Here is a 144,179-nt window from a genome sequence, read left to right on the forward strand (position 1 = left end):
ACACATGATCCCACGGAGTCGATGCTGTTGATGATTTTTAGGATTTTAAAAAGCAAACGTTTATGTTTGATGTCGCAGCTCCAAAGAAAATCTCTTCCATGAATTACAGCACATAAAAATCATGAGACCTTAATACAGGTTCAAAGCACCCAGTGAGTCACACACACACACAGACACACACACACACACTGAGTGGGTCATCTTTCAGGTTCACGGCACTGAGAATCGCACTCATAACACCCACACAGGTAAACGCACACACACACACACACACACACACACACACACACACACACACACACACACACACACAGACGTTCGCAGGTCAGGCGCGTCTTGACTTTTTTCCTGGGATGCATTGTTCCAGAAGAAAAGCCTGTTTTTAATCGAGTGAATAATATTCACTAGGTCAGATAAAAGCAGCCCCGAGGGTAAAAAACTCACATTTATTCAATTATTTAGCCTTCATTAAACCAGAAAAGGTCATCCGGGGACAAATCTTTATTCAGAATAAATAATTCAGAGAGCGATACCTTAAATTCATTAAGCGCGCACTGATGCTGCTTTAAAAGCTTTTGTTATTTTGTATTCTGATGTGAGGAAACTTGCTTCTATTATTTCACATATGTCCCGCCGCTCTGAATGCTCCTTTTATTACTTCTTATTTTGTAATTGTCTTAATTACCATCTGACACCCTTTTATTCTTTTGTCTTTGTCGAGCGAGAGGCTTCTGCAAAGACTCCAGTTTTAATCTCAGACACACTTGAGAAATCTCAAAACTTCCCCCCGAACCTATAACCATTGAGGTCCCATTCATTTACTGCTGGAGTGTAGGAGACAATATGATTGTGAAGACTGATTGTGCTGCACCACAGCATGCCCGCTCAGCAAAACGAAGCTTTATGAATAAATAAAGAGATACCAGCGAGCTCATCGTTACAGAAACGCTCAGCAGATCCATCAGGATAATGTGCCCAATGACACAAAAGCAGAAATTCTATCGGTGTGAACGCATCAGCTGTCAAAGCCTGTCCGGACAGCTGAGCGACACAGCTAACCCGGCATAGTGCACTTTAATGAACTCCAAACACCCCCACGCTGCAGACTCTCAAAGGCCTGAAGGTGGAGCCTAAAGGGGCTTTAAGATGCTCAAGAGCTGTCCTCATCTCAGGGTATTGAACATGTATCGGTGTTTTAGCAGGAGGGTTCAAAGAGTGCCGCAGGCATCCGCACACACTGCTCCCTAAAATCATTATCAAAGACGAAAAAATCGGCACATGTCAGTGGGTACACTTCACGAGCATGCATCGCATGCTGGAAACAGGTATTTGCACATGGCTGCAGTTCTTGTGAGAGAACGCACCACAGGACTGAAAGCATCAGCACACCAAAGGGCTCAACAATAGATTAACCCAAACACCAAACACCAAACTGACCAGGAGGAAGATTAGACTGAAAGTCTGAGGGAGAGCTTGCAGATTCAATCATCCCATCAGGGATAATAAGACACGGGCGAAGTCAATCAGTGAGGGAGGGAAAAGAGTAAAGGAAGGAAGTAAAACCAAGGAGAGGAGCGAAGCTTCAAAATACAACAGAAGATGAACAAAACGCTTGCAGGAAATAAGAAAGACTGTGGAGCAGTATATGCCTTGAAATAACGCAAAGAGCTTCATCAGATGGCTTCAATGAACACAGGCTTCAGAGATGAAGACCAACTAGTGTAATTTATGAGGCAGGCTGTTTCAGACACACTCTGGTCTAATGATTGGAGGCTGCGAGATGGCAGAACGGAGGCTAAACTGGCTGACTTCAAATAAATCTGCTTTAGAGTTCGGTGACAAGCTGAGAGCTCAGATGCCTGCTGGTACTGGGGTGGCTCTCCAGCTGATTCACTAAGTGTGTGGCAGGCTGACGCTGTGGGACTTGGTAAAAGCTGTGCTCAGGAAGCTGACAAACCGGGAAGCTGCACTGCAGAGACTGCAGGGAAACGGGCCGAAGGCTGGCTGACGCCGTAAAGCAGAGGGCTCGCCACTGACGACGAATCCATCATGATCCACGTCTGAATGAGGTTTAACATGTGGGGAGGAAGCTGACCAGGCAGCTATATCAAAACTGTGAATTTCCTAACTCGCACTGACGTGACCTGATTTTTTGAAATATTTGAAAGACTTTGTTTCATATCTGAGATTCTACAAACCTGCCTGCGATGTTTGAAAACTGCTCGGTGTGATAATATCCAGCGGTGTTACTGACTGTGATGGTTGCGACCTCGACCACCCGGCTGAGACGCGTTTGGCAGTATTCATCACTCTCCACGCTCACAGACGCCGCTTCGCTCTCTCCTGCACCATCAGCAGCTTTCATTTCATCTCTTCAGATCACACAGTCTGTGTGCTTGTTTGCTTCATTTGTTCTCATCATGTTTTATGATGCTGCGCGTTATTTAATGCCACCAACGCAGCTCCAGGACTTCCTGGTTAAACAAAGCAGGAGGCCGAGGCGGCTGCTGGACACTTTTTGGTGAATTTCTGCAGAAACGAACTTTGTTATCTGTGAAAGTGGGTGAAAACAGAGCCACAGAAATCCACCCAGCAAATGCAATCATTTGAATTATAATTCATTCGACACAGAAATAGGTCTCTGGTGAGCAGGTGGACGTGGCGAGGCAGATCAGCTTGTATGAGGGACGTCAGTCTGAGGCCTACGGAGCTGTTCAGTGAAAGGACAGTGTAGAGGTGCACCATCGTGTGCTATTACTCATTTTTAAATGTTACTGTCACGGTCTGTGGGCCGTATGGAGTGAGAGTAGTGGACGCAAACGCAGACAAAACGAAGCATCGAACGAGCTGTTTATTATAGCTGATGAAAAAATGCGAAACAAGGGCAAGGTGAACTGATGCGAAACGAAACAACACCTAAACTGGGTAAACAAGAATGAAACATGAAAAAACCCAGGACACGAGGAACATGGATACCTGGAACTTGAAATGTGGAAAGCAGACGACCTGAACGAGGAACAACCGGAGACTGAGGACTTAAATACACAGAAGACGAGGGAAGTGGAAACACACGAGGAACACAGCTGACACGAATTAACACGACACCACAGGGAAAGCAAAAGTAAACACACCAAACACAAGACTGTCAAAATAAAACAGGAAACACAGTGAGACGTAGATGCGACAACACAAGCTCGACACAGGGGTCAAGAGAGACACGTGACGAGCTGGGGAGACGTGGACTGAAACGCAGGGAGGAGAACATGAGAGCGGAGACGAGACACAAAGACACAACCGGGACCAATAACGGTGAGGGAGACACGACAGACTCACACACTGATGATGACATAGTGGGGACATGTCCGTGAAGGTTCATCCAGGTCATTGTGGTCCATGGAGCGTGGAAAGAAAAGCAGGCTGCTTGAAGATGTTTCATAGTGGGGAGACACAGACGAGGAACCTAAACTCAACAGAGAAACACAAACACAGAACTAATTGAAGGTTAAACTCTATACTATACAAACTAGAACACAATACAAAAGGGCACGAAACTCAAATAATTAACCAGTTAAAGTGTGTCTCTGGTTTCCAACATGCCATTAGTGCATTAGCTGCATACATCCACAGGACTGCAGTGTTAAGTTCTCAAAGATGGTCCCAAGCTGAGATAGTCTGGGATTTTGTGAGGAGGATAAAGACACCAAAGTGGAGCAGGCTGAAGAAGCTAAACAAGTGAAAGGTGGCAAACGGTGCACGGCGCTGATTTAAGCCACAGGTTCACTCATGCATGGTGAACGCTCACCTGCACAGAGGAAATCGGAAGAAGATTCTCAATTTTAAAAACATTTCCTTTAAGAAGTGAGGATAATGAGAGAGGAGATCTCCCTTACTGAAAGGAAAAGGTTACGTGACCTTTTCCTTTGAAATGAGGCTGGGGTGATGAGATTTCACCTCTCGGAGGCAGTTAGTGGGTCTGTCGTGTTCATCGTACCTGCTGGGACTGTCTTGTTTTTTGCTATTCCCCATTGACTTCCTGCTCCCCCTGCTTTCTTTCTCCCTCTTATTCTCTTTCCTCTGCCTGCATTTCTGGCACTTGAGTCATTCTGTCTGCTATCACCCAGACTCCCCTGTCGTCATTCCTGTCTAAACCTGTCTTGTCCTCTCCGAGTCTCCCGTGAGCCGCGAGTCTTTTGCCTCAATCCCTGCCCTGCTTTTCTCTCCTCTCCTGCTCTAAGCCTGTATCATTTCCTTTCTGTCAACCCTCCCAGACTCCCTCCATCCCTCTCTTCTGTCTTTTCCCATCGCTCTCTTTCTCCTCTGGTCCACTGGACCCGTCCTCTCTTCTCCCATTCCCCATGAATTTATTGTTTTAGCTTTCACTCCTACTAAACCACAATCACATTCCTTCCCTCCAAGAATCGCTTTACTCTTTTTTTCTCGTTTCCTTGCTTCTTCCTCGTTTCCCTGCGAGCATCCTTTTCCATCTCTTTCCTTCCTCTGTTACCACCTCAGCAGTAAGTGCCACGTTAATAATTCATGCCGTCTCTAATCTTAAGTTGTAAATAGTTAATCAGCAGCAGGGCTGTGTGACACCTCCTTTTGGCCCATCGCTGCACCACACATCCTCTGGCTCTGTAATTCTCTCTCCCGTTTTAATGTCGGCTCTCTGTCTGCACCTGCTTCCCCCTCGCTCTCAGTTTCTGCATATTTTCTCTGCAGATTTCGGAATTTCTTTTTCACTTGTCTTCCATGGTTAATTGCTCCACAGAAGAAAATAACTCCAGGCCTGAAATTTAAACCTCTTAAATAAAAGAGTAGAAGAAGAAAGAAAGATGGGAAGAGCTTCCATCTTTTGGGTCGTGTTGATGGCGATGAAATGAATCTGTTAGCAACGATTTATTAGCTTGATTAGGCTGATGTCACGGTGCAGTTGTTGCACACAGTAAAGAAACTGCTGTTTGCTGCATGCAGCTGTTCTTGGATCCTTTCAGCCCTCCTGCTTCATTTCTCTACTGTGATGTGACCGTTATAACATCATCACTACACCACACATTATTACACCAAAGGCAAAGCACAAGGGAGTCTCGCCCCACAGGAGGGCAAACGAATTGATCCTCCTCAGTGCATGAAGGGGGCGCTCTCGAGCTCATCCAGAATGAGCTCACGCTGAACAAGAATACAAATCTCTGTGTTTTGCCGTGTTTCTGACAGAGCTGATGGAGACATTTGAGATGTTTTACAGGTTTCTGTTGCAGCTGTGAGCATCAACGATGTCACAGCATCATGAGTCGCTTTACAGCATCCACCGCTTGGATTTGAGCGGCCGCGGCCTCCTGATCGCCACCACAACCAGCTGCTTCTTCTACTTCTGCTGGACTGTTGGAGTCATCGTTTGGAAACTGGAGCCATCCTGGCAGGCGTTCTGTAAATCGACCAATCAGCACGCACTAACAAAATGCTTGTGTTTTATGGTCAAAATCAGCTTCACTGTGAGAAAGACTAAAGAACATGAGTGTCCTTTGTAATAGAAAGTGGGTTTTTTTGGAGGCAGGGAGAAATAATTATTTTAGCTGTTTAGCTCCACTCACTCTCATTCATTGAGGACGATCTCCCTGCTGCGCCCCGCATGAATTGCTGCCAGTTTCTGTTCAATGGAATTAATAGGAAGTGGAATAGCTCTCTTCCAGCAGCTCTGGTGCATTCTTGTCATTTCCTGCTGCTAGTTAAAAAGCCCTGAAAGCTGCAGTGTTGTTGTAGAATACACAACCCCAAACCGAGCCGTGCAGGAGACAAGAGGGGCGATCGTGGCTCAAGAGTTGGGTGTTTGTCTTGTAATCGGAAGGTTGCCGGTTCGAGCCCCGGCTCAGACAGTCTCGGTTGTTGTGTCCTTGGGCAAGACACTTCACCTACTGGTGATGGCCAGAGGGGCTGATGGCGCGATATGGCAGCCTCGCTACAACTGTAGCTGCCTTCACCAGTGTGTGAATGAATAGTTGAATTGTTAAGCGCTATATAAATGCAACCCATTATTATTAAGAGGCAGGCTCGAGGTAACAGGAAGCAGGAAAAATGGGGAGACTGTTTATGGAGTGTACGATCTACAGTTTTACTTTGAAATATTTGATTCCAAATATTAATCTCCACATGTTCCCATACGAGAAATACAATATTGTTACAAAGAGCACAGATCTTTGGTGTTTGGTGCATAAATTCTGTAACGTGAACACATTTGCTTTTCAGGCCTTTGTAAATCTGACATATCAGCGACTTATGGGAAGAAAAAGTAGGACATGTTTCCGCTCGCGTGGCGTTCAAAGCGTAGAGTCCCGTAGATCGGCCCAGATCGTGAGCATCTTGATTTCATTCAAACTATTAAAAAAAGTGCAGCAAAGCAAAGATTTGCTTCAGGATTCTGGCACTTCCCCATTTTTTTTCCTTTATAGTAAATAGATGGAGGAAAAGAATCACTTCCTCGAGGTAAATTGCAGCTGGAATGACTGAGTTTTCCTTGTGCAGACTGAGTCTGACAGTAAAGGGAGCTTAATCTTCAGTACAGCAGGCAATCTGCACTGGAATTTATCCTTCACCAGTTGCGGCCGTGCCAGATTCACAGAGGATTTAAATCACTGAAGATCTCTGCAATTTTCACACACCGCCAGACGCCTCCAGGTGATGTTAGCCCCGTGCAAAAAGGCTCCTCTCTGTGCAAAGCCTCTGTGGAATATGAATCGCTAGTTTGTACTTTTCCTTTCATATCCTGCTAGAGGTGCAGGAAGCTAAATATGTAAAGACAACAGCACTAATATAATGACCAGCTAGAAGGAAAAAAACAAGCTGGAGGGCACGACTGGGTTCACACAATCAAAGAATTATTGAGCTCGCATCGTCTTTTTATGCTCTCGCTCATCTTTGGCTCCCACCTCTATTTCTGCATCTCTTGTGAATGTCAGCATGGGCTGAATCGCTCATTTGTCCAATATTTTGCCAACATCTACAAATCTATTTGTTTCAATCTTGCCTCATTCTCCACTTCTCACTCTAATAAATTCAAATTCAAATATGTTTTACAGGCACCAGTGGACACACTGCAGAAGCGATATTCTCCATCAACTCAGCCAATATTTCCCTCAGACAGCTTGACATTTACATTTTAGGGGGTCTGCCTGTCTGCTTTAACAGTATTGACTTATAGTGAGCAGCAGTGGAATCTATGAATGAACACAATAGGAAATATGCCGCACATTTAAATATCACATTACTTTTTAAACATCTCAGCGGGCGTTCGGTGGATTAGCACGACATTTGCTAAAAATATTCAGACTAGACAAGTTTCAAGTTTTGGTTTACCTTCCATGGGGATTAGCGGATACTGTGGAAACATCACCAGCTAATAAATCCTCCTGACTGTATACCTGCCGCTTTCTTTGGACAAACTGAAATAAATTGGCAGTCCTCTTTCTGGGTCAAAATTTAAATATGTCTGGAGCCGTGTTCAGAACAAACACCTGAAAACTAACAGGGATCCAAGTCCAGATGAAATTTCACCTAAGAAACACCTTTGACTGCGGATCATTGCATCTAGTAGTAAAACGCACCGTGGCTGCTGCAGCGCCGTTCGTAGCTGCATCAGTCAGACCTCACTTCAGCGACTCCGGCTGACTCAGAGCGCTGCTGCCCAGATTTTAACCGGCACCAAGAAATATGAACATATTACTCTGCTACAGGCTGCCCTGTTAAATTCCTTATTGATTTTAAAATTTTGCTCATCACTTTGAAAGCATTAAATGGCCTTGCTCAGAAGTGCATCAAGGATGTATTACCCCATCGTGCGCCTGGGTGTTTGGTTAGGACAGTAACTGGGGCTCTAACTGCAAAGCTCCTCGTTCCATCTTTGATATTTTTTCCATGTTATTAACGTCAGATTCTGACGTATATTTACTACAAATGATGAAGAAAGGTTTACATGAAATATTCCCACACGTTGCACACCAGCTGTATCCTGTTAGATGGTGACTTACTGGTCATCCTGTTGGTTGGTTCCCATTTTAGAACGGTGTGCTCTGGGCCTTTAACCATTATGCTAACATTAGCAGTATGATCAATCTGCGACACGCTGATGCCTTCTTATACTGTCTTTAATGGCCACGCAGTCTAATTTCTGCTCTCTCTGCATGCGATTGTTCACTTCGTAAAGGACTTTAGTTCTTATTATTATATATGTAGCCAGACAGTGACAGGAAAACTGTGCGTTGCTGTGATGGATCGTGAGCCGGATGAACTGCGAGGTCACCGAGGTTCTGGTTTTAAAGCTCTGTTTGCAGGTGAAGATGTGCAGGTGGACTGCAGCAGGATGAAGGAGATGCTGTGCTTCAGTGTGGTCCTGTTAAACTGCTGAAATCCTCATGATTGTTTGGAGGGACCTGGTGGGTCACTGGCTCGAGTCGTCTATATGTAAAAGGTGACATCCACATCAGTAATTACAATAACGTCATGCTGTAAATGTTCCTCTACCACAGCTTACTTTTTGTTGTTCCTCTGACCTTTTATACTTTTTAATTTTACCTTTACTGCCATTTTTGTCTCTTAATGTATTTCACTTTTCCATATTTATCTCCTCTGGTCATGTTAAATCATTCGCTCTCTTTATTTAGTCGCCCTGTTTCCATTTGCCTCTTTATTCTGTTGCCTCCAGAGTTTTCTTCTTCTTGTCCTTTATCTCACCCTCCTCTCTGCCTCTTTCGTTCCACCCCTCGCACTGCTTTCTTGTTTTATCTACTTTCCTTTCCTTCTACATCGAATGCCTGAGACATGGTATTGTACATCACATGTCTGTATGTCACCATCTCCTGACAACCATGTCTTCTAATAATTATCTTTATATAGAACTAATTTCCCAGAGCAAATATGTTTTGAAAGAAATGAATGCTGACTGGATCTTCCAATTAATATAATGAGGAAAGGTTAATTAACATATGTCACTGACAGTGCATTTAATTTGTTTTTAAAAAAGCTCACCATACAGTAGAACATGCTCATACACTCACTCAGACTGCAGTGTTATTAGATTTCTTTAAAGGTTTGTTCAGATTCTCATTAACTTCTACTTCATTTTCCCCACAGTTAAACATTTAATAAACATTAAAGCACAAAATAAACCAAGAAACTGATTTGATAATGTTCAGGCCTGCACAGAGTGCAGTGAAAAACTAAACAGAGGGAAGTACAGCTGTGCGGCAGGCAGAGCAGGACCCAGCTGCAGGACTCAGAGGATAAGAGGTGAACTCCGAGAGGCAGCGTCACTGCTGTAGCGTGTAAAATCAAAAATACAGAAAAAGGAAAAACTAAGAAAACAACTTGCCTGCTGTGACACCGAAATGCAGGAACACACAGCTCGAGTGGACGAGACGACAGAGGATTGAGGGAGATGATATATATACTGGAGATTAGGGCAGTGTGGACACACCGGGGAAACACAGCTAAATGGAATCAGACTGACGAAGCAGGGGAAGAAAACTGAACATAATCCGGTCTTTAAGTGATGACGTATGAACCCTGCTGCTGGGTCCAAACTACTCTGTATTTATTAAGGCTGTTGTGTTTTTAACATGTTTTAATGTTTTGTATCTTGTTCTATTTAATCTCAACAAGCTCCTAAAATAGTCAGTGATCACTGTCAGCCTCCATCGGTTTTTATTACCACTGTTCATTTTAAAGCTCAGTGTTTAAACCCTTAAGATGTAACTACAGCCCCTGCAGCAGTATATTTATGACTAACCTCGTATTGTGGATGGATTATCTCAGTTGTTCTCCTGACTGAAGTTTGGTCCTGTTTACAGCATCCTGCCATGCGATTGCATTTGTCCCTAACCATCAGGAACCCTCACGTTAACTTTTATCGAGTGGAAAAAAGTTAGCGTTCGTCCTCCAGCTTCACTGTGCTAATGTTATGCTAACATAGCTGTGTCGCTAGCGGTCACGTAGCACATCATTATATACCAGCTAGCCCAACTTCAGTAACCCTACAAACATCACTGCTGTTTAGTTTTCTGTCTTCATTTATGTTGGAAGTGACAGCAGAGCTGTACGTTTTAATGTTTCAGAAATCTCTCAGTCAGAACATGCTATATCATGTTTAGCTAACTAGCGAGCTAACTTCCTACTAACTTCTAACTCTGTTAAACATCATAAATCCTGTTTTCATGGATGCCTGGATGTTAAACTTGATTGTTACACCTGGTAAAGCAGCAACGCTGATCATTTTATTAAAGTTTAAAGACTTTAGACAGTTTTTAACTGAGTGATGCCGCAGTGTTCGTTTGACTTTGGGACCTGAAAGGGAGTTTGGAAACGGAAACGTCAGATTTAAAGACTGGATACACACAAGACAGGTGACGATCAAAATAAAACAGGAAGTAGCAGACAATGAGACTGACTAAGACACGTGGGCTCTACATTGAGACTGGGGATATATAGACATGAACAGACAAGAAATCAAGAACCAGAAATACAAACTCAGAGGCACTGGAAAGTAACATACTCAGGAAACAGAACATAATTAACTTCTACATTCAATAACATAAAAGACAACAAGTCCAAAAGAAAACTGAAAAATTGGGTCAAAGACCCAGGACGTGACACTGTGCTGCACACTAAAACTAATGTGGTGACCTTGTTCTGCACTTAAGCCTTTTAAGGTATTTTCTATTCACAGCAGAAGCAGACTACATAATAGGGGCTGTATCGAAAAAGAATCATCAACAGATTCAAAAGTGCTTTAGTTCTGCAGCCATTCATCGGTAATGGATTTGTTTTCATTTACTTTTTGTTTATGAACAGCTGTTTTTGCCACCTCACTTTTTACAGTGACATAATGAAGAATAAAGAAAAAATGCTAAACATACATGTCAGTGTTTTCATACATGAGCAAAGTGAACAAGCGCCACAGACAGAAAACTGCCCTTAGAGCGGCTCTTTGCTAATAAGAGTAACACAAATCATTTTCTACCAACAGCTATATCTTTCACCATTATCATAATGATGCTTCCAAATTGCTCAGACCATAACAGATTGATGTTCACTGTAATTCTCAGTAATTTGATCTGACTGACTTGGTTCAGTTTTAAGCTCCTACACGTGCATTTGAGGGCTGTTATCTAACTGTGCTCTACTCCCATTCGTCATAGATATCGATATATTCAAAATCATATTATTGCCACTGACCCAATTACGGGCAGCATTCACTTCGTGTCTCAAGACATTATTCGGTTAGCTTTTATTAGCTGAGTAAAACGTGGTACATTACAGCTGGAGTCTAGTTGAAGACACACAGTGACTGTCAGCAGAGGACAGACACCGACATCTGTGGAACATCTGTCAGTGTAACAAACTCAGCTTTTATCCAAAGCAGCAAAGCTGTTGAGACCAAGTAACAGTTTAGTTTAGCAATTAACAAATCATAGTTTATTAAATCAGATGCTGCACTGAAGTTCAGGAATGCGACCTCCTTCTCTTGGTTAGTTGCATTTATAACTGGAAGCACTCGTGAGTTTACTTTGTACAGTTTTTCTTCTCTGGTTCAACACAGAAAAATCTGATCAGAGACGGGGTAACGAAAGTAAGAAGTGTAAAACTTTGTATCCACACTAATCGTGTCTCTGGGTCTGGAGACATGACGTCACGAAATAATGCGAGTAAAGAGCCTCTGAATATAATCCACGCAGGCATTTTTTAATGGTACGATATAAATGTCATTTCTAGTAGACAGGGCTGGTCCACAGAGCGGGATCACGACAGAGTTAAAGGAACACAGAAAAAACGAACCTAGTCGGCATACTGAGCGTAAAGGTGTGAAATTAGCTGAGAAGCTGCAGAGGATCCACGTTCCACTCACAGCTGATTTATTTAAGGCTGAATAGATCCGTGCTTTCCTCTCCGACACCCGTTCCTCATCTGGGACTGAGAACCGACCACTCATGTGTTTATTACTGGTTTATTGGTTTTAATGTAAAATCGAATTCTTATTTATTTGAACTGAGAGTTTCCCTTGAACAGTTTGTAGATCTCCTGGATCTCCTGACCCAGTGTTTTGAGTTTCTTGTGTCTCAGGGTTGTCTTTGTTGCCTCAGTTTATTCTATAGTCTAGTATCTTAGTTTGGGTCTCTTGTATTCTGTTTAGTTTTCTGAGGATTTAGTAGCTGCCCTCTGCACCTCCTTTATGTTGATCTCTGTGTTTCTTTGTTGCTCTGTTTCCCCTAGTCAGTCCGCATCTGTGTTACATTTCCTGTTTTATTTTGAAGGTCTGTGTCCTACGTGAATGTATTGAATTTGTTATGTCTGATTTCTCCCAGCTGTGCTCCCCTCCTGTGTCTCATTCCCCTCGTTTCTCTGAGTCAGTGTCGCGTTGTCCCTCGTTCCCAGTGTTCCCAGTGTCTCCCTGTACACTTAGAATTCTCCCAGTTTTGACATGGTTTGTATTATTTCCGAGCCTGCAATAAAGCAGTGTTTTTGAGTTCCCATTTTTGCCTCTGTGAAGCCTGTGTTTGAGTCCTCACCCCCTGCCTGCACGCAGCGCTTCCTGACAGATGCAGCCTGTGTTAGGACGACAAGCAGGAACAAATATGCAGGTGAACTTTTGTACTGTCCAAAAATGCCTTTTTGTTACTTACATTCATTCAGACAGAAAACTAAAAATGAGCTGCTGAGTTTCTCCAGATGTAAAAATGTTCGTATGAGCCATTAAGAAACTTATATTTGAAACTGGAGGTCAACTCCTCGGGCAGTCCTGAGCTGGTTTCAGCACTGCTGATAGTTTTACATCTCTCTCTCTCATTGATCACTGGGATTTGACCATGTGCAACCTGTGCACCGTCTGATTTAAACAGACCTGGATGTCATGTGGAGCATCATCACTGGGTCGCTGGCTATGACCGAAGAGTCCACAGTTAGCCTGAAGGCAGCACATCACATATGAAGCACAACCAGAGGAGCGTTTATCTTTTTCCAAACGGTCATGGGAGGCAAACTGGGAATGTGTGCCTGGGAAAGACATCTGATGGAGACCAGGGTGAAGAGACAACATGAACTTTGGTTTGTCTCAGAGTGAGCACAGAACCAACACAATGTTCAGCTGCTGTTTGCCACGTTTGCCTCCCTGTGACTTCCTGAGTATGAAAATCAAGGTGCAGAATGACACACTGGAACAGATCCAGCAGCAACAGCAGATACACTGAAAACTATTCAATTCAATTTGATTGATAAAGCACGAAATCACAACAGCGTTCACATCAAAGCGTTTTATATTGTAATGTAAAGATCCTACAACAAAAGTCTCAAACTCGCGGCCCACATCACCCCTCCCTGCATATTGTATTGTATATTGACATGAAGATATAAAACGCAATTTGTCCCGTGAAGTTATTTTGTTTGTTTGTTGTTGAGTGCAATGATAAAACAAGTTCTTTAAAAAGCCAAAAATGATTTAATATGAAGGCAACATGAGCAGAGAGCACGGACATGCTGAGGGATCGGCTGTGTTAGCTCAGTGAGAGGGTCACACACTAATGTGGACCTTCATGTCTGCAGTTTGGTTTATTTAATATTTCAAATAAAAAAAAAACATTTTCAGAAATCTTTGTGGATGTTTTGTTTGTGTTGTGTTTTTTGTACTACTTGAACACTAAAGTCGTCCAATGAGACGACAGTGTCAGCACTGGCGTTGGAGACCCCTGTCCTACAATAACACAGTGAAAACCCCAACAGTCACCAACAATGACCCTCTTTCAGCAAGCACTTGGTGACAGTGGGAAGGAAAAACGCCCTTTTCAACAGAACCAGGCTCGGGGTGGTGGTCCAGTCCAGACTGAATCAGGTAAGGTCTCTGAGTTTCGAGCTCTGTTGTCGGGCTGCTGTAACGTGACCTCGTATGTGGGTGAAAACAATAAGGGCAGTAAAAACGCTTCAAGCAAACAGCTTCTGAGTTTCCCTTCAGTCAGCCTGAAAACTAACATTCAGAATAATTTATGTGAAAAATCTGCTTTGTTGTTTTCGCCGTTATTCTTTGGAAAGCTGCCCTCAGCATCACTTAGTCTCAGCATCCTTCTTCAACATGCACTCGACATATTCAAACGCTTAACATTTGAATCCACCTCTAAGTACTTTCTTTTTGTTTTTGTGAAACCAAACCAGCGAGCCAAAAAATGAAACTGCAAGAGATCGTAAAGTGAAGAACTCAGACACAGCTGGTGGTCTGGATGATGAAACTGGGTTTATTCATATTATCTCAATATAAACTGACAACTCGAATGATGATGAAAAACTAACATAAATGAGTGGCAAAAAAAGCTTTGAGTCACTTCTCGCTAATACCTCACTCAGCATATCATTTCTCCCAGAATAGGATATCTCATCTTTACAGGCAGGCTTCCCCATCACAGCAGCACTGGTGCCAAAGTCCCTTTCAGGAAACCCCACAGTGGAATAAAGGGGCCTGCTGTAGCTACCGGGGGGGCGGGGGCACCTCATCCATAAAGGTTTTATGGGTTTTATTTTCTGCCTTTACTGCATCAACACTGGAGTGGAGAGAGATCAGATAATACGGTGCGCTTGACACAGAGGGGACAGACGGGAGATAAAGAACGATGAGGAGAAAGACGTGGAGGTGAAAGAGAGATGGAGGGCGGGGGAGTGGAAAATGAAATATCCTCTTTAATGCTGGGCTTCAGGTGAGTTGAACTTGAATGAAGCGTCTTTAATATAAAGTGCAAGTTTAATAACCTCGGTGATGAGCACATACTCGCTCAGTTCCTTTATTATTCATGACAGCCTTTCTCTTTGTGCTCTGAGTTTAGTCACAAAATCTGCACTGGGGGAAAGTTCTCTCTTCTACTTAATGCTGTAAAATAAACATGATTGAGGCTGTTTTTATACTGTATCCATACTTATTTGAATCAATTAAAAATACTACAAAACAATCAATCTAGGATGCTGTGAGCTGGAAGGAGCTAACTGTGAAAATACTTGCACATAAATACACAACCACAAAAACTACACAACACTGAAAGAATCAGGATGAATGAAGCGCAGACGGTCACAGTCCGTGAGTCACACCACAGTCAGCCGTCCTCCGTGCACTGCTGAGTGAAGCAGTGACGACGTCGGCTGGTTTAGAAATTGTGCGAATGTACAAAATTAGACATATTGTTGCCTTTGTGAGGCTCTCGGTAATTAGTCAGTTGGGTTCAGTTCTGCTTTAACAGTTGAGCTGTAGGTTCATTTTAATAAGTGTTTTTAAATCACAGATTTAACCAGAGAAAGACTTCAGCACAACGTCCAGAACTAAAACAAAATGAAGTCAAAACCTGGAGTTCCTCTAATGTCCAGCAGAGGCGCCAGGAATGGTAACAAGTAACAGTGAGATGGGACATATGGACATGTCACTGTTGCAGGTTTGCTGGAACGAAACGTCAGCGTTTAGAAATGATTCTTACAGCAGCTTCATCAGGTGAAACAATCACCTCCTCACAGCGCTCAGTGAGATTAATGATCTATGATCACATTAACCCCGTAACACTCGGCCGCTGACTGACAGTTATGTTTAAAATGGCCTCGACAGGACTCGCAATCAAATCACGATTGTTTGAAAGGACAAAGCTGCTCAGCTCCAAGGCTGGAAACCGTCTTCTGACAGTAACAACACGGCGGTGAAGGTTCCTCCTGTTGTAACAATAACAACTTTGTTGCTAATTTCTCTCATCTATAGAGAACATATTTGTCCAAAGAAGAAAATGTGTCCGTTCTTTGGTTCTGATAAATGTTTCTGTGTCTTTTAAGAGCAGAAGTCGTACTTTGTAGCATTAATACTCAAGCAGCTCGGCTCTTTAGAGCACTGACTGGTGCTGAGAAAACACTTTTAAGCTGTGCTGCTAATTTGGTGAGAGCAAATTAAATGAAAACAAAACACCATTCTCACCATTTTCCACTAAAGCAGAGTACAGAAGCTTTTACTTCAACCGGTATATCACTGCCAACACACACACACACACACACACACACACACACACACGCACACACACACGCACACACACACACTGCTGTGTTTCAGTCAGCTGTACTTACTTTAATGACCTGTAGGTGGGGCTGTGTCATTGAGTTCTGTCAGAACAGCATCTAAGCTCGGCTGCAGTGAAAAGAAAGAAAAGAGGGAAACAAAGCTTCGTTGTGTCGTTCAGACTTCTCGGCACAATCAGGTTTATGAGTCCTTCAATGTGTTTTCTGAGTATACAAATGGATTTAAATCAGATCCTGTGGCAGCCACTGAAATGTCAGTTTTATTGTAATACCAGTGTCACACAGTGAGCACTGTTCTGCTCATTTCAAACTACTTTCTTTTCTATGGACTCTGCCAGAGTAGTTTTGCATGATTCACAGATCAAAATAATAATCTTAAAATAAGCTATTTTAGCTCGTCCCCCTCCAGCTCCTCACTAAAAGCAGATGGGTGTGGCTTCTGTGCTGGGCGGGGTTATCTCCTCACCAGGGATGGACTGGGACAAAAAATTGGCCCGGGCATTTTGACTAGAGACCGGCCCACCAGGTGTTAAAGCCATAAAGCCTTTGAATGAAAACAAACACTGTTGTGACAGTGATGTACAGTCTTGTTGGGATATGTATGATTTCTATACATTTTACATCAGATAAAATCTTTGGTTGTAAGATTCAGATAATTATTTATTAAATGAGAATAAGAAAGAAAAGTATTTCTTTGTGCCCCCCTCTCCCTGTTAATGCCCTACCTGCCCCCCTGGCAACACTTTGCTAGACCCGCCCCTGCACAGTTACCAGCTGTCAGCGACTTAGAAAAGGATCCTGGGGTTATTTGTCTCTCAGAAACAGTTCATAACTTCCCTTCAACTCATTCATGTCACCTAAAGGTAAACCTGTTTCTCCATCACCTGTTCAGCTCTGATGATTCAGTAAGGACATCTCCTGGTTTCATCTTCATGTTTCCCTCTCACCACATATCCAAACCGACATCATGACCAGCAGCTTTACAGCTGTGGCTCCAGCAAACATCAGCTGATACTAGAAATTAATATTAAATAAATTCTAACAACAGCTGATCAAGCTTAAACGTTGTTTAGCGCGACATCCGCTGGTTTCCTCAGTTCACCTGACACTCGGACCGGCGGCCGCCTCGGGTCTCTCCTTCTTCCTGCCTTCCTTTCCCTCATCCACCTGCTGGCCTCTGTGGAAGCTCCGCCATAGCCACCACCAAACAACTGAGTTATTTTTACACATCGACCAGCATCTGGCCAATCCACCACCTTTCATTGTTTATGTGGTGTAATCTGTTTGAGTATAACCTGTTTTATTGTGAAAGGGGGTTCTGAAACAGGAAGTAAACAATAAAGGTCAGAGTTTGAGTGCTCTAAAAGGTGTCGCTTGAATCCTCCACTCATCGGGGAGTGACAGCAAGCGGCTTTGGGAGCGATAAAGAGTTTTTCTGAAGCAGATGATATCCTCCGGGCAGCTTTATCGGACATACAAAGGCAGCAGTACCAAGCAGTAAGAGACACTTTGGATACGTACTTTGTTCCCAGGAAAAACATTATCTATGAGAGAGCCCACTTTAATCAAAGAACACAGCAAGCTAATGAGACTGTTGACTCGTTTGTCACCGCACTTTATGCTTTAGCTGAAAACTGCAGTTATGGTGCACTGTATGATGAGTTAGTAAGAGATCGCCTTGTCGTGGGTCTGAGGGACATCAGCTTAGCGGAGAGACTTCAAATGGACAAAGATTTGACGTTGGAGAAAGCGGTTAATCAGGCCCGGCAGTCTGAAGTCATCAAAAAACAACAGACAGACATCAGAGGGGAAAATAAGATGGAAATAGATGCTGTGACAGCGAAGCACAGGGAACAAAAGCATTCAACATTCAAACCCCGAAGAGAACGTAAATGCACAACAAAGGACAAAACACCAAATGGGAGATCATGCTACAGGTGTGGGAAAACCCCTGCGCATGGTAAAGGACAATGCCCAGCAAAAGATGCAACATGTCACTCATGTGGTAAAAGAGGACACTTCAGTAAAGTGTGTAAATCTGTTAAATCTGTGCATGTGACAGAATCAGAGAAAAGTGATGATACACCCGTGTTCCTTGGTTCTGTAGACGCAGGTTCAGATCCTTGGTATGCAGACCTTACTATCAGAAACCACAAAGTTAGATTTAAGATAGACACAGGAGCTGACGTCTCTGTTATCCCAGCCCAGATGTATTACTGCATAAACCAAAATGAGACAGAGTTATGTAAACCAGATAGACCATTGTTTGGTCCAGGTGGTACTCCACTTGATGTGTTGCGTATGAGCAGAGAAACTATTTGCAAAGGTGAACAGGGAATACATGAAAATGTGTACATTATCAAAGATTTGCACATAGCACTGTTAAGCAGGCCAGCAAGTGTCAAGCTGAACCTTGTGTGTAGAGCTGACAGTATTGACATGAATGTGTTGAATGAGAACTACCCAAAGCTGTGTCAGGGATTAGGTTTAATGCAACAACCTTATACGATTAAGTTGAAACCCAATGCTGTGCCTTCTTCCCTGGCCGCACCAAGACGGGTCCCCATCCCTTTGTTAGGAAAGGTGAAACAGGAACTGGAAAGAATGGAGTCCATGGGAGTAATCAGCAGAGTTGAAGAACCAACAGAATGGTGTGCAGGAATGGTCCCGGTGCCAACAAAAAACGACTCTGTGCGTATTTGTGTTGACCTCACCCACCTCAATGAAGCAGTGTGCAGAGAAAAGTACATCCTGCCTTCGGTTGAACAGACACTTGGATCCCTGGCGGGAGCAAAAGTCTTCAGTAAGTTAGATGCAAACAGAGGCTTCTGGCAGGTTCCATTGTCACCAGAGTCAGCACACTACACAACATTCATTACACCCTTTGGGCGCTTCCACTTTAACAGACATCCCTTTGGAATAGCGTCAGCCCGAGGACATTTTCAGCGTAGAATGTCAGTAATCCTTAATGGGCTGCCAGGTGTGGTTTGTCACATGGATGCCATCCTCATTTGGGGACAGGATCAGCAGGAGCACAACGCCAGGCTGCACACAGTGCTCAATAAACTGCAAGAGGCCGGTGTCACACTAAACCTGGAGAAATGTGACCTGAGCAAACAGGAAGTGAAGTTCCTCGGACACGTTTTGTCTGCGGAGGGAGTACAGCCAGACCCAGACAAAATTAGAGCGATCACAGCAATGAAAGAGCCGTCAAACGCCAGTGAAGTGCGCAGCTTTCTCGGGATGGTTAACCAATTAGGCAAATTCATCCCAGGACTGGCTGAAAAAGACAAGCCCCTGAGAGACCTGCTCTCGAAGAAAAATCAGTGGGTTTGGAGCTGCGCACAGCAAAAAGCATTCAATCAGCTGAAAGGCGATCTGACGTCAACTCCCATTCTTGCACTATATGACCCAAACAAAGAGTTAAAATTGTCTGCAGATGCTTCCTCCTATGGACTGGGAGCAGTTCTATTTCAAAAAGAGGGAGAGCAATGGAGACCTGTTGCATATGCGTCTCGTTCTTTAACGGAAACAGAACAGAGGTATGCACAGGTGGAGAAGGAGGCGCTTGGACTAACATGGGGTTGTGAAAGGTTCAAAGATTTTCTCATCGGGAGACACTTCTCCTTAGAGACTGACCACAAGCCACTCGTCAGCCTGCTAGGACAGCAAGCTCTAACCGAGCTTCCACCCAGAATCCAACGGTTCCGCCTAAGGCTCATGAGGTACAGTTACACCATCTCACACACTCCAGGCAAAGCACTCCTCACAGCAGATGCACTGTCACGTGCACCCGTTAACCAAGACCCCGATTCCAAGGCTACAGCTGAACTACTGGATGACATAAATATATATGTGGATGAAATAGTCAAATGCATGCCTGCTACCTCGACATACATCACACAGTTAAAGGAACAGCTTAAAACCGACAGCATGTGCTCAGATGTCATGGCTTTTTGTCAGAGCAGCTGGCCAGAATACAGCCATCTCACAGGCCCAATTAAAGCATATTGGCCACACAGAGACACCTTAACGGTACACGACAATCTGCTACTGAAAGGCACCAGACTAGTGATCCCTACTGTTATGCGCCATTCTGTCCTCATTGGCCTACATGAGGGACATCAGGGAATGTCTAGATGCAGAGAGAGAGCCAGGGAGACAGTATGGTGGCCTGGTCTGAGTGGGCAAATAAATGAACTTGTGAAAAACTGCACCATATGCATCAAAGAGCGTAACAACCCAGTGCAACCTTTAATGCCAAGCCAACTCCCTGAGAGACCATGGCAAAAAGTTGGAGCAGACCTTTTTACGTTTAACAACAGCAACTATGTGCTTCTGGTGGACTACTACTCTAAATTTGTGGAAATAGCCAAACTTACTCCCACAAGATCGGAAGATGTTATAGTGCATCTAAAATCTTTTCCAGACATGGGATTCCAGAGTTTCTCTACAGTGACAATGGACCTCAGTTTTCAAGCCAACAGTTCAAACACTTCGCAGCAGCTTTTGGGTTCAGACATGTAACAAGCAGTCCAAGATTTGCACAAAGCAATGGTGAGGCTGAGCGTCATGTCCAAACTGTGAGAAGTCTACTAAAGAAAGCAAAAGACCCATATCTTGCACTTCTAGCATACAGAGCAACCCCATTGGCTAATGGATATAGCCCTGCGCAACTACTAATGGGACGAAGACTGCGCACGTCAGTTCCCCAGCTTCCTTCTTTGCTCAATCCCAGCCTGCCCAACAAGGCTACAGTGTTGACAAAAGCGAGAGAGAGAGTGATGAAGGACAGTGTTGTGTACAACAGGAGACATCGTGTGACAGAACTTCCTCCACTCTCACCGGGACAACCAGTGTGGATTACAGACACTAGGCATGAAGGGACTGTCATCTCCTCTCACTCCACACCCCGCTCATACATTGTAGAGACCCCTTCAGGAGCCATCAGGAGAAATAGGCATCACCTCCAGCCATTGCCAGATGCCACACCAAAGTACAAACCCCAAGTACGCCAGTCAGTCCTACAGAGAACGCTCTGCCTGCTTCAAACCTATCGGCGGCTACAACTCTGACTCCTAAGACAGAAGACCCAGGTCCTGTCAGAACTAGGGCTGGCAGGGTTGTCAAAAAACCACAAAGACTGGACTTGTGAAAACAAACAAAACAAAACAAAAAAGACATGGGTTTAAAAGTAAAGGAAAAAGGTTGAAGAGAAAGAAAAGTTTCTATGAAAGGTTCTAAGAAAAAAAAGAGTACAGTTTTCATATATGCAGTAAATGCTCTTGTTTGATGTTTTCAGCGAAAGGAGAATGTGGTGTAATCTGTTTGAGTATAACCTGTTTTATTGTGAAAGGGGGATCTGAAACAGGGAGTAAACAATAAAGGTTGGAGTTTGAGCGCTCTACAAGGTGTCGCTTGAATTCTTGCCTAAAACCACGACAGTTTATACCGTTACAAAAAAATAAAATAGATAAAAATCATCGGCCCATGAAAATGAAAAATCACCATCCAGCTATGCTCCTCATTATGACATCATGCAGACCCAAGAGAAGAAAAAAACAGTGATAATGATAGTGTAGAGCAGCCTCAGCATACACTGAGCTCATTATTAGAACCACTGGTACAGAAGATATATGACAGAAAGTGAGGAAAGCATTTCTTCTGTTTTTGTTTGATTCCACTGTGAAGATTTGCTGGTTTTAATATAAAATTGATTTTTGTTTTGGTCAAACTGGAAAAGCTGTTTAGTATAAAATTATCTTTAATCTTGTGATTCTGACTCCTCCCTTCTTCTTTCTCTTCTTCACGTCTCGTGTTCACCGTCTGTTGCTTTGGATGGACGACCCCAGGTATTCAAACTCAGCCCACCTTACCTGCCTCTGCCCCCTGCAGCTTCACCAAATGCTGTTTTTGACTATTTCAAGATTTTAAATGGAATAATTAATCGATGTATATGTTTATACAGATTAATAGAAAATGGATTTATGCTATGAGGACAGAAAGACAAACGTATAATCATAATGTATAGCTATCAAACAAATAATGGCTCCTTATGTGCATCAGGTATTTATCAGTGTAGGGATCTCAATAATTTAATTTCTTTGAATAAATTAAACAGATTTATACATGATACTGATCTTCAGTTGTGCAAAGTTTGTGTGATTAAATGTTCAGACCCAAGAAATACTAAACCTTGTGTAACCCAGCTGGAGAAACGGGTTAAAGTAAGATAAGCTTTATAAGGTATTTGTTTAGTTATACACTTGTTCTTTTATTTGTTTATTTTATTGTCACAAGAAGTGATAATGTGAGAAAATGTGTTTTCATTCCACCAGTCATCCCGACTGGCAACAGTGAACAGACAAAAAGAGTGCACTCTAGACTATAAAAACACTAAGTGTGAAACTTCACTGGACCTTTTTGCTGACTGACAGATCCTTGCAGATCATCCCTCATTGAATCTGTGCTTTAACTTACTGACCCGCTATAAACTCTGAGGAACAACTGAACTATGAGGTTGCAGCCTAACAAATACTTTCAAAGGGACAATTTCAGTGATTAAGGACAATGCATTTTATTTGTATTTTTATTTTACGGGCCCTACTTGTTGTTTTGTTGTGAAACTGTTGAAACTAAAGTCACAGTTAACTGAAATTTTTGTGTGTTATGATTATTCGCACTCATGTCCAGCTCCTCCCCGAACCTAGAGTGAGGTGTACTTATCCAGGAGTGGGTTACACTTGGATTCGGAACAATACTGCTGGCGCCCTTTAAGTCTGGATCCAGATTTGATGGAACAAGAAGAAAACTAATATTTTTCCTGAGAAAGAATTTCCTTTCAAAGAAGAGAACATTTGACTGATATCACAAAATGGAAACAAATGGATGCACTTTGTGGAGAGCACTAGACACTGCGAGGCTCTTTCATACATTTCTTTGACTTGCTTCATTCAGTGGAGACAAAGTTTAAAGTTTTATTTCACCTGAAGAAGAAAAATCCTGAAGGTAACAAAGTTCAAGAATTCAAACTCATCCTTCAAGGTCTGCAGGAGAGACGAAAATGTGCCTCAAACTTCCACAAATATCTGAGCTCATCTTCGTATTTGCAGCAACATAAATTATTTGCCGAAGGTTAATTTGCCGCCTGCGGTCATGTGACAGAACCGCTCACGTGCGATTGTAATGTTTGGGAGGATAAAGGTTGCCATGGTAACAGCAGCACTCAGAGAAGATAGACGAATGAATTTGTGATTCAGTGACAGCTGCTCACACAAGGAGAAGAAAAAAATAAAGCCAAATGAGAACTTTATGAAAAATTCTTTTTTAAACACTTTTCAGTTTTTTCTTTCACAAAGCTCCATGATTAGAAATCATCACTGAGGGCTTCGGCTGTGATGGGCTCAAGTCAGTGATGAGGAATCATATTCTTCTCCTCTGATATCTGCGGAATATCATGCATGTTGTTCTGTAACTGCACTGCAGCCTCACACTATTTAACTCAGTGGATTAATAACCAGGTAATGCAGCTGCACAGCTGCACTGAGGTAAACTTAAACGTTGTTTTCCTTCTTTCGTTGCGACTCCATGATGATCCGGCCGATCGCATCGGTTTGTGCATGTCTCTGGTTTGGTGATGGTGACAGCACATCATGTGAAGTTACTGTAAGCACTTGGAGAATTTATCCGTCACGTTGGGGAGGTTCAAACCTGTGGCTAGTTGGCATCTTGGAGCAACTCCTGAACTGATTTAGCCGATCATACTTCATTCTGTTCTCAGTGTGTCCTGCGTGTGCTTTTCACTTGGCTTTTCAGAGAGCTAATCAGCATCATTACATAATCTCATCAGGATCAATATGCATGAAAAACAAGATGTAAATAATGGAGGAGGAAGACATTTCTAACACTTTGCCCGAGTTTCTCTGCGAAATGAAGCAGCTGTTTTTAATATTCTGCTTCAGACGGAGTTCAGAAAAATATTAAAACATGCCTAGCTAATGCTAATGATGTCATTCAATTAGTTTATTTATATTAGCAGCAGTCCACAACAGTCCACAACTCCTGGAGCTTTTTCTAGCAACATGAAGACGCTAAAGTGTGAGAGACAAAAACCAGAATAGATGGAAACCATACATCTACACGGGGTATGAAAGAGTGCATCATGGGAAGTCCGCCTGCAGAGTGAACCTGTAGCAGGATATCTAAGCAACGGCCCGAGGTCACCTGACCCAGGCTGAGCTGTGGAGGAGGCCAGAGACTCAGACCTGTAGCCTTCTTTGTGAGCTGCAACAGTTTCATTCCCACGGCGGCTCTCGCTGTGGAGCCGTGACCTTCAGTCACAGGCCCGACTGCCAAACACTGTATATCATTTTCAGGAATTATTCAGCCATATATTTAAAAGCAATAATTTATTCTGGGTCATTACCCCTGTGCAACATTGAGACATGTTCTGAAGGACCTATAAAAGCTTCCTGGGAATTCATGACACTACTTTGCCCCATTTATTATACCAGAGTAAATCATACAGCAGTAATGGTGATCTAAAATCCACTTTGCATTAATAATATGTGTGGAAAGCAGAGAGGGTCGTGATGATGAGCGCGGGGTCAGTGAGGTGCACGTGGCCCCAATTACCCCGTCCTCTCTGTCTGCCTCTGCATGTGCAGGTGAACGAGCTCGGAGCCTCGGACGGGCTGCAGACGGATGACGTCGCGCTCCGTGGATGCAGCAGCGTGAGAGCTGATGTTCAGAGTCATCCTCTGTAATCGTGACTGTTTGATTTCTGTAGTACTTTCAGTTACTTAGCAATGAATCACATTTAGGAAAAATCCATGTATCATAAATGATACTACATGTCTCACAAACAAGAACGCACATAGAAAACCTGAAACCGTGTTTGAAATTAAAGGACACGCAATCGTTACAACTAAGGAATCTGACGCTATTATAAACAAAGTTCCTGCACATGTCTGAGGAGCGACGCTGTGGCAAAGTTTAGCTGCTACAAGCGTGTTCGCCTCAGGAACAGCTGGGAGGCCTTGATCAGCAGCTCTGGTATAATTAGACTGTCATGAACTGAGGTGAATACGAGAGCTGGACCCAAAAGCAGACTCAGTTCACTTACTGAAAACCATGTGCAAGACTTTATTTACAGAAATAATGGGAGCAAAACGAGGTAAACAGGAGCCGGAGCAAACGGGGACAGCTTATAAGGTGGGCTGTCCTGAGAGGCTGCGGTCGGGACCACGGGAGAAGCAGTAACTGGCAGGTAAGAGTAAGGTGACTCTGGCTTACACGCAGGCCAGACTGAAGAGTTTCGGGGAGGGTTTTCATGGGACAGTCCAGGAGAGGAGCAGTGCGAGGGGAGGAATGGTTCCCTGAGGTGCCAAGAGTGTCGGGGCTGGAAGGAGGACAGGCAGGTGAAGCGACTGCATGATGATTTCCTTCATGGGAGCTGATGACGGAGGTGGAACAAGCGCTGGAGGGAGAGAACAGGAGGTGGTGAGTTCAGGGGGATATGATGCGAAGACTGTACACAAGGAAACAGAGGGAAGAGCAGAGCTAGACGAGGCCTACTTACTACAGGGCCTAGTGACTGAACGCACCGGCGATGAGTAGTAGGCAGCGCTGGCTTAGGTAGTTTTGCTATAATTGACGGCTGATGGAGCTCAGCAGGTGGCTCCGCCCAGAGGAGTAGCCAGGGAACCATCCTGATGACGAACACGAAACCCCCCAGCTGCTCCCACGGACAAAGACCTGTTCATGTAAAACTGTGTGTGTAACTGAGTATATTGTACAATGAATTCTAACCTTGGGGTGGTGCAGTGCTAACCCTTGGTCAGGCTTCTTCTTTGTGTCTGGAAGGAGAAGACAAACTCCACACTGAAGTCAGAGTTCCTGGGTTCAAACACTTGAATGGTTAAATGGCTGTAGGTTAGATTGTGTGGTCTGTGTTGGACCTGTTCAGGACGTACCCCACTCATAATGTGAATTCTAAAATCCACCGAAAGCCAGACACACAGCGACAGGCTAGTTTTAGACTTCCACACTCAGAGGTGCCCCTGAAAACTGAGTTACAGTAATCTAGGCAGCTGAAGACTAGTATTTGTACAGAACTAGAAATACTAAGTTACTGGCTGATAACATAAAGCGTTTAGAGCCAGAATCAAAGTTTGTGTCGTTGGTTTATTAAAGAACTGATAGAGGCTACGGACTGACCAATAGGAACTGTGAGAGAGCAGGAAGTAGAGTGTGGGCTTCCCTGCTCCTCTGTAGGGTGCTGATTGGGAACAGCCAGATGGGAATGATGCCCGCTGAAGTCGCAGTGAACAGCTGACAGAGAGTCAGTCAAAAGCTCGAGGTGAAGCTTTACTCCTGATCTCCTCTGTAAAAATAAAACAGTCTTTAGGGAAACATACGGATGGTTGGTTACTGGAAAGCTTCTGGTTTCTGGCTTGCAGTCAGAGTTCTGCTGACCAACTATGTTTGAGCAGCTCACGTTGCAACCAGGTGAAGTCCATGTTGAATAAAATGTTTGCAATCTTTGCTTCTCCTGGAACGACGTCAGCAGATAATCTGTGGGAATGACCTCAGACATGGTCTGATCCCAGCAGTCACAGGATCACCGATGTAAGGGACTGGCACAAAAGTGGCTCCAGAGATTTAAGCACATATGATGACACTGTGCACTGAACTGTTACTGTGTTCATCCGATCCCTGGTCAATGTGCTCGATGACGCATCCACGAGAGAGGATTGATCTGCAGGAATGTTACAGCTTACCAGATTTTAATGCTAACTTTTAATCGTTGCTATTAACCTGCTGAGTTTTACGAGCCGCCCTGCAGAGCCGACCGTCGCTGACATGCAGCTGGGAAAATTGGACTGTAATCAGACCGACGATCTGGCCAACAGAAACAAAAGAGTGTTAAATCTCATGTGGCTTCCAGTCCCAATACAAGACTTTTGAAATGAAAGTGTAAAAGGGTCAGAGTGAGGATGAAGGCCCACAGAGAGGAGTAAATAACATGGTGAAGAATGCTGGAGGACAGATTCTGCTGTGAAAATATCAAGTGTGTTTGATCATCAGGCCTTCCACGAGGCCTCCCAGACGAGAGGCAAACAAATCCTGTGACTGACAGGTCCTCAGGATTTCACTAAAACCAGTCCTGGACAAACATCAGCTAACATCAGATATCATATTCCAAACTGGTTTTTGAGACTATCGCCTGGAATGTGGTATTAAAGGATTGCTTTGCACTTTTAATTATTTCTAAGAAGAAGATATTTGATCGGTTTGCTGTCTTTGTTGTTAGCAGAATTACTCAAACTGATATGGGAATAAAACATTTTGAGTGAACGTCCAACTTTTTAAAACCTGGATCCAGGAATTTTTGGAGGAACTTATACACAATTGAATAATAAATATAAAAAAGAAACATTGGAAAATATTTTATCAGTGTGGATGTGTGCATACCTCTGAGCTTTATACCAAAGGCTCTGTGACAGTTTGCGTTGACGGTGCAGACAACTGCAGCTCCAGAATGCAACCATGGCTGCGGCTAACGTCGCTAACACCGATGCTGTCACCCAGCTGTTGGCCCAGACCAGCCCGACGATCATCCTGGGTACCAAGAACCTAGCAGAGGCTCTGTCTGGCCATGAGCAGATTGTGTATGCAAAAGGTGTCCCGCTCATGCTCCGTCACAACTACACTGCACATCTGCATAGAGATCAGCAGAGCCTGCCACCTTCAGCACCTTCAGCCGTACTCCGACTCCACATAAACGGTCTAAAAGCGATAAAAGGAAACGGCAGGATTGTGAGTGCAGCTTCTCAGAGCAGGGACACAATTAATGAAACGTATTATAAAAAGAACCCCTGAAACTAAATGCAAATTCAAGCTGTAAGGCAGATATGAGAGCCAAACAGAAGCTAGCTGGTCATGATCATGAACTTAAAGTGGACCTATTCTTCCTTTCCTTATTTCCTCATCCAGCAGTGGATGCTCATAATGAGCACGACAAAGGATTTTAATAATGAGGCTGTGGCTGCAAAAATCCTATAGACGTCTGTTTAAAAATAGCTTTTTGAAAAGACCTCTGTAAACACTGTAAACACAGAGTTTAAGGGCTCTGTGCAGGATTATCTGTGGAATAAAACTAAACGGGATGCTCATTGGCTAATGCGCTGTCTGTCAGAATGCCTTAGCCAATGAGAATGTGACTTCAAACAAAGTAGATGTCCTTATATGGTCACAGCTGTGAGGGCCCCTCCCACCTGCTCTTTAAACTCTGTTTGGAGGTTGCAGAATAATCAGGAGAACCTTGGCTTAAATGGAGAGGAGATAAAGTGCAGAGGATGAGCTGAGGAACTGCACCGAGGCTCGGTTTAAGATAAATCAGGATTACTTTGAGCTGTGAATCATACAAACCTACGCTAGTAAAGTTTAAGTATAAAAATATGGAGCTGGAAATGAGCACATCTCATTTTAAAAGCAGTCAGTGGACCCAGTTTGATCGGCCAGGAACACCAGTCAAGTAAGAACAGGAAGCACGATGGCCGGCTTCCTGTTAGGGTCTTACTGACAAACAGTGTCCAAGATGCAAAATCATCCACATCTGTTTTTAAAGGAGTGAAGGCAGAGATGTGCTTATAGATCACTGCACTCATTCAAAATAGACGACAACAGCTTCCAATATAGATTTGCCATATCTGACCATCACCAGAGGTGGACACTGAGTGTTCGTCTTGCTCCTAAGTGATGATTTATTCTCAGTAAAAATGGAATAAACAAGCTCGTCTCTGTTCCTCTCTGAGTGTTGCAGCCTTGTCGGCAGGCGAGCACAGTCAGCTCTGCCTTTAACACAGCAACACAAATCCACTGGGCAAATGTACAAGCACAAGGTTTGCAGTGAGTTTGCAGTTTGTGCTGACCTGTTGTGTGCAGGGGAAGATTCATTTTAGAAAAACAGCACACGCAACCTCACTCCGACCTTGACTTTGTTGTGACAGGAGTATTTCAAAAGGAAAATAATATCTGAATAAATCACATGCAGCTTTCAGTCTTCCCGAGTGGAGACAAAGCAGGAGGCAAAAACAGGCCAAATTTGTTGCTTTAAGTAGATAAAAACATCCAAATAAGTCAGCGCTCAAAGTTTGCTTCACTTACTTTTTTGCAGACACAGATTTACACTTTTAAAAAGGCACAAAAAGGTCCTGAAAGATTAAAAACAAAAGAGCTGATTTTGTGTGATGCGCAGGCTTTTTGCAGGAGGTTACACCTAAAATGTGTTTACTAGTCATGTCGAGTCGGCAGCCTGTCTGCGCGCTATTTTTCATCTCCACTGTAATGCAAATAAAGTGAAAGAGCTTCCCTCAGCAGAGAGGCTGAAAGGTTACATCCTCAGCGAGCGTTTTGCTCGCGTCTTCAAAGCATACGTACGTACACACCGCACAACACCGAGATGCAAAGAAACACGTGCGTGCACAAGTGTGTGCACGTGCTCATTCACAGACTCGCGTGCACACCCCTGTGCACGCACGTACACACACATGCACACACGACATGTGCTCTGTAAAGCAAAGATGCTTCTGACTGTGTTAAACAAGACCTTAAATCATCTTTGCCAAACGGAGGGATCAGAGAAGAGAGAGCGAGGGGAGGAAGCGATTTCCCTCGCAGGCAAAATGCCATAATAAGTGTATTGTTTTTCAAACTGAAAACCTTGAATCCAAGTCTCATCTCCCTGGAGATGCAAGAGGCTTACTCTTCTTAGCTATTTGCAATTTCAAATAGATTTCTGTAAGTGCGTGTGTGCGCCGATGCATCTGGGTAGAATATGTGAGAGTCGAATTCTCCGAGAAAGAAATGGAAGATTGAAGCAAGGGAGCATTGAGGAGAAGGATGGGAGGGGAAAAGACGCAATTATATTCTCTGCTTCATTTTAATGAAGTGCAAAAGTAATTCCCTTATGAAAGCTGCAGTAATTGCCCAAACAGTCTTATTATGTGACAATCATACTTAGAACAAACTGCAGTATGAAATTGTGAGGGATTGCAAATCAAGGCCAATGATTTTTCGCAAGAAGATAATTCAAATATATTTTGTTTTTATTTTTGGAACAGAACGGGCTCTTTTGCGCCGCTCTCGTCTCCGTGCGTCGAGCTGTCCTTTCGCCTCGCTCTGAGTGTAACAGGCAATTATACGGCAGGAGATTTGGCTCATGTTCCCCAAACAGCCGAGAACGGGCCGCGCTCCACATAATGTAATCTCCTTGTCCCAACTCTAATCTGGACATTAGGATGAAAATGTGCTACTCGGGTAGTTTTACGTAACGGTTTCATCTTTGAAAGTTCCAAGAAGGCCGCTCCGTGTAATCGCACTCTTTGGATATATTTCATCTTAATGCTCCAGTCACAGGATTTCAATGGATGTGACAAATCCTAATTCTGAGAAGTCTGATATTTAAACTGTTGCTGGAATAATAATCCCACATTCGGCGCTGACAAAAGCTTATGCATTGCCAGGTTCCTCCCAGCCCGCTTCAGCTACTTCTAATTCAGTTCATTTCTCAGAGTGACTCCCAGCAGCCCCCCGAGAAGACAAACCTGTTGAGTTCCTGCTGTAGAATATACTTGTAGGTTGAGAGAGCAATTAGTGACGGTGATTAAACGTGATAGAAAGATTATTCAAGTCCCCTCGTGCCCCTCGCTTAAAATTCGACATCTCGTGGCGGCGGTGCCGAGGTTAGGAGAAATGATTTCCTTCCTTTCACTGATGGATTTCTCTGCGCGCTATTTCAGCACGCTGATGGAGGACGGTGGTGCTTAAAAGGAAGCACTTGCTCTTTGACTGATGCCAAAACCATTTATGGTGGATGTTTGCGACGGCTGGAAGATTTTCTGCAATCAGGCTTCATTGTAATTGCTCCGAGGAACGAGAAAAACACCTGGCAAAAGAGCAGAATGGATTCAGATGTGCGCGTTTCTGATGTAACTCGAGTGTTTGGGTGAATCCAGCTAAAATGCGAGTCGCAGAAAAGCTGCGGCCCCGAGCGTGAGTCTGAGGCTGACTAACAGAGAAATCGACACCTCGTTTAGCCCGAACGTGCTCGACCTCTCACGGCCCTTACACAGACTGTAAATAAAAGATGGATGGAGCCACCGTGGCACTTTCCATTGGTTTCTGCCTTTTTAAAGCCACAGGTGAAAACAGAGAGTAGACAGCTAAACTACACAGAACCAACAAACAGACACACAATATTAGAATGATTTACTCACAAGTTGTTACAGCTCGCCGTGCTGCTTAGCACCGTTGCTTCACACAACAAGGCCCACAATGTGGCCGAGGTCTTTCTCTGTGGGCTTCTCCCCAGGTACCCACAGTCCACAGACATGCAGTGAGTGGGCTTAGGTTAACTGGTGATTCTAAATCAGCCATATACATGAATGCGAGTGAGGGCGGTGACCCGTCCGGGGTACGTACCCCGTCTCTGGCCCAGCTGGGACAAACTCCATCGCTCCTGTTTTGAAAGCAAGTGGACGTTAAAGGAAGTGCAGCTTTTTGGCGCTTCCAAACCAGGACGCCACGTTCGAGCCATCGAGGTTGCCGCTCAGTAAAGTGTTCCCTCGTCTCTGCTGTTCTCTAAAACCATCATCATCATCAGATGATGATGCAGATTTCTTAGACCAGTTAAAGTAACTCAAGATTCACTCCAGAGCTGAGGCAGCGCTGCTGCTTTTCTAATATCTAAATAAATGTTCAGAAATAAATTTATCATGAGGCCTCAGTGCATCTGCGGTTAGTTCACTGTCTGTAGTGATAGTGGGGTTCACAGGTTCTTAATGAGCACTGCACAGTGGAAGGAGGTATTACGTTACTCCTCAAATCACATAACTGATTTGAACAGCATCAGCGGACATTTACATCCAGCGCCTCTAATCCAGCCTGACTCCAATAACTGCAGCGGCCTAATCAGTTTAAACAGCTAGATTGGAAACCATTAACAGTAAAGAGCAGACAGCTCAAAGCCACGTGGCAGCAAATATTACTGCCATGACTGCGAAGCAGACGGTTAACAAATCAGCTAAAAGCCAACAGGAGAAATCCGGCGTGTTTAAAGATGCTGAGGATAAGAGTACAGCTCGCCGGATGTAAGCGATCCGGTGATAACATGCAGAGTGAAAAAGATTCCCCAGTACTCCATATGAAGGAGTCCTACTGTTTTAGGCCGTATGTAGCTGGTGGTGTTTAACTTAATCGGGGATTTAAAGGCTAGCAGTGCATTGAAGTCAGTAGAAGTAATTTGAGGCCTGCATGAGGTCTTTGAGCAAAGTCTGAGCACTTAGCTGACTCGATTCAGGAATTATCCACATGGGACAAAATAGAAACGTGTGTTTGTTTTATAGATGAAAATAAATCATAATTAGCATTCTGGCAGTACTGAGATCACTTTGCTGACTTTGGAAACACCACGTGTTTACTGAATGTGTCTTTTAAACCTGAAGTGGACATTATTCTTAAACATAATGAAACGTAAGGCTGTCGGATCAACACCAGATTCTCCACATTCACCACCAGGAAGAAAAGGCTGTCCTGGTAGTTCTTGCAGGTAGAGTCACAGCTTTGGTTCCTCAGCCAAGACACACACTAAATGTCTCATACTGAGCGTGATCACGAGACAAAGAACACATAAGACTAAGCCGGTCTAAACTTTCCCCATCAGATGCTGAGGAATCCAGTATGTGGTGTTTTTATTGTTGTTGGATGTTTAACGCCCAAGTTTAAGAAACGGGACAACTGGATTCATGTTTCAGGGTCTGACACTTTTATTTTACCAACATCGCCGCTGTGACAGTCCCAGAATCACTCAGCAGCACTTAACCAGGGTTTCTCTTTAATGGCTGCAACTACTACAGCTCACAGGTCTCAGATCAGCTGCAGCTGATTCACAAATCCCAGATCTGTGACGACAACAAACAAACACGTCTGATGTGCTGCAGGAAGCAGCGCCGGGACTTTTTATACCACGTGGACCAAATGTCCTAAAGATCGACTCCAACTCTGCAGCATCTGTAATTATTATTCATCTTTATCTTCCCTTTGATTTGACCATAACTCAGATTTAAATGCATCATTTTATGTTGTTTTTTTCTTTGCTGTGTAAGTTGTATTTAAGTGACTCTGAATGCTGTGTCAATGATCTTGCCTTTTGCCACAGCTTTAAACAAAGAGAAGTATTTTATCAAAATAACACTGATATGATAGGAAACACAGCCAAAGCTACAGATACTGTAGTGCAGGGGAAACCAGAGTCAAATAAAATTTAAAAAATAAAAGAGAAACGGCTCTTTTCAACAGACAGGAGCACAAAAATAAATCATTCCTGAGGGAAAATGTAGTTTGTCACATGTAAGGACATGTTTCATGAAGTGAAAATACATACAAGATTATAAGATTTATATATATCTTTTCCATATGGGAACACAGAGGATGGAAGAGAAGAAAGCTGCAGAGTTTCCTGTTTTGAACCTGATAATTGGACATGAACTAACAGACTCTTTGCTGTCACTCTGTGACGTGTGGCTGACCTGAACTGTGGGCCCGGAGCTTCTTTTCCAGAACTCTGTGAAGCACGTGATATAAATAATAAATAATAAATCATATTCCTGCAGAAGTGGACGCTGCTGCAATCGTCATCTGACATCAAAATAGAGAAGCAGAAGAAAAGTGTTCACATGTGTTATTAGCAACATGGATTTAACACATGGGAACAACACCAGCTTGCATAGACGGTCAGCTGGTCTCGGTTGGCGAGGGCTTCCCATGATGCACTGGGTGTTTCTTCTCCTCACTATGTGTTTACACCTCTCTGCATTTAATTATTAGTTATTGTTAATCTCTGTTTGTCTGGCGTGTTTTTGTCCTGTCACCTCCACCCGGTCGTTGTAGAAGGCTGCCCCTCCCTCAGCCTGGTTGCTTCCTGTTAAAAGGGAGTTTTTGCTTCCCACTGTCACCAAGAACTTGCTCATATGATTATTGGGGTTTTCTCTGTGTTATTCTAATATCTTTATCTTACAATATAACGCACCTTGATGTGACTTTTGTTGTGATTTGGTGCTTTATAGATAAAACTGAATTGGATTTCTCAGACCATGATGGAGGAAAGTTCATAGAATAGAACAGAATAGAAAGACCTTTATTGTCATGGTACATATACCACGAAACTATGGGTGCTCTGCTCCAGCTGTGCAGGAATAAAATCAAAATATTAGCAAACAGGAGAAATATATACAGAACAAGAGGAAGGCACACAATGGAGAACAAAGTGCTTGGAGTTATGAGCGCTATTCAAACACTGAACTGAAACTGTAAAGGTGATGATCACTAATCCAACAGGGTTAGCGCCGTTAGCTTCACTTGTGACAAAGATACAACCTCAAACTTAAGGCCACCATAAAGCTGGGAATTTGACTCCGTATGAGAGGCCAGTAGACTGTCAGTACTGAAAGCTAACACCTCCTGCTGATTTAACACAAAATACAAATACTGACTGATCATCAAGTTGCCGATCAGCTGAGGCCAAGATTACACCAATCACAGCGCACACCTGTCCTCTTTCTTCTCTTCGGTCCTTGTCTGTTGTCTGCAGGTAGGTGCTGCAGGAAGGATGCTTCACACCACTATAGACATTTCTGAGATGCTTACAGTCATACCAAGGACCCTGCTGGTAAGAGTGAGAGTCACACTTGATGCATGGATTATAAGCAGTCGGATGAAGTCATACATCCTAATCTAATCCAGCCATGAGCCCTATGAACGGGCTCAGATTATCCTGTGAGTCTGGGCATGGATGCAGGAACTGACACTCAAACAACAACTACCAGAATTTTAGTCTCTTAAATTTCACATTTTGAAGTCACATCTTTACAAAAGCACAGCAATAAATATGTGTTGTTTTTATTAAAAGAAAAGTAGTTGTATCACAGGTTCGCCCTTCTCCCCTACGCTGCCATGTGATCAGTCTCTCCAACACTCACCCGTCTACTGCAGCAACCCTGACCGGTCACTTTTATCACGATTACCAGCTGAGTGGATAATTGATGACTACTTTCATTTTCCAGTGAGGTTCAGACCTGTGATGCACTAACTGTGCACAGAGAAACAGTCTGTGAGAGAAGCTTCTTCCCTGTGGGTCCAAACCTGCACCATCACAAAGCATCACACACACTGGGACACTTTACCCTGTTGTACCGAGCAGCTGGTTTTACTAAGACCATGTGAAATTCTTTTCTGCTTTGTTCTTTTTGAAAAACAAAAGACCAGCAATTGATAGTTTTATTCAAATTGATACTGCTTGAAAAAAAGAAAAGAATTTCCAAAGCGGACATTTCCAGGACAGACTGGGAATACTCCATCTCTCAGATGGTTCAGGAAAGCCTCACTCAACCCAGCAAGGGTTTAGGACAGGGTACTCTGGATGTCTCTGCTTAGACTGTTGAGTCCGAGACCCTGAAACCTGAGCAGCAGAAGATGGATGGATGAATGACATAGATCAACCAAAAACCCAACCCCCGGGCCTCAGACCGGTACCGGTCCGTGAGTCGTTTGGTACCGGGCCGCGAGAGTTGAGGCTCAGGTGTGAAATGTGTGGTTTTCAGGGTTTTTATCGGTTTTCAGCGTTATTTTGTTATCATTTTTATCGTTAACTCGGTCTTTCTGGGTCTTTTCACGTGTGTTATGAATAAATCTTCTTTTTTTCGGTACCGGTACTAGTTTTATTTTGTTGTATTTATCTGCGACACCTTAAAGGCCGGTCCGTGAAAATATTGTCGGGCATAAACCGGTCCGTGGTGCAAAAAGGTTGGAGACCGCTGACATAGATGGATGATAAATGGATGAATGACATAGATGGATGGATGTATGGATGGATGAATGGTTGGATGAATGACATAGATGGATGGATGGATGGATGAATGGTTGGATGGATGAATGGTTGGATGAATGACATAGATGGATGGATGGATGGATGAATGGTTGGATGAATGACATAGATGGATGGATGGATGGATGAATGGTTGGATGAATGACATAGATGGATGGATGGATGGTTGGATGGATGAATGGTTGGATGAATGACATAGATGGATGGACACATCAGAACACGTCTCTGTTCTCCTGATGGACCGGTGCTCACTGGTCCTGCCGAGCTGATCAGTGCTGAGTGTATGAAGCATCTGTGGAAACCATCAGCTGTTCTTTTATTGAATAAAGTCTGAGCTCAGTCGAGTAAAAGTCTGAGAATTTTAGGCAAATATTAATCAGACGCCAGTCAAATTTAAACTCCTGGAGGTGTGTGATCTCTTCACTTTCAGGAAATTCAGTCTTTTCTCCACATCAGTCAAAGTCTTAAAAGAGCAATATATAAATATGATGCCATATATAGACTTCCACAGGCTAATGCCAGGTTACATTATTACCAGAGTATTTTTGGCATGAAATATGAACATAAGGAACAGAATCACAAGTGTCAAAGCTGCTCAATTAGCTGCGCTGGGGAATCCAGAAAGTGCTTTAACACTAAAGGCAGCATCTACAGATTCACTCCAATTATTCTGTGATTGTCTCAGCCTGCCTCTTCTTATATAAGTCTCATTTCCAGCTTGCTTGTATTCCACAGGAGAGAGCGTTGGCCTGGAAGCAACCTCTCCGTCTGTCTGAGTCAGCAAAGGCTTCAGTTCTGTGTGTAAAAGCAACTTTACCTGGGTTTGATCTTCCCCGCAACCCACACGCCGAAGTCGTTAAGTGGAAATACTAGTTAACATTCATGTGCTCGGTTTGAGCGCGCCGGTTTCTTCAGGGCTGAGTGGCAGCCTCGCAGGATGCTGTAAATGGAAAGGAGGAGAGGAAAAGTCATGAGAGAGAACAAAAAGAACTGAAAGAAAATGGATAGAGGAGACGGAGGCTGACAGAGGAAAGAGAGCAGCGAATGAAAGATAAAAAAATAAGCGGAAATTTGACACTACATGTGTGAATAAGAGAGAGGCGGAGCATGGGGAGAGGCAAATAAGGCCTTGAAGCAAGGGTACAGCTGAAAGTGAGCCAGTTTTGAAAGAAACAGACAAAGTGAATGATCAGTGAAAAAATAGCAATCGTTTTTTTGTAGGAGGAAAGGAGGAAGAAGAGGGAAGAAGAGGGAAAGGAGCATGATGATAATGTGAGAGAGGGAAGAAAAACAAAAAACCAGATGGATGAAGAGAGATGTGGGGAGGTAAGAGATGAAAAACGTGGGGAGAACAGAAGATGTACATATTACATGAGGCTGCGATGACATGATGAAATAACAAAAAGTGCACCAGAGAGACAAGGACACGAAGAGAGGGTGCTGCAAAGCGAAGAGGACACGAGTCAGAGGAATCCTTTATCTGGATGAAGGGAACAAACAATGAGAATCGGAGGAAACGTGGCAGACGAGGAGCAGGATAAAAAGAGAGGATGAGAGGAGACGAAGAACGGTCGAGGGCGCCGAAACCGTACCGAGGCCAAGACGAAACGCATACGAGGACTTAAAGAGAACACCGAACTGGAAAAGAGCAAAGGTGACACCAAGAAATGAGAGGTCAGCAGACGGGTGTGTGGTCAGGTCCAGCAGAAGGTCTTAATCAGCAGATTCACCGGGGATTAGCCTGAGCCCAAAAGCCCTCCTGTGACCAAAGAGCTTCTGTTAAAGTCTTAAACCTCTGACAGATAAGAGGAGGCAGAGAGAGAGTGCTGCTGTTTATTACTGGCTTCCACTTCATTTTTCAAAAACATTCACATTTTATTGTGCCAGTGTTAGCTGAGAAGTAACATCTGTGGGTCTATCACTGTTATTTTAGGTGGAGGTGAGCAGATCGATCCAAGTATCACTTTGATCAGTGCTTTGTTATCATCCTCCAGGTTCAGTTTGTAGTCCACCAACGTGAGTTACAATGTGTTCAAAGTTTGCAGATGGATGACGAGTTGTCTCATAAATCACGACACCTTCAAAGTATCTGTATCGGCAGCACTGACCCTGTATTTATTGGGCATCGGATCAATACCAACACTTGCAGTATCCACAGCACTCATTTCAGGGTCTTAAAACACACGAAGAAGACTGCTGTTATGAACCGATGCTATGTGAATGAAACCTGAGGGTGAAGGTAAGATTGATCGCTCTCGTGGTCTTTGTTGGGTTTTCTTTTGTTCTTCCTCCCCCCGTGTTCAGTTTGCCTCACTCGATTGGTCCGTGTGTGCTCGAGTTATTTACAATGTGCATAACAGATCCCGTCTGAAAAGCGTAGAGCTCCGCGGCGCCGGAGAGGAAGATGGACGCGAGAGATTACGGTTTGATTTCTGTCATTCTGTCAACCCTCCATTATCAGCGTTTCTCCAACTGGACATCAATTATTCAGCAGGGTATCAGGTGGCCTACTTACCCCTGACTGACACACACACACACACACACACACACACACACACACACACACACACACACACACACACACACACACACACACTTTAGGTCAAAAGGAGGCAGACACATGTCATCAGCTGTGTGCACTTAAACACAAGGAGAGAAACATTAGCATTCACACACATACAAGTTCAAAAAGCAAACGCGAGCACATGAAGTGCAGCTCTGCACAAACAGCAACATAAAACACATTCACAGATGAAAGTGAATGTAAATAAAGTGCAGCACACACACATTCACACACACACACACACACACACACACACACACACACACACACACACACACACACACACAGGCACACACTGCTGCCTTCGTGTCTGAGGAAACCTCGGAGGATCTGACACGGTGTTGGTGAGGAGGAGAAATGAACTGTATTCAGCAGCTACTGATGAAAGTTTATTTTACAAGAAGCTTTATTTTTCTAAGAGCTGCAGCTGGTTTTCATGCTGCTCAGTCTGATTCTGCCTCTCGTTTCCACTGATCATGCTTTAAAGCTTCTTCTACAGGTGCGCTCTCCGTCACCCCATTTAGTCTATTTTAATACTATTTTCTAGATGTTTTCTCCAGAAAAACATTCACTCAAAATTCAGCCCTGGGCTCAGCGGGTAACACGCTTTGGGGGCGAGGACACTTTTCTGGTGTGAGGCCTGCAAATGTTGTGCTATTAGAGCTGTGTTTTCGTCTTTCACACAATGCCACGGAAAAGAAAAGGTCAGGGAGGAAAATGGCATCTCTACGATCATTCTTACACTCAGAGTCACTCCGGGGTTCATTCTGCTGCGCGTGAATGCAGAGAAACTATTTTAAAGTCTGCTCCTTTTACCTTTTTCATGTTAAGTTTCATATCTTTGAAGCTCGCCTAAACCCTGCAGGGACGGGGCTTCCAGCACAACGTGGACACGTTTAACCAGATCAGCTGAGTCTGCAACAACCCAGGCAGACATCTTTAAACTAAATAATGATTATACTCATAATAATAATATAATGTTATTATCTATAGCCGTCACATAAAATAAAAAGTCCTCACATTATTGATTAATATCCCGCAGACACCATGTGACCCAACACACAGGTGTGGTCTGTCATCTTCATTTCCTTGTTGGCTGGCTGTATATTTATGTGCTGTTGTGATACCACCATGGATTTGTCTACATTCGTACCACTTTCTCTTGTTTTTGCCCCGCAGCCATGCAAGGCTTACGTAGTATCGTCATCACTCCTTTAGCTGTGTGACGGCTGGTGTGGATGCCCGAGTTTGTGAAAGTGACACCACAGGTGTATCTGCTAAAGATCTGGATGAGTTTATATCACATTGACCTCAACCTTGACCTCTTGTGAATGTGCTAACTTGAGTACAAAGCGATGTAGGATGTTGAAATTGATACCAGAGGTGTATCTACAGCAAGGCACCATTATTTTGCTAAAATATGTATTAACAGACCTCTCTGCATTGAATCATATCTGTTATTAATCTCTGTCTCTCTTCCACAACATGTCTTTATCCTGTCTTCCTTCTCTCTCCCCAACCAATCACAGCAGATGGCCCCGCCCCTCCCTGAGCCTGGTTCTGCTGGAGGTTTCTTCCTGTTAAAAGGGAGTTTTTCCTTCCCAATGTCGTCAAAGTGCTTGCTCATAGGGGGTCATATGATTGTTGGGTTTTCTCTGTATCTATTATTGTAGGGTCTACCTTACAATATAAAGCGCCTCGGGGTGTTGTTGTGATTTGGTGCTGTATAAATAAAACATTGAACTGAACAACACAGGTGGAGAAGAGAGTACAGGTGGAGCTGGTGGAGACGGAAGAACAGAAGGAAGGAAGTGTGAAAGGGAAGGTTTATAAGATGGTTGTGAGATCTGCTGTGATGGTTTTGAGATGGTGTCACTGATGCAACGACAGGAGGCGGAGCTTAAGATGTTCAGGTGTTCACTGGGAGTGATTGGAAGTGAGTCCATCAGAGGGACAGCTCAGAGAGGCTGAGATGGTTTGGACATGTGCAGAGGAGGAACAAAGGATGATGATAACAGAGCTGGAGGAGAAGAAAGCTGCTATGAAAGCAGCTTTGCATGATTCACAGTTCAAAATAATCCTTCTTTGTCTCACTGGGCCTCCAAACAAGCTGTTCGAACCCATTAACATTTAAAACTTTTCTTCTGAATAACTACAGGAGTTTTAAACAGAGGGTGGAGCTTCTGTGCTTCACATGGCCATATTAGGGATATCCCCTCTCTGTGACATCATATAGATCCAAGAGAAGAAAAAAACTGTGATAATTGGAGTGTTTTGTAAGATTTTGGCTCACAGGGATTACTATACGCTGACCTCAGTATATGAAACTGGGCCACATTACATCCACCACTGAAACAGGATATGCATGAGACGCTTTCTTAATCATAAAAAACGGGGCGCACTCTGCAGTTCTGCTCCAATGTGGGTTTAAATCATCAGCATCAGAATAAATAAAAAATGTAAGTCAGACATCTTCCTGAAGTGTTGCCAAAGACCCTCGACAGGTGCGCTAATGTGCTGATGTTCTTTCACACATCATTTGGATCTTGTTCCTCTGGCTATTTCAATTACCACACCTGCTCATCTGGCGAGGGCGCCGGTGAACACGGGAGTCGGCGTGCGAGCGTGTTTGTGACAGCGCCCCGGGCGCGTAGGATAAGCCCGGTGTCAAACCAGCAGAGCCAGATGAAGAGATTCCTGTGAAGTGCATATGAATTACTGTGATAAGAGGTTAAAAGGTGCTCTGAGTGTGCACTCTCACTCTGAAGCTCCATTCATGTTGCATTTACTTCTCCATCACCTGCACTGCTATCTTTCAGATTTGTTTTACTATTGTTATCATTGATTGTTTTTTTTATACAAGTCAACAACCGACTTTATTAGGATGCTGAGTTGAGTCCCTGGTGATACTAAAATGAGGAGGAAAGTAATGCTTGTTAAGATTAGTTCCCTCCCTGTGCTGTCACATACACCAGCAGTAACATGTTTCGACACACCTTCTCATTTAATGCTTTTTCTTTATTTTCATGTCTGTTTAAATTGTAGATTCTCACTGAAGGCATCAAAACTATGAATGAACACATATGGAATCATGCGGTGAACAAAAAAATCAAACCATGTTTTATAGACACCCTTTGCTTTGATTCCTGCTTTGCACACTCTTGCCATTCTCTCCATGAGCTTCATGAGGTCGTCACCTGAAATGGTTTTCCAACAGTCTTGAAGGAATTCCCAGAGATGCTGAGCACCTGCTGGTCCTCTAACTTTGTCTTTATCTTGTCTTCCTTCTTCCTGTCTTCCACCCCAACCAATCACAGCAGATGGCCCCGCCCCTCCCTGAGCCTGGTTCTGCCGGAGGTTTCTTCCTGTTAAAAGGGAGTTTTTCCTTCCCACTGTCGCCAAAGTGCTTGTTCACAGGGATGATTGTTGGGTTTTTCTCTGTATCTATTATTGTACGATCTACTGCACAATATGAAGCGCCTTGAGGCGACTGTTGTTGTGATTTGGCGCTGTATAAATAAAACATTGAATTGAATATTGAGCTTTTCATTTTCAGGGCAGATATAAATAAATATAAATGAGGTCATAATTGGCCGTTTCAGCCTTTTGTAATCTGTAATGAAATACTTTTTAAAGTAACCCTCCTACACTTCTGGAGACAAACTGAGAGATGTAACAGATGTCACCATTTATGAATTTGGTTATGTGTGTGTGTGTGTGGGGGGGTCACCAATGCTTCTCCTGTATTGGAGCAGAAAGGCATCTCATCTGAGGGACAAGGTGTTTCTTGACAGGTGATAATGGAAGTGAATGTATGGCTGATAAGTTCCTTCTCTCTCTTCCATCAGTGCACCTCCCGTCTCCTCTCCACCCGTCTGTCTGCTCACATCACTGTGTTTTTTCCTGTGACTCTTCAAGGTCACTGACAATCCCACGTATGCACAAGAGAGAGTGTGTTCTCGTCACGCCCCTGTAACGGGATTCGGTTCAGCTCGCCTTCATTAACATACCTGTCATTTAGTGTGGATCTTAACAAACAAACTGAGACTTTGTTTGTTAACTTGACTATATTAATCCATCAGAGTCCATCGTAGCATCACGCCTGGCAGAGAACCAGTCGCGGAGGATGAGAGAGTTTTCATACTGACGTTTATTTGATGAAAAAATGGCAGAAATCATGTGTTAGGGTGGATCAGTGCAGGGACAGTGCTGGTCTGTTCACCTTTTTTCCTGCCCCTGCAGAGGTATCTGACCACTCTGAAAGTTTTTATCATTGATTTTTTATTTCAGTTAGAGAACAATCTCTCACATCGTTTCTACAGCGTGACTCCAACAAACTTAAAAATTAATGACTGTGGATGGATTTTCTATCCAAAATATGCTGAGTCCAAACAGACACCCACCCCACACGCGCAGAAGACCTGCCATATTTCCATATCCTGTCTATAAAGATGGATGAAGGGCCCGGGTCTAAAAAGTGTGCATTCTTAGAAATGGCCAGCAGGGGGCAACTCCTCTGGTGCTAAAAACAAGTCCTGTAATCCAGAAATGAAACGTCTCTGCTCTTCACTCCATCTGTGACTTCAGTAAGTTTTTTATTTCCTGTCACACATGTCCTGTTCCAGGGGAGGACCTTCATATTAAACATGGACAAAGTTTCAAATAATGAGGTCAGTCGATGTCCAAGTAATGCCTGTGAACCAAGAGCTGAGGCGTCTGACCCCGGTGTTCGGTTCCATCCCAAACAACCAGTAAAAGCTAATCTAACAGAGCTTATTTCACACAGATTTAAACTCATGCAAAGCTGCTTTGTAGAGTACAAGAATAAAAATTCAGGAGCTGGAAACGAGAGATCCCCCATGATGTTGATTCCTTGACTGACATTTTGCCGGTAGAGCGACCCTCACCTTCTCACTCAGATGGTTCTCATTCCAGTTTGTGCTGACCAGTGTTGTTCTGTCTTTTTTATTCCCAATGAATGAAACACGATCGATAATTTAGGTTTGCACGTTTGGTTTGAATTCCAAAAAAACTAACCGAGCTTTTCTTGACCCTGAACGTGCAGACCAGTAACAAAAGTCTTACCATAGTTCATATAATCATTCACAAAAACATCCTGGAACCAGCATTATGACTGCACGGTGACTTTTACCTTATAATACGTAAACAGGGATATGAAACAAATTAAAACAGCAATGCGCAGTAAACCCCCCTCAGGTCTCACTGTTCCTGCTTTCAGATTTCTATATGTTTATATTTAAAGACATTTGCATCATTGTGCATTTCTGATTCTTTGCTCTCTGCAGTATTTTTTGCAGTAATCCTCCATCACCTCTGGTCTGCTGCTTCAGTCAGAAGTCTGCGTACAGCAGCGGAGCCCCGGTGTTTTATGGGAATGCTTAGGGTGAGGCCTGCTGTAAATTTCCATGCGGTGGAACTTTGGCTGGCAGAAACCCTGTCTCTGACACCCAGTTTAATGGTCCAGCGGGCGCATCAACCCCGCTGATCGATCTTAGTCCTTCTTTCTCCATCCTTCTTTAACCTCTGTCATTCATAAGTCATACTGGACTTTATGTCTTAAAGGCACACCGGAGAAATAACCAGCTGACCTCTCCGCTCTTTCTCCTCGGCTGCATTAGTCTTTGTCTTCCTCTGTCCTCGTCCTCACCTTGAAGCTTTACGTCTCTTTCTGCCCTCCACACCTCTTTGCTTTCCTGTTTCGTATTCAGTCACGGGCTCTCTTTAATCCAGAAAACAGGAACTAATCAATAAAACCCACCACTGTAGACTCAGCTCAGGATGAAAACTTGCATTTTCTTGGCACTCCCTTGCTCACGATTGCCAATTCTCACTCTACCTCCTGCCTCCATCCGTCTTTTCCGCCCTCGGCCTTTTGCAGATTCTTTCCAGCCCCTCCCTGTCACCCCGTTTTCAGCCAGCATCTCTTTGTCCTCCTCCCGCTCCCCCTCCATTCCGGTAAAGGGGAACATTCCAGCCGAAGCAGGGGCAATAAAGGCCTTGTGTTGGAAAGGCCACTTCAACAAGAGCGAGCATTGTTGAAGTTTCCATTAGCACTTCAGCCGGCTGAAAATACAGACGCCAATAAAAGCCAAGTGGGCAAAGCAGCATTGTGACTGATGCGTGATGAAGTGTCGGTGAAGAGGCCGAGAGGAAAAGATACAGGCGTTTGGTTAATCTGATTTCTTATTACCATGTCATCGTGTAATTTACCACAATCCTCGTTTCAAACACAGGCTGCATAGTCTGATAGCTGTGCTGATAGGAGGAATTCATTGATGGGAGGTCCCCGCGTGCCCAGCGTCAGCTCGTCATGCTCACGTATGAGCTAATTCGAGCTGTGTTGGCTGGAGCTTCTCTGTGAGCACTTTCTGAAGGTTCGTGTCATCAAAGTTTGCTTTGAATAAAAGTCAAAGTCAAATGAGACGTGAGGACCTTGTAGAACCTCGTGCTTCACGACAGTGCGACTACCTGACAGAAAATGACCATGAATCCACATTTTTACACAGATTTAGCCTTTTGAAGGCTTCTTTAAAACAGCCTGTTTCAGTTTAAGTGTTGTTTTCAATAAATTGCTCAAAAAACTGTTTGTCTCACTCCTGTTTCTTCTTGTTGCATGTTGAAGCTCTACTTGGAACCTTGTTAAGGTCAAACCATGCAAAATATGATGTTTTTTTGCCATTTTTCAAGTGGTCTTAAACTTTTTATCCGGTCGTTAAGTGATGACGTGACGAATCCTACTTCCGGGCCTAAAGTAGTCTGCGTTTAATATGGCTTTTGTGTTGTTAACATGTTTAATGTTTTGTATTTTCTTCTATTTGATCTCAAAAAGCTCCTAAAACAGTCAGTGATCACTGTTGACCTCCCTCGGCTTTTATTACCGCTAATCATTTATTGAAGCTCAGTTTTTAAAACCTTAGGATGTAGCTACAGCCCAGCCCATGCAGCAGTATATGAATGACTAACCTCGTATTGTGGATGGATTATCTCAGTTGTTCTCCTGGCTGAAGTTTGGTCCTTTTACAGCATCCTGCCATGCGATTACATTTGTTCCTGACCACCGAGAACACTCACGTTAACTTTTATCGAGTGGAAAAAAAGTTAGCTTGTTTATATTATGCTAACATAGCTGTGCCGCTAGCGGTCACGTAGCACATCATCATATACCAGCTAGCCCAACTTCAGTAACCCTGCAAACGTCACTGCTGTTTAGTTTTCTGTCTTCATTTATGCTGGAAGTGATAACAGAGCTGTACGTTTGAATTTGTTTCCAAAACCCCGCAGTCAGGACATGCTATATTGTATTTAGATAGAAGCTAGTGAGCTAACTTCCTGCTAACTTCTAACTCCGTTAAATGTCATAAATTCCGTTTTCATGGATGCCTGGATGTTAAACTCAATTGTTACACCTGGTAGAGCAGAACGCTGATCATTTTATTAAAGATGAAAGACAGTTTTTAACTCTCAGTAATGCCATAGTGATCGTTTGATATATGGACCTGCAGCGGAGTTTAGGCCCAGACACGGCTAGTGACGTCAGACTTAACGACCGGATTGGGACTGTGACTACACAGAGGAAAAACAGACGAGTGTGTGTAGATACACAGCTGGGGGTGTCTGGAAATCAGATACAGGTGGGAGGAATAAGACAGGTGAAAGTAACGAGGCCAGGCAGACAATCACAAGAGAAGGAAAGGAAGCAAATCCATACTATACAAAACTAACAGGAAGATCCAAAAGAACTGTACAATGCACAAACGGACACTTTTATTTCTCATGCTGTTGTTTGTTTATTAACCTTATCTGTATGAAAACAGGTTCTAAATATATAAACAAATATTGATGAAAGTTAAACAGCTGTTCTATTAGAGCCAAGTTTCATCAGTCCTTAAAGTTTCATTATAAACTCTACGTTCATTAATACCAATGAGATGATGCAAAATAACTGAATTTGAAAAACAATGTTCAAAATGTTTGTTGATTGAACACTAAAGTGGGATTGTAATGGTAGTAATGACTGGTAGTGTTTTGAACACTCAATGTTGCACAAACACATCGAGGAAATGAAGTTTAAATCACTTCTAGATCAAACGTTTCATATTAAAAATAACTGATTCAAATTCACCTGTAAAATTAGCATTTTTGTAGCATCCCTGGCTGAATGACGGTCTGTTTTACTGATGTGTTTTTATTAGAGATGTGGTTCATTGAAACATTCGGTGAAAAAACCAGGAACAAAAATCAAAAACCCAAAATATTACTGCCATAAAATTAAAATATTAAGCACATATAAACTCTAACTATAAAGTACTTTCACTGGAAACTAAAAAAGTTACTATATTACCTCAGTAACATACAGCTACACATAAACTGTATTAAACAACATTTTGATTGCACAACTTTATTACATTAAAGGAAACATTAACAAATCATGTTCCACTGTCAGCCAGGTACTTATTAACACAGGCAACGTGCATATCTTTCTCCTTAAGGCACACCCTTTACCATATGGTAAAACCCACGTTACTAACAAGCCTTCATCCTGTTCTTTGCCTTAGTTTCCTGTTTCAAAATAAAACCATGGACTTCAAAATAAAACCAAAATACAGTAGAACCCCAGCTTACGACCCCATTTAACGAAAAATTCAAGTTACAAAGGCCCTTAACGGCAATATTTCTGCCCATACGGCAAAATGCCCACGTAATGAAATAGATAAAATAGAAAATTAAAAAAGGATGTGCAGCAGGTTAGTGCGGTTAAGGATAGAGTTGGAAAAGTGCTCATGGGTGAAGGGAGTGTGAGACGACGGAAAGAGTAATCCTGAATGAAGAAATGAGAGAGGAGGGCGGATGGAAGACAGTCAGTGAACCAGGAAGTGCAGAGGGTTAGTGAGGAGGAAGTGAGAGCAGCTATGATAGGATGGAGTCTGGAAGGGTGGCTTTACCTGTGGAGGTATGGAGGTGTCTGGGAGAGCAGGCAGTGGATGTTTTGACCAACCTGTTAAAGAAAATCTTTTACGGAGCAAAAAACGCTGAAGATGTGCGAAAGAGTTTGTGAGTTAGGCTAAGGAGCAGCTATAAGGACCAGAAGAAACATCATCTCTGTGGTGGTTTAGGATCAAAATAATCCAAGAAATAGTCGGTGAGCAATCAAAGACTGACATATAGAGCCAGTATGAGCCGTTTTCAGTATTTCTGCTTCATCTTTCCTTTGGCTGAATATTTTTTAAAGCCTTGCTGGGTCTTATCCACAGTTGAGCTAAGACTCTTTTGTTTGCAGAGACCTTTACTTACATTTAATTTGGAACACATCGTTTCTTCCATCGCAACATAATTTTCTGTCTTATCATATTTTTATATCTTAGCCTGTTTGAACATGTCCTTTATTTCTTGTTTTAGTGCATTTCATGCACTTTGAATCAGTTTGTTACCTTTTTGTTGAATAAATTGCTGCCTGCCGAGTCTCGTGAGCTATGTGGAAGTTATTTCTGTCACTTTTCAGCACATCCTGCGTGGCTGTCACGGCTCACGTGATGTTAGAAAAAGCGAGTGTAAAGAGCCTGCAGGGTTAAAGAGCTAATATATGGGAAAGACACTGATACTGAGAAAAACAGGTTTATCTGTGTGTGTGTGTCATGGAGAGCAAGTGCAGCGTGTGTGTGGGTGCTGTTTGTTTTCGGATTAGTGATTATCCATATAAATTACAGACATCTGTTTAGAGGTGTCAGTGTTTAAGTATGCAGCCTCATGCCTCTCTGGGATGTGTTTGTGCGTGCGTCTGGAGTCGGCAGGGACCATAATGACCTCATTTCCTGCTGAAATATATGCAGGCACAGCTCCACCACATAAACCTCCAAATAAACCTTATAAACTACGGCACAAGGCCTGTTACCTGAATCACGCGCCGACACAATAAACACCATGAGACGGCGCTGAAATACACACGACACCTACAAAATACACCTGCCTGTGCTACTATGGGAAATATATTCTGCAGGTATTGCATGGAACAGATGCGGGTTATATATGAGGAAACTCACACACACACACACACACACTCGTTGTCCTTCCAGCTCGCTCAGTAAACGAGGTGATAAAGACGACAGCTGAGACAGGTTGATAGAAGTCGTCTCAGTCACAGCCACTCCTAAAATTTAACAAGACGTTAATAGAAGAGCGTGCCTGCTCTCTCGCTGTCTCTCTCCTCTTACACTGTTTCATACAGTTTATCCAACGTCTCTGTTATCAGCGCGTCACTCAGAGCTCAGGGTGGAAACTGATTTTGCAGCTTCACTTTGTGATGATGCAGCTGCGACGCTTTAATTACACCTGCAGTTAGCTTTAGAAACCGAGCAAGGCCACAAAGTGTGCAGGTGACTTTTATAGCATTACACAGCCACACACGCACACTCATGAAAAAGTCACGTGTGGTGTCATCAGTTACATGTGTGGCATCCTGTCGATCCGACACAGATGACTCCAAAAGTCGCCGTTAAACTTCAAAATGTCCAACTTTAAAGCAGAAACTGGTTTAAAGTGCAGAATTAGGGGCGTGGCTTTGACTGACAGGTGGATGGTGACACAGGTGGCTGTAGCAGCTGCTGCTAGAACCTTCTGGAGCATTTTTAGCGACATGGCTGCTGCTGCTCGCTCTATTGTATTTAACAGAGTCTGAGCTGCAGCTTTGGTGAGTGAAACTCTCCCTTTTTGTGTGTTTTTACTTTTACTTAGTGCTAATTTGCAGGTTTCTACGGAGCCCCGCAGGGGACACAGGAGAAAAAAAAATTAAGACGGACTTTTGCGAGATCTCGCAAAAGTTTTTGTCTTGCAAAAAAGTTTTGCAAGACAAACTCAGGATCTCGCAAAACTTTAGCGAGATCTCGCAAAAGTTGAATTCCAACAATGGCAGCAGCTACTTAGTTGTAATATTACTCTTTCTGGGTCACAAAATACACTTTTAAGATATTTTGAGGCGTGAATGTAGTTGTGTAAACGTCAGATATCTGCTCAGTTTACCAGACATCACATATTTGCAAAAGTGCTCCGACGTTTTTGGAGATCTGACACCCACCATCTCGAAGCTAACGGGAGGTCGAGACCTACTACAGCCGGGAGGAACACCGTTTTCCCGGCACATCGTGCCTCGACCTCCTGGTCGGCTTCGAGCTCGCGGCTAAAACTTTTGCGAGATCCCGAGTTTGTTTTGCGAGATCTCGCAAAAGTCCGTCTTAATTTTTTTTTCTCCCATGTCCCCTGCGGGGCTCCGTAGATTTCTGTGTCTGTGCTTTGCACCTGTACAGTTTCTGAACGTAGTGTGCAAACCATGTTAGCAGGTCTTAGCTCACAGCCTAGCGTTGCAGCCTGGTAGGTGGCAGCCATAGTCTTAAAAGGACAGTGGACGTTTTGACCAACCTGTTAAAGAAAATCTTTTATGGGGCAAAAAAGCTGAAGAACAGCTGCACTTTTCTGTAGCTGAGGGTCTTTTCCTGCTCTAGAAATACAAAACGCAACACAAGTGTTGAGTTTAGAGTATTCATGTGAGCTTATCTAACCTTTTGATCATTTTACTGCATTATTTTCTTCTTTGTCTCAGCCGTGAGGAAATATTAGAACCTTTAGATCATGTATGATCATCTCTGCCTGCAGAGCAGCACTGCCACTAATAAATGGTAGGTCTAAAAAAAAAAAAAAAAACATGCACTTTGCACCTATGACTGCAGTGTGTCTCCATCTTTGTATTTTCTTTACCTTCACGTATCCCCTGCTTTCCTCTGACATCTGTTCATCCATCTACCGCCTCCCTCCGATTCTCTGCCCTTTCCCTTTTATAACCCCTTTCTCTCCCGTCTCCTGCAGCCTGTCATTAAATGTAATTTGTCTTGTGGTGGGTCTGATGTGCAGAGGGCCAGGCAAGAGGTGAGACTGCTGTTTAAAGCACTTACTTCCACCAGAAGGGCTCTCATTGCCCTTCGCAAGAAAATAACCCCAACAGAGAGAGTGCGGTGCCGCTGCACTCATTTAAGAAAGTCGACTTTTTAACATATTCAAGAAAGAAACACATCACCCCAGTAATGAATAGTTATGTGTCCCTAACTATGAATATTTATTAACTATTAACTAAATTGCTAGATTAAGGCAGGAAAAGATTTTCATTTTCTCCAAAAAGCGTGTTTTCTTGCTGCCACTTGGGGCTGCTGAGGTGTAATCTGAAGAAAAATATGATTACGCCACTTACGGCTGAAGAAGTTTATCTGGATTTGTTTGCAGTGTGGAGGCTGGCTCAGCATGTTGCAGAACAGCAGCAGGAGTACGCCGGGTTGCATCACGTTGTTTCCTGAGTTGCATCATTAATTAATTTGGTTTTGGTAAACAAGAAGTGGAGCTGTGAATGTTTAAGTGGTGCTGCGCGTGCTGCTGCTTGTTTGTGAGCGTCCTGAGAGCCGGACGCTGTGCGTGATCCAAAGTAGATGTGGAGCGTGGTGGTGCAGAGCAGCGGCGTGATTAAAAATCTGCTTCTGAAATTTTCAGTCGGATGGGCGTCGCGTGTCATTTTTAAAAAATGCTATTTCATCAAAGTTTATAGGTAAAGTTGAAAGGTGTGCTGCAACAGATGTGGGGGGATAAGAATTGCAAGTATGAATTTAAATTAAGAGAATCAAATAATCTGAAAAGTAAAGATTAAAGGTGAAAATCCTTCTCCACTGTTAAAACCTCCCAATTCTTTGATCTTTGGGCTGAAGGAAGAACAACACTCGGTGTATAAAAATGCTCAATCAACAATCCCTTTATTCCAAACAACTCTCATTATTCCATACAACACTTTTGAGCATTAACCATCCAGACGGGAGATGAGTGCGGGAGGGTGTCCGCCAGATCTCGAAGTGTCTGACCTTTTCTCACATTCTTATAGCGTCAGCTAGGGCTGTGCGATATGACCAAAATCTCATGTCCCGATATAAGAATTCTATCGTCTGATAACGATATAAATCACAAAAATGTAACATTTTCTGTAAATTCTGTGAATCTCGGGCAGCTCGACTTGCGTGAAGTGTTTCCAGCTGGGCGTCCTTTACCCGGAGTCGAGTGTTTTAACCGATGCATGAAACGACACATTTTTAGACATAAGTTGTAACGGCCGCCGTTTCCTTTGTGAGTATTACACGGCGTGCTGCGGGGAAAAGCCTGTTCTAACGTTTGAGTCTAAGGTTTACTTTTTAGCACCTGGCGGCTCTTTTTTACTTCTCACCCGTAATTAATCTGCTCTTTTACGTGATTCAGTTTATTTTGAAAAGTCTCAACAGGATCTTGAGCTTTATTGTGAAAGGTTTATGTGGAACATAAACAAGCGGACACGCGATGGTGTTACCATCGTTGTTGCTAACAACAACGCATAAAAACAGGCGCTTGTCCGTCCGTAGTGTGGTTATATGAAATATAAGAGAAAGAGAGAACTTTAAGAAATTAAGAACGATGAAAAAATATTGCCGTAAACAGTTTATTTTGCGACACCACGAAACAAACGATAGCGTAAAATGAAACGACAGACGTTTTTATATCGTCATCCGATATATATCGTTATATCGAACAGCCCTAGCGTCTCCAAAGTCATAAAACCTAAACATCCACATGCTTTCTCTCTTACGGCGCCTGAGCTATGACCTCGGCTTCCTGTGCAGGATGTTCTGTTCTTTTCTAATCAGACAAATAAGGCCATGACTCTCTGAAAACAGTATTTCTTATAAATCAGCAGTATCATGCATAATAAAACAATATCATTCATCCACAATAAATCAGAAGTCTAATGTAATACAAATCAGTCTAATAAATCTAATAGTTATCACCTCTTCAGGAGTATAATGCAACCTAAACATAATAATTTCACAATCTTTAATTAGAGGTATAACGTGGCATAAGATAATATAATAATCTTACACCATCTGATCCAAACTAGGAAGAGCAACTGATCATTTTCACATTTTCCATATTATGCTCATTAAAAAAAAGAAACTCTTAGTTTTCTCAAAAGGTTTTTAAAGGTTTTAAATACTAATTAGAGCACGATGACAACAGATGCATCATGGCAACAATAACCCACCATCATGGACGCAGAAGCTCAGAGCAGCCAGCCATCCAAGCCTCCAAACACAGGTCACAGATTTGTCGCAGAGCCACAGAGGCTGTTTTTATTTGTGCTATTAATGCATAAAAAAGGAGACTGATGCTGGAAGAAGCTCCATCACAGCTCACATCAACAGCACTTTAAAATAAGATTTAAGATTTAATGAGACTGCAAAAACAAACTATTAGGAGTGAGTCATTCAAACACATTTGTAATTGTATTAATAGTCCGTATTCGAGACAACAGACGCGACAGCTTTGGAAATAATCACCGCTCCTTGAGATTCACTCGCGACAGCTCTGAGAATATGATTGAACAACAGCGAACGAGTTTTCGATCTTTCAGTCTGGAAAATTAAACATTATTTTGCTCGCTCTGAATTTCAAAGATCCTTATAGCGCATTTAACATCAAAGCACCCTGAAAATGACCCCAGATGGGACGTTCTCTGGAGCGCACATCAAAGATTAGTAATAATTAAACCTTCTCTAAAGCAAACACTGTTTTCATTTTTCAGTGTGAGCAGCTTTCATACATGTGAGATTCTCTATGAAAACATCTGTGAGCGATATCAGTGCTTAGTGGGGTCAATTATTGAATTTGTTGTGAGGCTTTTTTAAAAAACAGCCACAACAAAATATCCTCAACGGCTACAGAAAAGGAGCAGCAGATTCTAACCATAACTGCTTCAAACCCACCTACATGCTATGATATTCAGTTTTATTTCTGTATAGTTCCAAATCAGCCTGTAGCCAGGATTACTATTAACACTAGAATTATGTATCTGGATACAAACATGAGATTTGCTGGTGCAGGAAAATATTTCAGATATTTTGGGCTCCACCTTTGGGAAAAGCCATGATGTCCCTCTTTCTACTTATCTGACCAATGATACGGCTGCTGTGTGGCCGACTGTCAAATGGTAAATGGCCTGTATTTATATAGCGCTTTACTAGTCCACCATGTGGTTACTCTTAGAGGGTCATCTGATTGTTGGGGTTTCCTCTGTTCAGTTCTGTTCAGTTCTAAACATAAATTTAATTGAGCTGACAAATTAATATTTGGGGTAATAATGAGGCACTATATTTAACTTGAGTCCAGTTTGAGCCTGTCGTGTTGGAGCAGCCCGGAGGCCAATGACACCAAAGTACACACACACAAAAACCCACCATAGTACAAGTACACTGGTCAAGAGGACAAACAGCAGTTCCTCAGTACATGTTGGAAACACTACTGCGGATCTGCAGCTTCATCCAGCAGCAACTTACTGTGAGGACAGGAAGAGGGTTTTCTGGTGAGGACACTGTGTAAAAAACTGAAAAAGCACGTGCTTTGCCACGGTAGACAGCTGTTAGCCTGTCTGCTTCAGTGTGTAGTATCGGTTGTTCATGTGTGGATGTGCTTATACGAGTCCCCTGATTGAGCTGGGAGAGTAAACCACCCGGCAGCATCCAAACACATCATTAGTGCTGTTCACGACCTGATGTTTCCAGGCAGGGCCAATGTGTCTGTCCTGCAGACGGGCTCTTTTATGATATAAACAGTCCGGCTCGGTCAAAGGTCAGCTCAGCTGACTTCTTTATTTTAATCTGCAGCAGATCTCCAGCGTCAGCATTTACGAGACAGGAGCTGAAATATTATTTACAACTTGATCTCACCGGCTGGTTTCAGCTGATCCTCTGAGCCTTCTCTTTATCAGTAAAGTAACTTTAAATACACACTTCAAAAAACATCTGTTAAAGTTTAGATTTTAAATTTAGAGTACAGGAGACTGTGAGTCTAGTTTGAACTTGTACAATGAAGAAAATATTTCTGCATCACCAATCAGATTGAAGCTAAGCGACTGTTCGATGTTAGCTTGTTTGTGTGCAGTTGTTTCCTTTCATGAAGGCATGAATTTGATCATTTTATCTGAGGCCTGCTCACCTAAATCAGTCTGCAGCCTTTGTTCACCTGTTAGTTATATGGCAGAGCCTCCAGCAGACCTGCTGACGGAGCTGCGCTGTGATGGAGGGAAACACAGACACAGTCGGATGTTATTCTGAGAAAAGAGTCGGATCATGGCTGGACTGCAGGTTTTTGCTGGGGCAGTTCATGGAGCTCTAAAGAAGAAAAAGACGATCAGTTGAATCCAAAGTACCAGAAGTGAAAAATATCCATCTAGTTTTCTTCTCCGAGATAGAAAAGCAGGTTTATCATAAGACTGATCTGCAAACGTCCTGTCTGACTTCTCTGATAGGTTTTCTCACAGCGCTATCAGAGAAGTCATTCTCATCTCCAGCGCTTCTGTCAGTCACGTGCACAAACACTCGAGCCATGGATGCAGAGACACGACCGCCCTCCATCTCGCAGGTTGGTGCTGGAGTATGTGACATGTTTATCAGCTAAGAGGACTTTTTTTTTTGTCCTGTATTTTGGTTTCGCCTGCATTACAGAGACTCAATGAGGGAGTGGGGAGTCTACTAAATGGTCTATCAGTGTTGGTTCCCAGTTTCTCCAGTCTGCATGTTATCCAAATATGTTTGGACAAGACGCTGAGCCCCGCCCCCAGTGCCTCCGTATATGTGACAGGTAAAAGTGTCAAAGCTGACTCGACGGGCTCAGAGATAAAGTCCAAAGATGGTTTAATGAGCAACACCAAGTGAACTATTTGCAAATGAGGGGAAGGTCAGGGGCTCCAGGGATCCACAGGAAGGTGGCAAGATGGACACCACGCTCCACTTCGTCCACACACTCGCTCTGTTACAGTCACGCCACACCAAACACGCTCAGAGCAACAAGGACGGGTCCAGGGAACCTACATACACAAACAGACCAGGAGATGAAAACACAGGAGAAGGTTAGAGCCGGGCTGCACTGACGTCAGCTGTACAACGATCCAGCGATGAGAAGCTCTTAGCCACCGCCTTAAATAATGGCCGTGAGAAGCAGGATAACAAGTCGCAGGTGAGTGATTGAGCCCACAGTGAGCTCCGCCCACAGAGAGCAAAACAAAATCAACTAACACATGTGGCCCACCTGAGCCGACCGGGTAGAGATGGGGACCGTGACAAAAGCACGTTTAAAGCTGAGGAATAAAGTGCTCTTTGAATAAGAATGTTTTAATGGAAACATCAGAAATATTAGGATTGAAATATCGTTAATATGCACTCCTCAGTTTCACTTGCTGACCAGCACACACGCTGTGAGGCTCGGCTTCAAATAAAAACGCTGCATTTAAACATGATGCCAAAGATCTGCAGATTTGAGAAAGAGCTCCAGGAAAAGTAGCATCTCTAAAACACTAAAACACACTAAAGGCTTCCATGTTAGAGATTAGTGGCAGTAAGAGACTGAGAGAAGGAAGTAAGGTGTGTAAATACCACCAGGAGAGAGAGCCTGCCTAAAGCAGGAGCAGCACCTCATCCTTCTGAGGACCAGAGTCGCCCTCTGGTTTGAGTCTTCACGCAGAAACATTGAAATGACTCCATATTAAGCATGTTTAATCTTTACATTTCAGCTCATGTAACTCCACACTGCACTCCACCTGGCTTCACCCTCCTGAAATTCTGTCCTGTCATTCCTCTGAGTCCATCCAAAGGCTGCCTGTGGCTGCTCGTATTGAACTCTGCCGCTGATGTACGAGGCTGCTAATGGAGCGGCGTTTCCGAGCCTCCGGGCATTAGACCGGCCCCTTAAACACTGCCGGCCACTTCACCATTTCTGCAACCGTGTTATCGTCAGACAGCAGTCACGGCCAAATTATTCGTCAAACATATTAATAGAATGCAACTAATGCCGGGCAAGAGATAAAATCCCATTTTTCTTATCAGGCATTGAGCTAAACGGGATAAAATAAGCAAAGAGTTCAAAAATGGAGGTTACTTCACACACCTGTGTTCTTTTAAATCGCACTAAAAACACATTTGATTAAAACTGATTTAAAATGAAAACGTCCCGGCGTATTCTACTTTAATATTACACAACAGAAGCATGTGCACATTTTAAATAACCTTTAAAACACATTGTTTTGTATGCATGCTTTTAACTCATGGTCTATTCAGCGTTGGTCTGCAGGCAGCCTTTCAGCCTCCTGTACTGTAATTTATGTCTTTGTGCATAGATTTGTATTTGTATGTGATCTAAATGAATTAATAATATCAACATGGATCAGATAATCTTCCATAAAGTTGTTATGAGGGGGGAATTAATCGATCTGACATCCTCGTGTTGTTCCCTCGTCATCATAAATAATGTTGTTCCAGGTTCAGCATTGCAAGTGACCAATGACCTTCTCCTGACGTCATCCGCCACCTCGAAAAAAGCAAACGCCTTCAAAAAATTACTTCCCTTGCGTGAAGAGAAACCACCTCTGCAAGGACAATATGTATAATGCTTACCATTTATTAAAGGAAAGTATCCTGAAATGCAAAGAATTCAAGGTCCTGGATGGGCGGACAGAAGCGGTTTCTCTTCTTGCAAGTAAAGTCAATGTCATTGGTCACTTGCAGTGTTGACCCTGGAACAACATTTATTATGATGATGTGGGAACAACACCGACACGAGGATATCAGATCATCCGTTATCTACACTGTAGAGGTCAAAACCGTTTTTGCATCAGGCTGTAAACGTTTTTAATGGGAGCTGACGCACTGCTGGAGCCTCTAGTGGACGTTAGAGGAACTGCAGGCTGTGTTGATCTTATGACAGTGAGCGCAGCCAGGCATTATTATTGTTGTACAAGCTGCAATCATGCAATTTATCACTAAATGAATTTGATATATCGCTGAGGCCGCTGCTGACTGTGTGTCATTGGTGCGTTAGAAGAATACAAATGAATAAAAGGAGATAAATAAATTATGGGGGGAACATATTTGGTTCTATTTAGAGGTTTTACAAATTTTGTGCTTGACTCGGTTTTTACTTTTTGTTTGGTTAATCTTGATTTTTGCCAGCACTTACCCAGTGACTCAGTCCATTCAGCTTCCTGTTAATTACTTTGGACCATTTTGTAACTCTTCCTAAGGTTGTCCGTCCATCACAAATGTTCATGTTCATGTCACATTTAGGATTACCAGCGCACCAGGTCTGAACGTCTGTGAGGACTCCTTTGTAAAATGAAGGTTTGAGTCATCGTGTTTTTCTTTGTTTTGGTCCGTTAGATGATTTTTTTAATCTAAATTCTCCATTTTTGGTTGCAGTATTAAAAACATCACCTGTCTCCTCTGACTCATGGTGTTATTCTCCATGCTCTCTGTGCTCTTAACATGAAATGAAACGTTTTCCACTTCAGTGCTTGGCTCTATTTATCTTCACGTGTGCACCTCAGTCTAGTCTAACTCCATATTTTCGGTTTCTCTAGCATTTGTGCCTGTGGCACTTCGGGTTATAGTGATGTTTTAGTAATTGAAAGAGACTGAGCTCAGTGCACATCACTGTGGGTAAGAACTGTGGAAATGCCAAACATATGCATGGCAACACTTGAGCTGCTGGAGGTTTGAATGCAAAGGTTGGCTTCGGAGCACACGCACCATTAAAGTTTTATGAGCACTTTGCACTATAGTACACCCAGGTGGAAATGTGCAGAGCAGTCAAACATTTAGTCGAGGCTTTTTCATTATTTGTGGTATTTTTAGTCGTCTTCTCCTGAGAAAAAACACATGCAGCAAATAACAAGAAAACAGATGAATTAAAATCAGTCTTTTATATCTTTAGAGCATCCACTGCCTGCTTTGATAGCACTCCTGGGTTCTCTCAGCAGGTCCATCAGGTGCCTCCTCTCGATGTGGTCACTTTGTAGGAACGCCACAGGTCAGGTTCTGCCTCAAGTCAGATCTCGGTCATGGAGGACTAGAAGGTTTCTTTAGCCTTGCAGCCTGACGGTCTTCAGCTGCAGTTTGGGTTCCCGTGGAGACCCAGCTTTCATGATCACAGTGCGCCCGTCGATTGACATTATAACTCTGATGTTGTTACATCTGCTCCGTGGTGCGAATCACATGTAGTGACAGGTAGTCTCAAGCATACCTGTAACAGGGGTTCAAATGTTCAATTTGAGCTTCATCACACAGAGTTCTGACTGTTGAATGTTGTATGCAAACAATCTCAGCAATGTACAGCAACTGAACACAAACCTGAAACAGCTGATTGCCTCACCTGTATTTAGGAAAACAAATCGAGAGGAAAAATGTCCTTCTGGTGACGGATGTGGTCCCGTCGGCTCATCACAGCAGTTATATCCTCCCAGCACTGGAGCTGACTGCAGAGCAAAGTGAATGAGAGCTGTGGATCTCAGAAAAGGATGGAGAGTCAACTCCATGTTCAGGGGAGGTTTCTGCATCAAGTGGAGGATGCTGTACTGAGGGTGAAGGTGAATCTGCATTCGGAACCTCACCTATGGCTATGAACCATGTTTAGCGGCAAAGAAAGAGTTGGCTCATGCAATGAGCAGAAAGCTGATTGTATGTGCAGCAGAGCTTCCTGTGAAGGGCTTCAGGAGCTCAGCCATTCAGGGAGCTCAGAGAAGAGCTGCTGCAGCTCCACAGACAATGGTGAAAAACTTGAAAAACGTCATCCTTTCCCTAAACAAGAGCCTCCTCTGCACCTGTGACAGGAGTCACGGCTGTCGATGATCACGTGCTTCAGCCTCGCACGTCCGCCAGACCCTCCTGACATCAGGTAAAAAGATCTCAACATCAGATCAGAGACAACCTCATCGACAAAACATGCGAGTGTGGAGGATCGATTTTAAATAAATCATACATCAAACGCAGTGAAAGCGGTTGGAGAGTACAAGGATTTTTGGGATGGAAGTGAGTGATTGGTACAAATGTGAGCCTAGGAGAGAAGCAGCACAAATCGCAGATACGAGTTTACATGAGACCTCCATAGTGAGCTGTGATCTTTACAGACGAAGGATAAAAAGACAGAAGAGATGGGAAAACATCAAGTGTATCAGCTGGCAGGGTGAATGCAGAGCTCAGACGCCTGCAGTCAATTTCCCCTCTCGTCTCCTCGAACTGCCTTTAACACGAATAAGACGGAACGCCCCGGCACAGAAAATTACAGCAAACGGCAACAAATCTAATATTCGTTTCACACCTTCACTCTAATTTTCAGCTTCTTGCAATCAATAGGCGCTACCCTGCCACGTGCAGTGTGCTCTTACCCCACGTGCTCCTGGCAAACAGAATAATATGCAAATAATACAAAGAGAGACAACAAGAGTGCAATTATCAAAGCTCGATTACTGAGGAGTTGCGAAGATAGGTTTGTCTGCAGCAGATAATGTGATGTCTGAAAGAATTTACAGGAGCAAAATTATACACGAGGAGGAAAACAGACAAAACCCAATTCCATCAAAGCCAAACGCTGTTTTGTTTAGTCGAGGCCTTTAGTAACGGAGGAGAGGAGGAGATGAAATGCGGCGGCATGAGGCGAGATAAAGATAGGCGAGGAGAGGGAGTGGAGACAGGAGAGGGCAGGTGTAAAATACTACCATTCTTTATACTGTGTGTAGTGGAAAGGATAGCTGAGGTAAGGGCGAGACACTTTGATGGATAGACGAATTGAGCAGCAAATGGATGTGCGCAGGGAGGGGACGCGGGAGGGAGGGAGGGGAGGAAAGGTGAAGTAAGGTGAGGAGAGGAGGAGGAGGAGAGGAGGGAGAGGTGAGATTAGCAAAGACAGCAGAGATATGAGGCAGGTAGCTGAGCTCAGAGGGAACAAAGAGGGAGCAGTGATCAGTCAGGGGAAGTAACCACATGCAGACTCTTTACTCCATTACATGCATTTGATGGTCATAGTTACTAGTTACTTTGAAGATTATTTGAATGCACAAAAGATTATTACCAAAAACATGTACATTATTTAAATTATTAAATTACTTTACACAAACATCCTTTTCGGACAGTATAATAAAGGTGAGGACCCAACTGCAGACACCAGGTTCATTTTTTAATAATGTCACATGATTAAGATAAAACCCAAGATAAAGCCAAAAGTCAGGATTCAAAGACCCCAAAACGAGCATCAGGGAACAAGAGAGGGAACCGAATATTCAGACTGAATGCAGCTCTGTGATAAAGTATTTACCCCCGTCCCGATTTCTCCGTTTCTTTGTGAACGGGAGCCAAAGAATGAACTCACGGGGACGTTGAAGCACCGTCAGCGGGATCAGGAGGCACCGAGTCAAAAGAACATCAGCTTTCTTTCTCTTAATCAAAGGCACGCTGTAACGGTAGCAACGCTGCTGGGAATTCCAGATGGATCCTCAGATCCTTCCAGGCCAGACGAGATAAATTATAAATGCAATAAATTATTCAAAATGAAATCAGTGGTTCTCAGTGCTTTCGGCCTGTGACTGCTTACAAACCGCCGTGTCTCGTGGGGCCCTCTGTCACATTTAAAAGCCTGCTACGTTCTCCAGAACCCTTCAAAAATCATCCAGTTGTTTAATTAAAATGAATGCTGCCAGCCCAAAACAGTCAAATTATCATATTTTACAAAAATGAACAGCTAATTATGTCACACTGGACCGAACGCTGGTTAGTTATAAAGTAGCTCCGCCTCCTCAGGTTACAGCTGCTTAAGCTTTACAGCAACAGGTATTTCATATAGAATGATCTAATTGTCACAAATATGTATTTATGTGTGTTGTTTCTGTCAGGGTGCAGGCAGGCGGAGAGGAGGATCCAAGCGCAGGACTCAGACACTGAACTGTAACTCAAAACTTCAGCTTTATTACCGGCATAAAACAAAACATAAACTGAGCAATGAACGTGAAACACTAAAACACATAATCTGAGGGTACGACGCGACACTGGGTTGAGGAAAACACAGGGCTTAAATACACAGGGTAGTGATGAGGGAATGGGCAACAGAAGGGAGACACAGCTGGGAGAGATCAGGGCTAGCGAGACGGGGGAACCAAGCTGCACACACTAACATAAGACAAAGACTTTCACAATAAAACAGGAAACATGAACCACAACTCAGAGACACGGACTCAACACAGAGAGACAGACAGAAATTGACACATGGGACTGAACTATAAGTGAAGCCACAATTCCTAAAACATGGATAACAGAAACATGAAACTAATAATCATCATCATCATCATCATCATCATCATAAAAGAGAATGAGAAAACAATCCAAAACACCAAGATAACTGAAACACAAAGTACCAGAGAAACATAAAGAATAATCCATGATGCAAAAGTAAACCAAAACATAATAAACTCAAAATACTGGGTCCAACAGACCCAGAACCGTGACAGTTTCAGCCTGAAGCTTTTCACCTGAGTGTGTGAGATGAAGCACTTCTACCACACCAAGCTTAGTATTTTCCATGGCTGGGCTACTACTACTACTACTACTACTACTCGTCACCCCTTCCAGGGTATAGCAGTGCACTGCACCCGAAAACCCTTCAAACCCGTAACGCGCCCTCTAAACAAGCATTTGAAGAGATTGGCTTTGTGGGTCGAGGTGGGAGATAAAATGTATTCTGGGGAGATTTTTATGAAACCTGGTTTTCAAACCGACATGGACATTCAGCACGATGGACAAAAATGGAAATAAAAAAGAGCTTAAAACCTGCAAATGAGAGGTCTGCCTGCAGCGGGTAAACCTGAGCTCGCCTGCAGTACTTTTAAAAAGAAACTGTTAAATGACTCATTTTAAAAATGCACACTCTAACAGCAGCTTCAGCTGCAGATAAAATGCTCGGTGACGTCCTCTTTGGAACGATGATGCTAGTATCGTGCGGTGTAGTACTCTCTTTATCATGGTAATATCCATTTTCTGTTTACTTTTCTTCTCTTATCACTTAATTTGCTTTTCAATAAATTCACCTTATCGCTCTTGTTTTATGATTAGGTTCAGCTGTAGTATTTATTACTCGGTTGTAGTTTGTATTTCTGTGTGGTCATGTTTGAGCTCTGGATGAATCAAACTGTGTTATCAACGTTATCGCTTTCAGCTGTTTAAACCTAATTACCTGCAGACTCGTCTGTGAGTCTGACTTTCAGATCAGCTGCTCAGTGCAATGACAGATTACCGCGTAGCTCGTTATGATGATGGTTGCAGCTCATTTCAGATCCGTCCTCCTCAGCCTGTCTCTGAGGCTGAGCACAGACAGCCTCTTTTCAGCCACAGTCTCATTCTTTCAGCCACTACGCCAGCCTCGCCATCACAGGTGAGGGTTTGATTGTAAACGGAGTGTTCAGGTGAAAAATTGCCTTCCACCTCAGCTCTCCGTTCAACGTCCAGTACACATTAACGCAGACGTAGCACCAGTGCACCTTCCCATCTCATAGTTTGGCCTTCCCTTCACTCACGAACGAGAACTTGAAATATGTGAATATCTGCTGTCCATTCATTTCATAGAGTGTCCTATTGTGTCTTTGTTACTGTAAGAGCCAGATTTAGAAGAGAGAAAGCAGACAGGATGGTCCAGGTGTGAAATCCAGCTGAGATATAACTTCATGTGATGTGCTTTCAAAGAACAGCAGAGGTAGGAGAGGAGGCAGGCTGATGACTGATGAATGGTGAAATGAACGAATGCAGGGAGGACAGACAGATGCATAAATGACAAAAAGATTAATCGGTGTCACATGACGTGATGGATTAATGGATACAGGGAGGCGAGGGAGGACAGGTAGACAAGGACGCTGCTGCAGATAAGATGGAAACAAGTTCAAGTTCCTCACACACACACAAATACGCCCACTTGCACTTACAAAAGGAGACCACAGAAATGTTGACCTTTTAACTTGATTTCCACAGTAATACAAATGCTTGGCGAGCCACAGAAAGAAAGAGCGGCTTTTCAAAGTAGCAGCTTGAGACATCGGTTGGATGTCTGTGTTCGATATGTGCCTGCATGGCTGACCTTTCACTAATAGGGCGGGCTACTAATGCCGCGACAGCGCGGTGTTGAATACCGGCGTGCTGTTTGAAGTTCAGCATCGCTAAAAGGACGAGAGCTGACAGCAACAGCTGGAATGATTAGGACTTGCAGAATGCTGCTGTTCTTGAGTCCGTTGTCTTTCATGGGACGATTTTCTGTTCGTCCTTTGCTGTCACGGTCTGTGAACACGTCTTTGAGTTAAAGTCACTTTATTTACTTCTCTCCTTTTTTGTTTCAGTCTGTCTTTGTCAAACCATCCCCGCATGACATTGAATGCTTCAAACACACCTTCAGACTGTGGTGACTTCATTTAGACTTCATGTCTAACCTTCAGTCCTAACCTTGACCTTTAATGCGGCTTTTCATGGTCAGTTCATTGCCAAGGAGTTTTCTCTCTCGCTGCCTATTTCAGGATATTACTAATCTTCTACAGCAAGGACGTGTGTGTGTGTGTGTGTGTGTGTGTGTGTGTGTGTGTGTGTGTGTGTGTGTGTGTGTGTGTGTGTGTTGGTATAGTTGTGCGTGAGTAGAAGGACCTTCTTCTTAAACCACCTCTACTAATATTTTCTGTTTTCACATCAAACTGCTTCCTTTTAAATCCATTTAAATGAACTTTTCTTATTTGGATTAATTTGTATTTTTAAGTGGGATTTATTCTGATTCTATTTTTTTTTTTTTTTTTAGATGGGGGGGGGGTACAGCAACTACAGCAACTTTTCATGATCCACAGTTCAAAGTAATCCTTATTTTCCACCAATAGGGCCTGGGTAAGAAACCCCTCCCACTTTATTTTCAACTTTCTTCTGATTGGCTGTTGGCCATAACTCATTAACTGACCAATCAGGACACACATTACATCATTATAATAATAATAATAATAATACATTTTATTTGAGGGCGCCTTTCAGAAACCCAAGGTCACCTTACAAAAACACAATTAATAAAAGGAACAGTAGTCATAAAATACATAAAATAAGTTAAAATTACAAAACAGAGCGTGACAACAGATAAAATCAGCATTAAAGCGAATAAGCCATTAGCAGAGCGAGTCAGTTTAATTTTGTTCAGACGTGTTAATTTTACTACTTTCTACATTGTAGCTAAAAACTGAAGACCTCAAATATATGAAGCAAGATATATGGAATTATGTAGCAAAGAAACTGATAAATCACTCTACTTTTTCTACTTTAAGGAATATTTAAGGAATATTTTAGGTTTCACGTCACAGGTGTGCCTGTCAGGGTTCATTGGTGGAGTTTCTTGCCTTCTTAATGGGGTTGGGACCATCAGTTGGGGCTTTGCTGGTGACACTATTGGGGATTTATTGAAAACTGAAGGCACACTGAACCAGCAGGGCTACCACAGCATCCTGCAGCCACATGCCGTCCCATCATTTATTCTTCAACCGCACAATGACCACAAACACACCTCCAGGCTGTGTAAGGACTATTTGACCAAGAAGGAGAGTGATGGAGTGCTGCACCAGATGGCCTGGCCTCCACAGTCACCTGACCTAAACCCAATGGAGATGGTTTGGGATGAGATGGAGCGCAGAGTGAAGTTATTCAATTCAATTCAATTCAATTCAGTTTTATTTATATAGCACCAAATCACAACAACAGTCGCCTCAAGGCGCTTTATATTGTGCAGTAGATCGTACAATAATAGATACAGAGAAAAACCCAACAATCATATGACCCCCTATGAGCAAGCACTTTGGAAACAGTGGGAAGGAAAAACTCCCTTTTAACAGGAAGAAACCTCCGGCAGAACCAGGCTCAGGGAGGGGCGGGGCCATGTGCTGTGATTGGTTGGGGTGGAAGACAGGAAGAAGGAAGACAGGATAAAGACAAAGTTAGAGGACCAGCAGGTGCTCAGCATCTCTGGGAATTCCTTCAAGACTGTTGGAAAACCATTTCAGGTGACGACCTCATGAAGCTCATGGAGAGAATGGCAAGAGTGTGCAAAGCAGGAATCAAAGCAAAGGGTGTCTATAAAACATGTTTTGATTTTTTTGTTCACCGCATGATTCCATATGTGTTCATTCATAGTTTTGATGCCTTCAGTGAGAATCTACAATTTAAACAGACATGAAAATAAAGAAAAAGCATTAAATGAGAAGGTGTGTCGAAACATGTTACTGCTGGTGTATGTGACAGCACAGGGAGGGAACTAATCTTAATAAGCATTACTTTCCTCCTCATTTTAGTATCACCAGAGACTCAACTCAGCATCCTAATAAAGGAATTGTATAAAAAAAACAATCAATGATAACAATAGTAAAACAAATCTGAAAGATAGCAGTGCAGGTGATGGAGAAGTAAACCCAACATGAATGGAGCTTCAGAGTGAGAGTGCACACTCAGAGCACCTTTTAACCTCTTATCACAGTAATTCATATGCACTTCACAGGAATCTCTTCATCTGGCTCTGCTGGTTTGACACCGGGCTTATCCTACGCGCCCGGGGCGCTGTCACAAACACGCTCGCACGCCGACTCCCGTGTTCACCGGCGCCCTCGCCAGATGAGCAGGTGTGGTAATTGAAATAGCCAGAGGAACAAGATCCAAATGATGTGTGAAAGAACATCAGCACATTAGCGCACCTGTCGAGGGTCTTTGGCAACACTTCAGGAAGATGTCTGACTTACATTTTTTATTTATTCTGATGCTGATGATTTAAACCCACATTGGAGCAGAACTGCAGAGTGCGCCCCGTTTTTTATGATTAAGAAAGCGTCTCATGCATATCCTGTTTCAGTGGTGGATGTAATGTGGCCCAGTTTCTTATACTGAGGTCAGCGTATAGTAATCCCTGTGAGCCAAAATCTTACAAAACACTCCAATTATCACAGTTTTTTTTCTTCTCTTGGATCTATATGATGTCACAGAGAGGGGATATCCCTAATATGGCCATGTGAAGCACAGAAGCTCCACCCTCTGTTTAAAACTCCTGTAGTTATTCAGAAGAAAAGTTTTAAATGTTAATGGGTTCGAACAGCTTGTTTGGAGGCCCAGTGAGACAAAGAAGGATTATTTTGAACTGTGAATCATGCAAAGCTGCTTTCATAGCAGCTTTCTTCTCCTCCAGCTCTGTTATCATCATCCTTTGTTCCTCCTCTGCACATGTCCAAACCATCTCAGCCTCTCTGAGCTGTCCCTCTGATGGACTCACTTCTAATCACTCCCAGTGAACACCTGAACATCTTAAGCCCCGCCTCCTGTCGTTGCGTCAGTGACACCATCTCAAAACCATCACAGCAGATCTCACAACCATCTTATAAACCTTCCCTTTCACAGTTGTCGGTATCCTTCTGTTCTTCCGTCTCCACCAGCTCCACCTGTACTCTCTTCTCCACCTGTCTTGTTCAGTTCAATGTTTTATTTATACAGCACCAAATCACAACAACACCCCGAGGCGCTTTATATTGTAAGGTCGACCCTACAATAATACATACAGAGAAAACCCAACAATCATATGAGCCCCTATGAGCAGCACTTTGGCGACAGTGGGAAGGAAAAACTCACTTTTAACAGGAAGAAACCTCCGGCAGAACCAGGCTCAGGGAGGGGCGGGGCCATGTGCTGTGATTGGTTGGGGAGAGAGAAGGAAGACAGGATAAAGACATGCTGTGGAAGAGAGACAGAGATTAATAACAAGTATAATTCAGTGCAGAGAGGTCAGTGAGTGAAGTAGAAACTCCCAGTGCATCATGGGAATCCCCCAGCAGCCTACACCTATTGCAGCATAACTAAGGGAGGATTCAGGGTCACCTGGTCCAGCCCTAACTATATGCTTTAGCAAAAAGGAAAGTTTGAAGCCTAATCTTGAAAGTAGAGATAGTGTCTGTCTCCTGAATCCAAACTGGAAGCTGGTTCCACAGAAGAGGGGCCTGAAAACTGAAGGCTCTGCCTCCCATTCTACTTTTAAATACTCTAGGAACACTTCGGGCTGTGTGTTGTGATGGATGGTTGACCATAGGTATTTAAACTGATATCCACCTTATATCATAGTGGTATAGAATAAGAGCACAGGCTGTGTCTAGTGCGATTTCAGTTGATATACGTCCAACACAATACACAGAAGTCTTGGACTGGTCGTGGAGTATGACACGATATGAACATTAAAAGCTCGTTAGAGGCCTCAATCACTGCTTTCATATCACACACATGGTATGGACTAATAAGGACCCTCAGTGCTAATCTGAGCTACATGTCACCTTCCCCTTGGATCAGCTTGCCCCTTTGCTGTGGAATACTTCAACTATGACTCATATGAAAGCGCTCAGGCCTCAGTCGAGCCGCCCTGTGTCGGTGCTTCATAAACATGAGGCTTGTGGAAGTCCGCTGTGTGCACTCAGACCTGCTTGTTTTTAAATCGCCTGCCAAGACAGCACACGCTCCACATCAGAGATCTGCGGCTCACACAGAGGTCCACTTTGGTAATCACCACCCTATCGAGGCTGTTTATCCACCTTAGAAAACATTTCATATTAATCAGTGAGAGGCCTCTTCAGCTGCAAATACGTTCTTCCTGTTTAAGCTTCAAGAGCTTCTTCGTGCTTGATTTACACTTTCCAGTGTGTGTAACGACAAAGACAGAGACCCTTTATAGTCACAAATGTTTGTAATTAATTAACAAATCCAGTCTTCATGAATCCTTTTGTGGGGGAACATTAGTGTCACAGTGAGTGGATGCAGGCTGCATGCAGACAAAACGAAGCATGGAATGTAACTAGATGTTAGCGAAAAATGAGCTGTGGCTGATAAACAAAACAAAGGACGAGGCAAATCGCTCCAACGCTGAACAAAACATAAACATAAAATAAACATGAAAGACTGAAAGACAGCTGAACACATAAATACACACGAGGGTGACGAAGGAAAAGGAATCACACGGAGAACACAGCTGAGACCAATGAACACGATAACAAGACAGGAGGAAGCAATCTGAACACACTGAACATGGAACGAGAGACTGTCAAAATAAAACAGGAAGCACAGAGACTTGAGACACATGGGCTTGACATAACGTCAGGGAAACAGAAACAGCAGATGGAGCACGGACGTAACGAAGAAACACGAACAGAGAACACGACAGCCTGGGAGAACATGTGTGGTGACACGAAAGGAAACATGTAACCAGGAGGAGACGAGACACAGAGGGGACACAGGGGACGAAGACACGCGGGGCATCTAATAAACAATGAGCTATAACAGGGGAACCGAGGCAATATACAGTAACCTCAAGGCGAACTAAATGAACTTAAATCTAAACCATAATACGAAATGATCTCAAAATACACGAAAACTCAAAAAGCTGGGTCAAATGAGCCAGAACCCTGACAAGGAGATAAGGAGCGATACGCAGTTTCAGAGCAGTAAGGATGTTTGGACACCACCAGGGGCAGTGGACCCCCAGGCAAATGTGTCCCCGTCTGAGAGACTGAATCTTAAGCTGCTTCTGCTCAGCTCTGCTGAGGATCATTAAAGTGATGGTTGGGACTCCAGTCAATCAATCAGTCAATTAGAACAGATTATTATGGATTTGGTTTTCATAGGTACCTATTTTAAGTTTTAAGTATATAAATGTGTCCCCCACTTCTTTATCGTGTTTCGCATTCCTCTCCAGCGGGCCTGGCCGGACCTTTTGACGGCCTATTTCCGGACCCTGGGTCTTATGTTCCCTGCCAAAAACACAGGAGTGGTGTGAATCTTATCGTCTAATCCTCCTGCAGAAAGTCAACACAGAGATTTCCTCTGACCGTCAAGCTGAGGCAAAAGTATTTATTTCCCAGCGGGAATGTGACACAGTCCAGCTGTGCCACGGTTTTCCATCTATAGATCAGCTCCGGTTTAACTGTCATATTGTTAAAACCCTGCATCGTCTTCTTTGGTGGATCTAAAAATAACTCTACGTAAGTGATTCGTCGCTAAAGAAGCGATAAGTAATCCACGTCCTTCATCGACCTCTGCAACCTGCATCAGCAGCTGGTCTCGGTGCGTCCTTAGACAGGGGTGCGTGTCGCAGCGCCCACTCGTCCCGTCTGTCTGAGTTAAGAGGAGGTCAGACAGGACCAGATTAAATGTGTGACATTTATATAGATCCATCACTCCGTCCTCTGTCCCGCTGGAATGTGAAATAAAGGTGTTATGCTGTTAGAGAGAGAAAAGCAGAGGATGTTGCTTTGTCTAAAACACACTGATTGCTCTCTAATCCAACCTACCGATCCACAGTAAACTTTAACATCCCTGCAAAACCTGGAAGTGAGGCGTCCGTTTTTACATCCCAGGCGTCCGTTAGTTTTCAGGGACACGTTTGGTCCTGTTTTAAAACCAGTGGTGTCACCATTCAGGAACTTCACGATCCAGTGTCTTGAATTTCTTTGAAGCCTTTAGCTTTCTTTAAATCTTTGAAAATTTATGCAATTTAACATTAAATCTAGTCTGGAAATATCACAGGATCCTGTCCCAGTTAACCAGTATTTATCCAGCTGTAGACACATATGGAATAAAACAGACCAATGAAAACGAAGCCGCTGCAGGATGTAAATAATGGAACAAAATCAGTGCTTGTGGTTTACATTTAAAAACCAATTGTGGGTTATTCTGCCAAATTTCCTGTTAATGTGACGTTTTGTCACTCCCCACCTCATCTGGGACACGAGGAGTCACGCATCAGGGGAACAGGTCGAGCTTCCTGCTGCGGGAGGTGGGGAACACCTGCACAGGTCACCGATCGCCCAGCCCTGTACATGTTAGCCAACCCACTCCACCACCCACTCTTAGGGTCGCATGTCACATGAAATATGTATTCTGCATACGACAACTCTGTGAGTAGTTTTTATGATCGCTAGCTAGCTGTGCAGATTGACGAATGCCTGCATCATTCATATCAAAGGCTAACATATTAAAATGATTTTGTGGCTCGGTGCGCTCGCTCTGTGGACTAAAAATGTTTTGTGCGAAAGCCCATCAGTGATGATGCCGAGCACTTTACGCTCTGCATCTCCAACAACTACCGAAAACGAGAGAACAACGTGAACTGTGTTCAAAAACCATTTTCCAGAGAGCCAACTCCCCCGTCACCCACATCAGACTCTCAACATGTTTACATGAATCATTTTAAATGTTCTGCAGTCACACCAGAAACACTGAGACTGTAGTGAGACCTCACCTCCACACATACTCTGTGTTTATATTTATGACCTCACTTTCAGTCAGTCTCAAAAACAACCTAAAAATATGGAGGAAATGATGATTCCTCCATATTCTTTGGAGTTCGCTGATTCTGAAGCTGCAGGTTTGATCTCTCTCCAAAGAATATTGACTGAACCAGCAGCCAAAGAAGATCCAAACTACGCTTCACATAAACATCGTCATGAATTCACTCTGACTTTTGCTGATCACACTTCATGCACAGCTCTCTCTCTGTACTTCAAGAACAGTTTCCCGTCTAAAAATCTGTTTTCTGCATTATTCGCTTGCTTGTTACGCACAAGTCTACCGTTGTTTACGGGCTGTTGGCCGACGTTTTATTCCTTTTTCTTACTTCCAAAAAGAAAACCTCATTTCTGCTGTTCAACAGGCTTCTGAACAAATTTAAACTTTTTAAATTTATGCAAAACTGCAAAACGCTGTGTCTCTAATCAAACCGCTGTAACTTTGCTCTGCTTCACTTCAGCAGCATCAGGTAATGTTCAGATGTTGATTAATGGTTTTCTTTCGTTTTTGATCAACTGCAGAATATTTGTCTAAAATCCCAGAACAGGAAAACCTCCTTCATGTGTTTCTGTTTTATCTTCAGCTACTTTGACACAAAGGCCTCTGCTGTGATGCTCACACCTTTGATAAAGTCTCACAAGTGTCAGCTTCCTTTTTATAGATATAAAAATATGGAAATGTCCTGATGCATGATCAGAATTATAATATTTCTGACTGTCTGAGGCAAAATTTCCCCGATTCAAATCGAATCGAATTGAATTGAATTGAATCGTGGATCGAATCGATTCGGGATCTTTTGAATCGGAATCGAATCGATTCAAGAATCAGTGACGATACCCAGCCCTAATAATGAAGGAGTGGCTTCAGGACAACTCTGTGAATGTCGATGAGCGGCCCAGCCAGAGCTCAGACTTGAATGTCTCTGGGTTGATCTAAAAAAGGCTGCGCCGACGCTGCCCTTCCAACCTGATGGAGCCCGAGAGGTTCTGCAAAGAAGAGCAGGCGAAACTGTCCAGAACTAAACCTGTAGCATCATAGTGAAGAACGACCTGAGGCTGTAGCTGCTGCCAGGATGTTTCCACAAGTGTCGCAAAGGCCGTGAATACTTACAGAACTTACATGTTATACTTTTACTTTTGTAAAAGTATAACATGTTTTCACTTTGTCGTTATGGTTTGACTTCGCTGTGGGTTGAAATCGAATCGAACCCATTTTGGCTGTAACGTTTCAAAACATGGAACCAGTGAAGCGCCGTGAATACTTTCCAGATGGTGACTGTGAAAGATAACGGGCTTCTCAGCATCACTGCTCCATCACTCAGACACGGGACGACCTGACACAGAATTACAGTTGTTTATTCCAACCGATGAATTCGTTTAATGTGCACCGGACAGTTTTATTCATTCAGCTGCGATCCTGCTGGTGTTAAACTGCTTGGCAGTAAATAAAGAAGAAATATTAAAAACAATTTAAAGCATTAAGTCGTCTTAGTTTACGCTCAAAGGTCACCATGTCGAAGATTTAGAGGCTTTGTTGGAGGAATGTGTCACTATATCAGAGCTTATTTAAGAAAAGATCATTTGGGAATAAATGTGCTGCTAAGAATGCTCGTCGCTTCCTGCATCCCGAGTATGAGGGCTGGGTTTTCTGTTCTTTTACCTACAGCGTAGCCTGCTCTGGATCAGTTTAGGTGTGCAGGATAGAGGCGATGTCACACCCAAATCCTTCTTCGTAGCACAGGCCTGTGAAGCCAGCATTCATGTTTTACTGCTCAGCATCACTTTGCATGCAGCATGCTGTGCACTGACATGTGCTTTGGCTACATCTTCACTCATGAACATAAACTTTAAAGAGGGGCAGGCATTCAAGCAGCAATGAAGGAGGAGAAATCATCATAAGCACATAATCGCCCACACATCCAACCAAACAATATCACACACACAGTGTCAGCCAATCAAAGAGTCAAGAACCAATCAAACAGGATGCAAACACACACTCGCCTGCCTGTCTCATCTCATCCCCCACAGAGAGATCTCCCACTTTAGCAGAGGAAGGAAGAATTCAGAGTCCATATTGGAAGAGAAAAAAAGCCTGCGACGCCATCACGATGCTACCTGCAGACGGTCAGCGGCTCTGAGAGAACAGCTGACAGGCGGTCCAACAGCAACCAATACAGCAAACAGACAGCTGGGAAATTGTCTCTGTAATATAACTGCCTCACGCCTCTTATAGTTTAGAGTCAGCCGTATCAAACTCACTTTGGATGTTTTTCAGTGTGTGTGGGAGCAGAAACTGTCCAGAGAGTCTGCGAAGAAGCTCAAACCTCCACGACTTCCATTACTGAGGCTGCAACAGCTGCACGGAGGCACTTAAACCTGAAACGGCTGATTTACATTCGTTCTTCAGTGCATGAGGTCTCATTTTAATGTCACTTTAATGGCTTTATAGCATCTTAATAGAGCTTTTGCTGCAGAATGCCAAGTGTCACATCGAGACACGCTCATAATAGAAAAAGACAGAAAGACACGGGGGTTATTTCTGGGTGCTGACAGACGTGCCAGAGTGTGTGACATGATCAAAACAGCAAAAGGCTGCGAGTGACAAGTGTGTGATGAAGTCACACATGCAGGGAGGCACAGAGCACGTCCTAAAACGTGCCCTCGCTTTTCATGTTCATGTGGTGTGTGCAGGTTATAGTTATACAGTTATACACAGCACACATATATTTATTTTAACACAACTTCAATCGAATGCTTAAACGTTTAAATGGAAAAATGGAAACTTCTTTTTAAAGGCAATATATTCTGAAAAAGGAGGTCTGTGCAAGTACAAAGACAATGTTTGATCCACAGAAGAGCAGCCATGCTTGTGCAGAAGCTCCACCAGGTTCTAACTGCTGTGACCTGCTGACCCCAGGTGACCTGCAACAACCTGGCCACAGAGCAACCTGTCACTGTGACCTTGGATCAGTCCCCAGCTCCTCCAGGCCCCATGTGGAAGCTTCCTTGGGCAAGATACCGTGTGTGTGTGTAAACAAGAGTTTTAATAGAAAGAGTTTTAAGAAACCAGAAATCATGTTTTTATACACAAACTGAACTAAAGTCAGAAATTAATCAAGCGTAACAAATAACTGTAATTTGGCATCTTAGTCAAATAATACTATTAATGTGTTTTTACATTTTTTTCAGCATTTTTTTCTGTAAAACAGAAAATGTAAAAATTCATGGATAAAAACCATAATTATATTTTTGCATTAACATATCATTTTGATTAAAGAGCTTGCACATGCTGGTGGATTAACATTCAAATATTATTTTACCAGTGCTGTTAATTGAGGGCAGCTGTGGCACAAGCCTCACACTACATGTTGGTCCAGCAGAATCAGTGTGACCTACTCTGCTCTGATGACACTGATTCATCAGCTCCACATAACACTTCTGGAAATATGCACTGACTGATGGTACTGGTATTATTCATCTCTGGCTCTCTTCCACAGCATGTATTCATCCTGTCTCCACTTGGGTAAAAGACCAAAAGTTGAGGCACACAATGACGTGTGCCACTGGTAAAGCTTCTGCTGCCTTTCCTCATAGCAGACATCCCTCAAGATTTTCTCCATTTGAAGCGATGCAGGGATTGTAACATCGAGTCCTTTTACTGAATTAATGAACCTTGAGATGACTGTTTGATTATAAATAAAACTGAATATTGCCTAAGGAGGAATAGGTCCAAAAACCTCTAAATTCAGTCACTGTCCTGATGAATTACTTTAACACACACACTAAATCTGTCTGAAACATTGGGGAGGCTAGCCCAAAGTCTCCGGAGCTTTCCAAAAACGTTTTAGTCATTAGCTACCTGGAGCGGCCATGTTGCTAACTACATTAAATCATTTCATGTATATGCTGCCACAATGTGGAGAGACAATACACACATTCATGGGAAGTAGGCTGGGTTGCATGTGAGCAGCTTTGAAGCTGTTATTCACTTGAATCAGAACCTTTCACCTTTCTTGTCATTGTCAAACTAAGCTCCTCCAAATGTTCTTATTCCTCTGGGAAGGTTCCTGTGGTGGAAGCACACCTTTGGGGGAAATGGAAAGAGACAGAATGAGAGACTTGCAGAGGTGGAGAGAGACTCGAGAGACTTGCAGGAACCTGCGAGGCCGAGCAGAGAGAGACAGATGGAGAAAGAAAGTGATGCCAGCTTTGTTGTGTGGCCAGACGGATGCACACGGAGGCTGGGGACCTGACAAAATAGCAATCAGACTCCAAGTGACACAAAATAAAGACACAAACAAACAAAGCACACAAGTCCAGGAGTGCCCACACACACACACACACACACACACACACACACACCCACAGACACACACACACACACACACACACACACACACACACACACACACACACACACACACACAAAAACTATTTTCCAGCTGTGGACTAAAGAGGCATTTGTAGCCCACCTCCCACATCTGCGTCTTTCTTCTATTGTGTCAATAAATGCAACATTATAGTGTCATTATGAAATCTGTCACTGAGCCAGTATCCCCACGGGCCGACCAATGGGGAGGCAGACTGAGAATAGTGAATGGCTTATTATAGAAACAGACGGGCTGACATGTTCCCGCGGGAAACAAACCTGTGACACGATGGAAAAAGCTCTCCGACAGGGGCCGACGGGCTGCTTGGGCTCTATTTTTACTCTCTGATAATCAGCAACAAGTTCGATCTCATCTCACTCCTAAAACAGTGATTAAACGTAGCTGTGCTTTTCTGTGTATCCGGTCATAGTAAACATGAGCAAAGTTCAGGGGATACACAGTAATCACTGTTAGCATAATTGGACGTGCTCTATCACAGGCTTTTTGTATCTGTATGTGCTCACAGAGCTCTGTCTATGGATACACACCGCACTCACCTGATGGTCACTTCTTGGATTAGCTTCATTCAGAGGGTGAGCTGCCCACTGCACACTGTGGTCAGAATGACCCATGATGGACATCTCCTCTCTGCATCAAACACTTCAGCCAATCACAGAGCTGGCCTGTCGGTGTCACCAGCTTCGATGCAGAATCTACGCTGCACTTAAAACATGCCGTAAATAAAACAATCAGTGAAAACACAAACTGAGTGTAATCTGCTGCTGACCAGGTTAAGTGCTTAGTATCCGTTTCAGCAGTGCATCGGTTACCACGGTGATTTAGCCTGGTAAAAAGAGAGCCACTTTCATGATCTGGAAAACTCTGACTTTAAGCTCGCCAACCTATTAATCTCACTTAATCCCTCAGTTCTGGTTACATTTTAGTTAATTAGCTCAGTGTTTCTGTGTCATTCTTCTCATTCATGTTATTTTTTTACTTTTAGTTGTTGTTTACATCCTATTTCATCTGGGTAGCACACATTCAGCTTTGCCATCCCATCATTGTCTAGATGTGTTTCGGCTGTGTCTAGTTACCCTCCTGTGTCCTATTCCCCGATCACACCGTGTGGGTATAAATAGTCCTGCCCTTCCTTTGGTCCCTGCGTTGTCTCGTATGGTGGTGGTGCCTTCATTTGGAGCTTTCCCGTGAATATGTTTTCAATCTGAATAAAGGTTATTAAAGCTTTTTGTTTATTGAAACATTGCCTCGACGTCTTGCGTTTGGGTCGTCTCTACACACCTGAGAAAACCGATGGAAAGGCTTTGGGCTCGTGGACGAGTCATAAAATAAAATTCAGACTTCAAATTCAAATTCAAATTTTATTTGTCACACACACAGTCATACACAGTACGATATGCAGTGATATGCTTACACAACTGCTCGTGACCTAAAGAAAAAAGAAAAGGCTATGAATAAGATAGGAAATAAATATGAAAATTAAAAAAGGGTAAATTTAACTAGGAAGGAATAAAATAAAATAAAATATAAAAATTAAAGTTGAAAATAAAATAACTGTACAACAAAATACACAATACACAGTATAGAAATATATAAGAATGTGTGAAGAAATATAAATATAAATACACATATATACACAATAACAGCAGCTGTACAAGTATTAAATGGAAATGAAGAAATATAATGTCCAGTGTTGTGTAATCCACACAACACTGGATATTATTGCGGGTGTGAAAATAAACTTAAAGGCCAAAACTTTCTTTTGTATCAGGCTGTAAACATACTTTTTAAAGCTGTAGCGTCTATTTTAACAGTAGAGTCTGTGACACACTGCTGGAGCCGCCCTCCAGTGGACATTAGAGAGTTTTTGTCGATTCTGTGTTTGCTTCGTTTTTCAGCTCTGGAGCTTCCTCCTTGCTTTAGGCTCAAAATAACAGAATAAAAATGTAAAATGGTAAAAACAACAACAAGAAATGTACAATCAGAAAAACACACAGACACAAAGAAGACTCTCCCACAGTCCCAGCTCACCCACTCTACAACCACCAGAACAAATCAAAACACCTCTAGATCTAAAGAGTCACCTACGCTTCCAGAAAACACTGAATCTGCAATAATCATGAAACATGGAGTAAACAAATGTTAAACACCAACATGTACATTTTATCAAACAGAGAAATATTAAAGGCAGGAAATTAGAAAGTGAGTCAGTCGTTCTATTATTCTGGGACACAGCGATTTACTCTTTGACCTCAAACAGAGGACATGGCAGGATGTGGATGTCGACACACTTGCAGGTAGAATATTAACTCCCTTCTGCTTCTTTTTGTGTCCTTTCATATGAAAATTGTGAAAGCAAACAAGAGAAGCCAAAGCTGATACTAGTTCAGCTTATTTCAGCACATTTGGAAAAACCTGTCTGTGTTGTTGCAGCTTCCTGTGCTTGTGTTTATGTGAGCGTGCTCATGTTTCTGCATCTGTATGTGAAGCACGCGCTGCAGTACATTTGTTTCCCCGTTTCCTTCTGAATACATCGGTCCATGTTTGCGCATGCAAATCAGTATTTATCTTAATAGTTTACATGTCTGTGTTTTGCATATAAATTTAAACGTGCGTGTGTGCGTCGGAGGATGTTTTACGCAGCACCGTGATGGCTTCATCTCTAAGCTAGCCGTGATGCTTCTGGAGGTCACTGAGCTAGTTTTAATCCTCCCGGTCGGCGGTGAAGAAAGCAATACTGCACACATCATCAGGCCTGTGAGAGAGAAATAATGCATCCATGTGTTCATCAGCATTTAAATGTTGTTTCTGCTGATGAAAGAGGGAAAGCTGCCGTTATCATTCCAAAGGGAAATGTGGATGTTTTCATTTCACTAATGACCAAGTGTGTGTGTGTGTGTGTGTGTGTGTGTGTGTGTGTGTGTGTGTGTGTGTGTGTGTGTGTGCGCGCGCAGAGGCTTATATTTATGGCACGACTGGATCAGTGTGGATGGATTCACACTGTAATTATTCACATGTGTTTTCTTCGTGTGTTTAATGTGCAAAGGATGAATAAAGGTCACAGCGTGAGGATAAATACAGTATGTGCGAAAGTTTGGGGGATGATGCATTTATTATTTGAACATCTCAAGCTTCCTTCACAAGTTCTAATGAGAACCTGATTTGCAGATAAAAAGAAAAATATGAAGCCTTAATATTCATCCACCCATCTTGGTTTGCGTAGCCAATTCAGGGTCACGTGACGTAGAGCCTGTCCCAGAGGGGAAGGTTGTGCCCTGGACGGGTCACCAGTCTGAAACATCAAAGTCCAAAAATGTTTTCCCACTGTGTGCAGCCCCGAGCGTCGTTGTGATCGTCGAATGAAACTTTCCCTTTTCTTTTGACCTCCTATGTATGCTTCATCTCTATAATGACTGGTTCTTATATAGCACTTTATACAACTAATTCATTCACCCAAACACACAAGCACTTTTTTCTAAACTGTGCTTACTGTCTAACATTCACACACATTCACACTCGGATGCATCAGAGAGCAACATGGGGTTAGTATCTTGCCCAAGGACATTTGGCATGCAGACTGGGATCGAACCAGTCTGCTACTTCCGGTTAGTAGCTGACCTGCTCTGCCACCTGAGCTAGAGCCACCCCAACAGGAGGAGGCTGCTGGCCTCATCAGATCAACCAAGAACGTCAGGAAATCTGGCCAAGTGTCCAGTGTGAAAGCATCTTCAGATTAAATGACCCTAAATCTGCTCTGTTTGCTTGGTTTCGTGCTTCTTGTGCTCAGAAATGCTCCACAGTGCATGTGGTTGACTTCACTCGTGCATTTCTGTTGAACACGGATGAATCCCGTGTGGGGAAACATTCTTAGTTGGCATCAATCAGACCCCAGAAAGCTTTGGCTCCATGTCACACACCTTAATACCAGGAAACCAAATACTGTCAGCACCGATCACACACGTAGAGCTGACTGAGCATGTGCAGATAATACCACACGGTTTGTACTGCAAAAGAGTGTTTCCTGTAAAAAGTAAATAAATGCAGCAGCTGAGTTAACCGTGTGTTTAAGCTCGTAGGTCGGCATAAATCTGTCCATATGTGAGTGTGAATGTGTAAGTGCTGCATTTGTAGGTGTGTTTGCACTTCTCTATTCCTCGCAGTCACATTGATTCATGAGTGTTGACTTACTCTGCTGTTAGCACTGAGTCACTCTGGATAAAAGCATCAGCTAAATGTTGAAAATGTAAATGAAAAGAGGAGTGTGCACGTTGAGTATGTGGGGCAGCGGGTTTGCAGTTGTAAAGCTCCTTTCAGGCTGTGTTTACGCTCAGGGTTTCACTGCCTGTGTGGCGTCTTTTATGCATTTAGCTCAAACTCTCTGTATTTCTGCCCACGCCTGTATGCACTGCAAGTGTGCGCACATATTTCTCAGAGATTAAAATGTGCACATGCGCCTCGCACTGTGCGTGTCTGTGTGTGTGTGTGTGTGTGGAGGAGGAAGGGGGAGGTCACAACCCATTACTCATTGCTAGCTGTGTTTACTTTCATCTAATAGGAAAAACAACATTGATGGCTTCCACCACATTATAAATCGATAGATTACCCAAACACGTAATAAATCAGGTTGCCGTGGAGCAATGGACTCTTCTACATTGATTTCCGCATAGATTTAATAAGAGGCCCCCCAGCAGGCGTAGAGAATCACTTGGCTGCTATCTAAATTAAACTCTCCAGGATGTAATCACACCTCAGTCCATTAAATGGGCTGCCTCGGCTCATAGACTCTAGCTGTAGAACTCGTGGGGCCTAAGTCGGAGTCTGGGGGTCTGCAGATAGAAAAACTGAGGTTTCACAGCCTAACCATAGCCTCTGAGAACTGAATGTGTTTCATCTTTTGGAAACACATCGTCTCATTTAATACGTGGAAGGTGAGGGTCGCATCAGATCACTGGGCTGTTATATCTTTAGCGGGGGGTCTTTATATGCACCCCCGTTTATACTTGAATCTTTTAGTTGCCACTTTGTATCTTTTAAGTAACGATAAAAAACAGACCTTTTTAAAGAAGGCGCACAACTCGCTACTCAGTGATTTCTTTTTATCGTTCGTTCATACACTTGGAAATGTTGCTTTGCTCATCTTGCTGCTCACAACCTCACATCTGTAGCCAATCTGAAATCACCAAGGCACCAAACAAGTCTTTAGGTTGCAAGAGAAACACAGAGACCCTGTAGGAAACACTGCGCATAAAGAAGGCATTTTATTTAGTTATATATACACCACACACACTCTGGTGTTCCTTTAGGTGTGCAGCTTATCCCTCTAAGGTACTGTTTCTTCACTTATTTGCACCTTAATGTAACAGCACACAATTGGACTTTTCATTAAAAGTGCAAAACTGAGTTCCCAATAATTGGTTTTGTAATTTTGTTATCCAGTCACATGATCTGCGTGTGCACATATGACTGAGTAACAACATACATGCATGTATTTGGACCGTACATTAAAGCTTAAACATGTAATACACCTCTGTGGCTCTCAAAAATCCACACAATCTCCTCGCCATTGCCACGAGGCAATAAAAAGCTCCCTTTTGTTAAGTCCGTGGGTTATTGTCGAGGATTTCGGCGCTACATCTTAACATCTTTCTACACCTCTTCAGTACACAGCAAACAAACATGTCTTAAAACAAACAAAGAGCAGCTGTAAGATTTAAATATATCTGTAAATCGACCTCTCAGTACGATAGGCTGGTAACACGAATACTGTGAAAAGTAAACTGGGCCAAAGAAAATGTGTACATTCCCCAGGGAGTACAAAAGTCTCAGTTAAATCCACGTAGGATTTTACGTTGCTGTAAAAAGCACACTAACATCACGCTCCGGCACAAAGAGGGCTCAGTCAGATCACAGCTAAAGCCAGTGAAAGATGTTGCTTCAGTGCTGTAAGACCCATGTGAGACTAATGTATGGGGCTGGTGCTCCAGCTACAGCCATAGAAAATTTAATAAGAGGCCCTCAGCAGCCATAGAGGATCACTTGGCTGATTTCAAGATTAAGCACTGTCTGGTTGTAATCACATCTCGTTCCAATAAAGGGGATTCTCCAGCTTATGGACTTTAGCAGTCAGACACCAAGGAAATGAAGATCAGAGCTGAACAAGTGTAGCTTTCAGGAAAGGTTTTCAAAAATGAACTACAGTCTCAGGAGGCCTTCGACCGGATAGTTTACAGATGACATGGCCACTGTGGAGGAGCTTTGCTTTAGATAGTCTCACCAGGTGAGCGGTAGTTCACCTGTTCACCTAACAGGAGCTGGTATGGTAATTTCAAGCTACACGCTTTCAGACTAGAGTATGCAAGACACTACAGTAGCTTTGCATGATTCGTATTTCAAAATAATCCTCATTTATCTTACCACAGCTTGACACTAAACCAGGAAAAACCAGAAGCACAGTCAGGATCTGTCCTGTTGTGATGTTTTTGCTCTTCCACACATGTAAGGTCTTGTCTTGTATTTAGAGGCTGTTTTATGAAGAGTTATTTTACAACCCAAAGCCTAACCAAACCTTTCAAACTCAAAACAGGCACCAGATAAAAACGAGCAGTCAACTTCTTGATAAATGATGGATATAGCCACCATGACCACCTCTTGTGAGGTGTCAAGGTGAGTGCTTTCACTTTGGCCACAATGGTGTTTTAAAAGCAGACATGAAGAGTTCGGGGTAGCTCGCACTGACTCGTGACCTTTCAGTCACATCCTTCTTTTCTCCAGTAACAACCATAATTTACAAAATGAGCCTCGTGTTGTATTCGCTAAGACTTGAAAGTAGCAACATAAAGTCATCGAGTGTTTACTGAGGTAAGACATTAAGAAGTTCATAGACTACGGCCAAAAGTGTTTACCCCGTGGACTCTGAACTCCATCTCTGATGAGATGGTTGCAGTTCATTTAAGTCAATGGACGTCCATGTGTAATTGTCACGGACTTGAGGCTCGAGTGTGGTTTGGGCACAAAAGCAGACTCAAAATGCACAAACTATTTATAAGGTTCATTTATGGAAAGAAGCAAGACTCAGACTAGAACATGGGTTTAAATTAAAATGTAAACAGGAGCCATAGAGGGTCGTGGACGGGGAACACGAGGAGGGCACGGAGACAGGAGTTACTGGGCAGGAAAACAAGAGAAAGGTGTTAAATCCTCCCAATTCTTTCGATCTTTGGGCTGAAGGAAGGACAATACTCGGTGTATAAATGCTCAATCAACAATCATTTTATTCCATACAATTCTCATTATTCCATACAGCACTTTTGAGCATAAACCATCCGGAGGGGAAATGAGTGCGTGAGGGTGTCCGCCTGATCTCGACGTGTCTGAGCGTTTCTCACATTCTTATAGCTTCGGCCCCCCTCCAAAGTCATAAAACCTAAACATCCACATACTTTCTGACTCTCAGTGGGCCTGAGCCTTGGTTCCCTGTCTTTCTGCTTCCAACAAAGGTGGAGGTGAAGCTCCTGTGGAATGTGCTCTGTCCTCTCTGCTATCAGAAAAGCAAGGCCCTGACTCTCTGCACACAATATTTCTTATAAATCAGCAGTATCATGCATCATAAAACAATATCATTCGTTCACAATAAATCAGCAGTCTAATGTAATACAAATCAGTTTAATAAATGTAATAGTTATCACCTCTTCTAAGTCAGGAGAATAATGCAAACTAAAACTACATAATAATTTCACAATCTTTAATTAGGGGTCTAATGTGGCATAAGATAATATAATAATCTCACAATGGCTAAAGGCGAGTTAGCATTGCAGAGGTGGGTGCCCTTATTTGCAGGTGAAAACCAGTCAGCACAGGAGGGGGTGGCCATGAGTGTCCAGAGGAAGGACATGTGAGAGGAGCTAGTCCAGGAGGTCCCGAGGGAGGAGAGATCCAAGAGAACCACGATGGGCAGGAGGGCAGGCCACAGACGGAGGTGATTAGGAAACCTTTGGTTTGTAGACTGATTGATTTAGTTGCACCAAACAGAACCAGCGTTGCAGAGTGGGACAAGAGGAGACGGATCTGAAGAAACTGGGAACAAGAGGGCAAAGTTACAGACGAGCATGAACGAGGAACACAAAGGGGGCCGAGTTACCCCCAACGACAGCAGGACGAACTGGTGGAGAGTGGTAGGCAGCGCTGGGTTAAGAACCCTCTGCTGATTGCCCTGGAAACGAGGAACAGGTGAGGCTGGAAGCTCCACCCAAGGGGATGGAAACCTGGAACTCCTCACAAACAGGAACACCACGCAGACACTCCCACGGCACCTGACAATGGAGACAGAATGACAGCAGGACATCCTAAAAGACAACGTCCCTCTGGAAATTAGCTCCTTATTTTTATTTTTTTCATCAGTGTCAGAAGACAACACTGCTGATGTATGAGGGTTTCCTTATATTCAAGCTGCTCAAACTGCTTTTATGGAGATCCTTCGGCTGTGTTAAACTTCTGCTGGTGAAAACATTAGCCGTTCTGCTCTGGAGATCAGATGTTGCTGGAAAGGTGATTCTCACCTGAACCTGCTGCAGTGGAGAGTGGGTGAGTACCATCGAATCACAGGTCAAGAACCTCGGTGGAGAGGCAGCTGATTATCGTTCTGTTCTACAGAAAGTATACGCCGTGTCTCTGCGTATGTGCTTGTAAGCCACTTAACACAAGAGCAGCACACACTGAATAAATTCACAACTGTCTAATTACAAGCAGAACACAGATGTTTGGTATTGTCCATCATCTGTCAGGCATGAAGCACCATTAGGAGACACCATTACAGCTGCCACAGCAACAAAAAAGCTCTTCAGCGATAATCTACACCAGCTCGAAAGCCTCTTTTTTCTGTCTGTACATAATGCTGGAAAAACCACCGAGAAAATATATAATAAAAAAATTAAATGGTGACACTTCAAACAGCATATGTTGGGATAATTAGCAAACCCAAACAATTTGCATTTTAGACATCTCGCCAATTATTTTAATTTCTGTGTTCCAGAGTGTTGAGGATGCTGGGAGAGAAGCATCGACGGTCTAACTTAAATAAGAAGAGAGAGACGAGGGGAAAACCAGACAGAAGGGAGTGAAAGAGAGCGAAAGCTACATGTAAAGATGCAGAGAAAGGAAGTGATGTCGAGGCCAGAGGAGGGAAACATTTCTTCCCTTCAATGCAAACTCTCATTTGGCTTGCACAGCAAGGTGTAAATAAACTAGACAATTAATTGGAGATGGATGCAAGTGGGTGGAAAACTCCCTGAAGGGCAATAAACACTTACTGCCAGAGTTGTTTTCACTTGGTGGAACACAGCACCAACACTGTTTGGACTGCCGATGTTGGCCAAGACCGGAGTCTCATTTATCATGCCCTTCCAAAACAGTGCGAAGCAACATTTCAAACGCTCACTTTAAATTTAGGCAAACTGCACACATTTAAGGCAGAGCAGAGATTATATCGGTGCGAGGAAACGAGGGCTGACTGCTGCAGTCTCGAGCTTTGTATGCATTTATGCATAAATATCTCTGCAGTATAGAGGTTAGCATGTTATTTCGCATCACGCACCCCTGACCTTTTCATGAGTTATTCAGTGTCTTTAAATGCTACATGGATTTGCACAGACATGACTCACGAATGTGCCTGAAGTACTGCGTTTTATCACTTACATAGCCTCAGTCACTTTATTTTTTGAGTGTGAGTTGTCGTCTTGGTGTGTTAGCCTACAGCAGACTGGTGACTTGTGTACCCCGTCTTTCACCCTACGACAGCTGTGATGGCCTAGAGCTAGAGGTGGGCGATATATCGAATGCACTCTATCGCGAGTTTTCCACGTACGATGGTTAAATTGCTTTATCATAACCATCAAGTATAGGTTATATTAAGCTGTCTGCACGTAATTCACTGAGTTTTTTCCTCCCACACACATGCACGCATGCATCATTATGCATCATTATGCATCATTAATCCCCCCTCCCAACCAGAACATTTTTTGCCTGGCACGCCTCGGCGGAGCATGCGTGTTTATATCGTACCAGATAGGGAAAAATATGGCGAGAGTGGCAGGATATCAACCAAAATGCGTTAATTTGCTCAAACATGCTGTAAAACTATTCCCGTAAAACTCCAAAAGTTGATTCTGTTCATCTGGACGTAGCGTTTTGTGGGAGAAACGTTTCGTCACTCATCCAGGTGACTTCAGTCTCAGCTGACTGCAGGTTTCCCCAATTACTTTCCTGGATGATTGAGAATGCATCAAGATATTCCCGTAAAAGGCAGCAGTACCACAAATTTATTTCACCAGCTGAAACGTCATTCACTGCAAAATGGAGAATGTTTTAATCTTTCCATGTGAATGTCTCCCCACAAACCAACGAAACCATCAAATAAACCAGCTGTGATACGAGCTACAGCTCGGTAATTCTGATTCCATGTTATTGTATGTTGTGGTCTTCTTTTGCGGATGGTTCAGTGAATTTTGGTCAGGGCATGATGAAACTTGCACTTCTGGAATCTGTGAGATCTCTGCTTTTAGCCAATGTGCTGTTTCCTTGGTTACGTGAGGTCGAGTGAGTTCGCAGCTTCGTTGTTTGTGTTTAAGCACATTTCCTGAAATGACGTAACCACTCTTTTAATTGTTTGTTGTTTTCGCTGGTTGTAGAAATGGTTTATATCAGCTTTCAGCTGAGATTCTGAGGTTTCTGTGGATGCTTCACATCCCGATATTTATATAAAACACTTGATTCACGGAGGCTTAAACTGTAGCTCACCCCCTTGGCTGCAGGTGCACCCAGCCCTACCTGCAGCTCCCCTGCAACCCTGAATTGAAGAGGTTGCCATGGTGGCTCATCTGCCTCCCCCTCCTCCTATCCCAGCATCCTCCTCTGTCACACCGACCCTCTGCATGTCCTTCTTCACTACATCCATGAACCACCTCTGAGCTCTTCCTATTCTCTACTCCTGCCCGGCAGCTCCATCTTCATCATCCTTTGTCCAACATTCCCAAACCATCTCAGCGTCTCTGACTCTGAGCTGTCCCTCTGATGGACTCATTTCTAATCCTCGCCTCCCAATTTCTCTTTGTTAACCTCTTCCTTTAAATACTTCCCCGTGCTTCCTCTTTGTCTTGTCTGTCCAGAACACACAAACTGAAACCTTCCTGGTAATTGGACAGGCAGCAGATTGGCGACCTGTCCAGGGTGTTCACCACCTCTTGCACTATGACAGCTGCGATAGGTTCCAGTCCCCCCACAACCCTGATAAGGATGTGCAGGTGGGGATGGATGGATGATTTATAGACTGTCTCTCTCTGCACCATCTTCCAGTCCCTGCATTATTTTCTCATGTTTGACTGGATGTTTTTTTTCTGCCTCTTGTCTGGTTTGATTACATCACTAACCGCCATCACGTGCTTCATTTTTTTGGGCCCAGTGTTTGGCTTTTCTTCTCCTCCATGTAATCACAGTCAGAGAATCACAGAAATGGCACGGCCCGTGGGGTCAGCAGTGATGAGTGCCTACGGTGACCCAAGGACAGAGCAACCATGAATCACTGGTGGGTGGGTGGAGGGGATGTCTGCTCTTTGTGTCAGATGCTACGAGAGTCTGCTTTCACATGAAACCATGACATTTCTTCACAGTTCAAACACACATAACTTGCATAACTAGGCTAGCGTGACAGACATCAGCACCATGCTCTCTTGCTCTGGATGAGGTATGAGGTTGTTGGGCTATCATCGTGTTTAGTCCAGCTGCTGCTGTGATCCATTGATTCTGATGATGATGCATGCAAGCACAGACTGCACTTGCATTTAATATTGTACGTCAGATTTTGAGCGATGTAAAAAGATTCTGAGATGCGATTTTGTTCCCATACATTTTTCAGACACCTTTTTATTTTCAGATGTAGTCTCCACTCACAAGAGGCTCAACCTCCTCAAGGAAATGTCAATAATTGTAGGCTGTAGGAAAACATTTCTCCCTTCACACGAAATGAATATATGTCAGGATTTCTCCCGACAGATTCTTCTGAGGACGTTTCGGTTAATTCCTTTTCATGTCAGCCTCAGAACTCGGCATTGATCATTTTCACTTGATCAAAAGGCTGCAGGTTCATTTCACATAAGACAAATAAACAAATACATAAAGCAGAGTGTGTGGGTCCACGCGGAACTCCAAAGCATGCTCCCACTGCACTGAGGAAAACAGATTCATACTTGTTTTTCTAACATTCAGAGGTTAGCAATGGAGGCTCTTGATGTTTTTGCTCAAAGACCTGTGAGCATTGGTGGATCTGAGCTGCAGAAATACAGCAACCTGAAGATTTTATTAACCTTACAGAGTGTTTTTTCTCATTTGTCAGTATGTGAACATGAAGAATCTGTTCCTTGCAGCTTGAACTTAACTGTGAATGACCAAAAGATCAACACGGCATCTTAATTTCCCCAGTGTGTTTCCCCTGCAGCATGAATGACTGCAGGCCTGCCTTCACGCGCTCTCTTTCATTGTTAAACACACACATTCAGTCGCTCGGCTGCATTGGTGCATTTCTCCCTTGTTTCCTCCCTTGTGCATTAAACTGTAGTTCACAGTCTAATATAAAAACCATTCATCAGGTGTTAATACAGTTTGAAATGTCAGAGGCTGAACGGTGTGACAAGTGTGAGTCTGCTCCAAATACATTTGAATGCGTTTGATATATTTATGAATATGAATGTTTCATTCACATCAGTCTTCAGCGTTAGAGTCAATACTGAAAAAGTTGATGAATTATATGTTACTTGTTTTCTTTGTAAAAAACTAATGTGATACTTAATCCTATAATTCCCTTTGTATCATATTTGGTATGTGAGTTTGTGAGACCTCGATCTCATCAACATGATCAATGCTGCCATCATTTCAAAATGTTATGGACAAAACTCTTTTTGTCTAAAATTAACATTGATGTGAACAAAAAGTTGCCAAAAAATGCACAATGTATCAAATGCGATACAAAAAATATGTAACAAATATATAATAATTATATAATAAAAATATATCATACACAATATGATAGCAAAAAAAAATTGGAATTTGTTATAAGGGTTAATAAACATCTCAGTTCCAAAAAAATCTTAATTTTTGTTGCTCTTTTTTTGTTGGGTCTTACAGCGTTAATCAATCACGGGGACAGTAACGCTTTACATTTGTGTTACTTCATAACAATATAAACCTACTGCAGACTACAGTCCTCTGTACAGGCTTTGAAACTGCTTTCTCCAGACTGTCCTAAATTAAATTCACATGCGGTCATTCATTCAGCTGGTGTCTATTGATTTCACAAGAACAAAGCCAAAGTCATTAAAATAATGAAATAACACATTTCATTCACTGGTGTAGTGAGAAAACAACCTGAGGGAGTTTTTTCTTCACTCTGCACTCCTGCTGTTTTGATGGAGTCGGGTGGAGGTCCGGCTGCACACGGGGAGTCCTTGGCTTTGGTGAGATGGGACCATCACCCACCTCCCATCTAGCTTTTTAAAATGAAAGGTCATTTTTCTGGATAAGAACCAAGTAGATTTCAATGCACAAAGATGTGCAAATGAAGCTTATGTGTAAGTTCATTAACCCATTTAATCCCCCTGTTGGGGGAGACCGTGGTTCAGGGGGTTGGGAAGCTCATCTTGTAAATGGATGGTTGCCGGCTCGATCCCCAGCTCTGTCTGTCTCGGTCGTTGTGTCCTTGGGCAAGACACTTCACCTGCCGCCTACTGGTGTTGGCCAGAGGGGCCGATGGTGCGATATGGCAGCCTCGCCTCTGTCAGTCTGCCCCAGGGCAGCTGTGGCTACACCTGTAGCTGCCTCCACCAGTGTGTGAATGTGAGAGTGAATGAATAGTGGCATTGTAAAGCGCTATATAAATGCAATCCATTATTATTATTTTCTCCAGTTTTACTCCTTAGACTTCTGCTACACACAACATGTTTAACTTTGTTAAAGCAATATTGGGTTAAAATGGCAACAATTGTTGCCTGGTGGGATTAAATGTGTTAAGGAAGCTGCTAGTATATTTATTACATCACTTCCACTTTCCCACGATGTCAAACTCAATACCAACAACATCACGCTAGTCCATTCATTTTCTCACCTGCCTTCTGTGAGCCAATCAGCATCCACTCTGTGCGGTTTAAATCGGTGCTCTCCCTCATTCTCCCTTTCAGACTCTAATTCGTGCGACCCACCTCCTCACCATCTCCACCACCAGTGTTGGGCAAGTTACTTTCAAAAAGTAATTAATTATAGTTACTAGTTATTTCTTTAAAAAAGTAACTGAGTTAGTAACTAAGTTACAAGATTGTAAAAGTAATGAATTACTTGAAAAGTAACTATTGCGTTACTTTAAAAAAAAAAAAACATTTAGCCCTCTGGGCTCCAGGGTATAATCGGCCATTTTTAACTACTTTGATGTTTCCTCGATTTCACCTTTAAAAACTATTTACTTTGTCTTGTTTGGTGTCATTCTTTTCAGCACAACCTCACGTGTCTGAATTTACAGTTATGATTTTAATTTTGACAAACTGTATTAACACAATTGATCTAAAATCCTATGCAAGTTTTGTAAACAACAAAGTTATTTGCAGCCATTTACCTTTTACCCTTTTTTAAAACAACCATTTCAAACTATTTACAGAACAATCAGCTGTTCTTCAATAAGATGTTACACAAATTATTTGTGCCACTCCAAATATTTCTGTCCACTATAAAGGAGAACATCACAGCCTGATACCTGCAGCTCTGACAGCAGCAGGTGTGTCACTGCTCCTGTTTCTACCTGGAGACAGCAGTCGCCTCAGTTGCCACAACACAAAACTATCCACAGCACTACACACTAACTACACAAGACAACTACTTTGTGCAACTGATATGCGGTAAGCTGAAGACAGCTTCAACCGTCTGTTTGTTGAATAATAGTAACGAGACCGCATGTTCTTCTTAGTAACGGTAATGGCGTTGTAACGATAGGAATAGTAATTAGTTAGATTACTCGTTACTGAAAAAAGTAACGCCGTCAAGAGCCTCAGTCTTCATCTTCATATTGTGGGGGGTCCTGTCCTCATTTCTATCAATGCTGCAGTTCCATCATGGCAGTATAAATAATAAACCATGTTCGGTTCTTCCAAATAACCTCTGCTAATTGAGCTGATGCTCCAGCAGCCTGCGTAAAAACTGATTTGTTGTGAATGAAAACCCCGTTACAAATGAGTCACCAGAATCTAGTCAAGATGCCACGAGTGTCTTCATAGCATCCAGTGTGTGCGTGGCGTGCGTCTGATCCCTGGACCTATCGTGAGAGGGCAAACGGGTAGCATTGGTTTGGAGTGCTGAACACGTTCGTTCAGAGAAACAGAAAGTGTGAAAGTGTTGAGCGCGTTAATGGTTTAGACTAAAAGTGCTCTCTCCGCTCTTTGATGCTGTCAGGTTGCAGCTCGAAGCGGCTTGTTTCAACACTTGATAAAAGCCCCTCTCGCACTTGTTTGAGATAACCATTACAGTCTCATCCTCTCACACCGTTGTTGTCCTGTTTAAATATTACTGAGAGTGCTGTCTGGAAACTAGAGGCTCCCTCCATATATGTTTTATTTCACTCAGTGCCTGAACAGGAAACCTCTCTCTGTATCTGTACGTGAGCGCCTCAAACACACAGCAGAGGCTACAGAGCCCCCCTGGAGCAGTTCAGCGTGCTGCTCAGAGGCTCTTGAATGATGCTGCCTGGCACTTTGAACGTGAAACCCAGCACCTCCTGGTCCCCAGCTCACAGCTGGAGTGTTCCCAGTTGATGCCAGGCTCCAGCCAGCAGCCCGTCTGATTTCCATTCAACCTCTTTACAGCCAAGCCAACTGGGTCCCCTGCGGCCCCGTATGGTGAGTTCTCATTTTCATGTATTTTAATTGCAGAATGTGGCATTTAAAACTTCTTACAGGCTCTGTTTGTGTGGCTCTCTTTATTTTTTATCCATCGCTATTCTCATTTAAACTACTCCCACTCCCAGTTGGTGGTAATACCTAACATTTGGCAGTGTATCATTCAATTTCTATCCAAATATAAACTGAAACAGTTCTCATATTTATGCTAATAATATCCCACTCAGCTTCCCACCTTTTGAAATTAACTTTCCCAGATTGATTTTGAATGAAACAAAATGGGAAAGAGTTTTTTTGATTGGGAGAAACTTGAAAGTAGAATCTGTTATTGCTGTAAATACGCAATCTTACAAAAATGTATCGTACTGATCAATAACGTGTTCGCTGTGCGTGTCCACAGCTGACATGTCTGTATCCAGAGCTCGTTTGTAGAAACAATGAAAAACTTTGTGTTAGCTTGTTGTCTGTGCAGATGTTTTCAAAGACCGGACGTTGTGTTAGCAGGACACAGTTTTCACTTTATCATCACAGCAGCTGTGAACTGCTCCACCATGTTTATCCTCTGATACATGAACTGATTGATTGTCACAGGAAGAAAAACACGTTTGATCATTTTTGTCTTTATTTCCTGCAGATCACTGCAGAACTTTTGTAATGCAAGTAACAACACGGCTTTAACTGGAACGTGATTAGTGAATTTAGTAAAGTAGCACATAACTTTGTAATCCACACCTGCAAACTGCCAAATATTCCACTGTTACAGACGTGTTCACACTTACTGATGATCAGCCAATGAAGAGCATTGTTCCAGCCTTTCTGCTGGTGTTCAATTAGCAATTAGTCTGCAGTTCACCTTCCACTTGCCTGATTGCCTTGTTCATTCAAGTTATTATCGCCTGCTTTCATGTTTTTTGTGTTTCTTTGAGTAAAACTCTCTGTGCTGTGTTCTTGGTGCTGAGCTGCATCTCTGTGCGTGACCATCACCTGCTTTTGGATTAGAGATTTGGATTTTGGACCTTCACTCTGTTCTCCTGTGAACTGTTACATTAAATAGAAAAAACACTAAAAGACACAAAGATAAGGAGGCCCGAGCTGAACACGACACAGAGGATCACAGCCAGGCAAACACTGGGCAGGCTAAATAACCAAAACACAAGAATATCACGAGAAGTGAAACACTTCACGACGACATCAACAAACAGGAAGGAAATGAAACTGAAAGCGTTCAAGCCCTTGGACCATGACATATCTGACCCTGTCTTTGCTGCAGGACTGAGCCTGTCAAAACAAAGCCATGCCGGCAATTTAAAAAAATTACAGCAGATGTAATATAATGACTTTCTTTCGCCTGTGCTGGTTTGCATCCTTGGGACTGAGTGCAGGTAGATCAGGGAAATCAGATTTTCTTCAGGACAAATGAGCGAGCCGGACTCGATGCATCCAGATGCTTTTATCATCCGTGGGACTTGGAACACAACACTCACAAAAGGAAGGAAAACAAGCCAAAGATGCATCAGCTCCATTAAAAATAATGATCCTGTTCAATAATATGAGCAGGGGTTATACTGCAGCGCCGTGGACTCTGGGAAAATTACCAGTGAAATTAGGCTCCACATTGTATTCTTTGGCTCGCTTGTTACCATGGCCACCCCGACCCAGGCGGCTAATGAAACCGCACATATATGAGATTGTCGACCGTCCTCTCTGCCCTTGTTGATGCTGCTGCTCCCGTGTGCCGCGGTGGCGGCGGCGGCAGCTGCCTTTACATAAGAAGTGGCGCAGGTGGCAGCCATAGCTGTCTGCTATGACAGCACCTTAATTAATAGCACCCGGTTTAGATTTCAGTTTACAAGCAGGGGGTGACAGTGTACCCTATTAACCTATTTTTGCTGCCTCCATATATGAATCACTCACATGTACAACAGCAGCTCGCACAAATTACAGTCGGACCGCATCACGTGTGCCGAATGTGTCGACGTCTCTGTCCAGGTGTCTTAAAAATCACAATATATAAAGTTTTTCGTACTTGCCGACAGTCCAGATGTTGTGAACATCTCTGTGAACCAAAGTGATTACACGTATGTGCTTTATCTCATTTTTCAAGCCCTTTTTAACCTTCAGCTTAATGAAATTAGAGCGAGGCCCGGCGCCAGGCGTGCTCACGCAGGCTTGATTTTTTTTTTTTTGTCAAGGACTCGGTCAAAGTAACTTCCAGACTCACTTTGTGTCCTCCCCAGATTCCTGCTGAGACACAAACCACACAAACAGGATATGAGGTCACAGCGTGATATATATCGCCAAGCCAACCCTCGGTGGGCGGGCCTCTGGACTGCAAAGCCACAAATAAATCTCTCCCCATGGGATCATCTGTCGGTGTGAGCGTGTGAGTGTGCATGTATGTCCGCTTAAATCTGCCGTCCGTGTGTGTGTGAAGACTTGTGTGAGTCTGTTCGACTCAAAAATAAGATACCAAGCAGCCTGACAACCGCCCGTCCTGCACTGTGCAGCTACAACGCTCTATTAGTCGAATCTGTCCACCAAACAGATGACATCAGAAGCTCGCTTCTGTAAGGTGCAGCTCTGTGCATACGATCCACATTCATCAGCACAGTGAAAGTAGTCAGATAAAGCACGCACAATGAGTGGGGCGCCTCATCTTTTCCTCACAGACGAGACCGAGGTAGCAGGAAGTTTTATGGGGCACAGATGTGATGCTTTTTTAACCCAGACTGCGTTTACTGCCGCCAGACGCAGGTAAGTATGCGAATATTCCCATTTTAATATTGCCCGCCCTTGTCGGAGATTTTAATCAGCCCCTCTGCAGTAATAATTGGATAAAGTTACCTGCTGTTTTTCAGCAAGCTCACCTCCCCCCCTTTCTCCGCACCTACCACCACCTCCCCCAGTGATAATCCAGTCCAAAGGGCCTAAAGCTCTGCTTTTAAATAAGAGTGGCACAAAAATAACACCTTGATAAGACTCTTAGTGGCTTTAAATTGAACTTTATTCTGCAAATTGGGATAATGTTTGAAGATTGCTTTTTAGTGCTATGGCGCTTTCACAGTAATGGACAGTGATTTTCAGCAGCCGTCCTCACTGAAAAATGACACCCGAGCTACGGTCTGCAGGAAGTGGAATCAAAGGTCACCTTTGTTTCTTCAAAACAAGCCCTACATCCAAAATAAATCCGTGTCATAACTGGAACGAACACAGAGATGATTCAGTGCCAACATCACACCAAAACCTTCACTAAATCGCTAATTATCCACTGAGGCGGTTTGCCGCCGAGTGCGAAGCGTCTAGGTGGAGAATTGCAACCTCCAAGTCACCAGAAAAGGGTGGAGCTACAACTCCAGGTGAGGAAGGAGCTCAGAGTGGAGCCGCTGCTCCTCCACAGAATAAAGCAGCTGATTTGGAGGTGAGGTGTTTCAGGGAGGAGATCCCAGGGCAGACGTGCATCCACAGATGTTTCTATTAAATAATCCTGGTTTCTTGTCTCCAGGCTCTGAGAAGCTTGTGCACCTTTGAGTCTTGTGCCGTGCCGAAGCATCAGGACACGCTCTTCATCACCAAGGTTCAGTTTAAATGGAACAACACATTCAAATCTCCAGGAAGTTTTTGTGAAACAGCAAAAATGACGCCAGAATAACATTATGAATCCAAAATGTCTGACTTCCTGTTTGGTCCGGGGTCTGGCTCTGGTGAATTTCATGCACATAGCTTTATGAAAACCTTCATGTTGTGGAGCCTTTGTGCCCCATAAAATACAGAAAACCTCACCACTTCTTTCGCACTTTGAGTGTAACGTGATCATTATTTACAAAACACAACAGCTGGAATCATATTTACATTTCCTGTGTAGCATAAACCGCCGTGAATATAAGCTCTCCACATTAAAATGCCTTCTCCAGGCTGCAGAAGCTTGTTTTTATTGTTCATGTCCTGGTACACTCGAGAGTCTGTGGCCTTCAGATGAAGCAGCATGAATTAATAATTGATGGTTGTAAGTGTGGTGGGGGGAGGAGGAGGGTTATTCAGCATATTTATCTGGGTCACTCCTGAAAGCACATTTGAAAATGCGCCGAGATGCTTTTTCTGGGGAGTGACGAGTTTCTTCATTCGTCACTCAAAAGAAGCAGTTCAAGTTCTGACTGCAGTCTTTTATTCCCTTTGATCCACAACAGAGCAAACAATTAAGAAATGAACAGAATGATCAAATATTTTAACCACAAACGGCTTTTTTAGTATTTGAGCGCTCAAACCAAGAAAACACTGCAAAATTAATCACCCAATTACCCAGAGAGAGCTGTATAAATATACAAGAAAGTACACACACAACAAAATAATGCAGTGTTTCTTTCAGCTCGCCGTCATCATAAAAAGCCAATAAAACTTTCACCTTTCTCGCACGCTTTGATTTTTGATGCACACGAATAAGCTGAAGCAGCGGAGGAAGCGGGGCTGTGATTCAGTGTGGGGAGGCCGCCGGGAGGCTCTTATTGAACAGATGAGTTTTGAGCCTGCAGCGCGCCGTGAGACTCGCAGTCATGGTGCACATGGCGGATTATCATATCCAATTCATTTTCTGGACCTGTTGGGGGAAGAACTGCTATGAAACACGGGGGGTTGTTTGCCTGCGTGTGAGCTGCTGATGTGGTGAGTCATTGGAATTTAACAAGTGTGGTGCTGTAGTGTGTGTGTGTGTGTGTGTGTGTGTGTGTGGGGGGGGGGGGGGGTCTTAACTGCAGCCTGAAGCCAGCAAGTGTCTCGTTTTTGATTTTCTAAAGAAAGATTAATGTTAAAAAAGAAAGGAGCTCCAAAGAAGCCACTGTTACTCCTGCAGTGATGAGACAACCTGTTTAAAATGCATTAAGGCTTAAATCAGGGGTGGGGAACGCCAGGCCTCGAGGGCCGCTGTCCTGCAGGTTTTAGATCTCACCCTGGGTCAACACACCTGAATCACATGATGAGTTGATGACCAGGCCTCTGGAGAACTTCGAGACATGTTGAGGAGGTCATTTAGCCATTTAAATCAGCTGTGTTGGATCAAGAACACATCTAAACCTGCAGGACACCGGCCCTCGAGGCCTGGAGCTCCCCCACCCCTGGCTTAAAGTTTGCCTTTTTAGGGGGCGTGGCCTCTTTGACTGACAGGAGGTTTGCTACACAGGTGGCTAAAGCTGCTAGCTGTATGCTAGCCTTCTCCTTAGCTAACTGTAGTATCTGAACTGCACATGAACCCACGCATGCTCTTCAAGCTGATCTTGAAATCAACAGTCACAGGTGTTCTTGTGATTCTGCGAACTCGTCTGAAAACTAAGACTTGGCCTTGTATTAGCTCGCTTTTTCAGCTCCACCTCTATAAATCACTTTTACTTACTAACGGATGGTTGCAGACGTCTGAGCTCCAGCTGTGGATGTTACCGAGCACTAATCAGCAAGTATCTGTATCTTCCATTGTCACTATCAAAGTGCTTTGAGGCAACATCAGGGTTGGGGGTTTGACCTTGGGTTGGCTGAGCATTCAGGAGGGCGGCATCAATTAAAGTTCAGCCTGAGTCCTTCACACAGAGGTCGCTCCACAGGCTGTTACAAGAGAAGAGTAGTTTTTTTTAAGCTAAATTATAACCTGCAAGGACATAAAAAAAGTTACCTTAATTAATAAATGAGAAGACACCAACTGGCCTACATGTACACCCTTAAACATCCACCATCCTTTGCTCTGTGTGTCTGACGGAGAAGAGAAATTCCTTAATATCACACCTCAGCTGTAATCTACACGGATAACAGCCGACAGGGCTTCAGAATAACACCTTTGGCCCGTATTATTCACTGAGAATAAAAGAATATGAGGTGTAGGCTGATGAAGGGAAACAAGATCCAGCAGGCGGAGGGTAAGCTGCTGAGCTCACCGGAGAGGTGCGGGCTCCCACGGCCTCCGAGGAGGCGAGAGACACTCGGCTGTGACCAGAAGATCGAAGGCGGAGGCAGAAGCTGCGAGCAGGAACCTCCAAATCGCTCTGCTGAGATTTTGTTTTAGCACCGAAACATTGTTGTTTGTGCATATTGTGCGCTTGATTTGAACATTGCCTCATAATGATTAAAAAGTTTGGGATTTTTCAGCTTTCATGTCACTCCATAATTGTTCAGAGAGGTTGAGGTCAGGTGACTGTGGAGGGAAGTCCATGGCAGTCAGTCAAATCTTTGAGGTATCAGTCCAGTGCTTAGAAAGCTCCCCTTTTACTTGCCTCTGATTCTGCAGGAAGCTGGAAGCACAGCTTTATTTCTAACCACAAACCTCAGCTATAAAGGATATACATATGCTGTATGGACTAAAGTAGTGGGCCACCCTTCTTGATCTTTGAATTCAGGAGTTTCATTGAGTCCCACTGCCACAGGTGTGTAGGCACCGAGTCATGCAGTCTACCTGTACAAAGTCTTGTGAAGCGCTCACTGATTTTAAGTGTGGTGCTGTAACAGGATGGGACCTCTGCAACAAGTCAGTGCATGAAATTTCTTTCATCCAAGATAATCCATGGAAAACTTTGAGATGATTGTGGAATATGTTGGAGGAAGACTCGGCTCAAGATTCCACAGTTTGGGTCAATGGGTGACATCATAGGAACTACGTCCACCTTTTACACTGTCGGTGTTTCCAACAGAGGAACAGGGACTCTGATCAAATCCACCTGCATGTGACTGAATGCTGCGTCAAAGGAAAGAACCAAGTCTTTACACAAAGGAGGTCGATGCTACAAATCTGATCCAGTTTGATTAATGACTGAGAACCTGAGCAGAACCTGAAATGTTTCACCTTTGAAGACCTCAGTTTTGTTTCTAATTTCACTGGATCCTTGAACTTTCTGATTATTTCTACATTAACAAGAAAATATGAGACATTGTCAACATGGTCTCAGATGTCTGGACTCTGCTGTAGCTGAAGTTAAAGATCTGTTTGGTTTTGTTAGGATGCCTGGGTCCTTGACCCAGGGTTTTTGAGTTTATTATATTATTTATCATTTCTAGTCTTTGGTTTCTTTGTTAGAGTTCTGTCTTATGGTTTATGTCTCTGTGTAATCCTTAGTTGCTGTCTCCCCTGTCTGCTATAACCCCGTGTCCAGTCAGTGTCTGTCTGCCCTGGTCTCACGTCTCTGTCCCCTCTGTAGTGCCTGCCTGTGAGTCTGTGTCTGTAAGTTCAGTCTGTGTTATGTTTCCTGTTTTATTTTGAAGGTCCATGTCTTATGTTAATGTGTCTGGTTTTGCTTCCCCAGTTTCGTTAGGCCTGATTTGCCCCAGCTGTGTTTCCCTCCTGTTGCTCATTCCCTGATTGCTCCCTCTGTGTGTTTAAGCCCTGTGTTTCTCTGTGTCCGTGTCGCGATCTACCCTCATGTATGCTGTGTGTTCTGTCTGCCTGCTTATGTACGTTTATTTGGATTTTTGTTATGTTTTGCCATCCAGCAATAAAAGCTGAGTTTGAAGTACACTTTTGCCTGCCGTGAGTCTGCACTTTGGGTCCACTACTCCCGCCTGCACACAGCGACACATGACAGGTTTTTGTTTTAGCAAAAACCAACCAGATCTTTAACTTCAGAAAATGGCTCCACAAAGTAAAACCCTGCAAACCTTCACAATAAAAGAACATTTTTAAAAAGTGAAATGAACTCAGCAGAGCAGCTCGGATGTGTTTGCAGAGCTGACAGCGGACCAACACGAGGAGTTCCTCTGGCTGTGGGTTTTGTGACCCATTTAGCTGGCAAAGCGACGACTCATGAATAACATTTCTGCTCTGACCTCATGTTCAAACCCCCGTTTGCCCGGCTTCTTATCTCGCAGTGTGCAAGTCCTCACGATTTTCAGTGGAAAGTGTGCAGATTTGAAATGGTGGCTCTTGATGTGTAAACAGAATTTGTCTAGGATGGCTTTAAAGGGAGGCACAAACACTTCACAAACACGTAGTCACAATCTCCCAAGACTGAGGTTTGCACATGGAGCATTTAGTGTTGGATCAAAGGGTCTGTGGCAGAAGTTGAGGATGTGGTGCAGCTGCTTTTAATCCTTTAGTCCTTTGCCTTAATGCTCCCACGATGCATCACCAGAAGAAAATATACGTCACATCTCAGTGGTGGCTGTTCATGGTAAACATGACCAAAGTTTCTAATAGTGAGGTCGGTGTATGCTCGCCCTGTGACGCTGCAGCTCGCCCTGCAGACTGCTCTCAACACACAGTTTGAGCTTTTCATGAGGAGGGGCCAATATGGTCATCTCAGGCACAGGAAACACCATATGGTCACCATATCACCATGGCAACTGAAAGTGGACACATTTTTGACTATGACTAGCTTGTTTCAGACTAGTTTCCCAGTCTGTTATCTTCCTGCTCCATAGGGGGCGCTCTCGAGTTAGTCCAATATGAAGCTTTAGAGCAAAAGTGTAAATTTACACAGAAGTGTTTTTTTCTTCTGGGAATTCTTTGCAGTTTTCTGAAGACAGTTATAGTTTCTTTTTAAACACTTTTACGGGTTTAAATTGAAATACCAGAGGCGCCTTTATAGCGTCCTCCATTTTTGATTTAAGGTGTAAAGCGAGCAGCCTCAGTCAGCTGCTTCTTCTACACACGTGAAGCTTCTGCTTGGATTTAGTTATGTTCATATCGTCTGCTGGAGTTTGGAAACATGATGATTTATCGTTGGGCCGTTGCATCCTCGAGGACTAAAACACATCTTTGTGTTATATGATCAAATCTTCTTCACTGTGAGAAAAACTAAAGCACACAGATGTCCCTTTATTTCACCTTGGATCCATTATCAATGCTGTTTTTGCAAAAACCAAAAGAACATGGTGTTTTTTGTCTCAAAGAGGCGAAATTAATATTTTTTCCTGTTCAGCTCATTGACTGAGGGCTACCTCTCGAGCACGTCCAGCTGAACTGCAGCCAGTTTCTGCACAATGAGCTTAACTGGAAGTGGAAACGGCTGCAGAGGATGAACTGAATGGCAGCACCGAGGCGGCCTATAAGAAACAGATTATTTTGAACTATGAGTCATGCAAAGCTGCTCTCATATTTTATTCCAACAATAGAGACGTGGAGATGGAACTGAACACGTACTCTATTATCTGAAAACTCAAAGGAACAACAGCCTCCGTTTTACTCCTCCCCTGTTTGGACAGTGAGTTTATATTAAAGTGAGCGCCATAATTAAAAACCAGCCGTCTTCGCTTGTTCCCTCCCTCATTAGTCTCTCACCATCACCCCACCGTGCACTCTCCTCAGACTGTCACACTGAGGTCTTTTCCTCTTCTTCCTCCTGTCCTCCGCTTCGTCTGCAGTCCACCTTCTTGTTGTATCCTGGCTCTGTTTGAGCTGTTTGTGCTGTTTTTTTTGTCTTCCTGGTTCCTGCAACACTGAAACAAATGCTGGTTTCTGCTTTTATGTGCTTATTTTTGTGTCATGTGCCTGGGTTCTTGAATCTAATCTGTGCTGAAAGCTAAAGTAGACCTTTCCTTCGGACGGGTAAATGCTGTTCCCTCATTCAAAAGTTAGCAGGTGCAACTGAAGTCAGTAAAACTTACAAGCAGCTCACACGCACAACAGAAATCTCCTGGTGTAACGTGAAGTAGTTACAAAAAGTCAGTTTAGTTAGTGTGTGCATAGATGCAGTGGGGATGCCTCACCATGGAAAAAAAGAAAACAGGATCTTTTTCTAAAACCTAAACCAGCTGATTTTCCATGCCTAAAGATCTTTTTAAAACTTAAAACTGGATTTTTTTTTTTTTTTTTTTTTTTTTGTGTCTGCATCTGCAGGGCTCGCAAAATCATATAGCCTGACGGGCGGGGCTGAGATAGATTTTGGTCGCCCGACCGGAGATATCTCTAGCTCCGGGACGTCGGGCTAGCGATTTTGCGAGCCCTGGTCTGCCTTAATGCTATCTGATGAAGGATACTCAGATCTGAAAGGCATGTTCTTAAGAAACAGGAAAACAATCTAGCAAAGACCTGACACAAGAACTGAGAGATGCATCAGGACCTTCAATTAAAACTTCTACTGTTCAAAGAAACCTCAACAGAACAGTGTCACTGGAAGCGCAGAAGAAGGGAGTAAGTGTGAGAAGGCTGAGTTATGACACGTTACACAAGAACTGGGCTGAAAACAAAACTGATGGAGTTTGTCAAAGAGAATCCACAGCTATCTGTTAAACACAGTGGAGGCTCTGTCATGGTTTGAAAAGTACCAGCAGATTTTGATCCAGCATCTGGAAAACATCCGAGCGGTGTTATTTCTTTGGATGAAAATGATCCCAAACACTGGGCCAGTGCAGTGAAAGCACACCTGGATAGAAAAGCACACAGTGGACACTGTCAGCTGTGGACGGGCCATCGATGCTGCCCATCCAAGAGCTGGAAGCACAGCTATATTTCTAATGTGTGGTGCCGGGTATCTTGTGAAATTTATGGAATTGTAAACGCAGAAATGGACCGTCAGATTTTGATCCACCATGAAATACCACCTGGTCTGATTAGCCACGGCTTCATTTTTCATTAAAAAAAATGCAGTCATTCATTAATCGTCGGTTCTCTGAGTGGTCTTTGATGTGGGGTAGACACGTGTACCAACTTCTGACTCTTCTGAGGCACAAGTCATTCACTTGAAGTACATGGAAATAAATTGCTGGATGTAAAACTAAAGGAGATCTAATTTAGGCAGATCCTCGTGGTGTTAGCTCCCGGACGAGCTGAACTCTCTGCGTGTTCACCTGTTCACGAGCATTTGTGAGTTAGCTCTTTGTTGTCTCACACAGTAACGTCACTCATGTGTGGCCTAACAAAGCAAAAGGCTGAACATAATGTAGCAGTGTCAGTGGTTGGACCACAGTAATGCTACAGCATTATTTCTTGGCCTGGCTCCGTAGTTTCCTGGTGTTTCTCCTTCATTTGTCTGGCAGCTGCTCAGAGCCATGAAACAGCTCGCTGCGTAAGACAAGAAGACATAACGTGTTAATTAGTGAGTTTTAGAGGTGCTGACTCACTTGTTCTCCCTGCCTCCAGTCTTGCTGTTAAGCTAAGCTAGCAGAGGCTGAAGCTTCATACAGCATGCATCATGCAGACTTACCTGTAAGCTTGTACGCTCAGAGAGGAGGCCTTGTTTCCTCTGACACCCCGGACTCCTCTTGTGGTACCTCATCAACCCCTTTGGTTTTCCATCATTAATAGTATTTTTTTACACTTTCCAGAGAAACCTGTCCACGGAGGACTTAAACTACTGGACAGTGGTAAACACAAAAGAACTGCTGATCTTTCACAAGCTAACGCGATCCTTTCTGTTTTCTGTCCCTCACAGAACCTGATGTGATACTGAAACACCTTCACCTGCTGCTTTTGCAAAGTTGTTAAGTTGGAATTTAAAACTGAAGGCGTGCTAATGACCAGGTTGCAGTAAATGAAACGTCTTCAGTTTTGACTGCTTTCCGTACACAGAGAGAGATACGTTAGTGACACTTGTTCCTGTGACGCTGCTTACGTCCTTTCTGTTGACGTCACCAGTCTCCTCTGTAGCAGCAGACTCAAACTGAACCCCATTAGAGGTGCTTTTATTGCTTCTGTGTGCACACCGGGATCTCAGCGTGTGCGAATCCTCTCTCAGATTCGGGTCCTTTCACGCTGCCTCTGTCTGATATTCTGTCACCACAGCAGCTCTGACCTGTCGAGGCATGAGCGCTCCGCCTCTGGGGCTGTCCTGTGGTGGTACTGGAGCACATATTTGATCAGATTGTGATCTACAGAATTTAGAGGTCGGCTTTGGAGGGTGGGTGTTTTGTCTGCAGCAGTGGTGGGTGGAGAGGCTGTTCTCATTTCCAGAGAAAAAGAATCAGCAAGTGGGGAAACGGCAAAGTTGAAGCGCAACAACTCAAACAGGATGTGTTCATCTGCCACACCTCCATCCAATGTGGGCTGGGTCAAGGCAAAAAAACACAACCTTCCTGTTATGCACAACTTATCATTATTATTATTAGTGAGAACATAAATCTGTTCCCATAGAGTCACATTACGTCTTTTGGAAACAAAAGCTTTGCTGTTGGTCAAGATATGGTCAGAGTGAGGCAAGAGAAACCTTTGATCACAGGTTTACTTATTCATGCAACCTTTGCAACGTTTTACCACACAGAGGTGGAGCGCTCCAGACCAGGTTCCCGCGGTTCGACCTTGGCTCTGGATGAGAGGTGTGATGTCTGTGGCACGGCCCAGTCACTCGTCTTTGTACGTGGCATAAAAGAGATTACAGAGGGGGTGGCAGCGGTGCACTGAGTGAAATGAAAGGGGACTAAGTTGGGGCTAAAAGGAACAAAACAGTAACATAGATTAAACGTTAAATGTTTGTCCTTTTCACATTCTCATAGCCTTATTGTAACACCTACTCAACACCAGCAGCTTATAAAGAGCAGAAGTGATTCCAGCTTATTGGCTGAACTGGTTGTTTTTTGGGTGGTTTGCGGCCCTCCTCAACAATCCCAGTTTCTAATGTGACTCTGGGATTTATTTGTTGACCCACAATCTAAAACAGGGGTGCACTTTTGTTGTGATTTGGCGCTATATAAATAAAATTGAATTGAATTGAACACCAGGCCCCGAGGGCCGGTGTCCTGCAGGTTTTAGATCTCACCCTGGGTCAGCACACCTGAATCAAATGATGAGTTCATTACCAGGCCTCTGGAGAACTTCAGGACATGTTGAGGAGGTCATTTATCCATTTGAATCAGCTGTGATAGATCAAGGACACATCTAAAACCTGCAGGACACCGGCCCTCGAGGCCTGAAGTTCCCCACTAAGGGTGGGTTTTGATTATCGATTTATCGATTAAATCGATTCTGGCTTGGTATATCATCTAACATGATATCAATTCATTAAAATCCTGAATCGATTTTTTTAATATTAATTTATTTTGCCCGAAACGCCAGAATCTCAGGTGAAACCTCACAAAAGTTCAACAACCACCAAACAGCTGAAACAGTAAATGAGAGCAGGAACACGGCTTCTGCACAAAGACGTAAACACAAAGCGCCGACGCATCAGAATCAGTGAGATGTGGCTTTCTCACCCGATGCACTTCATGCACAGCTCTCTCTCTCTCTCTCTCTCTCTCTACTTCAAGAACAGTTTTCCATCTAAAAATCTGTTTTCTGCATTATTCGCTTGCTTGTTACGCACAAGTCAACCGTTGTTTACAGGCTGTCGGCCGCTGTTATACAAAATGCAAAACGCTTAGCTGTGTCTCTACTAAAACCGCTGTAACTTCAGAGGTGATGTTCATATGTTCATTAATGTTTTTCTTTAGTTTTTGATCGACTGCAGAATATTTTTATAAAATCGCAGGCCAGGAAAATCACCTTCATGTTTTTCTGTGTTTTATCTTCAGCTACTTTGACACAAACGCCTCTGCTGTGATGCTCACACCTTTAATAAAGTCTCACAAGTGTCAGCTTCCTTTTTATAGATACAAAAATACGTAAATGTACTGATCTGAATGATTATATTTCTGACTGTCTGAGGCAAAATTTCCCAGATTCAAATCGAATTGAATCGCATCGTGGATCGAATCGTTTCGGGACCTTGTGAATCGGAATCGAATCGATTCTAGAAATCCGTGACGATACCCAGCCCTATTCCCCACCCCTGCCCTATGGTGGCATGTCGTTGATTGTTGAAGCATCTAAATACGGCCATCTTACTTTTTTCGACACTAAACATCAGTAGTAAGGAGTGGATTTGACTGAGAGACCAAGAGACACGACATGTTCACACGACCCCGCCCTTTTTGATCACAAATGGTCAAATATTCATCGTGTTTCATTCGGTAAGATTTGAAACAAGAAGCCAGAAAAGGGATCAACAGGAAAGACTTTACTGAACTCTGATCAGGTGAGCAGCAGGCTCATCTTCTCTGATGCTGATTCACACGTATGCTGGTTGCCAAACGTTGAGCTTGTGCTAATCCCTGGATTGCAGGAAAACAATGCAAAACTTTATTCAGGTTATTGAACTGCTGCAGCGTTCAGATATTTGACCGACTGTCTCTGAGGTTTGAATTTGACGAAGCAGCCACTGAAAAAAAGCCTCCAGACTCTTCACGTTGTACATGTTACACTCTGCTTTTCTTTGAAATTGGAACAACTCTACAATGTGTGACGGGCAGACACAAGCTTATTAATTCTGCAGGCTATGTGGGGCACCGCAGGAGTGTTTATGTGTTGTGCACCTCACTGAGGTTTTCAGCCTGTGGGGGGATTTCTGCAGCCTGATAGTTAAAGAGGATCATCCAGTAGCCAGAAGCTTTCCAGCTCAGTTGCATTATATTCATCCTGGTGAAAGTGCCCTTGCATGAGTCGCATCATCTCCACCTAATCGAGGTGTGCTGCTCACAGGGGTGGCTGACCTCTGAACCCTCTGTAGAGCGTCCGCGGGGATGTGGGCAGCAACAAGCCTCTGATTTTGTTGAGAACAGTGTGTGAAATTTGAGGGCTTAGTTGCAGTTTTTCCTTCTAAATCTTAAAAGTTTACATGGTTGGTTTAGCGCTGATTAGGTTTCATGGCTCGAGGGATCACTAAGCCAACTTTAAATTCACCACCAGTTTCAGTCTTTTTGTAAATCTGACGTTTTAGAGATATGAAGTTTTTATCTCACAGCAGCCACTGCTCTGGTTTTTCCTCCTTCATGGTTTTACTGGAGCTGTTTTAAAGCTGTTTAAAATAAGCCTCATAATGTCAATTCATACATACACAAAAATATATTTTCATGTGATTTAATAAATGTATTTATGCTTTCTGGATCCTTCCAAGGCCGTTTCTTCAGTATTGTCTTTTAGCTCTTTGACCTTCAGCCACCCGTCGAAAGAGAACGAGAGCAGGCGGCGAAAAAATTATACACTTTCATACACAAAATTCAGATTCTGGTATATTCTGGTGATCCAGATCACCTGTGCATGGAAATTTGGTTCATTCATCAGGAGCAAGTGTCGTCCTGCCACTCGCCCTTTAGAGACATACCGCATTATATTTATTGTCTTTTTATCATCTAAAGGTTTTCTGAAATGATATGCTGAAAAAAAAGTTTTCATGTTCAAAGGAGAAAGTGTGGCGCTGATGTAACACGAGCAGGAAGACGGAGGACGTGCTGATGGAGGACGTGCTGATGGAGGACGGCGGTGAGGCAGAGAAGCACGGGCAGGATGAGAGCCGTCTCAGAGACACAATGACAGACGGGATGCGAGGCAGGCGGAGAGACGGCGGTGCCAGCTGTAACAGATGTTCCCATCGTTTCTGTTGTGCTGCTGCAGGCCCCTCGCTCTGCTCCAGCCAAACCCCCCGCGACCCCTCGCTTTGCGACTTCGGGTTTGTGTTAATGTCAGACGTGTGTGCTCCTCTCTGTCCTTCGTCTGCTTTTATTTTCCCACCCTTCTGAGAGCCGTTTGAGTTTTATGTAAACCAACAGCGAGGGCACTTTAGCAAAATGGGGTCGTGTGTGCTGCTCCGCCCTACCTCGCTTCGGGCAGCTCAATCAGCGCCGGAGCTCCGGTTTAGGGTTAAAGTAATAATCCATTACATTTGCATGTAAATTAATCAGCTGTGTTACTTCTGATCTCTGACATGATAGCGGTTGACACTCTGCCCCCTCTAAATGCTCTGTCTGTAATTTAGTCGTTTTTATTTCTCATCCAATTTTTCAGCTCCGCAGTGATCCTGTTGTTTCTGTTTGAACGCTAACCTCTCACCGTCCGCCCGCTCAGTGCCAGACCTCATTTGGAAGGTAAAATGTTGCAGTTTATGAATATTTGCTCATTTAGCTTGAGGCTAAAACGAAGCCCAACCCTAACCCCAGAAGAGTCAACAGTTGGTTGGCGGATGCTAACAGGTTCACAGAACAAGTGAAAATCAAATCTTGTGTTGATATGAGGTCTCCGCCTGCTCCACAACGATCAGCTTTGAATTATTAAAAGTTCTTCATTTGTCATCATTGCTGCACTTTAAGCTGCTCTCATCTCTCCATCTTATGAAAACCTCTGCCAGGGACATGCATCAGTTTCTCTTATTGTTGGATTGCTGAAAAAGTTGATTTACATAAACACGCAACCAACTTTGGAGCGATCAAGTTTTCAAATAAATGTTTTCAAAGGATTCTTTAACGGTGCAATAAACCTTTCCATTGCATGTGTGTCCATTAAAGTCTAGTCAAGTGTTGCATTCTCCAACACATCTGACAGGTCCTCCCAGAGGAGACATGATCTGTTTGTTCGTTAATTTATTTCAAACATGTAAACAATACACAGGTACATTTAGTAAAGAAAAAAGAGAGAGAAGTGGAAAAAATACTATACAAAAGTCAATACATTTCAATATTGTTCTGATTCATTTACATGTTGAAAGGAAATCTCGTTAATGAGTTTTAGGTCTTCAGTTTTTGGATGTGCCCAGAAAAGGCTCCAAACGTAGAAATAAATAATGAAGATGTGTCTTTTGGAGCTGATCACCTGACTTCCCTCTGGAGGTTTCTGAGGTTGAACCTTGACGTCCTGCAGATGAAGCTCATTTGTCAGCTTTATCATTTCAGGGATGACCAGCTGTCTTATCTTCAGAAACATGTTTTATTCAGTTTCTTAAGATAAGATAAGATAAGATAAAACTTTATTAATCCCTCGGGTGGGTTCCTCTGGGAAATTCGATTTCCAAAAAGCACAGCACCGACAGAAGTTACAGTTACAGAATATTATTTATATATATATACACACACACACACACACATACATACATACATATACATATATATATATATATATACAGAGACAAATATAAATAAAATATACGAAGGGGATAAATAGAATAAATAGGAATAAAAATACAAGTGAATTGCACATTCCAAGTATTGTGAGTCTATTGCACCGTTGACTATTAACAAAAGTATTGTACAGTGAGGTGAAGAGGCACTACAGCTTAGTTGTTCCCCCCTCCTTTGTCCTCCTGTCTCCCCTCCCTCTCCCCTCCAGAGAGGAGTTAAACAGTCTGATGGCGTGTGGGACAAAGGAGTTTTTAAGTCTGTTAGTTCTTGTCTTGGGGAGAAGCAACCTGTCACTGAACAGACTCCTCTGGTTGTTTACGACCGTGTGCAGAGGATGCCCAGCATTGTCCATAATGTCCAGCAGTTTCTTTAGTGTCCTTTTCTCTGCCACTGTCACCAGAGTGTCCAGCTTCGTGCCGACCACAGAGCCAGCCTTCCTGATCAGTTTCTCCAGCCTGGATGAGTCCTTCTTTGCTGTGCTGCTCCCCCAGCACACCACAGCATAGATGTTCTTGATGTTCTTCATGAAATATCACAAACTAATCTGGATCCAGTGACTCGATCCATGCGTGGTATGAAGGCGTTTCTGGCTTAGTGGAGGTACTGCTCCATTTTCAAACGTTTTCCTATTAATAATAATGTAATTGAGGTATTTTTATTGCTTCAAAGGGAGGGAGGATAATGAAATGCTTTAATAAAACGTAATCTATTAAGCTACGGAAATAGATTTCCGGTGTAATGCTTTTCCTTCTCTTTTTCTCACAGCAGAACCTCATTAAAAAATTGGCAAATATAATTCCAGAGAACATTATGAACAAACAGCAATGCCATTTTCCCCAGTACACACACACACACACACACACACACACACACACACACACACACACACACAGTAGAAACCTTTTGCTTATATAAAGAGGTGGGCAATAGTTTTAATAATAGAATAGAATAGCCCTTTTTTGGCATTGTACATGTACAACAAAATTATGGGTGCACCACACCAACTGTGCAGGAATAAAATATAAATAGTAGGACAGCAGGAATAAATCTACAGTCAGGAGGAATATCTCCAAAACTATAGAACGGCACACACTGGAGAACAAAGTGCTCGGAGCAAAGAGAAGACGTAGTCTGAGTGATGGCGGTTACTCAGACCCTGGCTCAGATTGGTGCGGTGTGGGGGATACTGTTTGTTAACAGTCTGAATCGACCAGGTGAAGAAGCTGTTAGTGAGTCTGGAGTTGTGGGACATGACTGACCTGAAGCTTGACTAGAGGGCAGCAGGTCAAATAGGTGGTGGGCGGGGTTTATGGGTCACCTGTGATGGCTCTGCCCCAGGAGGATCTGGCGATGGCTTCCAGGGGTGGCAGAGGGCACCCAAGGTTTTTTTTTGGGCGGTGTTAATGGCCCTCTGTGGAGCCTTCCTGTTCTCAGTTGTGGCCCCTGCGTACTCTGAGTTGTGGGTGAGATCAGTGGAGATGTGGGTGCCCAGAGACCTGAGGGTGGAGACAGATTCCACCCGTGGTGGACCTGTCTGTGCCTCCTGAAGTCCATTACGAGTTCTTTGGTTTTAAGGACGTTCAGCTTCAGGTTATTTTCTGAGCACCAGCAGGACAACTTCTCTACCTCCACCCTGTACGCTGTCTTATCTCCATCAGAGATGAACCTAACCACAGTGGTGTCAATGGCATAGAGCTGGGTGAAGGGGAGGAGGTGGTGGGGGAAAGAGCTGCAGGGGAGGAGTGGTCTCAAACCAGGTGTTGAGCTCCTCTGCAGGTTTGAGGCTGCTGTGAGGGGTTGGGGGGCTCTGTCCTCGGTAGTTGGTGAGGGTTTGGATGCTTTTCCACAGGGTTGTTGTTGGTGAGGACACCCTCTATCCTGTAGGCCTCCCTCCCGGTTCTCCTGCTGCAACGAAATCAGGACTGAGCGAGTCTGAGAAAAAACAGCTGGGACTAAGAAATAAAAGAAGTGGGCATGTATAATATCTCTTCTAAGGCATTAAAAAGTTCAACTTTGCACCGTTTCGTCCAGATTTTAGGGCACAGTATCAGTTGAGATGGTCCGTGTTTGTTAAAATCTAGGGCTACCTAATTTCGTTTGGTATCTGGCCGGTTTCCTTATTGTTGTTGCTGCCACACTGAGGTTATCACCATCACCCCACATCTGGATGATTCTGGGATGTGCTTCCTTGGTCTTCTGGGTTTTCTTACAGTGTTCCAGTTTATTAGGGGGGCAGATATGAATGAAGCTCTAAGAGGTCAGTAAGACTAGATGAGTGCTATAGAAATGCCAGTTAATGATGATTTATTATCTAAATTACTGAGTCTGAATCATGACATTATCACAAGGTAAAACGCCGGTCTGTAAAGCTCAAACCACGAGGGTGCAGATAACTACCACCTGTCACAGGTGCAACAGCAAAATCAGAGCCTGCAGGACAAATCTGGTCGCTCACAAGTTTTACCTAGGACAGCAGATTGCTTTAGGTTTAAGCTAACAGAGTGGCATGAAACAGCAAAGCTGATTCTGCAGAAGCAGATGCTTTCAGCAGAGATGGGTGACTGTCTTTACAGAGCATAGCGAATGCCCACTACATCCATTTTTCATGAAGCAGCTTTTGTTTTCAAAGAGTTGCTACCATAGCCTGGATGACTGAGAGCCTACACAGAACAAATGTCATTTTACGTGCAGCTCCTTTCACATCAGGTCAGTCGGGTAAACGTAACACAGTGACTGAGCCGTCACGTTCAGCTCTTAACTGTCCCAGACTTGCAGCAGTTGTCAGTATCAGGCTGTACGGTGGTGTTTTTATTATGTTGCTCCATTATTCCTGTAAAGTCTACCATGCACTACTTTGTGGACTCGTTCAGAGCTTTGCATGAGACTCAGTTAAAGTGTTTTCTTAAACTGCGTATGATGTGATATATACGGACCTTCATTTTCTGAATGTGCATCGGTGTGTTTTTAGTCCCTACTGTGAGTCATTAACTTTGTTCTTCTGCAGGTTTTTTCCATCCCTGTCTCTGTGCTTCTTTTCTTTCCTCTCTCACGTTGAAGTCGATGGCTACGCCTCCCTGATCCCCGTTCGCTGAAGGTCTCTTCCTGTTAAAAAAGGAGTCGTTCCTTCTTGAACTAAATTAAGATGAATTGTTTCTGCATGGCCAGGCTCTCTAGGCGCAGATAGAAGAACACTAATAACAGACATCAGACGGGTGGAACTAGGAGCAAGTTCAGCATAGCCAGATGTTCTTTGAGTTAGTCCAGGGGTCGGCAACCTGCGGCTCTTTAGTCCTTATAGTGCGGCTCCGCATGGTTTGGGAAAATAAATTAGAAGTATTTAGCAGAAGTGTATTTTATTTATGTTAGTTCTTTTTTAACTTGTAGTTCTAAATTGGAAGATTATTGTAATATTGAAATATAAAAATAAAATTATATTCTATTATTTTTTTAATTAATTTTTTTTTCATCGCTCAAAATAAGCGTCACACTCGCGGAAGCTGGTCTACCCGCAGAAACGGCTGCATTTATCGAGACTTTCAACCCCAGGTAGGCCAATTATGGACCTTCGGATCCACATTATGTCAGCAGCTGTTCTCCTCCATGAACTATGTTAAAAACAAACAGCGCTCACGCCTCACAGACGACAGCTTGCAGTCCTGTAAAGATGAAAGTGGCTTCGTACAGCCCCGATCTGCAGACGCTGTGTGCAGAGGTTCAGGAGCAGAAGTCCCATTGTAAACATATCGTATCATATATATATCATATACATAAATAAAATGTAATTTTCTCTGTAGCACTTCAAGGATTTCATAAGCAACACACCTTAGTTGTTCACACAAAGCATAAAGGTAGAAAACAATATATACAGTGTTATCTTCATTTTAGATGTCAAAAAGTATTTGCGGCTCCCAGTGTTTTCGTTTGCCTGGAAACCGGCTCCAAATGGCTCTTTGGGTCTTAAAGGTTGCTGACCCCTGAGTTAGCCGGTTCGTCAAAACCTAAAGCTGCAGTTAGAGGTGACGGACAGCACGACCATCGGCTTACTCTGCCCACGCCGTCCACTTTAGGCTCTGAGCACGCTCACATTAAAGGGGTGTTTGACGCATCATTTCACTCGTCTTCCACGCGACGTCGATCAGCTGAGTACCGTGTGTGAGTTCATTTATTCATTTCACTGCTTTTTTCTGCTTCGTCAGCTGAGTGAATAAAGTTTGCAGACAGCAGAGAAACTATATCACATTTAAAGCTGAGAGAAACAAAAGAATCAGTAAAAATGTGTACTTTCAGAACATACAGCTGCTCCAGACCAGGATATGTTCAGCATCAGTTACCATGGTGATCTAGCCTAGTAAAAATATAGCCATCTTTGTGATGCTGAAACTCAGACTTTAGTCTGTTACAGTGATGGTTTCTGTGACTTTATCACTCGGTCACATCACTGTGGAGGAATTTTGGCCCACTCTTCTTTTACAGTGTTGTTCAACCTCACTTCAATGAGGTTTGCAGCATTCCTGTATGCACAGCTCTCTGAAGGTCCCACCACAGCATCTCAGTCAGGTTGAGTCATCAGCCTCTCCTTTTTTCCCCCCCTGCCCCGTTTGGTTCTTTTGCCCTCAGAATTGTTGTCTAAAGGCAAAGAAAGATGCCCAACAGATTTACTTTATCAAATGGACCATCCCGGTCCATACCTTGCAGTATTGGTCTATTTGATTCATCTTTGCTTTTATCGTTTATTTTATTTTCGCTTGCTACACACAGGACAGACATGACTGGGGGAAAGAAAAGGGGAGAAAGAAAGAGGGAAAGGAAAACAGCGGGGAAGAGGAACGGTGATAAAGGTCAAAAAACAAAAACCAACAAAACAAACAGGCAAAAAATGCATCTATCGATCACCTGGATCACCTGTTGAGAAAGAAAAAAGAGAAAACAAGCAAAAAAACAGAGCAACAGAATAAACAACATCACAATGATATATGGGAATATGACAGTAAATACTAAATATTAAACATTATTGTGCAGCACGCAAGATCAACAGAACACAGTGTGCTTTGAGGTAGGAGCCAAAAAGGGTGTAGTTTGTGGGTGTGATCACCCGTGTGTACACCTGTGAGCATGGACGCGCTTGTTTTTAAAAGGTTCATGTAATGATCTGCTAGAGGGTGTGGGGGGGCCACAGCCCTGTCCTCCAGGGCATGAAGCAGGTATGGAGGAGATCAAAACTCCAGACATCCAGAGGCCCCCAGAACACAAGAGACCAAGGAAGACCAACAGAGGGGCAGCCGCGCCACTGTCCCAGAAAGAGCTGAGGAGAGTCCCAGATGAGGGGTCACTCAGCAGCTGCGGAGCAGAAGCCAGGGGGGGTTGCAGTGACGCGCCCGTGAGCTCCGCCGGCAGCCAGCTGTGCCTGAGTGACCGAGCCTCAGGTCGAGAGGCCGGGGGCACCCCACCTCTGAAGTGGCCCAAGCGAGCCCCAGGCTCCAGGCCCCGACAAGCAGCCACCAGGAGTGAGCCGGTGTGTACCTGGACGCCCATCCCCAGACACAAAGAACCACCAATGCACCGATGTCTGAGGGCGTCCGCCACTGGCAAGGGGAGTGGTGGGGGGAGATAGGCCTCCATACCTTGAGGGCCTGAGATGTCCCCAGAGTCATCAGCCTCTCCAACACTCATGGGAAGTCTGCAGCATAGTTTTACACACTTGAAAACTCTAGACCGGAGGTGGGCATTTCAATTTCGTGGAGAACCGCACCAAAAAGCTGGCAGAGATCATCAAATTAATACCGAGAAGAACTGGTTTCAGCTCATTCTCAGTATGAGCTCTGAATTCCTATGGAAGCAGTAAGGGTGGCCTTTGTTTTGCTCATGACTGCACCTCAGTAGCACATTAATGTTGCTTCACAGTACCCCCCACCTCTAGTGTGACGAAGCTGCTTCCTTCATGACCCGGTGCAGAATAAGTGCAACTGAAAGTGCATCTCTGTGTTAATGTTAGAGTATCTTCGATCTGGGCGACGGGTTGTAAAATGCTCGTTCCATGTATGCATTAATTTTTTTCCACTTTACATGGTAAATAGTGTAGCAGTGTATAATGAGTCAATCAGCATGCAGTCAGTGAAATAACGGGCACTCCGATGCTGGACAGATTGTTTTCTGCCACGAGACATCTGCAGAGCTGCTAATTGAAACACGATGTGTTCGACTGCATCGAGCTTGTCCAACCGCAGGATGTGACAGGGTGCACTTTAGCTGCACGTGCAGTGCACTTCCAACAGGTAAACAGCTCTTTAATGAGCCCTCTTCCCTCCAATGGCTCACTGACCGAAGTGGGATGGAAAACAGAGAGCGATGGCGACCGTTGATGTGTTTCTGCTTTGAGCAGGTTTCATTTGAAGTGATGTCACCGGCCGTGCCGTGCACAAACCCGAGCCTTTGTGCACGCCTGAGCCCTGCTATCCATTCTGTTCACAAATTAAAGCCGTATCTGCTCTTTCCTCCTTCAGACGCTCTTACTGTCACACTTGTAATTCATTCAGTCTTAATCTTGTATTATTATGCTAAACTGTAAATTGAAAATGGAGTCTATTCCAGCAGCAAACAGTTCAACAGTGGCAGCAAATATGGCAGCGTGGCATTCGGGGAAACATTTGGCATGGCTGCCTCCTGTTTTGGATGCCAGAGGGCTGCGCGCTCGCAGCACGCTCACAAATGTTCATCCTAGCAGGCTCGACTGATGCAACTTGTGTGACGGATCAGCTGCTTTGGATCGTGAAGTTTTGATGTCATTATTTATCTGATGAAAACAAGAGGGTGGAGCCACAGAGGAGGCACTCTGCTGCCTTGTGTGGCAGAGCAGATCCTTTGTTTTTCTGAAGTCCACAGTTTGAAGATTCAATATTTGCAGTTTGGGCACTAATATGATCAGTTTTTGGAGCATTAGGACCGGTTCTTATATCGCGCTTTTGTAATTGACTAAATATCGAAACACAGTCCACAGGCAGCCGAAATTAGCTGATCCAATTAGCCAACTAACTTTCAGTCAATAATAAAAACTTATTAATGCAAAAAGTGAAGATTTAATACCATTTGAACAGCTGAGTTATAGAAACATTTAGGGGGAGATTATCTATCTGGTCTTTAAGGCTGACGTCATTAGCTGTTTCTGGGTCCAAACTCCGCTGCAGGTCCCAAAGTCACACGAACACTGCAGCATCACTGAGAGTTACAAACTGCCTAAATTCTTTCATCTTTAATAAAATGATCAGCGTTGCTGCTTTACCAGGTGTAACAATTAAGTTTAACATCCAGGCATCCATGAAAACAGGATTTATTACATTTAACAGAGTTAGAAGTTAGCAGGAAGTTAGCTCGCTAGCTTCCACCTAAACATGATATAGCATGTTCTGACTGAGAGATTAATGAAATAATTCAAACGTACAGCTCTGCTATGACTTCCAACATAGATGAAGACAGAAAACTAAACAGCAGTGACGTTTGTAGGGTTACTGAAGTTGGGCTAGCTGGTATATAATGATGTGCTACGTGATCGCTAGCGACACAGCTATGTTAGCATAACATAAACACAGTGAAGCTGGAGGATGAACGCTAACTTTATTCCACTTGATGTGGATGTGAGGGTTCCCGATGGTTAGAGACAAATGCAGTCGCATGGCAGGATGCTGTAAACGGACCAAACTTCAGTCAGGAGAACAACAGATAATCCATCCACAATACCAGGTTAGTCATTCATATACTGCTGCATGGGCTGTAGTTACACCGTAAGGGTTTAAAAACTGAGCTTTAAAATGAACAGTGGTAATAAAAACCGATGGAGGCTGACAGTGATCACTGACTGTTTTTAGGGACTTGTTGAGATTAAATAGAACAAGATACAAAGAATTAAAACATGTTAAAAACACAAACAGCCTTAATAAACACAGAGTAGTTTGGACCCAGAAGCAGGATCGTCATCACTTAAAGACCCAATAGAGACTGAAACAGCTTCTGTAATGTGGACAGGAAGTAAAGCTGTAACTGAATGACGACTTTTCCTCCTTGATGTTATGATAAATATTATAATTTAAAAACATCACCAGTGTGCAGCTTTGCAGTGTGCAGAGAAAACAAGCGTCCCTAATCTGTAGTTTGGGCGCCATGGCCAGCTGATAAAGCGTCACTTGGCTGCTTTGCTTTCCCACAGATCCTCCCTTTCACAGATTCTTTCTCAGTTCGGATTCCCAGCATCAGGAAGAGAGAAAACTGTGTTCCTCACACTGTGGAAAACTGATGGAGCTCTTTAATAGCTTAATGTTGCATATTAATGCAGACCAGCTGTCCTATCTGTTACACGGTGCACAGAAAACAGTAAACGCTGCTGCCTGGAAGACAGCTGCGACTTCCTCAGCGTTCCAGAGTTAACTCGATCCAACCTTCAAATCCTCAATCGGGGGCCCAACTCTGTCAGACGGGAAAAATTAGCCCCTTCTTACAGCTCTGCAAACAGATCCAGAGCTGCTAAGGTCACTGATATTATTAGCAACTTGCTGACATTTGGTTGCCATGACGAGCTGAATCAACCGACAAACGAGTTCGGCCGTGACAGAGGACAAAGCAACATCGTGGAGGCGCAGTTATGGATTAAAATAAAGCGAACGCCAATTAAAGGGACAATCGACAGATAATAAGGACCATGGCTCCTAACAGAGCTGTCATTGCTGAACTAACAAGCAAACGTGTTGCTTTCCTCTCTGCATGAATTCTGCATGAGCAATAAATCACCTCTGCATGCAGAAAAGCTGCACAGAGGACAGCCGAGATGACGTCTCCATCACTTCAGCCTTCAAAAACAACTTTTTTAAAGGTGACCTTGACAAAAGTACAATCCACTGTAATAGCTGGAGGGCTGGTAGTTAAATCGCCACCACCTCTGTATGTCCAGGCAAAGATGCTGAATCCTAAACTACCTCCCATGCATCCATCGGTGATAAGGCTGGAGCCTAACTGGTGAACTAACTGGTAACTAGTGTTAATACCATAAACTCTATATAAAACATGGATGTAACCATTATGACATCATGCACTAGTTTCTGGACACTTTGAAGTCTTAATGTAGTGTTTTGACTTTTTTTCCTTCCTTTTTGTGAGCAAGAAGTGAAAATATTTACCTGGGAAAGTATAGAAACACATATCTGAAAAAATGCTTATTAGTCCAAGAAGCAAAAAAAAAAAACCCCTCTGGGAGACATGTAGTTTTTGACATCATTAAAGTTGATAAGAAATAAAAATCCCTCCATGAATCACCACCTGGAGGGCTTTGAGTGCCCCGTTGATCAAATTGGTCTTGGATGAGGAGCTAGACTAAAGAAAAGCTATGACCGCACTACATTACCTGGATTAGGGTTAGCTGCCGACCCTGGCCACCCCACCCTGGAACCAGAGTAGGCTTGATTTGAGCCGACTTGTGTTAGGGCATACAAAGCCAGCTCTCCAAACCTGTTTCATAAGCATAAATGTAACAGCTGCAGGTAGAATAAAACCAAACACAGTGTTTTTGACTTTGCATGTACTTCTTTTGGTTTTATATTGTCAGGGTTGGAGAACTGAATTTGAAAAAGAAAACACATCCACGGATCCTTTGGAATGAAACTAAATTTACATAAAAACCTGCAAATTGCAGACCTGAATCAGCCAGTTCATCTGCTTTGAGGAGAGCTGCTCGAGCTGTTTCTACTGACCGTGTGCGGCATTGAATGAAGATTACACTACCTCATAAAATAAAACGGGCAGTGTGATAACTCAGCGGGGAAACACATGAAGGTGTCAGGGCTCTGGGTTTGTGACAAGCAAGAGTTTATTCTATATTGTTGATTTCTTATGCTAAAATAATGTTGAATTTGTGTATTTTGTATTACTTGTGAGATAATGTTAAGTTCTAGTATTATTATTAGCTTGTCTGATTTATGTTTCTATGCGTCCTTGTCTATGTTGGTTCTCCTTGAATTCTGTCTCCCCAGTATGTCATGTGTTGTCAAGCTCGTGTTGTCATATCTACGCCCCATTGTGTTTCCTGTTTTATTTTGAGTGTCGTGCTCCATGTTCAGTGTGTTTAGTTTTGCTTCCTCTGTGGTGTTCAGGTGTTTCCACTTCCCTCATTACCCCTCTGTGTATTTAAGTCCTCTGTCTTCCTGTGTTCAGTGTCGGTGCGTCTGTTTTCCTGTTTCCACTGTTCAGGGCATGCTCATGTTTCTCTCATGCTTCTGCTCAGAATCATGTTCACGTCTCTGTTGGTCACAGTTATTATAGTCTAGTTTTTTCCCAGTTTAGTTTTCGCCTGTGTTTTGTTTTGTACTCGTGTTTTTCAGCCTAATAAACGGCTCGGCTTTTTGTTAAAGTTCAGTCCTGTCTCTTCTGTGTCTGCACTCGGGTCCACACCGCAAACACACTGGCTGCTCAGCCATAACAGAAGGTACTTTAACACAGGAAACTTGGCACAGGAGGAGAGAACACCGATAGAAGAATTCGACTCCAAATCAACCCAGGACCAAGAACAAGACTAAATACACTAAAATACTTTATATGAACTCTAAGAAAACCACGAATCACACAGAATATCTAAATAAAAGTCAAACACACTGAGTTAATGAACCCAGAACGACTGCACAAGCATCATTTACATTTCAGGCTACATGGAAATACTTAAAGAGTAAACTCAGTGCTTTAATCCAAGCGTAAGCAGATAAATGGATCCAAAATACTCCTGACAGCAGCCATGTGATCCTCTCACTCTCAGGCTTTTATTCTTTTGTGTTATCAGTATATTTTTCCATTTTGCACGTTTTTTCTTATGAGCAAACAAATTAAATAGTTTCATTTTCACAATTCAGGAATTTTAAAAGTCATGAGTCTGGAGGCAAAACAAATAAACTGGAAGTGTGCGAGATGAGGTCACGTGATATAGATTTAATAACCAAGCTTTGTACTTTGACTTGCTTATCTGAGAGTCTGAAACGCCAAATTTGAACTCTGGAAACACAACGCTGCTGAACGATTAAACACGTTAGCGCCACTTCGCACTGCTGCCTCGCATCCTTTCGACGGGCTCGTTGATTTCTGTGAATGTCGGACTTTGACATTTTTCCTCCCTCTCCGTCTCTCCCCGAGTCCAACTGTCTCTCTGCCTTCCTTCCTCCCACTCGTTCCGTCTCACTTCCTGTCTAACCCAAATCAGACTTCGTCCACGTCCCCGTCTCACCCTCCTTCCTTTCGTTCTTTTTTCACAGCTCATCAAACCCAATCAATCTGGTGGCTTCTAGCTTTGTTAAAGAATTACAGAGTAGTGCGGCTGTAAAAACCTCTCCCCCAGACGTTCCCTTCACATGACAAGAGACAGACAGTGGTGCTGGCGGGGGTGATGAGGAGGGAGAGCAGTCTGGTACCAACTAATTAAAGAAACTCCCAGAATCCTCTTTTTTGTGTGTTTTTTTTTTTCTTCCCCTAACTGGCTGAGACAAAGCCATGTGACCCGTAAAGAGAATGAGCCAAGTGACCCATGACAAACCACAGGAAATAGTCTGTGAGGATGGAGAGAGGAGGAGGGAGAGAGTCGGGGAAAGGTGAGGAGGTGTGAGGGAGAAAGAGCTGAAAGAGGGTACGAGAGAGAGAGAGAGAGAGAGGCTGGAATTAGCAGGACGCAGTAGCAATAATGTCAGGTCACGGCCTTTAGGGTGGAGATTTGTGGAGAGGGATGAGAGAGTGCGCTGAAACAAGCCGTGAGGTTGGACTGGGCTTTATTAGATGGGTGGCACGAGGTCAGCGTTACGCTGTGTAACAGTCAGACATCAGAGTGTGGAACCGATGTGCCTGGAATAGCTGAGAAACCCTGCAACATGAATGTGATGCATCTGTATTTTTGTATATCTGAGCATTCATATGCTTCCTCACAGCGAGTCCTGACACATGACGCAGCTCATCATCATGAACGATGCTGGGAACAGTTTGCATCCAAAGTGCTAGCACAGCTGCACATTTCAGCTTTCTTTTAGAAGTCCTTCACTCTGAATAAGGTGTTTCACCTTTAGATTAAGGCTAACAGCTCACTTCTAACCCAGAAGTCCTTCTTGTCTGCTGGATGTTAAACAGCGAACAGCAACACTGAGCCTTTTATTGGAGCCAAAAGAATTTGGGCCACTTTCAACTCTCGGTGGTGTCTCAGAGTTTGATTGATTTTTAGCTGAAGGAGAATATGGTTCCTTAAAAGTAGAAGAGGAGGCAAAGCCTTCTGGATTCAGGAGACTGACACCCTCTGTAGTTGTAGTATTAGGCTTCAAACTTTCCTTTTTGCTAAAGCATATAGTTAGAGCTGGACCAGGTGACCCTGAATCCTCCCTTAGTTGTGCTGCAATAGACGTAGGCTGCTGTTAAAAGGAATTATATTTGTACGTTGGGGTTTCTTTGTATTTTCTTTTACTTTGAGGTAACTGTTATTTAAATAATATTGCACCGAATGTCTGATGATGTGGGAAAGGGAGCGGGCCTGCCTCAAAGTCCAGTTCAGCCAACATCAGCTGATAGCTCAGTGGACAATTTTATTTGTTTCTGTGTCTGCCAGCCACTTTGCAACCCACTTCCACCCCAGCTCCTCCTCAGTCAGAATCACATCTGTTTTATTTTACAGTACCAACACAGCAGTTCCCTGATTTATGCCTCTGGGTATTACAGGAGATAATGGATGAGTGGAATTGTAAGGCAAGTTATGAACAGAAAACTCGGAAAAATAACAACTAGATGGATCACCGTGCTTTTAAGATGGTCTCCAGGTAAAACTAGTTCACATTAAGAGCCTGATGAGTTTTTCAGAAGCGCCCACAGCCAAAGCCGTCAGATAGATCAGAGTTATTCCAAAGTTTGGATGAAATATCAATTCAAATTGCATCAGTAGCAGCAAAACTACAGGATGTGTTCTTACTGGCCAAGTGATCCCCACGTGCTCGCGTCTGCTTATTTGTAATAACCGATGGGAGGTCACGGCTGATTTTCATTTCTGTGCAAATCGATCATGTCTCCAATTTGTGGAGGAAATTTCCTGCTGCATGCTGGTGATGAAGTCCCCTGATGAAACTTGTCCCACAGGAATCAGACTCTAATTTCAGATGCAGTTTGTTTTGCTCATGTAATTTGTTTTCTTTCCTTTTAAATGAGCCTTATCTGCGGCAGATGGAAATGTATGGAGACTAATATTCAATAAATTCTGGAGTGTAGACTGCAGGTCTCGCTGCTGTTTCTGTTAAATATTTACACCGAGCAGCTCGGGGGATTTGCAGTCGGGGGCTGAAGGGCGAGGCGTGCAACAGATGAGCTTTTGTGTCACATTTAATGCTGCGATGTGCTCCTTTGTGCTGACCCACGTGGCTCTGGAGCACGTTCAGAGCAGTAAAACCCCTTTAGAGGCGAGAAGAAACGCTCATATTTGTTGCTGTACGATAATAAAACGTCACTTATTTAGTCTGATTCAACATGCCCTCTTGGCCTAACACTTAGCCTCTAGCCTCAGCATCAGCATTCGTAACGAGGTTCACCGATGCAGCCGGTCGCTCGTCACAGCTAAGTGCGGGAATGCGCCGGGTCAGTTTTATTTTACTGCCCTTATGCTTTATCCATCTGACAAATGTACACAGGCAAGCAGGAGCACGTTCATAAACCTGCGCCGACGCAGCCTTCTTTTATTGTCCTTGTGAGAGCCTTACACAGACTTAATTTCATTTCCTTAACTTTAAAAGCAAACCGATGAATGCTACGCTCATAAAGGATGAAAACGATGTCCATCCTATAAGGCCAATAACAAGGGATTCTGTCCATTATAGTTGGAACAGTTGGTCCTTAAAATAAAGGAAAATATTGCCCTTTCCCTGCTATGACCGCTCAACACATAAACACGCCGTGGTTCACGCGCTCTCTGAGAGCGAAGGCTGCTGTGGCGGCTCATATTTATTAAATATTAAAAACATTTAAATCCCATATCCTGAATCACATTAACTCTCGTACTACCCCCATAAACAGTGGAAAAATAACCTCAGACGCATTAGAGGTTATATTCTACATTCAGTAAACACAGGCTGTGATTGCCAAACGCTGGCGATTGAGAAATGAACGGCTGAGCGAGCAACCTGCTGGGAAGATTTCTGCTCTGAAGCTACAGGAGGGGCCAGAGAGGGGATGATGCTGTTTGAAAGCGCTGCTGCTGCTGAGGCTTTTTTAAACCAGAGAAATGCAGGACTGGAGCAGGAATTTGATCATGCAAACCACCACACTGCATATTTCATGTGCACACCTCTGTGAAAACAGCACAAAAATAAGAAATGTTGGAACTGAGAGGGTTTGTTGTTGTTTTATAGCTGAGACTCGGGCCTGAATAATGAAGATGGCGCTAAAGAACCAACAGCTGCAGTCCCTCCAATGTCCACCAGAGGCTCCAGCAGTGAGTCAGTCCCCATAGACCAGGGGTGTCAAACTCCAGGCCTCGAGGGCCGGTGTCCCTGCAGGTTTTAGATCTCACCTTGGGTCAACACCAGAGATGGGCAGTAACGCGTTACTGTAATCTGATTACTTTTTTCAAGTAACGAGTAAAGTAAGGGATTACTATTGCAAAAACAGTATTTAGATTACCGTTACTTTCCCGTAGGAACGCTGCGTTACTGCGTTACTAAAACCGTGATTTTTTTGCGAGAATGTCTCACGACAGTGACGTAAGCGAGTGCGACGTTCGTGACAACAGCTGTGTGCAGATCAACAATGGATCATATATCGAGTGCGGAGAGAGTATGAGCGTGCAGCGTTTAAAGCGTGGAAGTACTGACCTTACTTTGAGTTTGATTCCATAAAAAGTGACAAAAACATTAGTGTCCGCTGTGCGTGGGAAGAAAACTTCTTTTTACAGCGAAAAAAACCCCTAAACTTCCAAACAAGCACCGAGTAGCTACGACGTAATGGGAAACTCACAGAGAAACTCGCGGATTCTTCCACTGACCGCGGCACACCTGCACCAGGGTAAACCTCCGCCTACCCCACTCCTGCTTTACAGGTGAAAATAGAGCAACAGGACCGCTGAGTCTTTGACTTTATTTATTTTCTGCTGTGTTTTACTTGCATCTATTTGAAAGACTGAGTGTAAACACAAAAAATATTTTATTTTATGTGCTGGAATGTGCAGAAAATAGGTTTAAATGTTAAACTAATTTCTTCCAGTCAGAGAATGTTGCACATAATTAAATGTTTGCTTGATGCATAAAGTTAAAAGATTAAAACGAATAAAACAAGTTTTAAAAAGAGACTTTTCCATTTGATTACATTTTGTATGATGGATTATGCAGAAAAAGTAGAATTGGGCTGAAAGATCTATCGCTTTATCACCTATTCAGGTTGTAAATCGTGTTTTTAAAAAGTAACTAAGTAACTAAGTAATTAATTACTTTTGAAAATAAGTAATCAGTAAAGTAACTGGATTACTTTTTTGGGGAAGTAATCAGTAATTAGTTACTGATTACTTTTTTCAAGTAACTTGACCAACACTGGTCAACACACCTGAATCAAATGATCAGTTCATTACTAGGCTTCTGGAGAACTTCAAGACATGTTGAAGAGGTAATTTAGTCATTTAAATCAGCTGTGTTGGATCAAGGACACATCTACAACCTGCAGGACATCGGCCCTCGAGGCCTGGAGTTCGACACCTATGCCATAGACTCTCATGTTACAAGTTTCCAGCAGAAATAAACACATTTACAGCCTGATACAAAAACCGGTTGGTCCCGGTAATTACCGTATTTCAGTATTAGGGGCGTGGCCTCTTTGACTAAGAGGTGGATGGTTACACAGCTGTAGCTGCTGGCTAGGCTTTACCGCAGCTCACGCTGAAGCGTGTTTGTGCTGTCGGAGCCTTTTGGAGTATGAATGATGAAGCTTATGTGCATGTCTTTATCCTGTCTTCCTTCTCTCACCCCAACCAATCACAGCAGATGGCCCCGCCCCTGCCTGAGCCTGGTTCTGTCGGAGGTTTCTTCCTGTTAAAAGGGAGTTTTTCCTTCCCACTGTTGTCAAAGTGCTTGATCATAGCGGGTCATATGATTGTTGGGTTTTTCTCTGTATGTATTATTGTAGGGTCTACAATATAAAGCGCCTTGGGGTGTTGTTGTGATTTGTAAATAAAACTGAATTGAATTAAGTTCAGTAACGAAGTTCTGTAATCAGTGGTCTGCTTGTTTTCCTGTGTGTTTGGCTGCTTATCTGTTCTTCACATGACTATTGAACACTGTCAATCTCAATACTGACATCATTACTCTAGTCCAATCCTCTCGCCCACCTTCTTTGAGACAATCACCCTCCACTTATCTGACCAATAATATGGCTGCTGTGCGTCTGAGAGGGCTGCGCTCCAGCGCTGCTGAGAGGAATTCTAGGATTTTATTCATGACTGAGCAGCGACATCTATTTCAGTAACTGACAACTTATCACTCAACCCTCTCGCCCAAACATATTCACATCTAGCTTTAGAAGAACATGGTGGTCATGCCCATCTTTTATGTACAGTCTTTGGGGAAACAACAGTAAAAGAATCTAAAATCAGTCACTTGGTGAAGAACATGCAGTGATTTCTTTAATTATTTGTAAGATGATAGTTTTTATTACTTCAATTAACTTCAACCATAATTATAGGGAGTGTAATTATATGGAAAATAGTTTCTTTCACAATTGGAAATAATTTTCTGCAGGTGATACACTTAATCACTGCTCTCTAAGACCAACCTGTGTGTCACACACACACACACACACACACACACACACACACACACAATAACATAAGCTTCCAGTGCTATTCGTCAAACTGATTTCTGCACATTTGTCATTTATGCATCGCTGCTGATTCATCACTGTTGCTGCACTTCACACTTCAGCTGCTCTCGGCAATGCCGAGGTTATTGAGACGGGAACGGTTCTTCGTCTGTGAACGCCCAAGTTACAGTTAATGTTTGGTTTACAGCTCCCCGGCATCGCTGCAGTCTTCTACTGAGACGCTCCTCTAATCTGTTTTTATGGCTTTGTCTTTCTGTAATGCTTTTGTGTCTCAAATACGCCACTTTCAGCTGCTCTTTCGGAGGAAACGTGCCATAAAAAGGTTTTTTTTAATCGTGAATCACATTCAGTTCTGTAACGGATCTGAACCTCATTCCCAACGTGCTGAAATACTATAAGATCTTATTGGAAAGTGGAGCCGAGACTGGCAGAGGTGGTTGGTGTTATTTAAAACGAAAGCTCAGTGTGTGTGTGTGTGTTTGTGCGTCTGCTGCATCTGTGTGTGAAGGTAAAGGGTGTGTGTGGATGTGTCTCTCTGTGCATAACAGTGGAACAGAAGAGCTGCCATCTGGTAAAGCCGTCCACCTGCTCACACTCTGGTGGTCCTCTCTTTTCTTTGTGTGTGTGTGTGTGTGTGTGTGTGTGTGTGTGTGTTAGGTAGGTAGCATCTTGGTTGTCTCTTAAATCCCTGCTTCTGCCTTGGTCTGATTGAGCAGTGTGTGTGTGTGTGTGTGTGTGTGTGTGTGTGTGTGTGTGTGTTATTGCCACCTACCCTGTACATTTCCCAGCATGCACTGTTGCAAAGCCAAAGCTTTGAAGGTTTAGCTTTCACACCTGTAAACTCTCGTGTATGTACGTCGGTAAACAGGTGAAACCTCAGTGAGCCAAATGTGCAGAGGAAATAAAACTATGACTTCATGGACACTCAGTAAGTGTTTATGATCCAGGATGAAGAGCAGCGTCGTGCCTTAAAAGCCTCATATTAGTATTTGTTATAAACAGGTGCAGCAGCTGTTATCTGTGCTTGGAAAGCTAAACGTGTGAATCACAGGAAAATACCCCTGAAGCACTAAAACACCCTCAGAGTAACGGCTGGACTAATTAAATATGAGACGACTGTTTCATCACATCTCTGCCCTGCTGACACCTCATTCTTCTTCCTGAGCTCTTAGGTCTTCAGGTCAGAGGTCATGGGGATCTGGCTTTTCAGGCAGTGGCACCAGGGTGGTGGAATTCTCTTTCAAAAGCAGCTGAGACATTTTTAGACAGACAAGCTTTTAATGAATTTGCTGTTTGATGTAGTTTTCCATGGCTTTCCATTCTTATGGTGCATTTTTATTCTCACGTTATGCTGAAGCAATAAGAATTTGACTGACTTTGTGTCACGGGGACATGAGGTGGAGAGTCTTAAAGTCATCGACAAACACAACCAAAGAATTACAAACACGCATAAATGATAAATAAATGTTTGGTCCGAGGTTTTTGGTGGGAGCTCAAACTCCAGACCATCGGCAGCCACGTTGGGCTCAGCTTTGCAAAGTGTTGCTGGAAACAAATCAGTGCTGCTCAGAACCAGTCCTACAAACATGCGTCCATTTAGAAAAAATAACGAGCTCGTGTCACAACAGCGCCACCATGTGGTCAATTAGATGTGCGATCCTGTTACACATTCGCACTTTGCTTATGGCCTCACCAGCCCAAAGAGAAATCCCACTGAGAAACATGCAAGCTGCAATTTCAGCTGCTGCTGATGCTCATTTAAAAAAACGAAGAGGAAGAAGAAAACAAATCAGCGCTGGGTGGGAGTGGACTGCACCGTGTTTTGGGTTTCTGGTTTGTTCTGTTAGTTTTTCCTGCAGCCTAGCAGGGCCACGTTAGCCCTCCCCAAACTTCCTGTAATTGATCAGCTATCCATATATAACACACCAAAACAAAAACCCCAGAGAGCGCAGCATGGACTTTAGAAAGCTGCAAAATGTCAGCCCTGTTAACATGCAGAAAAATGCAGATGTGTTGGTTACTTCATGCGTGGACACTAAAATGTTTGGCTTTGGTGCTTGTCCAGTAAACGTGTAACCTGATGGTCACATTACAGCGAGTGAAAACCCCTCAAACGTGGGTCAGTGGAGGTGAAAGTATGTGTCCTGCCTGACTGCACTCACCTCCTCTTCGCTAACACTCTTCCTCCCACCGTGTCAGGTGAGTGCCAATCTGCACACTGCCTCTGGCGACGTCTCCATGGAATCATCCGGCACCGGTGAGCGCTTTTACATTAAATGCAAAATAAACAACCCAGGCCGCTCATTAAAAAAGCATGACTGCTCCCGGGAGCCGCCGGTCGCTGAGAATATTTTGAAGAGGGAAACGGGGAAAATGGCCGCCTGTCAGACAGGCCTGCAGTGGCGTGTTTGCCTCTTTCATTAACTGTCAGCTGTGAGTGTGAAGAAGGATTCCTTTGACACAAAGCACAGGTCAGATTATCGAAAGGCTGCTGCCATATCGTCGTTTATGGCCGCACTGTGCTTGTGCTCTTGTTCTTCAAAGAAAGCTGAGAATAAAAAGAGACGGAGAAGAAGATAATAAAGGAAATGCACGACAAAGAAAAAGAGAGAAGGCAGAGGAGGGGCGACCGCGAGCGCAAGACACAGAGGAAGAGGGGGGATGCTCACTAGCCGATGACCAAATGATTCGTGACAAGTTAGCTCAGTGCACAGACCTCTGGGGTCACCCGGGAAGATAATGGGGAGGGTAAGAGCAAGGGAGGGGTCACGAAATGAGACGGAGCAGAACAAAAAAGGAAGGGAAAGGAGAATTGGAAGAGAAAGATGGGGAGATTAGCAGAGGGAGAGGAAGAACCCCAGGAAGTGACAGTCGGTACAAAAGTGGGTCGACTGAGGAAAATAACAGAACAGGAACTTCTAATAGTTTGTAACTCAATGGAAACTGTGCATTCAGAACAATTTCCTGCTGCCGGCAGCGAAGCTCAGAGACACTTGGTGATGACGTCACCCTGTTCAGCAGTTCGCTCCACTCAGAAATATCCCCACAGATATTAGATGGACTGCAGTGATTGTTTCCCACAGACCAGAGCCTCACCTTAACCCCTCCAACGCCACCAGCAGGTTCACATTTATAGTTGTAGGGACCAAATTTGGAGGCTCATGCAGCCCAGTGAAGACACATGCGTGTATTTACATGATCAGGTGCAGGTTTACTAGGTGGTGACATGAGTATTTAAACCAGTTTATTTTACTGAGTGAGTAAAAGGATTGTAGCTCAGAAGATACCAACCTGAGATACTTATTTACAGACCACAAACATTCACCTTCCATAGCATAGGAAGCTAGCAGACAGCTAGCAGTTACAGCCGCCTGTGTCACCATCCGCCTGTCAGTCAAACGTTGAGCCTTTGAACAGGTGACTTATAAAAACGTACAGACACCAATCAGTCTGTGCATCAGGCTGTAAACGTGTTTATTTCTGTTGTAAAGTTTTAACATTGGAGTCTATGGGGACTGATTCACTGCTGCCTCTGCTGGACGTTAGAGGAACTGCAGGTTTGGGGCTTCATTTTTCTACCCTTGAAGTTGACCCATTTCCCCCTTTGTTCTGCTAGTTGTGTCAAACAGAGTCATTATAACCATTATTTTCTCAATTAAAGTCTAAAAGCGTGAATTTGTAACGAGACACTGTTGACCCGAGTGTCCTGATCTCTCCTTTGCACATATTTCAGCGCACCTTCAGCTAAAATCCAGACGCTATTGTGCCGTATACTTTCACCAAGCAATCAGGAGAACTGAGCTCCCTGAGTGCTTTTCAGCGATCGGACAGAATCGGAAAATGAAGATGGCAGAGAAAGAAATTACTGCTATACGAAGAAACGGTGACAGCCCAGAAATTACAGGACGGGGAGCAGAGAGACCCGGAGAGGTGGCCTGACTCATCACAGAGCCCATTATCTCTGTGGAAGGAAAACAGGAGATGTGTGAACAACAACAACACACAGCATTACGGCAGCAGAGAATCCCAGCGTTTGCCTGTGAATGCCACCTCCCTCTGTGTTGGTGGTTAACAATAACAGGTCAAGGAGAGGGTCGGCACAAACATGCCATTAGGAGGGGACGGGCAGGCTGCTTTAACAGCTAATCATCCCTCATCGTAGTTGCAGCGCGGTGGCATTTCTTCTGCTGTACAGTCGCTGCTGCGCCTGCACTTCACTCAGCTCACTCGTCAGACGGTGAAAGGGGGGAAGACGGACTCGCTGAGAAGTCCGGCCTTTATGAAACGTGACGTACGGCAGCGTAACGATCTGCAGCATACGTCTCCAGCATATCCACACAGGTGCTTCTGTTACGTCTCAGTCAGTTTGAAGTGCAGGAGGAACTTTAAAAGAAAAGCATGTTTAAAAAGAACAAAATCATCTTCCAGCCTCATCGGGGGGCATTAAAAGTCTACACGTCACAGAATGAAGTGACTGAAGTTTACAGAACGTTTATGCCAGATGGAATCAGCAGGAAGGACTTTGCTCTGTGAATGTTTATTACCACAGAGCTCATAAAAGATGATCAGATTCCTGAAGTGAAATTCAGTAAAAGCACAAAATGTGGTAAAAATCCTCCTCCTTCCAGCTGCTCCCTCGTCACAACAACCCTCTGCATGCCCTCCTTCACTACATCCTTCTTCTCCTCCTGCCTGGCAGCTCCATCTTCATCATCCTTTGTCCATCACATCCACCCTCCCTCCTCTGCACATGTCCAAACCCTCTCAGCCTCTCCTCTCTGTCCCTCTGATGGACTCATTTGTGATCCATGCTGCTCAGTGAACATCTGAACATCTTCGGCCTCCCCTGGTCTCCCAACCATCACAGCAGCTCTCACCACCATCTTTAAACCTTCTCTTTCACTCTTGCTGCTCTCCTTCTGTCCCAAACCACCCCTGACACTCATCTCCACCCGCTTCACCCTGCCTCCACTCCCTTCTTCTTCTGTCTGCGTTGAGCCCAGGAATTTCAACTCATCTACCTTCACTGTTTGCGTGTCTCTTTCACACACATGTGTTCTGTCTTGCTTCTATGGTAGTGATGGGACTTCCGGCTCTTTCGGCTCCAAAGCGGCTCTTCAGGTTGTTTTGTTGCTTTAATAAATTTATTATTAACAATAATATAAAATTATGCACAAAAGGAATTACTAATGTAAAAAAAAGTGGTTTTATATATATATATATATTTATATATAAATATATGTGGTGGCTCCAAGAGACAAAGCACGTAAAAACTCTAGGGGCCACCGTAAATATACTTTTATTTATTCACTCCACATAAAATGTAATAAATAAATCATATAATACAACAACCAACTAGTCACAGTTCAACTTTTAATTATTTAAACTTTCAGCTTTTTCCTTTTAAATAAATTTAAAATGAAACAACACAAAACACTGCAAACCACAACACAATTAAATATAAATTAAAATCTGAAAAGAATACCTGTTCTTCCCAGAGCATACCTCCTCCTCTCCAGGTTCTCCTCCACCTGCTCCCTACTTTCACTACGAATCACAGTGTGCTCCACAGAGACTCCTGCCTGACATCACCTGTCCGTCACCACTGCAAATAAGAAGGAGCTCAGAGCAGATCCCTCAACTTTAACCCATCTGTCAGTCCCACCACACCGTTCACCACTGCCTCTCTGTCCTCATACACCTGCACCACCCTCACATACTTCTCTGCAGTACCACAGTTCCTCTCTTAGCAGCCAATCATCTGCTTCCTCTGATCCAAAGACACACTGAAGCTCCTTCTGACCTTCTCTAAACTTCCACCACACTCTCAAACATCTGTAGATGTGATGTTTGCTTCAACATTCTCAACATGAAGCTGCTCACTGATCATCAGCTCTCTTCTTCACCGAGCTTCAGCAGCTCTTTCTTTATCTTCAAAGTACGGCTCGTCAGATTTATCCCTCTGTGTTTACCGCAGCTGCACATCAGCTTGATGTACTCTTCTTCTCCATTCATCAGCTATCATCTAACTCTCCAAGACTGTGTTAATCTGGTTAAAAGTCCACTGCCATCTCCATACCTGCACAGGTATGTATGTCATTTGGACCAAAGCAGACATTAAACCTGCAGAAACTTGATTTTATCGGGTTTGACTGATTGAACTTAGCCTCTGTGCTAAATGTTTACTGCAATCGTGTTATTGTCTTTATGTGTTGCAGATGTTTACTTTTGCTGATTTTAATTACAATATTTGATGCATAAAATATGATTTCACTGTCATATCTGTCATACCAATGAGGAGACTTTCCGCTGTGCATTAATCACTTGCTCATTATCTCATGGTCTAAGGAAACTGTGAGCTGTAACATTCATATTTTAATTGTCTAGTATTTGTGTTCATGTGTGTATCGCTGCTATGTTGGTTAGCCTGAAGCAATTCTAACATCAGTTACAATTGAATGGGTTACCCGGAGAGGACCACATGTTTTCTGGATGTTAAATAATTGCAAATTGCAGTTATTGTTTAATTGTTGAACTTAAAATTCACTTGTTATTCAAGAAAATGTAAAATAAAAGTTAGAATTGTATGAGAGTGAGGTGACATCGCGTTTGTAGATTCAGGTCAGGTCGAGCTAGAGCTCCGAGAAACTGCTCCAGACTTGTGACGTTGCCAACCCTGAGTTGTCTGACTGATCATTCCCTCATCTGATCTGTTCTGGGACTTACTGACCATCGACTCATAACTCTGAGAAAGAAGTTAAGGTTGAAACCTAATCAGATACCTTTTAACCCTTTACTCACCAAGTACCGTAGAGGCTGCGTGCACTAGTTTGGTCATTTTGGCTGTAAAAGTGTCAGAAATCACGCTCTGATCTGGACCGTCGTTCTACTGCATTTCAGCCATAACCCGGCTGGTCACCTTTTACTTTATGAACACACAGTGACGAAGAAACATTTAATGCATTGTGGGAATCCTCCCAGAGTCTACTGCAGCATAACTAAGGGATGTTCCTGTAGCTGCACGGCTGTGTGACAATAACGTGATGCATTCACATTTCTGTGTTTACTGGAGTTCATTACTGGGGCAGATGAGCTCAGCGGGATCACATTTCTGTCTGTGGAGAATCGATGAGGTTGAAGTCCTGCCCCTTCCTGAAGCGCTCCTCTTTATTCTGTAAACTCGATGATTATTTCAAACCCGAGCAGCGAATCAGAGACGTGTCTCTCTGACTCGCAAACACTTGTGTGTCGCGCTCGTACAGTTTGCGTTCCTCTGGAGCGTTTTATCTGCCGTGGCGGTGTATTTTCTGCAGAGCGGGCCGGCTGCTGTTAAAACATCTGTATAGTTTCTCCTGGAGCTTCGGGATCTGATCACTGAGAAATTACCAGAACAGCCTCATCATCACCTGAGTGCGACGCTGTGACGGTTCAGTCTGTGGAGCTGATTAACAGAAGATCAGTTACAAACACGTGTGCTGGATGACGATGATGATGGTGAAGGTTCTGTTATCAGCGCAGTAAACTGTCTTATTTCCTGTCATCTGCTGTTCACATGAAGCAGAGTGTGGGTGTTGGAGCCTTCAGCTCCTCCTCACAGCTCCAACTTCCTGCTGCTTGTTTTTTGTTTAACCTGAAAACATCCAGTACGTCTGTTATTTTTCAGTAAAAACAGTCAAACACCACAAACCTTCTGCTCGTACACTGGACGAAACAATAATCCTCAGTAATGAAACCCGCCAGAGCTGCCCACCGTCACACAGACCTCGAAATCAAATCCTGCCACAGAAATCTGTCGTATTTCAGTCTGAAGTCTTTAAAAACTGTCAGAAACTTCGCTGCTCAGTCAATTTATCTTTATTTGCTTTTTTGTTTTTACCTGGAGGTCAGTTGAGATCAAGTCTCTTACAAGACAGACCTGACCGAGGTATCAGCAGCCATCCAAACAAAGTAAACTGCAGTCTACACGACGTGACGCACAACGACAGTAACAGCAGGAACACGGTGATCTCCAGACGCAGCGCATTGTTCAGGAAGAAGAAAAATGTGCCCCGGGGCCGGCAGGAGGAAGAAAACTTTGGCTGGAAGCAAAGACTCCTCATCCCTGGTAGCAGATTTTGAGTTTCATTACGGTGCTATGCAGTGGAGTGTGGTCAGGCTGACCGAGCCCATTAGCCTTTCTGAAACAGGAGCGTGAAGTCCTGCCAGAAGCAACAGAGCCAAGTAAGACCAGATGTAGAGAAAGTTATCTGCCAGAGCGCACTGCTGTCTACAGCAGGAGCTCCTGCAGCACGCTGCACACTTCTGCAGCTGATGTATATTAAAACACACAAACTAGGATCTATTAATACTCTTGGGTTTGATTCCATTATGAGGCTGTCGTTTTTTTAAATTTAGATTTTATTTTTAGAGTTTTAATCACCGCGGTCCGGAAGTGTATTTGTTTTTGCATGTACATATTAGTGTTGGGGTGGCCGTGGGAGAGGTGCTGCAGAGGTGGAGGTATGCACTAAGAAGAGAGGTGATGAAGACAGCATACACGTGTGTGAATGAGAGGGAGAGGTGGGAAGGCGAGCACGCGAGAAGTAGATGACTATCGACTGTGCACAAGAGAAGTTAAGGAGAGAGAGCAGGCAGGGTGGAGATGAAAGGGAAGGTTTAAAGATGGCGGTGAGAGCTGCTGAAGACGTTCAGATGTTCCCCGTCAGAGGGACAGCGAGAGGGAGGGTGGATATGCTGGACAAATGATGATGAAGATGGAGCTGCCAGTCAGGAGGGGAAGAATGGATGTAGTGAAGGACATGCAGAGGGTTGGTGTGACGGAGGAGGATGCTGGGATAGGAGGAGGTGGAGGCTGATGATCTGCTGTGGCGAAGGAGCAGCTGGAAGAAGAACAATTAGTTTTTCATCTGAATTGGATAAAAAGTTTGTGGAAAATGGTGCCTGTGATTTGTTTCCTGTAACTAAGCGGCGCTACATGAGTCACTGTTGTTTATTCCAAGCAGCGAGGAATCTAATCGCTGTTTGTGAACGGTGTGCAGTCTGTGTTAAAGAACAGCGTCGGGGCGAGCGGTCGCTGTAACAGTTAATCAGCATTTTGAGGTCTCGGCCATTTCCCCGTCTCTAAATGTATCTGCAGCTTTCGCCTTCCCCTGTTCGGCCTTTAATTCCTACCATCATTTTGCATCAATTGGCTCAGTAGATTGAGCAATTATGTGCTTGAAGATAAAAGCCTCTGCAGTACAGAGTGGTTCTTCTTTTTAACCCATCGCTGATGTAAACAAACAGAACACCTCTTTTTGTCTGAGCTGTCACGCGACGTGATTACCCAGCTCCTCTCTGTGAACTTACATGCAAAGCAGTAAGTCAAAACTAACAATCTGAGGATTTCTGAAATCCACAGGACATCAAAGAAACGCTGCAGCTGTGCAGAGATTTGTGTGGCTGTTGTTTAGCAGATGCGTTCCCGCGGCTCATAACGAGCATCAGAGCGGCGTAGTGAGGGTTAGTTAATGTAGCCGAGGCCTGATGCAGAATACAGAGTTTCCAGGATGATTTGAGTGGAACGTGGAGGAACTGCGAGGGGATAGAGAGCGTGGGGGTGATGGTGCACAGCCCAGAGTTGACTTCAGGGGAAAGGGAGCTTGTTCCTGGGAAGCAACAGAGCACATCTAAGAAAGCGCAGCGTGTGTTTGCACAGCGGTCTGTGTACCTCGCCGAAATCTCTTCCTCTCCATCTCTGTCCCCGCTGGCCTCTGGACGTGCCGGCGTCTATCAAAGACGAACCGTCAAAGGCTTTGAAAGATTTTCCACTCTGTCTTTTTCTGCCCCCCCCCCTTTTTGCATCAATGGGTGTCGTGTCTCAGAGACAGTCGGTCAACAAATGCAGATGATGTAAAGGGAGCGATGGGGCAGAAAAGAGAGAGAGTGCAGGTTTAAAAAGATTTGCAACATTTGGCAAGATGACTGAAACGAGGCCGTCTCATTGCCAGAAATATTAAATAAGATCAACTTTAAGTGGATTTTAATTCAGAGGATAAAGTGCAGACGTTCAGCTTTGAGTCGAATGGCTTAACAGAAGTAGTGCATGAACTTTTTTGTGTTTTTATACACTCCTTCCTTTTCAGAGGCCAAAAATGAATTCAGTTCAGTCTCCTGTAAGGTACAGTAGACCCCACAATGTTACAGAGGTTTGTTCCTCTGTTATTAGACAATACATGAAGCAGATCAAAGATGTGGAGCTGATTCCAAGAGGCGAACTTGGAAGAGCACAAGCAAAGGAGGCATAGTTAGGCTGGGAAACCAAAATAAACCAACGAGTGAGCAGAAACTTTGGAACGCAGCAGCTCAAAGCCCGAAAGACCGGAGAAGACAGCTGAAGTGCACGATGACAACGTTTGTACCGTGGTTCAGAAAAACGGCTTCACAAAGGAAACTGCAAACACGACTCAGCAGTTACTCGAGGCCCAGAAATGTGAGATGCAAGACAAAACTGACGGCAGACACCCAAAGCAAGCAGCAGCTGAAGGTGCTACAGTAACGACCTGCAGAGCATCTCTGGGAGGAAACAGCATCTGTCCACGAGCTCCAGACTTCATCACGGACTGCAAAGGATTTTACTTTACTTTGTCCAATTATGTTTGAACCTCTGAAAGTGGAAAAAAAGTGGAAAAATCCTCAAAGTGTGCATTTTAATCACATTTTGATTGATCTGAAATCCACTGTGTTGGTGTACAGAGGGAAAATTACCGCAAAAATGATTTTGGACCCAACTGTAGATGATTTTTATGAAAAAGATCGAACAACTACAAAAGCTGTGAGGTTTGAAGAGCAAAATAGAAGGTTTAGCGGGAGAAGGGGAATTTAATTGACCCAAAGGAGCGAAAGGTGCTGGACGGTGGTGAAAAGAACAGATGTGCGAGGCTGTAACATTATTTTCAGGCTCTGATTTTTAGTCCTGAGACGGCTGAGCTGAAGCTCCCCTCAGGCTTCAGCATCTTTTCATTTTAGGAATTCCCTTCCAGCAGTTGATACAATTTAACAAACATTTAACCAGGTTTTCTTTTCTAACCGCGTTCATTTCCAAATGAACCTTTAACTTTAACTTTGCAGGTTAGCTGCATAAATTAATTGGACGTTAATCTCCTCTGTCTGCGTGCAGACGTCGCTGATCTGTGAGATTAAAGCAGAGATGATCTCTGAGGTTTGGGGCAGTCAATTTAACTCAAACATTAAAACCACTGGCGTGAGAGCGAAATCATATCAAAATGGAAAATCTGAAGCTGATTAATGGATGTCGAGGTGTTTCTTCCTGGAAATTAGACGGGACATCAGGGAGCGTCTGATCATTTTCCGTATTTGATCTTTAATCAGGAGAAAACGTGTGATCCTGGAAGTGTTCGAGGCCTCAAAGAAACGAGCACAGAGCCCACGGCTCCGGATGCTTTGAATACTTTTTAAGCACCGCTTAATTATTTGTACTGGATATAGTACAGCTGTCCATTTTATACTCGGGTGTTGTAGACTAGTGGAAGTCTACAACATGTCAGAAATGGCTCTGACTGGGCACTTTTGAGACAGACAACGATTTGAAAATGTTCAGGAGAAGAAATCTGCCAGACTTTCAGAAAGGCTGAAGAGTTATTGCTCCAGAAACTGAGCAGAAAGTCATTAAATATAAAGACCTGGGGGGTGGCTCAAGACTTCTGCACACAGCAGCATAATAATTAGAAAAACAGAAACTAAATGAACTGAAATGAGCCATCCTGCTTTGGAAAGTAACATAAATTAAACCGAGCTAAAAACAGAATCAGCAATTGTGAGTCATAACAGGAAATAAGATTTTACCTCCTCGCTGCTGGACGGTGAGCAGCCAAATGACCCGGGTTTGCATCATTTAGGACATCATGTCTTACCCTCAGGTTCTTTTTCTGCTTCCTCTCTTACAATGGCAATAAAGTTCTATTCTATTCTATTCTATTTTATTCTATTCTATTCTATACTCCACGTGCTCCTTAGATTTTGGCACTGAAAAACACTTAAGGTAAAGAAAGGTTGGCTGATGCTCACTCGCATCACAGCACCTTAGCTGTAAGTTAGCCACACCAGAGGGAAACACACAGTAACGTATGCACTGGGGGTGAGAATGAGCTGACGTTGAACAGACTCCCAGGATCCGGACAATTACTGACATATAAACCAACACAGAGCAAACATCCAGTTTATTCTACTTCAGGAAAATCAGAGCAAAGAATGAAAGAAGGAAAAAACTGTGCACGCTAAGTTAACCGACATGTTAAACAGCAAACGCCGAGTTCACTTTAAAATTCTCCTGATGAATAATTCATTCGGCTCTCACCAGAAAGAGAGCTTCCTTCCTGTAAAGAGGTTGAATGCACTCAGATTCTGTATCGATATACTCTTTTGGTGCGCTTCATTGTGAATCAGCCTTTACATCAGCTTCTTATGCAACCACCTTTTGTGCTGCTCTATTAAACTCAGATGAACACATTTCCTCATCTTTTCTGCCAGTTCCTGTGTGTGTGTGTGTGTGTGTGTGTGTGTGTGTGTAATTAGTTTGGTATAGGGGTTATCAAACGGGCGCCTCCCAACACAGATGTTTCGTTAAATTAAACCCACGGCACCTCCACGAGAGCGGAGCAGTAAATTCTGATAAAAGCACAGCGCTGCCACTTAACTGCACTGAGACTGTGCAGCACTTGGACTCTCTGTGCGCTGTAGTGTCATTATGGTTCATTAGTCGTACTAAGGAGGAACTGCAGTGTTATGGTAAAGTAAGTGTTGTACAGCCTCATTAATATTGCTCTGCTTTCACTAACTGTCCTCTGTATGAGCTTTATTATTATAGGATACTCATAAATATACATAGGATAGTGTCTTCCAACAAACAGATATATTCTCATAAACTTGTGTATTTTTAACGCATTAATAATAAGAGCAGGTTTGTGGTTTTTGGTAGCGACCATGTTCCCCCACCATATTTGAACAGAGTAGCATATCCTCAGCCTCAGTATCGCTGTCATCAGTCAGACGTGAGCTTCTCTGCTTCACTGACTTCTCTCAGACTCCTCCACAATAATGAAGGTGGGCACTCGTCACCCAGCTGAGGTAAACGGTGAACTGATAGCCCGAGCTGCAGCTGTTAAAGGGCCTCTAAATGTTTTTGATCTCAGTTGGCCGACTAAAACATGTTTGTCCCATAGCAGCCACCATAGGACCACACAACACAGCTGATTCCATTCTGCTGTAGCTGTAACATTAACAGATGATTTGGTTCCATTTATTTAAATTTTCTTGCTTTTCTCTGTTGATTGTCACTTTGCTTTCATGTATGATTGTTTCTATTCTTCCTATGAGTATAATCCATGTCCCAGCTTTAATTTCAGTGCAGTACTGCAGATATTGCACACAATTGATTTGCTTTGACCTAAGAACAAACACCCAGAGTAAATCCTGTAAAAATAACTGTTACCAAGTCAGAGACAGGCTCGGCCGACTCGCCGTTAGCAAAGCTGCATTTCTGCTGACGCTCCCCCACAGACTAGGAACCCTTAGAGGACCGGGCTCCAAATGAAACTCTTTCATCCCCTCAGAACAGATTCAGGTGGAAGCTGTAAAGTCCCGACAGCTGAACAGACACATCTTCAGCACAGACACAAATTTAGCTGCCAGAAACACCCGAGAGGAGGAAACTGACGTCCACTGACGGTCGCTGCTGCTGCTGAGCAGGACCGCATTAGCACAGCTTGGCCTCCTGCAGTGATGCTGTAATGGAAACACATGTCATCGCGGCACGGCTCGGCACGGCTCAGTGTGGCGTGGCTAAATCAGACCGACCTGGGCAGGCTGGAAATCCTTTTTATGACAGCTGGTCAGCTGCTCGCTGCACGCCTAAATTTATTGTACAAGCATGAGAGTTGTTGATCTTCATATCTAACCTTTGATGAGAAAACAATTGAGTCTGTTCTCCTTTAAAACCAAAGTTTTCAGGTGTTCGAGGTCTGGTTTGTAACTCAAGTATATTTCAGTCATCAGAAGTAATAAGAGGAAAAAACACTTCCATCGTTCAATCTGGGATCCGGTCAGTTTAGAGACTCTGACATGCAACGCACGACATGCAGATTATTTTAATAATCCAGTAATCTGATCAGAAATACCTTTGTCATATTAATCAGCAATAATAAATATTCAAAAGCAAACAAACACATCTTTCAAAATAAACTGCTCACTGGTTTCCATTTGAGAAACTGGTTCTACCTGCAAACAGCATCTGTCGGAAAAAAAAAACTAAACTAAAACCTTTGATTGTATTTGAAAATTAGATTTTTTATATTTAACAATATATAAATAGTCTCGGGTCCAGTCAAAGGTCACAGTCAGTGTAGTTTACGTATATATCTTATTTTATTTAAGGCATAAAAACTCCCTGACATCATTACGAGACCAGTTTTTGCACTGCTGTAAAAATTATTATTAATAATAATTTATTGTCCAAACCAACAACCCTCAGATTAGAGCGGCTCAGAGTTTATTGGCTTGTGAAAAAAACTTAATGCCGTTTAATTAAAACAATATTGATTTATTTGAAAGGATGGAATCAAATATTTAAACACGGGACGTCCAGAATTACATCCTCATGCTTTATGGACTGTGGTGTAGCTCCAAAGGCTACATTTTCCAAAATGTGACAGTGTTGAGTTTTCCCACCGTGACTGTGGAAAAGCGACTGACGTGGAAGTGTTTGAGCTCCTACATCCTCCGTCCTCATTCTTGTATTTTCAAAATAAACTGATAAACAGAAAATATGAAACTATATGTTTTTAATTCCATTTAATAATTGTAGCTGTAATGTGATTACTGAATTTAGTAACCTGACAGGTTACATTTCTGCATTTAAAAAAGATGTGATTGCAATAATGTGTTACGTCCAACACTGATCCAGAGTTGTGCTCGAGTGGGAAAATGTGCCGACCTCAGCCGAGCAACCACGCGCCGACTGTCGTGGTGATTTTTCAGAAATGTCTCTGAAATGTCATTTTTCACCTCAGAAAAAAAGTTTAGAGAAATCAATGCTGCTTTTCCAGCAGCCAGCCTGCAACACAAGCATCAACTTTGGCAATTCACCTTGAAAAGCACACAGGTGTAGGTGTGTGTGTGTGTGTGTGTGTGTGTGTGTGTGTGTGTGTGTGTGTGTGTGTGTGTGGAAGGCTTGATGCCAAACAACAAAGCACCAGAGTGAGATTCAGGGTCAAAGAGACAGGACGGGTCCTGCTCTCCTCTGAGAGTAAAGACAGAAAGCTGGACAGACAGATGGAGACGGACGGGGAGCAGGCGAGGTAACGGGGTTGGAGGCTGAACAGGCAAAAATGAGCAACCTATCTCCTCTGCAACAGCTGTCTAACATCTGCTGCGTGCCAATCAGAGCGCTGGGAACGCGAGAGCTGTAGAGCAGACGAGGAGAAAGTGGGAGAGAAGAGAAGAAGAATGCTTGAATTTGCCTGATGGGAATGTGAGTGGGTTGGAGAGTCGGAGAGAGACGGGAGAGAAGCAGGATGCATGAGAGTGATGGCAGAGAAGTGAATGAGTGGAGGTGGAAGAGAAGGGATATTGTGAATGAGAAGAGAGAGGGAGAGAGAGAGAAATACATTATTGAGAGCGCTGCAAAGAGAGGGAGAAGACTCTGATGAGAGGATAAGTCTCCAGAGCAGTAAACTTAATTAAAGAGTTTCTTTTTTTTCTGGCAGACTGACATTGAACACTGGTGGATGAGGCGAGAGGAGTGAAGTGAGGGGAAATGGGCAGGAGGCCTAGAAAGACTTAAAAAAGTTAGCAAAAGTGAAAGATACTGAGCCAAAAACAAAGTTTACCCTCAGATGAAAGGTGCAGGTGAGAGGAGGGAGGAGTTACAGAGAGGAGGGAGGAGTTACAGAGAGGAGGGAGGGGTTACAGAGAGGAGGGAGGAGTTACAGACAGGAAGGAGTTACAGAGAGGAGGGAGGAGTTACAGACAGGAAGGAGTTACAGAGAGGAGGGAGGAGTTACAGAGAGGAGGGAGGAGTTACAGAGAGGAGGGAGGAGTTACAGAGAGGAGGGAGGGGTTACAGAGAGGAGGGAGGAGTTACAGAGAGGAAGGAGGAGTTACAGAGAGGAAGGAGGGGTTACAGAGAGGAGGGAGGGGTTACAGAGAGGAGGGAGGGGTTACAGAGAGGAGGGAGGAGTTACAGAGAGGAGGGAGGAGTTACAGAGAGGAAGGAGGAGTTACAGAGAGGAGGGAGGGGTTACAGAGAGGAGGGAGGAGTTACAGACAGGAAGGAGTTACAGGGAGGAGGGAGGAGTTACAGACAGGAAGGAGTTACAGAGAGGAGGGAGGAGTTACAGAGAGGAAGGAGGAGTTACAGAGAGGAGGGAGGAGTTACAGAGAGGGGGGGAGGGGTTACAGACAGGAGGGAGGAGTTACAGAGAGGTAGGAGGAGTTACAGAGAGGAAGGAGGGGTTACAGAGAGGAGGAGGGGTTACAGAGAGGAGGGAGGGGTTACAGAGAGGAAGGGAGGAGTTACAGAGAGGAGGGGAGGGAGTTCACAAAGAGGAAGGAGGAGTTACAGAGAGGAGGGAGGGGTTACAGAGAGGAGGGAGGAGTTACAGAGATGAAGGAGGGGTTACAGAGAGGAGGGAGGAGTTACAGACAGGAAGGAGTTACAGAGAGGAGGGAGGAGTTACAGACAGGAAGGAGGAGTTACAGAGAGGAAGGAGTCGACGTGTTGAACACGTGAACACAGCTTCACATCCTTCAGTTTCACCGCTGTGGAAAAAAGTCACATTAAATGAAATTTAATGGGGGGAAATGCAGATGTTTCCACATGCAGTGCTCGATGATGCACCTGTTCATCTGCTCCTCAGCACACATATCTAATCAGCCAATCACATGGCAGCAACAAGACACGGTCCAGACCCTCTGCTGAAATCAAATCGAGCATCAGACGGTGGAAGAAAGGTGGTTTAAGGTGACCCACCGAGCATCGTTTAAACGCCGCAGCCTCCCTGAGTATTGCTGCTGACCACTGTACTCAGATGACCTCTCAGCACATCTCAGTCCAGGATGTGGTGAAATAAGCCAATCACTTGACGTGATGTCATCATGTCAACATGAATGCTTCTTTTACTCGTGAACAAATCACATTTTTCTGAGCAGTGAAATCACTGTTTCATTCAGATCAGCGTTACGTTTTCTTGTTACGGGAACGCCGACTGTCGAACGCGGAGCTCAAGTCGATGTTTAGAGACGACAGTTTGTCTGACAGCAGATTCTGATATTTACTTCAGTTTGTTTTTCTAATTCTGAACAAACTGAAATTTAAAAACTGAATTTTATTTTATTTATGGAGCACCAAACTACAACGATAGTCCCCTGAAGGTGCTTTATATCAGAAGATGAAGACCCTACAGTAATACAGAGAAAACCCAACAATCAAACGATCCCTATGAACAAGCCCAAAAAGGCAAAAGTGGGAAGGAAGAACTCCCGTTGAACAGTGTTGGGATTGAAATATAAACAGGAAGAAACCTCTGGCAGAACCGGACTCAGGAAGAGGTGAGGGGAGGAAGACAGGACAAAGAGACACTGTGGACGAGAGCCAGAGATAAATAATAATTATGACTGAATGCAGAGAGGTGTATACACACATGGAGAGTTCAGGCAAAGCAGCTGTTTATCTGCTAACAGCTGCCAGAAAAAACCTGTCAGATACATCAGGGTTCAACACGTCCTGTACTCGTCTGTACTCGTCTGTACTGGCCGTCGTTCCTCTGACGCAACCAGGCCGCTAAAACAAAACTCCGTGTCCTTATAAGGACAGAGAGAAGTGTGGACATGTGGGAAACATAGTGTTATTTTGATGTCCTGGAGTAACATGTAGTGTAAGGTAGAAAGAAATGCATTCATTTTTAAAAAGAGGACAGATTTCCTTTTTCCTTTTTTGAGTAACAACCTCAGCACTGCCTGCTGCTCCCAGGAACGAGCTTCAGGTTGGAGGACAATTGATGCGCTGGAGATCAGGACGAAGCTGCCGATCACCATGAACTTACCTCTTATTTTAAAGCCCTCCACACTGTCACTGACGCTCTCAGAGGAGAAAGTTAAACGTGTGTACGAGGACAAACAGTATTTAAATGAGCGCTGTGATCTCTGTGGGTGATGCATAAACCAGGGGAAGAAAAATAAGCATGGCCTCCACCCTCACATACAGACGCCTCCTGTTTGCTCTTCGCTGAGCAAACACTCGGCGAAACGTAGAAACTGCCGCATGCTTTTTTGTCGTGCATATGAATCCCTTTAACTGTGACATGATCGGTATTTCCATAAAGATTACGAAACCTCTGCAAAGCAAGCAGTGCTGCAGATTTTTCCCCTTTTGGAGCATCTGGAGGCCAAAGTAAGACAAATGCGGGATGATTTTGCTGCCAGCACAGCGTCTCTCAGGGGTAACGCACCTGCCTGCTCAGTCAATATGGGCTCGGGTATTAAAGATCCAAATCTCCTGCACAATGATTTTCTTTGGCATGTCCAGAGTTTGATTCATATTTGTGCTGGTTTTGTCATGACAGTGGAGCCTGCACGTTATGAGGCAGGATTAGTGATTTGTCGAGCAGTCTTGGGCTGCAGTCCATTCACCCTTAATAACCTCTGTTAAAGAAGCGAGCTCTGCCACGGTTACGGCTGAACTGACTGAAGACGCTGCTTTTAGTATAACACGTGAACGTTTCATCAGTTTGATAGAGTTTCTGTTGTTCCCAACACAATGTTCAACTGACGTGATGCTTTCACATCCACATCGACTCATCATAGCTCATAATAATTAAATGCAAGTCTGTTATGATAGATGACAGACCCACTGCTGGGTTTATACACATAAACAAAATCCACCCAGTTTCCACTCAGCAGAAACTAAACCATTCATTTTTTGCATCTTGTAGTTAGAGTTATCTGAATCATACAAAACATGTTCAAGATACACATTAGTCATATTAGCGCTGATCTCTAAAAGCTGCAAGCTTTCCGATGGCCAGCAGGGGGCGCCTCTGGTTGTAAAGAGGTGAGGCGTAACCATCCATAACAAGGCGATTCTGATCCACCTTCATCTGTGACTATCGTCTTTATTAAAGTCCAGTAGAAGGTAGAAAGCTTTACCAAACTCAGCTTTCAGTTTCAATTTAATTTTATTTGCATAGCAACAAATCACGTTAACAGCAGCTTTAAGGCGCTTTATATTGAGACCCTATATGCAGAGAAAAGCCCAACAACTGGTTGGGGTTGAGGGGAGAAAGACAGGACAAAGACGCTGCTGAAGAGAGCCAGAGATTGATAATTATTA

The sequence above is a fragment of the Simochromis diagramma genome, unplaced genomic scaffold (genome assembly GCF_900408965.1).
Source record: "Simochromis diagramma unplaced genomic scaffold, fSimDia1.1 OVJJ01000296.1, whole genome shotgun sequence".
Lineage (NCBI taxonomy): Eukaryota > Metazoa > Chordata > Actinopteri > Cichliformes > Cichlidae > Simochromis > Simochromis diagramma.